Below are 143,216 nucleotides of genomic sequence, written 5' to 3'. Positions count from 1 at the left end.
GGTGCTGACAGCACCCCAGCCTTTGCCAGGAGAGTGATGTGCAGTTGTGGTGAGTCTGAAGATAGAATCTGATCCCCATTTGGATGTGGTGAGGTCACGTTGAAATGAGAACAGGAATCTGTTGACAACAGAGCCACTGTTTCACAACCCCCATCTCATCTGAAGGACGGGTGATCACACCAGGACATGTGATACTGGAGCCTGAAAGAAGCCTCGCTTGCTCCTGAGTGGCTCCCAGTCTTGCTGCAGATGCAATCTGATAGAAATGGCTTGCATGGCAGTGGGTAAATATCTCTTGGTTCCATTCCCACCTAGAGGAGGGACCAAGCCGGTGTGTTTAATGCTTCATCTGTCTGTGCAGCCTGTTCCCTGATGCCTGTAGGTGATAATATCAGATAGGTAGGCTCCAGAAACCCTACAGCATGTCCCAGCTAGCTGCTCTCACTGGCATCTAGCTTGCAAACTGCAAGCTCTGAACCAATGCTCAGGGACCAGTTGAGTGTGGCTCCAGGACAGCGAGCAAGCCACAGTCTAGCCTTGGTTAACACTTTTCTGTTTCGTGTCTGTGTTTACAGCAGCCCCTAATTGTGTGGCTGTTTGTTATCTTTGATCTGCAGTTGTGACACTCCCAGTGCGACCATGCACATCTCCAGAGGTCAGTTCATTTCTTGTTCATTTCTTGCCTCAGAAGGCTGCAGGAAACTCCACTGACTTTTTTTGTCTGAGGTTGGATGGTGCTGTTACCTTGTCTACTGCTCTTGAACTCAGTGTCTTCCCCATCGTGTAGGGACTTGGTGACATGGAGGTCACACAAAGAGGTGGTTGTGTGTAGCTCTCGCTTTGAAAGATATCTTGCTTGGGGCTCTACTTTAATTTTCTTGCATGTTAAAAGCCTTGAGGTGAGGCTGTGGGCTCTTGGTGCAAAAATGTGGTCATAGTAGAAGTGAGAAAGTGGGAGATTCCTTTTGGTGAGCGTAGTAAAGCAAGGGAATGTGCTCTGATCTGTTTGCATGAAGTTCTCAGTTGAGAAAATGCCACTGCTTAAAATGCTTCCTCGTTGAACAGTGCTTACCTTTCCCTAAAATTTATTATCCTAAGCAGAAAGTTCCACGTTCCTATTGATGGTGACGAGACCCAGGAAAGTGACTGAGTTTCTCCGCTGTCACTGTTGCTTGCTTGAGACTTGCGTCTTGTAGTGCAACATGTAGATGGAAAATTTGCAATTCAGAGTGCAGAATTAGATTTAACAAAAAAAAACCACAACCTCGACGTGTTCTCTGTAAGTGAACTGGGTTTTCTCCCCCTTGCTATCTTGGAGGATTGTGCTTTGTCTCTCTCTGATAGCAATCTCTTGGCAGGGAAGGCAGGCTGGTCTTTGATTTTGGCTATGTTTAGAAACTTGAATTCTGTGAAGAATGCTTGTGATCTGCAGCTGTCAGAAAGGCCACTGGCTCCAAGTCTGAGCCCTCAGAGCAGAGGAGCTGCTATGGGAAGGTGCATGCAAGCTGCTTTGTTTGCAGCTCTCTAAAGAGAAAGGGCAGGAGAGCTGTGCTGAAGGCTGTGGGAGGCTTTGCACAAGCAGACCTCTGCACCAGCAACAGATTCAGAGACTTTGATGAAGAAAACTCGCGCAGTTCTCTCATTCATTATCACCACCCACCCCCAGGACAATGTTGATGCCAAGGGAGCAAGTTTGTGAGGTCTTCGGCCATCTTGCAACTGAAAGTCAAAAACCCTTAGGCAATGTTCTTTGTGGCCTTGTTCTGCATAGAAGTACCTGCCTTGAGGTCAGTCCAGGTAAACTTTCAAGCCTGTTTTGTTTTGTTTTTTTTAAATTATCCCTCTGGAAGATAAGCTGTTTGGTCTCCTTCTGTGGCATGACTCACCAGCAGCAAGAATGGCAAAAGAGAAGTTTCCTACAGCTTAATTGTTGTTGATTTGTGAAGGATTGAGAAGTCTGGAGTGGAATTGTCCTTGACCTATGTGGCTGCTGTACTGAGTGGGAAGGGACTTAACTTTTTTCAATTTCTTGAGCAAAAGATAAGAAGACTTCCATTACTGTTAATTCTAGAATGGGGCTGGAAGCCTCCAGTCCAACCTCTCACTCTAAGCAGAGTGATCTTTAGAGCTAGTGCAGGTTTTTAACAGCTCTGTCCTGATGAGCTTTGAGTACACCGGAAGATGGGAGACTATTCCACCTTTGAGATCCTGATCCAGCGCTCAACCACTGTCACTGGGGAAAATAAATGATGTTGAGCCGAAACGTCCATTTCTAGAGTCAGTGTTTGTTTTCCTATGTCTTGCTGTGTGCTTTGTATATTGCCTTCTGTTAGGCAGCTGCAAGATGCCTCCTTGGTCATTTTTTCAAGGTTTCACTCCAGTTGGCTGCTTGTGTGTGCTGGTGAGCTCAGGACTAGACAGTTTCTTGACACAGTCTTACCAGCGCTGAAAAAGTGCTGAAATTAGAATGAAAGTTACTACGAATCCACAAAGGACAGGTAATAATACTGGTTTGCCTTCTCCTAGAGGTCAATGCCTTGGGCTCTTTGTTGCTTGAGGGCAGTGTACTTCCACCACAGCCATTTTTCGTTCATGCCAATGGAGGTGTACAGTGAGAGAGCTCATCCATGATGAGCAAACCTACAGCTTTAGGTGTTTTTCTGGGTTTTCCAGGATCAAGAAAGCAGCTAATGGCATCCTCTATGATTTCAAGAATAACAATAAGATCCCTGCATCTTTGGCATCAATATATTCTTTGCTTTCTATAGCTTTGAATATTGGCATTTCCTCAAATAATTTGCTTCCTCTTGTGCTCCTTTAGGAGGGATGACGCTCTTGTGAGAGAGGTGAACTGATGATCAGGCAGCTTGCTCTTGTCTTGCATAAAGATGATAAACAAAAGGTTTAAGTTAACAGCAAGCAAGCTGTACCTTGGTACCAGCTCTGATTAGTCATAATTGAAAAGCATAAATTTTTATGTACCAGCTGTTGCCTTACCTCTAAAACACTTGAGTTCTGCAGGCAATTAATTAGCCTGTTGACTTCTGAGTTGAAGGCTTTTACCCGGATGAGCACTGAGGGCAGAGGGTTCTCTTGGTGATTTCCTGGATTCCAATGCATGGGGCCAAGCTCATTTATGTGGCAGCTTTGCCTTGGCTCAACTTTGTTTCCTGATCTGGTGGTAACTTTGGCATTATGTAGGCTTCTTTCAAGTACAAGTGTCTGAGATCTCATTAGGATTGCAGTGGTGTTATGTAGGAGATGCTAGGACAATAACAGGATGTCTGAATCCATGAACCTTAAGGTTTTCTGTGCTTATTTTTGTCAGGAAGTCAGGCTTCTTTCTCCAGGTGTAGCTCATCTTCAACAGGAGAAGTTCAGGCATTGACATACATGCCTATATTCAGTTCTCTAGTGGCTCAAGATGGGTCTGTCCAGGCTCCTGGCTTAATGCATGTTGAGGAATGTGCTTTGTAGACCAAAACAGTTGGAGAAGGTTATATGCCAGCTGAAGCTTGCAAAAACTAGGTCTGTGTTGCCTTGTAAAATCACCCTGGGCAGCCAAAAGTGAAGAGAGCATGGAGGTTTTCTTATCTTCTAGCCTGTGTAGTTGGAAGAGTCTTGTCCTTGCAGATCACAGACTGTCATGCACAAAGCTGTTCCTGATTTCTCCTGGTAGTTTTTCTGTAACATTCTACAGTCCATTTGCTGTCCACTGTTGATGGGTTTCTGTTACTGCTCTTCTGTTCCAAGAAAGGGGTCAGAGGGAGTACCTAGAGAGCAGAAGTGGTGGAACGTACCAATCCCAACTACCAAAACATCTTGGTGTGTTGGTGTCTGCTGGTGTTGATGATAGTATTGACCTGCAGTAAGGTTTTGACAACCTCCAAGCATCTTCTCAAATGTACACCAATATCTTTAAGTGCTTACCAGTGCTAAATGATCCTTGGATTAATGTGAGGGGCTGCTGGTTTGTGAATCTTTGGCCACCATCACGAGGAAGACATAGAACTGCTGGAGTGGGTTCAGAGGAGGGCCAGCAGGGTCATAGGGTAGGTTATGCTCTTAGATTAGCTAGGTTTTATGCAATGGTGCCACATGTTCTTCTCCCAGTTGGCTACAGCCAAATTTGACAGGTTTTCAAAGATGTTAAGCCTCTTTCAGGGCCTAAAATGAGGTGCAGGGAGGGAGATGCTCAAGTAGCATCCATGCTGAAGAAGGTTTCTGGCCCTGTACTGAATACTAAGGAACCCATACATAGGGTTTTTGTTTGTTTTGATCCCAGGGTTAATTCAGTCACAGATTTTATTGTTTCTCAGAGCTGCTTTTCTCCGTGTCATTAGACTCAAATATTGCAGTACTTCCTGACTTAGATTCCACTGACAATTTTAACTAGCTCACCTCAACACACTGTAGTGTGATCTTAGATGCTTGCTGGAGAAAACCTTGGCTAGATAGCAATTAATCAGAGTAAAGTTCTTAATACTGTTCAGTTGAACCTTTTTCCCTTTGCTACAATGCTTCCTGTTTAAGGGTGATATATGACTGCACAGCAAAGCTTGCAGTATAACACAGTTGAGATGGGCAGGAAGTTAAACTGGGGATCCTCCAGTTTCTGATACTGAAGCATGTGTACCAAGCAGACAGCACCCTGCAGCCTACTGGAAAGAAGGGTATTTTGGTGGGCTCTGCGTCCTTGTTTCATGAAAGTGGAGTACATCCAAATCTTTTTGAGACCTGAGTGTAGGCTGATAAGCCTGAGAGACTCACCAAGTTTGAGAAGGCTGGCTGGAGCTGGAGCTGAACCATCTTTAAGGTCCCTTCCATGTTATTCACTGATTCTATGGCAAAGCCTTTCTCTGTGCACACAAGTACATGTAAAACCATAAGAGACACAAGGCTGGGCTGGGAGCTGAACCTTCCACTGAAGCTGATGTCAAACAGTTCTCAGTTTTGATAGGGTAGTATCAGTTTGTAAGGAAAAACTGGAAATGGGTGTGGGTGAGGTTGTTCTCAAGACTGAGAGCTTCCTATAATTAGGGCAGATGACAGTGCACTTCTAAGAAACAGGGAAGCAAAGGAAGAGCTTTGCATCTGTCTGCCCAGCAAGACAATGCATGCTTAGGAACTTACTGCATGAGCACAGAGGAAGTGATGGTGTGGTTTAGCAAGTCTATTCATAAACCACTGCAGCTAAATCTCTATTAATAAGATAAATCTGTTAATAAGATGGTGTTGAACGAAACACATCTGGGGAGAAAGGAGCTTCTAGCTCATTCCCTTTACAGTAAGGAGAAGCTGGTAGTGAGATGCATCTCACTACCATCAGCCTTCTAATTGATACTTCCCTCAAGGATAGGATTGGGATTGCTTTAGAAACAGAAGCTGATATAAAATTTTTGGTATTTCCTAAGTGAAAAATGCCCGTGGAGTGAAAGTAGTACCTCCCTTCTACTTTCAGTGATTGGAAAGATGGAGATTATCATTCTAGCTGGATGCAGTGTGCCTGTATCAGCATCATCAGAGTCAGAGGGTGTCCTCTTTGCCTTTCTGCTGGGCTTACAGACTTCATATTTACAAGGCAGGTTTTAAAAGGGACTTGTTGTGCCCAAGGTGATCTTGAAGAGCCCATCAAGGTTTTCTCACCACTGGGTATTAGCTGAGACCTGCCTCTAAATGGCAGAAATTTGTAGAATGCTTATTCTAACCTCTGCTGTACTTAAAGCACAGGGCTATAGAATTGCTAACAAGGGCTCTGCTTTGCAATTCTCTTGCCTTCTCTGTTTGGGAATCCAAAATCCTCATTTAGGCAAGCAATCTCATTGTAAACCAGCTCTTAAAGTCTCAGTAAAATGATACCAAATTCTGTGAACTTGCAAATAGTGAAACTGATCTGGACGGGGCAAAACAGGGGTAGACTCCCATTCTACTGAGGCTTCATTATTTTTCTGCAGGCTGTTAATTCAACAATGCAGTGCAAAAGATCCATTTCTGCCTTGCTTTCAGATGCTGTCATATGCTTTTATTGTCCCCTGGATAAGGTATGAGAAGCCATAGAAGTGTGTGGATGGAAAGCTGGCAAGGGCTAGAAAACAAGATAAAAGCATATAAAATTGTCCTTAAGAGCGTGGGCTGATGGAGGGGGAAGAAAGATCCACGGGATCAGAACTGAGGTTACATTTGCATCGTGTGCACTTAAAGTTGTTTACACTTCAAATTTTAAAGCATCTGTTAAAATTCTTCATCTCCAGCTCAGAAGAGAGGCTGAATGCACTGAGGAAACCCAGACCCTACAGGAAGAGGTGGTGTGCCACTCCTGATCAGGGGAAGGTTTTCTGCTTTAGACGCTGATATGGCATGGATTAGAAGTAGGCACGCATGTCGTTCACCAACAAACGGTGGAGCTCTTGGGTGCAGTAACTATGTCTCTGCAGTTGCACTGGCCCCTGTCAGTGCATCTCATTTTAAGCGTGGAGTCTCACAGTTGGAGGTGTCCTTCCTCCAAATGCTGGAGACCCCTGTTGGACAGGCATTTGCCTGTAGCTGTATTAATAACCTTTGCACCCTATGTGGTTTGTGTACAGCAGAGTTCAGGCTTTGGTACTACGCAGATCCCTCATTACAGCATGAGATCTCTGTAATGACAACACCACCTGTGGTTCACTGGATGAGGAGGATCTGCCCATAGCTCCTGCTTTCCACTTCTGTTGCAAAGCATAGGGAATAGTAGCTGAATAAAATCAGCTACAAGGTTATACAAATGTTAAATAAGGTTCAGCAGATGCTGCTGTTTCAGATCAGCTTCCCTTGAGCATAATGACCAAGACACAACCCCTCATGCCAAACTGTTTACAACAACAGCAAAAAAACACAGGCACAGAATGCTGCACTCTAAAACACAAAATAATGGATCTAATGCTGTCTGGTTTATTGTTGAATAATTAAAGACTGGTTTATATTCTTTCACTTAAAATAAGAAAACTTGCAGAAGCCAATTCCTGCTTGCTGCTGTGAAAGTGCTTCTCCATGCCCTCCATCAGCAGGTTTGCATTTCCAGACATACTGAGCAGACTTGGTACCTTAATGTGAAGACCTCCAATTGCACGTGGCTTCTACAGTTGGGCTGCTCTAAAGATCTGCTGGTGAAAGCATAGTTTGGCATTGCCTTTCAGTATCTAAAGGGAGAGGGTGCTTTAAGGAAGGAGAAGGCAGGCTCTTTAGTAGGCTCTGTTGTGATAGAACAAGAGGAAATAGACAAGAAGAGGGGAGGCTTAAGTTGAATGTAAGGAAGAGGTTCCGCAATAAGGGCAGTGAGGCACCTGCACATGTTGCCCAGGGAGGTGGGGGATGCTCCATCCCTGGTGACACTCAAGGTCAGGCTGGATGGGATATGAGCACCTGATGGAGCTGTGAGTGTTGCTGTTCACTGCATGGGTGTTGGGCAAGGTAATCTTCAAGGGATGCAACTCAAATGGTTTTATGTTAAAAAAAAGTAGTGAAATGAGGTTCCCTCAAAGCAGAGGCATATCCAGTGGTAGAGCCTGTAGATGATCTCTTGCTATGTCAGGACCAACATCTTGTTACAAGCCTTTGGTCTTCCCAATCTCCAAAGCCTACTGGCCTCAAACCTGGGTTTTGAACCTTCTATGGTCACTCATCCTCTTAGTAGATCTCCCACTGCTTACAGCTCTTAATCATCTCCAGCTCCTCATTACCTCCCATCTGCCCCATACCTGCTTCCAATTTTGCTCATCAGAGCCCAAATCCTTGAGTCTTAAATCCTAAAGTCTAAGGGTTGTTGAGCATATGCAATTTAGCTGCTTTTTCTGCTCCCCTCAAAAGGCTTATAATTTGCCTAGACTTTCAGTGATGACAAAAATTAAATTTGACACAAAAAGCTAGCCCCTGCTCATTAAAGTCCCAGTTCTAAATCATGGGTCCAAGGCTTTTCAAAAAAAAGTCACCAGAAATTGAACAAAACAATGTGTTTATTCCCATGCTGCTTTCTGAGAAGCAGTTGAATGCACATGTTCCAAAACAACTCTGCCTGAGGCAGAGCCGGCTAGCATGCAAAGCCCTATCTTGAACAGCCGGGACTTGGTGAATTTATAAGCAACTGAAAACAGTACTGGGAAGGGTTAGGCTGCCTTAATAATATTGTCAAAAGATGCAGTCTTGGAAGGAATATTATCTCTTTTAAAAAGTCTCCCTTTAAAAAAAAAAAAAAAAAAATCGAGTCTGAATTCCCTTGAGAACATGATGGATTGAATTCAGACTTGCCACACTCTTGCACAGACCTCCACAGACCCCACATAATTCCTGTTTAAATAGCCCAGTATTCTTGAATCTACCACAATAGCACAAAAGACAAATGGAAGTGATTGTGTGCTTGCGAGTCTATTTTCTTTAATGGATGCATTTCAGGGGTCATGGGCCATGTGGCCCTCCCTTAGATATACAATCAGACCCTGAAAGAACATTGTCTGCTGGAGAACTTCCTGTGACACACCACCCTGCTGAAACAGCATGACAACAGCCATGTTTCATTTTTCAAAGAGCTGCATTCAGCCAACTTTGTAATTAGGACAATGAGGAATACGTATCTCTAGAGCTGCGCGTCTTTTAACAGTTGATTTATTTTTAAGAATGGGTGTGATTCAGCAGCTTCTTAAAAACTTCATCTCCTACTGTCTGTATCTTAAGGAATAAGCCTGGTGTTGATCTAGTGAGTCTTTAAATGGAAGGCCAGACTTGGCTGGCTTCACTGTTTTGAATGTGCTTTTATCAGTGTTACACCAGAATCTGGTTCTTGAGACTTGCTCCTTGGCCTCTCTGTTACTGTCAGCTTTGCAGTGTGTTCGTCTGACCCGTTAAAGTGAGCGCCTTGCGATGGAGATGTTTCCTGTGAGAGGTTAGTGACCGTTGTCAATCTGGCGTCCGTGCACGAGCTCTGCAATAGCTGAAATGCATGCACTCGTGTTGGCTGGAAGTGCTGCATGCCCTCATTTTGGGGGGGCTGAGGGGAAGGAGAGGTGCATAAGGCTCTGGGGCTTTTGTTGCCTGCCCACCATGGGTAGGGTTGTATGGTACATTCCTTCTCAGTGTGCTTTCCAAGTATTTTTCCTGTTTGGCAATTGTATGAGGGTTGTGGCATGTTAATAACTTCAGTAGTTCAAAGGATCCTTGCTATATGCCCTTGTCTGGAAGGAAAGAGGGAAGAATGTAGAACCGACCTGCTGTTATGATGCCCATCTGATGTTTGGATTCTAGGGAGCCCTTTCTGCTCTTGCTGCTTTTCAGTGCTCTATGGGAGCACGAGGGATCCCTGCTCAGATTCTCTTCTATGATAAGGCTTTCATAAAAACATAGAAACCTTAGAATTAGAAGGCACATTTAAAGGACATACTGGCTGTCTTGTCCAGCTGCTGTGCAATGAACAGGGGCACGTACAGCTCCATCCAGCCTGACCTCGAGTATCTCCAGGGATGGGGCATCCACCACATCTCTGGGCAACCTGCACCACTGCCTCACCATCCTTCTTGTAAAAACAAACAAACAAAAAAACCTTTTTCTTTATATTCAGCCTGAAGTTTTCCTCCTTTAGATTGAAACAATTTCCCCTTGCCCTATTACAACAGACCTGCTCATGAGTCTGCTCCTTTCCGTCTTATAGCCACCCTGCAGATACTGAAAGACCACTTTTTGCTGCCCTGTTTCCTTACTCAGAGGTGCTGAGATGTAATCCTTTCTGAGCAGTGACTACTGACTGCTTTTCCCAGGAGAACACAATGGTTTATGCTGGAAAGCAGGGCATGGAGCTGCAAACAGGGCTAGGCTTGGGATTTTGTCAGTGAGTGATCTTGTATGGTCTTGGGTTCTCTCACTTCAGCTGCTTTCCTCCCCATCAGAAGTATCCCTCATCACTTCCTGAAATTTTGTTTTTTTGCATATAGAATCATGGAATATCCTGAATTAAAAGGGATCCATAAGGATCATAGAGTCCAGCTCCTGGCTCCATACAGGACCACCCAAAAATGTGACCGTGTGTTTGAGGATGTTGTCCAAATGCTTCTCGAGCTCCAGCAAGTTCAGTGCCATGACTGCTTCTTGGGGAGCCTGCATGGTGATGGTGTTCATGAGTGTGGGTGTACTGACTGTGTTAAGTGGAGCCCTACCTCTTGTAAGTGCGTCATCTCATACACATCTCAAACAGTCCAACTCATAGATGGACTGGGCCTTTAGGGCTGTTGGTCTTTATTATGCAGCTTAGGATGTACATGGAAGCCAAGCACAGAGATGAGCGAAGTTTGCCTTCCCCTCCTTGTGCCTTTCTACCTGATGTCTTCAAAAATCAAGCTACATTTGCTGACAAACCGAAGTTGCTCTTAGCATCTTGGGTGGGCAGTGTCTCCCTGATAAGCCCTTGAAGGGTCTTGCTTGTGATAATGTTCCTCGGTGCATGGCGTGGGCGATCAGCACTGAACTCACGACAGAGCTCCATGGTAACAAGCAATGGGATTAACAAGTAAAATAGCCAGTTCTCCTGATTGCTAGCTCTCAAAAAAAAAAAAAAAAAAAAGCCCTGGAGCTGGATGAGCACATGCCTGGATCTAGTGTTGTTGGTGTTCAAACTCAAGCTGTTATGCCACCAGCTCTTCGTGGACCTACAGCTGAGTCTTATTTTTCAGATATCCTCACGATAGGCTGGGCTGAGGATGTTGTCTGCTCTGCAGGGCTGCTGTAGGGCTGGAGTAATCTCACCAAGTTGGGAAAGGGACCAAGAGCAAGCAGGCTTTAAGCATAGTGATGAGCATCTGTCTTAGGTCTGCTCTAGGTGTTGCTGACGCCTTTGGCACACTTGCTGATCTGTATTTCAGATGGACAGTCTAAAAGTGTTTATTAGTGTAGGTGTGGCCAAAGAGGTGTTTGTGGTGCAAAAGCCTGCCTTTAGGTCAGACTTTTTGCTAGCAGTGCATTTGAAATGTTGAGTTGATTCAGCCTTTCTGTCCTCTAAAGGGAAGGGGTATGCCATCATTTAGGTATTGTGCACTGGGGGTAATGAATGCTTTGGGAAAACAAGTAGGGACACAAAGTACAGCAAGCTTAGGTGCTGAAGTTGAAGCTCCCTCCTGGGTTTAAGGTTAGCAGGGTAGGATTAGCTTAAGAGGACTAGAAAGAGCTGACCTCTGTGATGTTAGCTCTGACAGTGCATTAAACACTCATTTCTGACAAGTTTTTTTCCTATAATGAGGATCTTTTTAGGTTGACTAAGGAAGTATGATGAGCAGTGATATTGCTCCCTACTGAGTTCTGTCTAAATGTATATATGACTTCCATCATAAAGTCATAGAATTGTGAAGGTTGGAAAACGCTTTTCAGGTCACCAAGTCCAATTGTCAACCCGTGACTTTCTTCTTAGGTATCTTAGATACCTTTTCTGGCAAGGCACTTGGAAGAGAAAACTTTTCTGTTTGAGAAACTTCAGTGGTTTTCCCTGCTGAATTACCTGAGATTTTCTAAAAATGACTCTTTTTCTTCATCCTTGAGGGTGGCATTTAAATAACATTTTGGCTCATAAGTACTGAATGGACGTTACATTCTATTGTGACTCCTAGGAAATGAAGTTTTGGTGGTCAGCAGGAAGTGAAGGTGATGCTTTTGAGTCATTGCACCTAAAATAGTAAAGAGGGGGGTCTGGTAGGTAGTTAGGCAACCCAAGCACGACACAGTTATCTAGTAAGACCAGTACAGGCACAGGAAACTAGAAATGATGAGCACTAATTCCCTGAGGCAGGTTTTCTATTGATGTAGATGTATTTCTTGAGTAATTTTCAGCTGTAGCTCTTGTCTGTGACTCTTCTATGTGGGTATATTAAATAGTACATGGTGTACTGGAGCTGGTTAAATGCACTGCAGGAGAGGGCTGTAACTACACTGATCTGTGTGCTCCCCCCTAGCAGATGAGGGCTTGTAACCAGAACTGCCCAAATGCAGATTTAAAAACTCGCTGTCTGAGGATGCTACTCGTTATGCCCAAGTTGCTTTTAAACAAGCACAAACCCCTTTCCTTTGGCAGATCTCCTTTTGGCAGAAGGAAGGGTGGATTTCTTTAAATACCAAGGTTCTAGTCTAATTGGCATCCTCCTCGTTTCATCAGTGTTGTGTCTGTGGGTGACAGCTCCTTTCTCCCTGAGTGGGAGCAGTTACAGATCTTGTTTGTTTTTCCTCATTCCCATGGTTGTAACCTCTTTTTGACAGCTGGTACTAGCATCTAGTTAGCTTGCCTTTGTTCCCTTTTTGAAAATGCAATGCTTTTTCATTCCTTTAGCAAGCTAAAATATATATATATATACATACATACATACATAGATTCAGCACTAATTCCTGTATGTTGGTGTTGGTGCTTACTGATTTCCCCATCTCAAGTGGGATTGACTTGCAGTGCTGATCTCCTTGAGAGCACTGTGATGCTGTAAGTCCCTCTCCTCTTTCTCAATCTGTTGTTAGTAGAAAACATGAATTCTGCTGACGCGTGTAAGTTGTAACTTTCCTGCAAAACTAAATTCTGATGTCTGAGGCAAACTATCAACCCAAGCTCAGAGGAGTTTAACTGTCCTTGCCAGATGCCCCTATTCCACCAGGAAACCTCCAGTTCAGATTCTGCAGGATCCCCTGTGTGCTGTGGGTTTCCTGTATATTGTTCACAATCTTTTGAAATGTAGCTTTTCTGTATCAGTGTTCTCCTCCTTGAAAACAGATGGGTTACTTATATAGATAGAATTTGTTTTTTCACCATTTACAGGCTTCTTAAGGTGTTTCTCCCTTGCTGTCCATACAGCTCCCCTAGAAGCTAGGAGACATGTTAATTATGATGACCCTGAAGTAGACCAGTTCCTTTAAGAACTGGTATAGTGCTCTTTGGGAGTGAGAACCAATGGACACATGACTCTTGAAACAAAGCTGATGGGAGCTGAAGTCTATCTTAAAGTCCAAGTGCTTAGAAGTAGGGGTAGCTTTGTTTTCACCTTTGAATGTCAGTAGTCTGCAGCAATGCTGTCACCTGAGTGTGCTTAGAACATCACGACCCAAGACCTCAACACTGCAGTGTCTTGACTGGTTCTAAACTGTGCTCTCTATTTTGTCTGTGCCACTGATGAGGCTGTGCACTTCAAGTTCAGCAGAAGCTTTCTGGAGATCTGGGGGTCTGTGCAAGGTGAGCATCCTCCTTTGGGGCAGAAGTGAGGTGTTTTAATGGAACAAGGTTTGCAAAAGTACGCAAGGTCCTGTGGCTTGCAGTGGGAGATGTGTGACTCAGACAAATTCCAGCTGCATTCTGCCCATTAGCAGGCTGCTGAGGCTCACTTAGAAATTGTCCTCCTACACCCCATGAATGGCTAGGTGGATCTTTGTGTTGATTCTGGACTGTTGTCTTCCATCAGAAATAATGGGAAGCATGATGTGGGCAGCATTGCACAGATGGTGGAACAGAGGCCTGGGTAACTCTGACCCAGGCTTAAAATTCACATGCAGATTAAGATTTACTGGAGAGCATTAAAATGTCATGAGTGTGCCATGGTCACTTGGTCTCTCCTGCTTTGCAGATGAGAGAATGTGAGAATGACATGTTTTTGGAGGAGTCTTAAAGAGTAGGCTGCTCTGGTATTTAAGTATGTATCCATGGAGGCGGGTAGTTGTGTGTGTTGGAGAAGAATGTGTGTTTATTTGCTTGCTTGGATGACTGTTCAACCCACCACTTGTAGCGTGAAATATGAATTTGGAGAGCAGCTAATAGAATGGCTCCAGTGGCTGGGAGCAGATGTGGGGTGGGGCATGCAGTCTCCAATGTGTATTTAACGAGCTCTGTTTTAAAGACTGGATATAGAAACACGGCTATGCAAGTAACCCTTACAATGCTTTGACTGTTGGATTCTTGCTTAATTGCAGTTCTGGTTAAGCTTTTCAATTCTGATCACTTTTGATGGCTTTTGAAGCCTTAGCTGCTGCTTGAATGTCTAGAAGCAAAGAGCACTGCTTTGCTTCCATGGGGTGAGATGAAGCAACATCTTCCCCAGGTGACAGCCATCCAGCAGCTCAGTGACTTCTGATATGGGGCAGCAAGGTCTGCTTGATCTGACTTTGGGCTAACAGATAAGCAGCCCAGCCTCAGATAAAAACATGCTGCATTACAAAGGTTTGTCTCTGGAGTCCAGCTAGGAGCCAATCTGGCAATAACAGCTTAAAAATGAATTTGTCATAGGATTTTTTTTTTTTTTGCTGTCTTTTTGTGGGGAAAAAAAATACAATCTGTCTACTCTATGCAAATAGTAGCAAAAGCAGAAAGGGAGATGAAGGGAAAAAGCCAACACCCACCCTGTTTTGTCTGTAAGAACTTCATAAAACAAATGGTACTGGGTGATAGACTGAAATATCTGCAAGTGTGCTTTCAATGTGGAAAAGAGTGGATGGGAGGCATAAACAGCTTCAACAGCCCTAATATCATCTTGATTTCTGCATACACTGTGAACAGTGTGTTTGTACTCAGGGTATCTGAAATTCCCTGTGAGTAGCTGACATCTGGTTCATCCCACAGGTAAAGGCAGCAAAAACCTGCCAACCAGAACCATCCCAATCCATCTTAATAATTGTCCCTCGGTATTCTCAGCCGTCTGGACTTTGGGGACTTTTGCCTTGAGTAGGCATTTCCTTCTGATCCCTGGTCTTTTGAGAGAGAAGGCATCAGCGCTGTGGCTTGAGAACTGCTGTAAACCAAAGGTGTTCCTTATTCTCTTGCCTATTTGCACCTCTCCTTTAGCAGTGCTGAGGTGGCTTTGAGATGCTTTGCTCTGCCTTCCTCCTTCATGGTGTAGAAGTGGGAGGAGTTGTACATCTTGCAGGATGTTCTCAGGAAACCAATACACCCAGATGTGGTAGCAGTCCTTCCATCCTCTTGGCAATGGCATTTCTCTCAAGCCAAGTGAACTTTCAGATGAAAGGTATGTCTCTGGGAGAAAAGCATTAAAGCATTGCAAAAGTCCTGGTGGTTTGCAACGTGCAGAAAATTGAGGTCTACCATGTGAGTAAGTTCTTCTAATAAAAAAAAAAAAAATCTGAAATTAACCCCTGGGATAAACATCCCCCTGTGAGAATCAGGATGTCCCTTTTTCAGAGGCGCAGTGTTTAATCTCTTAAGACTCTCTCTTGGGTCACACAGCTTGGCAATCTGAAGTAGATCTGAGAGACTTTTCAACTTGGCCTCTGGCAACTCTTTCTGGCTGAATGTTCGGATTCGCATCTGAGGGACTTTCAACTTGGAGTGTGTGAAAAATTCAGAATTTACTCATCTGTAATCTGAAATGTTGAGAGTTCAGGCCCAGTTCAGACAGCTTTTTGTCAAGCCATCTTGGTTATGGGTTTGATGGCCAACTCCTGCTGCGAGCCTGTAGGCTAAGGTAGTGGTGTGGAGGTGGCATGAGAAGTGGCCGGGGTAATGATGTGTGAGGTTGGCAAGGTTGAGAGGTTGAAATCATGTGTAATGTCACAGGAGACTTCGCTATGAAGCAACAAATGTCAGAGCAAAGCCAAGAGGAGTGCTAGCCAGAACTGAGCAGAGTAGACCATGCATACCTATTCTGGACCTCATTTGGTTGCCTTATAAAAGCTTGGTTGTTGCATGGTGGTCGGTGTTCTCAGCAAACTGTTCATGGCTTTTCTGGCTGTAGAAATATGACGTCCCCAGAAAGGCCTCCTGACACTCAAAGGCACTCATGCTGGGACGTGTCAGCTCTCTGAAGGGGGGCAGGGGGGGGAAGCAGAGCTCTGCAATTGAATTCAGTCAAATTCAAGATGTGTAGAACAGGAATCCTACGGTGTGGGACAAAGCAGGACATGCTGTGCTGTGTATTCTGCTGGGGTTTCCTTTCTTGTTAAATGACTTAACAGAAGGAAGTTATAACCCACTCACTGTTCCCTCTTTTGTCTGGAAGAGTTAACTTTGTAGCAAAACAAAAACAGTCTGGCACAGAAGAGTTGACCACATTGGGAGAAAAGTGGAAATCCATTTGCTAAATGGTGACTTTCTTGGGGTACTGCAGGGTGCCTCTTTATAAGGAGAAACTCTTATGTTTCTCCTTATATTTAACTATTATGGTTTTTTTTTTTTCAGTTGTATTCAAGTCCATTTTGACAAATTCAAGATGTTTATCATGTGTGGCCTTGCCACAGTGTGCATTAAAGTCCAGATGCCTATTGAAATTGCTGTGGATGCCTTTGCTTTGGCCACCTTCTACCTTGGGAGTAAGGATGCATGTCAGGATGGTGTGGCCAGAGGGAGCTGGGTGTAACACACAATCACAGATTAATTAAGGTTGGGAAGACCACTGAGATCACTAAGTCCGTAGGTGGCCCTGGTTGTGCAAGAGAAAAGGAGAAGCCCAAGAGGCATCATGCATTGCTGTTGGGTTAAAGGCTCCAAAACCTGAGCTATATACATAAGTGGTTTTGAATGAAGAGGAATTGATGGCAGAGCTGCAGAGCTCTTGCTTCTGTCTACACCTGCTTAGGCCTCTTTTATCTCAAGTATCTCTCAGGGATCTTGCCCAAACTATTTTTTGGGCAACTAAAGAAAGCCTATTACAGATCTCCACACTTAAAGAGCAGCAGATATAAGAGCTTTGTGTGCCTCTGCCTTTGTCTGGATGGCTGAAAACCTAGAGAGTAACCCTCAAAAACCCTCCCATGCCGCCTGCCTCAATATTTCTAAGAACTGAATGATGTGAGCAGGCTGTGTTTGCACTGGGAATATTGTGGCACTCAGAAGTGACATCCTTAATTGGGATCTGCCTTATGGACCAACTCATTCAGTAATAAAACACAGCACTTCTTGCACACAATTCCTGATTTATTTTTTTAATCTTTTCCCCCTAAAGGCCAGGAGGCTCCAAGTGAAATGTGCTGTTCTCAGCTGTGGCTTTCTTCCCTGCTGCTGCTGGCAGAGATGGGCCTCGTCCCAGCAGCGATCGCTCTGTGAGTGGTAAAGGGCAGAGATGAGGGAAGTTGAGCTTTATCTGTGTGAGGATTTGGGGAAGGATCACCCAGATGCATGTGTGGCATAGAGTGGTGTGAAGCTTTCCTCTCGCTTTTCTATTCACATCTTGAACTCAGGCAAGCTACTGTATCTCTATGGCTCTGTTTCCAACCATTTTTTCTTTGAGGCTAGGAGAGAAGGAGTGAAAAGCAGCTGGGACTCCTCCCCAGGAGATGCTGAAAGTCCTAGTCACTCTTTTGAGTGTTCTTACCACTCTCATGGCTTTGCTTTGCTGCATGACAGCTATTCCTGCCATGGGTAATTAATGCAAGCTGAACCAAAATGCTGTAGCATTCCCCTGGCCAGGGCTGACAGCACAAACAACTTCCCCTGCATGGCCAGGAAGCTGTTGAGCAAGGAACTTCCCCTTGAGCTGCTTCTAGAGGTGGGGGAAGGTGTCCTTCCTGCACCTCTTTCTTAGCTGCCTTTGGAAGAGCGATGCAGCCTGGCCCTGTGTAACTCTTGTAATGGCCTTAAGTTGTGCCAGGGAAGGATCAAGTTGGATATAAAGAAAAGTTTCTTCCCAGAAAGAGTGATCAGACATTGGAGTAGGTTGCCCAGGCGAACAATGGATTTACCCTCCCTGGAGGTGTTCAAGAACTGAGGGAGATGGTGGGAATGGGTTGGTGGTTGGATTTGATGGTTTTAGAACAAAGATTGGAAAGGGTGTCTGTGTTTTGACTGGTGTGGAAGGGGAACAACTCCTTCATCCCTCTAAGCTGAGATGAAGAGATGAGTCTGCTGGAGGTGAAGTGGCTGCAAGGTGGTGGGTTGTGGTTGTGGGCTGCCTCCTCCGCAGTGGCAGGATGGGGATGGTGGGACTGGTAAATGGTATTGACCTCAAGTGGATAGGCTGGAGGCAAAGCCAGCCTGAGATAGTCTGCTTGGTTGGTGTCTTTCTGCCTTCCCCTTGGAAGGAGAAGTCTTGAGTGTGCTGTGAAGCAAATGGTGAAAGCTTCTACTAGTGCAAGGTGACTGCTGTTACTTCATAACTCATTATTAGCGCTCAATACTGCTGAATATAGGAAATAGGAATACTGAATATAGGAAATTGAGTGTATCTGTGTGGTGAATGCCCTATAGGTTAGATAAAGTGTCACGTGCTGGGATGTGGTCAGGGATGCTTTGCTCTCTATGCATGTGAAGCAAGAGGGAGGAGGGCTCTGAGGATACCCTGGAGAGCTCCTGAGCTTGTCCTGTAGCAACCCTATGGGAGTCAGAGCTTCATTCATTCTCCAGAGCACAGCAAAGAGGGAAGCAGCCAGTGTTGCCAGTGTCTGGTGTTCACAACCCTCAACATCTCTCAGGAGCATTGGTGGTGAGGAGTACTCAGAGCCCGCTCATACCCTGCTGGTCTCAGATGTGTTGTGAACTTCCAGTTTTCAGAACTGGTTCTGAAGGATGTGTACAGAAAAGGGTTGCTTTTAGCCTTTTTGAGGTTGCACCAACAAACTGTGTTCTTGAGATATCAAGCACAACTCCTGATTGCTCCTTGTGAGTCCCTTCCAACTTGGGATATTCTATGATTCTATTATTCTAGTCTTAAGAAGACCCCTGGCAGCCTTCGGGTCTCTTGGGTACACATCTCCAGCCACTGGTAGGACACAGTACTCATCTTCCATTAGCATAACAGTCTAGCAGTAGACAGACCACTTGTTCCAGCACACATGCAAGCTCATGCTGTAAAGTTAGGGGAATGTATAGTGTGGGAAAACTTGTTGATTCTTGTGTTGGGAACCTACTCGTATGCACAGCCTGTTACTAGGGAAGGTTGCGTGGTTGTATGCATCTCAACGTGACTGGGAAATGTTTATCTGAAGAAAGCCACTCCAAAGCTCCTCAGTTGCTTCCCCCAGAGTTCTCAGTTCTGTTCATGTGGGCTGCCATGTTTTGTACCTTTCCAAAAAATGTTAACAAACTGCTGTGGTTGCTGTGCAAATCACCTCACGTTGGGGCACAGGTGCTACTGCCTCAACAATAACCCAATTTCTGGAAGTCTCGTGTTAGTAGTAACTATTCTGTTAGGATAATCAGTGGACAACTTATCATCTCAACCTTCTGGTTCTATATTTCTGCCATTCACAACTGCTAACCAGGTCAGGCTTCATCAAACCTGTGACCAGAATTAATACTGAAGGACAGATCACAAAGGGAAGTAGAATGGGGATGTGTTACTGAGCCCAGCTTGCTTTAGCATACCTCTGCTTATCAAAGTTGTATGCCTTCACGCTATGGCTAATTCTGTTTCAAAGCTACTGGAGATCTGAATGGCTTCCTATGGTATGATCTTTCTGTGATTTTGGGCTTCTTGGAAATGGAGTGAAAAATTTGTGGCTTATCAGATGATAGGGGAAGAAAAGCACTTATCTCTTGGAGCCCAGGGGAAGTGTCTTCATCTTTTTGCTCCCTTTGTTCTGTGAACCTGGCTTGTCTACCTTAACATACAGTGCTTCAAAATGCAGTGGTGCCTGTGCTTGCCCCTCCAGCAGCCGTAGGCGTTGGTGGTGGGAGCAGAAAGGCAAAAAAGAGCCTTAAAAAATGGGTTGTGTGCAAGGAATAGTGAGTAATTAACTTTCTTCTAAGTTGGAGACAGTCACTAAAGAAACTGAACAAAGGTGGGAATTGAAGGAGTGTGAATATTGGTTCACAAAGCATATTGTCACAAGAAGAGTTTCCATGTTGCAGGATTTTGGAGGTGCTGAAGCGCAGGTAGCATCAAAGAGTGATGATCCCTTCTTTGGAAGGTGCTGTAGGCTGCGAAGTGTGGAGACCCATCTCTAACACTGGAAGGCCTTGGTTGTCAGACCTGTAGGAGGCTTAGGATGTCCTGTGAGCTCTTCCCAGACTGCTCTGCTGGTGCTAAAGCTCTCTCCTAGGTATCTGCTGGTGGTGGTTGTTGTTGTGGTTTTTTTTTGTTTGGCAACTAGGGTGCTTTACTGGATGCAGATTTTGTTGGTCCATGAAAAGAGCTGAAAAGACAGTTTTGCTTTGCCCTGTAAACATCCCCAACAATTCCCCTTATGTTCAAAGATATCAGCAGTAAGAGTGGCCCAGGGTTTGCCTACTTTTCTCTGCAGGACCAAAACATGAACACAGTGTCTTTGGAGGAAGTACTGCCAGAAGCACTGTGTATGGGTGGTGTAAGATGGGCTTTTCTGTCTGCATCCTGATCTCTTCTCCAATTATTACTAATCTTCCTTCAGTTTTTCACAGGACTTGCTGAACTACTTCCCCACAGTTTCTATTGCTTGTTGATGACCTCAGCATTTCTGGTGGAAATGAAGAGGATGACTTACCTCATCTTTCAGAAAGACAGATAATTGCCTTGAATCTGGCTAGGATGGTATTCTCAGCACTTGAATATGCTGTTTAGAATTGGGACAGTGCTATTTAGTGACTTCGGTGTCTTTCATGAGTGCAGTTGAAAACAGTCTGACTCAATCCACACTAGATCTAGGCAGTGATAAGCCTGATGTGCACTAACATCGGCTGCCAGTTGTTAAACAATTGTGAGCTGGAACTCAGCTTGGGCAATAAAGGACAAGACAACAGGCTTTGAATTTCTCAAGGACTGTCATGTAATTTACCTGCTTTCTTTTGATAGAGTTTGAAACCTACAGCAATTTTTTTTGGTACTGTGACAGAGCCAGTGTGACTCTGGTGTGGAAAGGCACAAATCTGGACTTAAATAGCTTCTCCATCTGCTGCTGGATTGCAGAAACCAGAGAGACAATGTGTACGTGGGCTGTTTGGAGGTGGATAGCAAGCTTGGGTCAACCCTTCAGTGAGGATCTCTGTATAGTGCTAACAAGAGCACTTAATTTATAACTGTGGACCAAGATGGGCATCTTAGTCCCAAACTATTGTGCTCTGACTCCTCTATACTCCGGAAGAGGCAAGAGGCCTGGGGAGATATTGCTCAACAAATTATGATCCCAACTGGGCTCCCAGTGCTTAGTGATGTTCATAGTATTTCCTCAGAGTATAGTAAAGTATGTTGACCATGATAATTCAGGTAGCAATCATTAAAATAGCCTGAGCAAGCTAAGGGAGCCCTGGGGCACTTACTGGCAGAAGATGGATGGAGTTAACTGCTGTTTCCTTTTCTAGTATATAGTCAAAATTCTTGTAATGGCAGGGAAGTCCTCTATTCAGATGCACTGTAGGTATCTGCTTTTATGTCTCTAAGCTGAAAAGAGAACTGTGCAAGAGTAGCAATGTACCCAAGTCATCCTCACTCAGTGCTGCCTTGATTTGCTTCCTTCTGTTTTCACCAGCTGACAGCAGTACAGAACTTTTTTGTAGCTTGGGCTGAAAATGAGAGATTTGAGGGAATAAAGCTTGTGTTGATTGTTGTAATAATTGTATGGCCAAGGAGATAATGTGTATACTGCTTCTGAAATAAATGTGCTTGTAGTGCTTTGGAGAAGAGCCCTGCTAGTTTCTTAATGGATGTGCTTGGCACGTTAATATGAAGGCAAATACATCTGTAATATTACTGCTTGGGAGAGGTTATTTGTTTGAGGTCTCTTGTGCATTGACATATTGAGTACCTAGAAGGGGATGGGAGGTCACTTGCTGCTTTGGAGAGGAATCACTGTTCTTCTTCCTCTGAAGACTAGAATACAAATAAATTACAGTAAATTTGTTCACGTAAGGACATCTTCTGTACAGCAGGTATTGTGCATTAGTTGATTAAATTATGTCAACTCGATGACCCTAATCCTCATTTGGTTCCAAGCTGACCTCTAGTTCAAGATCTCAATATTCAGAGACAAAACAATGGCACTTGCTTGGAGAAAAGCCAAGAAGTGACAAGCAGGTTTTCAGGAGAAAAGAAATACTGTGAATAGAGGAGCTGTTTCTAGCTCTCAACTCAAAAGTTTCTGAAATCAATCCAGTTTCTGGTTTCCCAGGCTGTAAAAACATTCTGTTGAATCTAGCTGTGTGCCTTTATATCTGTCTGTAGAATTGTTCTCAGTTTCTATAAGCCTTCAGAAGGTTGAACGCACATGATTTCTCTCCAGTATTTGACTGAGTAAACCCTTCAGTCTACCAACAATATTGGGGAATTCAGTCAGAGGGCAAATGTAGCTTTGTATCTAATGTGAAGGCAGTGGATGGGAAAACTTTTTGTCTGTAAGCAGAGCTCTAGATCTGGCTGTCCTGGTGCTGATAGATCAGAAACGACATAAACCCTATGGGCTGATCTTTGTGGCTACTTCAAACTGGTTGAAATCTTGTGGACTTTTCTTGGTTTTGGGTGGCCATATGGTGTCTTGCTGCAAAGGAGTTGTTTTCCAGATGTTTTATTCAAGCTCAGTGTAATCGCTTGCTACATCCTTGGACTTCAGGACCTTCTTGCTTGCTGGTAAAAGGGCAGGGCATGTGGGAGCTCCCCAGAGGAGGAAATTACTCTCAGGCTACTCTCAGCCTTAATTTCAGTCTTTTCTATCTACTTCCTGAGGATCCCCAGCCAGGAGCCAGTCTGTCTGCAGGAGGAAGCCATCTGAATGGATGGTGGTGTGCCAGCACTTCTGTAGGTGGCTTTCAGAGTCTATTAATTATCTTTCAGCTAGGATACCCAAAAAATCTGGAAGCAAAGGATGGAGGATAAGTGTCGTAATTGCAGCTGTCTGCACAACAGGCTCTGCAACTTGATGTATGCGTGTCTATCATGGTGAATGTTTCTGAATGCAGCTCTCAATCAAAATAAGGGCCCAGTTGGGTGCATAAAGTTTGATTCTGCAATCTCACGTGAAGAATGAGGTAAGAGCAGGGAAAATTGTAGAGCATGGCTGAATTATCTTAAAACAAATCAAAAGTAAGTGGTAGGGTCCCAGAAACAGGTTGTGGCTTTCAACCTTGGCCAGACATTTTGTGGGTTGAGTGTTGTGCACTGGGGCTGAATGTGCCCATTCACATTGGTGAAGTGTTGAAACAATGTGGATGGGTTACAGACTCTTGATTAGGTAAGAAAAGCTGCTATTGGCAAAATTTAAACTTGTCTTGAAGTGTTTGTGCATCTGAACACGGCTATATAGTGTGCAGGCACCAGGTTCAGAGAGGAATCCTACAGTGAGTATCTTGCATCCCATTGGTTGCCAAGATCTTTCCTGTCACGAGGAGGTAACTTTATATTCTGGCACAGAACTTGAGGTAAGACACTGAATTCAGAGATAAGAACTAAGTGTTTTCCTTCCAACTGTGCTGTTCCAAAAAAAAAAAAAAAAAAAAAAAAAAAAGAGCTTCTTTGCTATGTGGCAGTCTTCAGGTTTTTCCAGCTTGTGCAGGAATAATAATCTCCTGGGAGAAGATAGGTAGAGTGCAGGCTAACTGGCTTCCTCATTGAAAACTTTCCTGCTAATCAGCCAAAATTACCTTGCTTGGATTTATTCTCTTCTTTTCCAGTTTCCCTGTCTTGAAGCCTATCCACAATTGCTTTCGTCACAGGTCAGTTTTCTGAGAAACCTTAATCATTTTATTGTTTGGTCTGAGGATCCTGTTTGGTTCTGCCAACAGTGGTGGAGTGAGTGCTTCCAATTGCAGGCTTTGAGTTTACCTGCCCAACATTTAATGCCAAGCAACGGAGCTCTGTTACTTAAGATTCTGGCTGTTAATATTAAGCTGCTTGATTATGAACAGGACAAATGTAACCCACAAAAGAGATGATGTAAAACATGCAAGTCTATCAGTCTGCCTGGAAGTTTTCATGGAAGAGCTTCTCCTTGAGGCCCTTGTAGACTGCCTGGTGACTTCAAGTGTAGTGTTTGGTTACTAGATGCTTAAATCTTTTCCTTCTGCCTTGCAAAGACTGAAAAGAAAGGTAGAAGGCTTCAGATAACACCACATTTCAGAGCTCTTATGAAGGGTTGTGTAAAGCAGCCTTAATCATGTGAAGGATGGTATGTGTATGTGTTCTTGAGAATGAGGACATTTTCCTATGGAAAATGGAAATATGTGGCAGCTCTTGGAAGGGGGAGATGAAAACCTACCAAAACAGAGCTTTGAGCTGACTGCAGCTAGCACCAAGATGCAGTGTGACCATTTGCATTAACAACCAGAAGTTCTCTTCTGCAACTGTGCAGAACTGTACAGCTATGTAAGAACACGGAAGAGTTCTACAGTCATTGCAAGTAACTATTTTCTTTTCTGCTTGGCTTTATCACTATTCATAGAAAGACAAGGCCTTGATGGCATTAATGTATAGCATTCAATGCAGAAACTTACAGTTGCTGAGCTGCTGCCTAATGGCATTAAGGGCTTTATTTATCCAGTTCTCCAAGCAGTGGGAATGCTACTGGTCTAAACTAGTTTTAAAGAACAAATGCTATCTAATAGCTCGCATATTTGGGTCAGCTGGGCTTTTTAACATCAGAAGAGCTTGGTTTTGTTTAATCTGGCAGTAGGGAGGGTAACTTTGTATGGGAGTTAGATTACAAAATCTTTAATCTGCTGTTGAGAGGCGCAACTAGTGCTTATGCTGGAGTGGTGGCAAGGACTGTACAGGCATCCTAAATCACCACAGTAGGTGATGGTCCCTCTGCATCCACTTTTCCTACCTGTGTGTGGAAATAAGGCAAAGCTGTGGCTGTATTTTCAGGCAGTGGCTTCTGTCGTTTGTTATGGCCCAGGTCATCAGCAAAGGATTTAAGCTTTTGAGTAACAAGAGCACAATTTTAACCATCTGTACTTTGGTATGTGTACATCCCACTACTGCTTTCATGTTCTAATTAGCTCTGAAAGTCTCACTTGTAAATGGGAGAATTATATTCTACATTTATAGGGCTGGAATAGAGTTAGGTTTTAGTTAAAACACAACCAACGTTTAAAGGATGTCAATTCTACCTGACTGCTCAGGGCTAAAGCTGGCTCCTCCTTATGCCTGTCCTGTAGGTGACCAAAGAGCGCCTTCATTCCCTAGCAGAAAGAAGGGACTGCAAGCCATACAGCTCTAGGTTTGATTATTTGTATTCCAGACAAATTTTAATAGGACAAAACTCTTTTAACAGCTAACAGTGCAATTGAGGTGCCTTAGTAGCTCCTGTGGTGGGGGCTTTTTCTTAACAGTGGGGAAAAAAATGGATCCCCTTGTTTTTTACTTGCAGCCTGGAAGCTGTGTTTGTGCTGGTGGTGGGGATGTAAAGCTGCCTATTGATCTGTCCGGGGTGAGAATTAACTTGCTAATTAGCTTGGCTTAATCTGATCATCTCTGTGAAAACACATTGTTAAAACACAAAGCTATAGCTGATGGGGTCTTCAGATCACCATGAAATCCTGTATTTGGTTGGCCAAGAGGCTCCCCAGTTTTCCAGTAGGGACCAGGTGTAACTACTTATCCGTGTTCCCTTTCTAATAAGAGTTTATCTTCCATAGCGTCATTCCCCTGCTGGCTTGTGGTGCTGTTAGCTTCCAGCTCCCTTTTATTGTATTTAAAGGACAGGAGTCTTGTCGAGAGTTGATGTTCTGTTGAACTGATAGCTCACGAATGTGAGCAGGTGCAAAAATCCATGAGTACGCAGTCATAGAATATTGCAAGTCCAAACCCTGGATCCACACAGCGAAACCCAAACCTTCTGTCTGTGAGAGGCAGAGGTCAAGGCCAAGGAACAGTAATAGGATGACAGGCGATGGCCTCAAGTTGTGCTGGGGAGGGTCAGTTTGGATATATGGAAAAAATTCCTTCTCCCAGAGAGTGGTAATGCACTGGCACAGGCTGCCCAGGGAGTGAGTGGTGGAGTCGCCATCCCTGGAGGTACTCATGAATCATGGAGATGTGGCTGAGAGGGTTTATTAGACAATATTGGTGGTAGGTAGGCAGTTGGACTTGATGACCTTAGAGATCTTTCCCAGCTTTTATGATTCTATGGCTTTCATGTTCTCAGCTCAAACCCTCTGCTGGCTACTTGCATTTGGCAAACTTAACAGCTCTTCTATTGCATTGTCTGCCCAAGTACCCAATCCTGACTCCAATTTGTGCAGTGCCAAAACTGGGGGTGCTGAATCATAATCACAGAAGGCAGAAAATGAGTGCATGCTACTTGTATGCTGCTGGGAGGGCGGCACCTCAAGGAGAAGCAAGAGGCTTTTCATGCAACTCAAATTAAATTAAACAAGCATAGCAAACTGTGAATCTGTTTTAGCAGCAAGTAAAACACTACTGGGCTTTGAAGCCTGTTGTGGAACTTGAGGTTTTTTCTGTTCTTGTGTGTTTGCTGCCAGCAATTGTATCTGCTCAGGGAGATGAAAGTTGTCATCCCAAAGTGTGAAGAATCCTCAGAACCGCATCGCAGCATATGATCCTTTCTTCTGTCAGAAGTGGGGTTTTTAGACTGTTTAAAGCTGGCTTTAGTTCCTCCATGCGAGTCCTCATGAACCTGCTGCTGAGTCTGCAAGAAATGGCTTTGGCCAGGAAATGCTGGTCTTTGTTTGTCTTGTGTTCTTCTCCTCTGCTTCTTGCGTGCTCTTGCTTGGTATGAAACCGATCCTTGGTGCCCTTCCCTTCTTGGTCATGAAGATTTCAGGTATATATTTACATCTGTGAATATAGTGTGAGCTAAGTAGATATTAGGCAAGGGCTTTGCTGGTGTGCATAGCTGAGATCGAAGGTTATTCCTCGATTAAACCTTTAGATGCTGCTGAGTGTCCTTGTTTATCTGGTGCCTTCAGTTGTATCATTCTTTGTTTCTCTATTATATGACATCATCTGGATCTGCTGCTCTTGTCTGTCCTTTGAGCTTCACGACATGTTTGGCTGAGTCTTGGGTAAGGACCATCACTTATTTCTAAATCCATTAGCCATGAAAATAACTAACCTATCCTTATTGCCAGCCTGTTGCCTCCAGCAGCTGTGAGAAGATTCACACTGAGTTGCTGCTGAGTGCAAAAGGGAGGGTGGGTTCTCTGTGTCTGGACTGGTTACTGAGAGGTTTTTTCTTTGCACTGCACAAAAAAAAAAAGGCTGGCAAGTGTCTTCTCTACTGGAATCAACGATCTTTTAATGCTCTGAGGCTGAACTCAGCTATTCAGATGCAGCTCTGTGCATTTGTGTGTTTATCTCTGTCTGGGACCTATTTAGGCTAACAGAGCTCATTGCATAGCTGTAGCATCTCGTAAGGCTATCCTTTTTCCCCATGATCATCTCTGCATAGAAAGCAAAGAGCTGAAAAACATCTTTTTCCATATTGTAATCTGCAGCTGCGGTGGCTGGAGCTCAGCTGTCCTGCTGTCCCAGTGCATGCTGTGCCCTATAGTGATGAGATGTGCTAGTGTTCAGGCATATGCAGGAAGGTGAGGTGCTACCTGGTGAAGTTCCCTGCTGGTAATTGCTCCCAGTCCCTGGTCTGCTATGAAGCCTGAAGAGCAATGTTAGAGGTAGAGATGTGGTGTGTTGTTGTTAATAAGCTACGGTGTGCTTTGACAAGCTCTTGGAGAGGTCCCTCTAATTGCTACAGAGAGCTAACACTGACACTCTGTTGAAGTGGACGATTGGAGCTTCACTTGCTGGTAGGAGCTGAACTTCGGTGCCACACTCCCTTAAAAGCACTGTTCTCTGGATTAGCCATGAGCAACATTACTTCAAACTCTGGCTTCAGTCCTTCTCTCAAGCAGGTTGTGTTCAGGTGCTGGAGAACAAACCACAACTGTAGGGGCATGAAATTGTGCAAGTTCACATGCTATTGTGCCTTTTTTGAGCTGCTCTGCTTATGCTTTCCTTTGCCATATTGAGTCTTCCTGCCTATTGCTCTTCTGCCTTCCTATAAGAGATAGAATGACTTAAAATCATTGCATCACCAAGGTTGGAAAAGATCTCCAAGATCATCTTGTCCAATTGTGCACCTGCCACTAAACCACATCTTGAGATGGTGTTTGGTGTGAGGCAGGACTCCAAGGTGTGGATTAAGGATTAGGTTAAGCTTTAGATCATAAGTTAGGTTCTTTCTTGATGTCTTCCTAGGGCAGCCTGGAAAGAGATTCCCATCTCTAATGTCCCTGTGGTGGGAAAGACCTGAGCGTCCCCCATTCATGAGAACAAGGGGTGCTTTTCTCACTCTGAGTTCAGCCAGTTTTCAAGTATGGCCAAGTAGATCCTAGTCAGTGTTTTGGTCCTTATGCCTCCAGGCAAGGAGAGGAGGATTTGTTCTGCTTACCAGCATAGTCAGAAGCCTGGTGATGTTAGTGTCCACTGCATGAACCACATTTTAGCGTTGCAGTGCCCAGCATCATTGGCCCTAGCTCTGCTGGCAGATGGACCTTCATGTTTACAGGATCATCCAGGCTTCTTAAGGGAATCTTTATCCCTTCTCATCCTGTAGTGATGAGGCTTAGCTGGAGCACTCCTCCAAAGAGAACAAGAAATCTTCAGCGTGCTCCAAAGGTGAGAGCACTTTCCTCAATCTGAAGGATGCATATCTTGGGACCTGGGGAGGGAGTTGTATTTAGGATAAGCACTACAGTAAATACATTTGTGATCTTTGATGGCTTGGTCCTGCTTGCATCTCCCTGCAATCGGTGGCAATGCAAGTTGAATGCATGCTGCTGGCCCTAATAAAAGGGGCATGCTGGCTTGACTTCTGCCAAGGAGTTTCTGCCTCTGGCAGAGCATGCTGGAGAGGCTGGCTGCTTTCTCCAGCTCCTACCAGAGCCAGGAGGAAATGGGCATCTGGGTGCAATCTGCACTCCAGGAGCCTGCCCTTCCCAGCAACTCTCCGGCTGGGTGCCAGCTCTGCTCCTTGCTGCCCTGTGGAGCTCCAGAACCTGTAGAGCTGAGGGGCTTGGGAAGCTGTAGAAAAACAGATCTGCAGGAGGGAGATGAAGGAATAAGTAATGTGCTGCTTTCATGCCTTTTCTTGAGTTACCTTTCTGTGGCCACTTCTGAAGTCTTATATCCAGTTTGGATGAGTAACCCTTGGGTGGTGGTGGGGAGAACAACCCTAAGAGCAAAAGATTTGGCTCTTACAGGGTGACTTTAGTTGTGCACCTTTGCATCTGGAGGGACCAGTTCAGTCCTGCCTAAAATTTGCTTGCTTGCTTTTGTTGCCAGTTGGTCCAGGCACGGAATGACGATCACAGCCAGACAACTTGCTCTGGTGTCTCAACCTGCAAGACCACTTGTCACCTTGGCCTCTGATATTGAATCCCCTTGATTTCCCAAAGCAAATCTGGGGCCCCAACACAACATAGATCTCTGCACACCATTGTGCAAGAGTGACTTCCAACACGTGTCCTTCAATGGGATCCTGAGTGCTGTGATTGCAATTTGTGGTGTTCAGCTCCAAGGGTGAGACCTAAGGGTTCTGGAGGACTCACTGGGATAGATGCTGAAATCCTCATCATCAAGGTGTTAAAAAAGGGAGATGTTATCTTGCTGCTGCTCCCCTAGAGGGTCTTCCAGCAGGACCCTGTGCTCCCTCTGCTGTGCTGCAGCATTTATTGCATGGTCCTGCAAGCAGAGCTGCTCTCCTGCAGCTGGAGTCAGACCAGACTGTGCCATTGGAGCTTGGTGCAAAGCAGCTTGGTTTCACTTCAGTTTGCAGGAGGGATTGAAGGGGTTCAGGGCGTGATTAAAACAGGATAAACCAACACGAACTGCAGTTTATGATTGTACTTAGTTTACTACTTATTTTGATCCCATGAGCAATTTTTTTTTTTTTTTTTTTTTTTTTAATGAAAAGTCTTGGCTGTGTTGCAGGCATGGAAATCCCAGCACCACTTCATGCATGGGTACTTGGTAGGAATCACTCTGCAATGCTTGGATCCCACTTAGCCTTTTTTTCTAGGCTCCAAATTCTCGCAGTTTCTGGTGCTAGCCCACCACAAAAGCCATGGTGTTGGTGGAAGTGTCTCACTAAAAAGCACAGATGCCCAATATCTGTCGGGACTGAATGCAGTCCCAAACCAGCCTTGGAACAAAGAGCTCCTCAAAACCAATTGGATGTTTGAGAGGAAAAATAACCTTGCTACGAGGAAAACAAACATTCACTTTGAAGGGAAGTTGTCTTTGCATGAAGTTATTTTCTCATTTAGGCTCAGGATTGGATTTAATTTCTGCTCCTTGGATCATGCTCCCTGTGGGTGACTCTGCTTAGCTGGGCTGGTGGAGTCTACTGGCATAGAATAGGGCTGGAGCCATTGGGATGGACCAGATAGCGCCAGACAGGAGGTATCTGATATCTTCTGTGGTGCCACACATCAAATCAGATAAGCTGATATCTGTGTTCATTGTCCAGAAAGCTGTGCTGGTGGTGGGGTAATATTTCTAGGATGGGATATATGCTGTTAGATGATTCTTCATCCTGGTGAGGTATGGTTAGGTCTGAGGTATAAAAGACAAAGAACACTGGGCTCAGTTGCTCACAGTTGGCTTTGTGTCTGTAGGATGTCTTGAAGGAATTCTCCAAACTTCTGCAGCTTTGAACCTGTTCCTTTCCCCCACCAGTCTGGCTGACTCAAGTCTTGATGTCTTCATGGTGGTCTCTGCACATAGCAGGGGGTTGAAACTAGATGATCATTACGGTCCTTTTCAACCCAGGCCATCCTATGATTCGCTGCTATGGGGCTGGAGGGAAGAGCTGTAAGTCTATGGAATACAGTAGACTTTAATTTCTAGAAAAGCAGCCCACTTCATAGCTTTTCCCAGTTGTCTCCTGACTGCGATCAAAAGGTGGGAACTTTGACTGTCCTAAAGGAAGGAGAGGTGGGGAAGCAATAAAACCATCCAGCTCGTGTGATTGTGTTGCTATTTATCCTCACATGATATAGCACAGCTTCTGGAGGCAGTGCAAATGTCCTCTATTTGCTACCTTGCTTTTATTCCAGCACAAGCCTTAGGTTTCAATCTCTGCTTTTTCCCTGCAGGTGTTCACACCTCAGGGCTCCTGGCTGAGTCCCTGTTCTGATTTCTTTCCTTGCTCCTGGTGGTGGCACTCAGATGCTGCTGGGAGAGGGATTTGGGGCAGAAGGCATTGAGGTTTGCTCTGGTTGTGAGGAAACAACGTAGCAGCAAATGAGGGGGAAAAGAAATAATTAATGTTTGCCTGCTTTTGTTCTTAAAGGCTGTAGGCTGGGAGCAGTGCTCTACGTCTTGTGGAAGTGTGTGTTTGTTGTGTGGTTTTGTAGAGAGGCTTGATGTGCTCCAAGGGTTTGCTTTGAAACCTGGCTGTCTGCTTTGGGCTCAGATGTACCTTCATTGGGATGTGTCTGGGGTAGTTCTGAAGGGGCAGAGAAGTGACTTGGTGGAAAGGACTTTGTGATGGGAAGCTGTTGGGAGGAGGTCATAAGAATGCACTTGAGGGCTGGGGGTGTTCAGCCTGGAGATGGCTCTGGGGAGACATCTGTGTGTCCTCCCAGTATTTAAAGGGAGCTTATAAACAGGAGGGAAGAGTGACTTTGCATGTGCCTGAGAGTGATAGGAGAAAGGGGGGGGGGTGGCTTTAAACTAAAGGAAGGGAGATTTGTATTAGGCGTTGAGGGAAAATTTTCAATGAGAGAATGGTGAGACCCCAGCAGCGCTGCTCAGAGCTGTGGGTGCCCAAGGCCATGGATGGGCCCTGGGCAGCCTGAGGTGGTGTCTGGTCTAGCAATTGGTAACCCTGCCTGCAGCAGTGGGTTGGAACTATATGATTTCTGAGGTCCTTTCCAATCCATGCCATTCTACCATCAGCCCTTGCTATTAGGGGAGTGAGATAATTTTTTCCCCCACTTGGTGCATCCACCCAGCTGTGAGCTTACAGGCAGCACCTCACCTGCCAACACCTGTAGCATCAAACCTCAGCACACAGAGTTCAGCAGAAGGGGGGGGAAGGAAAAAGAGGAATTGAAGCCTGAAACATTGCTCGTTTGAATACACGTGGAGCTGCCCTGCTTGTCGGGCTGGGAGGGCGCTAGGACCCGGCTGTGCCCCCGCCCCGGCCCTTCCCTTCAGCCGCACTCCCGCTCGGGGGACTTTCAGTTTTGGCTGCGCTGCGTCTTTTTATTTAATTTTTTTTTTTTTTTTCTCCGTGGAGGGGGGTGAAAAAAGGTTAAAAATAAATAGTAAAAATAAAAACACCGCCGCCGACCCCGAAACCGCGACAAAAGTCCTAAAGTGTCAAGATGGTGAAGACGGGATGAGAGGAAAAAGAGAGGCAGCCATGGCAGCCAGGCGGGTGTTCCACCTTCAGCCATGCGGTGAGCAGCAACACCAGTGCGATGAGTGTTACGGCAGATGGGAGGGAAAAGGGGCTGAGGGTGGGGGGTGTCCCCGGTTTGTCCCCTCGTTAGGGATGGGGAGGTGGGGGGGATGCCGGCAGTGTGATGCGTGGTGATGGGATGCAATGGGATGCGTGCTGGTGCCCTGCTCTTGGAAGGGGTTTTTTGGGGGAGGAAAGTGGGAGAAACTTGGCTTTGCATCATTGTTTTGGGGATTTATTTTTTTTTTTTTTTATGGGAGCCGGCTGTTGTTTTGAGGAGGTGATGACACTTTGCATCTGGGTTCGTTGGACAGCACCGAGCCGCTTACACCAAGCGGGCACGGGTTTGGGGTGGATAAACTCAGGGGGCACAAATACAGCGTGGAAGAGGATGAAGGAGCGATTTAAATTCGGGACCTTTTGTTGTTCTGGGTGTCTTTTTCCCCTCTTTGTGTGCTTTGTTTATACCTCAAATGGGAGGAGGGCATGGCTTGCTGTTAGCTCCACTCCAGCTCTCTGTTTGCGGATGCGGTCGTTTGGCTTCACTTTGGCAACGGTGTAATTAATAGTAATAATTAAAAACAATGAAGTTAAGCAGCTTGAGCTGAACGATCAGAGGTACTCGGACAGCGGTGCTTGTTGGCAGGACCCCAGCAATGTGTTTCTGAGCTCCAGTTTGCAGTGCTTGCAACCGAGTGGATTTAAATGCACGTTGAGTTGCGCTCTTTGGCTTTTGCTCAACTTTTAAGTTACCTTCTGCTGTGTTTTTCCCCCCCCAGTGCCTTCCCACAGGGAGTGCTTCCTTACTCAGCGTGGCTGCATTCGTGCTGATTTGTCACTAAATGAAATGACGGGGAGTTGAGTTTGCATGGAGAAGTTTGTTCTGGTGGAAAAGCAACTGTAGGTGGCACAACAGCTTTGCCTGCAAAGCTGTGATCAGGGAGAATGGGCTATAGATTTCACTCTGGGATCTCAGCCTGGGGAGGGAGGGAGGGAGGGCTGTACCTCTGTTTAAGGAAGGAAAGAAAGGTTGCTTCAGTTCTGATGCATTTCCTCAAAACTTCCTGTACTGTTGTTTTTTGTGTCCAGGGCTGTCATTATGAGGACTTGATGGTGAGGGCTGACCAGCAGCAAGATGCACACAAGCAGTGCCTACTTGGGAGCGTATAGACTCTTTCCAAGCTGCTGTGATGTCTTCCTATGCAAGATTTCTCTATAAACCTTTGGGTTTTCTTGAGTTGTAATTGTAGCCTTGTCTCTCCTGAGTAAAGTTCCCATCCCACAGAGCGTGGCTGAAAGAAGTAATAAACTGCTTGACCCATGGGCTGTGCAAGGCCGGCAGCATTTCAGCCACCTCACCTGGGCTGCTGTTGGAGTTGGTTCTGGGGCTGTTCAGTTCTTGGGTAGGTTTAGGTTAGAAGGAAATGGTGATGCAATGCTTTCACTCTTGTCAACCTCAGTCACTGCTGCCATCCCTGCATGCTGTTGTTTCCCTGCTGTAACTGGGATGCGTTGGCCAATCCATCGTGGCCACAGCTTCTGGTTCTGAAACATCTGTGGCTTTTGTGTGGTTGCCTCTCCACAAGAGTTCTGTACCACAGTGGAAGTTCCTCTCTGGCTCTCCTGTTGTTCCTTGGCAGTTGGAGCACTTGAGCTCATTTAAACGAGCAGAGCCTGAAGTGTGAGTGGGGCTTTTCACTGTGGTGCTCACTTGACTCCCCAAGTGGCAAAGAAGAGCTGTGTTTAAACCCAGAGTGCCTGGACTTACAGTAAAGCTATAATAAATCACTTGAGGCTATAAATGGTCCTTAAAGCAAGCTTCATCTTTGAGTTGATATCCTTGGGGATCCTTCCAAGCCATTCAATGATTCAAAGCAAAAATGAGGGTGACTTGTTTTGGATTCTTTCAAAGCTAGAAGCACTCTGTGCAACCTCCAAAAATAGGTTTTGCTGGTAAGTTTGGTGTTTCTTGCTGAAGGGAGCTGTGAGGTTTGATTGGTGCCTGTTAGACCCTATGGAATGTTGAAACTTTAAATGTTGCCCTTGCTTGAGCCATAGTGATGCTCTGCGTGTGGGCTATATGCCTAAAGACAACTCCAAAACTGTATCTAAGGAGAAATCTCACTTATTTCTTTTTCCCTACTGAGTTATTCTTGTACTGTGCTTCTCTAGGAAGCCCCAGTGACAGCTATGCTATCCAAAAGCTTTCAGTGACTTGAGCTTAGGTGTCCCTGGAGCTACCGAGCATGCTCCAAGTGCAAAACCACTTCTGGAGAAGTCCCATTTCCTTCTGTGGGATTTCTCTGGGAGTAAGCAAGTCTGGGATGCTTTAATGACTTGTCATTGTGAAACTGTCATCCACCCTGTAAACACGCAGATGGCTGCCAAGTGCAGCAGATATCCAGCATGTGTTCCATCCCAGCTACCTTTGTGGTGGCTGAGCACGGCATGGTGCCGTTGCTGCTTTGGGAGCAGGGGGTCCTCTGCAATGATGCACTGCAAAAAGGTTGGGAACAGAGTGTTGAGGCTGTTCCTTCAAGTTCATCTGAGTGCGAGCAGGGTTTTGTGACTTTGCAGAGCATCTCCTTCAGGAATCTGTGCTGGGACTGGGTGAAATGGGAGAACTTTTCTCAATGCAAAGTCACTTCCTAGATATGGTTCTAGCATAAGCTCTCCATGAAGCCCTTGCGCTGAGCATGGTGATGTGCTGGCCCAGGAGCAGAGCCCTGCATCTGTCAGTGCTGGCTTTGATATCAAAGCGCTCAGCTGACACTTCTAACTGGGTTTTTCTATTCCTCCTTTCTGAACTCACCCCTGGCTCTAACCTGTGATTAAATCAGTGAGCAGTTGGATTTCCCTCCATTATTGAGGAAGGGTCTGTGTTCCTGGTGAGAGCTGTGGTTTGGGTAGGGCACAGGGAATAGAAGGCATTTTGGGCGTCTCTGATTCAGAGAAACTGCAAGAAGAGGAAGGGAGAAAAGCCACTGGAGTGGGTAGCACTGATGTCACACTTGAGCTTTCCTCCTATGGGTGCTTTTGAGCTTCCCAACTTTGAAGCTGATGCAAACTGCAGCTGTCTGGCTTGCAAGGCTGGAACTGCGTGCATCCTTATGGCTGCCCTATGGTGGGGTGGACGGGGACAGTTGGTAATGAGGGAAATTCATTGATCTGAACCTCATCTGGGCAGCTTTTTTGAGACACTGTGCATAGGTAGAATCATAGCATCATTATGGTTGAGATAGACCTCTAAGATAGACCACCAGCCCCAACCCAACCATGCCCGTTGACCATGATAAAGATGAACAACCTTCAGTGCCACGTCTCCACAGCTCATAACACCTGCAGGGATGGTGATTCCCCCCAGCTTCCTGTGCCAATGCTTGACCGCTCTTTAAGAAAGTCTTCCTAATATCCAACCTTGACCAGTAAAGGTGGTGGAGTGAGTTACCAGTAGGTGCAGACGAGTGGGAGAGAGAATTAGGAGGAAGGGCTGAAAATGAGGAGCTCTTCTTCTCTTCTAGTACCAGTACAGTTGCTGGCACCCCACAGAAGCGGGGGCTGCTGCTCAGGATCACCCCCTTAGGGGAAAAACCCCACCTGATGGGGCACTGCCTCAGGATTAAGGTTTACTCTCCTTTTCCTACTGCTCGTCTCCATCTCCTGGAGCTGAATGCCTCTTCCTTGCTCTGAGCCTAATTGCATCCCCAGGGTTTAGCACGCGTGTGTTTGTTTTATTCAACGCGTTGGCTGTTCCCACCGGAACAGGCTTTTTTTTTTTTTTTTTTTTTTTTTAAGGGATTGGGCTTTTTTGCTTATTGTGCACAACAAGCTACTGCCCGAGATCCTCGTTGGGGAGGGGTGGAGGGAGGAACTGTAGTAATGCCAATACTTCTTGAATATTATAAACCTGGCTTATCAGCCCGACGCAGGGCTGGAATTTGTCTCTTCCTGTGCTGCATCTCTGCTTTCTGAGAGGCGCGTTTAAATACAGGCTGGAGACGCAGCCTTCCAGTGCTCTCCGTGAGGCCGTGTCAGCAGGAACGGGGCTTCTCAAGAGGCTTTTATTATTCCTTTTGCATTAATTCCTTTTGAGAAAGGGATTTGTTGGGAAGAAGGCTCTGAGACTGCATGTCCCAACAGTACCAGCTGAAGGAGGTGAAGGCAGACGCGGTTTGTTTCGTACCTGGCTCTCCTCTCTTCTCTGTCCTCATGGAGCCGGCTTCTTTTTGCTACCCCCAGCTTACCTTCCTGCGCTCACCCTATGGGCAGTTTGGGGCGAGTGCTGGCTCTTCACAGGACCTGGCCCCGTGGCCTCAACGCTTAGTGCCGCAGAGATGGAGCGGGCCGGTGGATGGTATGTGAGTGGGCTGGGGAACGAGGAGGGTGGAATTGGGAAGCCGAGATGAGCGCTGAGATGGTTGGAGTTGGATGGTGGATGGAAGAGGGAGGTGATGCGCGGAGGGTTGATGGATGTGCTGGTGTGGGGTTGTTGGTGTGCTCCCTCCTCTAGATCTCTCCTAGTGATGCTTGCTTGGCTGCTGCCACCTCCATCACGGAGCAGCTGGAATACCTCAACCAGGGGAGCTGATAAACAACCTCAGCATGGAAAAAATAAAAATAGAAACCATTCTTTGGCAGTCCTTTGTCTTACAAGCTTGCTCATTCACTGATATGAATTCATCAGTGTCTGAAACCTGAAATACCTGCTGGAGGCTCAGCAGGCTTGTTTCACCTTCAGGGCTGCATTGCTTTCAGCTTTATCTCTTAAACTGTTATTAAAGTTATCAAGTGTGGGGATAGGTGATTAAGATCCTTTATTGCAGATTTCAGCACTACAGGGAAGTTCCTTATACGCGCGTTAGTTTGGTTCAGAGCTGTCAACACTGTTATTGCAAGGCATCTATATGGGGAAATGGTAAATCCTGTTGTAGGAGTTGAGACTGCTTGAAGTGCCCATCCTGAAGGTTTGTATTTTGTAAAAACTTTTTCAAGAGAGATACTGCAGTTGGTGAAATGAGGTCCTGAGCAGCTTTGATATGGCTCTAAGGCTGCATTGCCTGGAGCGCATTGCTGGGCTGGAGACCTCCAAAGATCTCCCACCCTTAAAGCAAATTTGCTTTGCATCTTAATAACAAGCCAGCAGCCATGCACCTCACCTGGCAAAGCTGGTCAGGTGGCATGCAAAGAAATGGAGGAAAGCAGCTGAGCAGTCTCAGCAGGGAGAATGCGTGGGAGGTGTTTAAAAACATGAGCTGTGGTTTCATGCAGCGGAAACAAGCCTGTAGCAGGAGGAGTGAGGATGGGCAGTGTGGCTCTGAAATCCCTCTGCTAAAAGCAATGCCTTTCTCCCACCTCCCTGTGTGTGGAAAGTGTTGGCTGCCTCCTGGTAAATAATGACTGCTGAGGGACTGTTACTTACAGCAACTCGGATTGCTGTGATCGAAGGGACTCGGAGATGGCAGTACCTGGTGTTTGGAGAACTTGCTGCTTGTTTCTCCCATAGCTTTCTGCCTTTTGGGAGGCTGACCTGATGCTGTTTTGGGGAGCTGATTTATTCTTCCTCGTTCTTCTTGGCCGGAATAGGTCGCTACTCTGGGCTGTAAGCATCCAGCTGGGGGAGACTTGCCTTGCTGTAATGAGAATCTTGCATTGTAAGGGAAGTAAAGCGGTAGGAATAGAACGGGCTGGAGTGTGGGGGAGAGGATGTGGCATCTTCACCCTCCTCCCTCCCCCCCAAAGCTTTGTGGGTGCTGCTTAGCAAAGTGCTGGGCTATCGGACTGGGTGATAAACCTCCTTGGATGAGGTGAGCTCTCTTCAGCTCTGTTTTCTGCAACTTGTTGTAACAGCCCGGACTTAGTGCTCTGTTTCCCATTCCCTTACAAAGGCTCCTGGTTTGCTGCTGAATGCCTGCGTTAACCCTTGTGCTGCTGTTGCCTGTGCTGGGAAAAAGACACTGGAGGCAGCTGTGCAGTCAGAGTAGAGCAGCGATGTCTTTAAGAGATTCACTATATCCACTTCTCGGCAGCAGCTTTTCTCCCCTCTCTTCCTTTTGCATCTTTGCATCCTCTTGTTTTCCCTGCACTTCTCTCCTAAGGTACAGCATCTCACTTCTGGTTGAGCCTGGCTGCCACAAAGCCTTTTTCTTTAAGGAGGCACATGAGCTTTCTCTGCATAGCATCCAGCAAAAAGCTCCGGCTCCCAAGTGCAGGGCTGCTTTAATCTGTTTTTCTGCTTTGCTCCCAGAGGGGAAAAGCTCTGGATCTTGGGTGGGGGCTGGAGGAGAAAACAGGAATCCCATCTTGGTGTGAAGTTAGCAGCTTGCTGGCATCCTTTGTCCGGCACTGGGTTTGGGTGCTGGGCTGGAGGTGCCCAGCTGGGAGCTAATGGGTCACGCTCTCACTCCACCCATCTGCCGCTCACCAATTGGAAGTGAGAGAGAAAGATGCTCTGGCTGGATTAATATTGGAGGCACTGAAAAAACACAAGCCATTGCTGCCTCGGCCACCTGAGCAAGTGGCGCTGGGGATTGGGTGAATTGACTCAGAGCAGCCAGGAGAGGAGCAGAGGCTCTTTGGATGGGAACAGCATCTCTACTGAAGAAGTAGTGCAGGTAAGTTGTGGTCTGAAGCAACAATACTGGAATGCTGCTGATGCTGGGTGATGCGTTCAAACAGGAAATCCAGAAAGGCAGCTCTGCCAGCTCTTGAATTATTTAATTCACTAAAGTAAGGCAGTGCTTGATGGATTTTCAGTGGGCTCTGCTGCTCAGAGATGCTGTCTATTGCTGTGCTGGATGTCTGTGCTGTGTTTAAGGATGGAGCGTACCTCCTGAATTCAGTTTACTTTAGCCAGAGTGCTGCCTTTCAGGGGTTGGGTTTAGTTTCAAGGGACCTTGTGCTCATCTCCTTATGCATGTCTTGCCTGTTTTTATTTTTTTCCTCTCAAATTAATGCTGAAATATCCTCCCAGCTTGCAGGAGAAGGCTTTACATACTGATGTGTTTCACGTGGGGAAAGTGCAGTGCTGAGTGAAAACAAAATGCATGCGTGTGATGTAAAATGCTAGCAAGCATCGTTCCTGATGCTGTAGCCATGGAAGCCATGCAGACAAACCATAAACAGTGTCCTACTGATAAACACTCTGACATGTGTTGTCAGTTGGTAATTATTTCATCGCTGGACCAAAGCGTTTTTATTTTGGGTTGATGATGGATGGCAAGAACTGATGTGGAGCTGCGGGCTCTCCCCTTGCCCACGTTGTTGTTCTTGTCACTGTTGTTTGCTGTTTAGTGGCTCCTGGATATCGAAATGCTATGGTGTTGCTCGTGCCATCCTGTCGAGCCTGTTGGGATATGAAATCACTTCTGTGGGGAGGGCTGAGGCTGAAGGAATCAGCTGCCTTCCTTTGCTTTTTCCTTTAGGCTGTTTTTAATACTGGGGGATGCTTTCCTTTCAGGTATCTTTCCTGACTGAAAATATTTCCTGGTATCTTTCCACAGCTGAAAATCTGATGTTCTTGGTGATCAGTTGGCTGACCACTGCTCTACTTTCGTCCCTTCTTGCTTTCAGTATAGATCTTGCTTTCAATCTTCTGGTTTTGTGTGAATGAGAGCAGGTCTTCTGATCCATTCAGATGGTTTTTTGGGCAGTGGATTTGGGAAGAGGTGCAGGATAAGCTTTGACACAAAGCTTGGTCATCCACAACTGTCTCTTTAACAACATTTTTCCTGCTTAGTGGCAATAAAAACTTTGTAGTAATGTACTTTACATTCCCAAACGTGGTCCTGGGGAATGGTAGAGTGTGTACTGCTGCTGTTGGAGCACTTCTTTCACCAGAATCCCAAACCTGATGTGTGTAGTTCCTTATTTCCACTTTGCAGCTCAATTTTTACAGCATTTAATCCAGCTGAACCATTGCAGGGAGCAGCTCTACTCCTTTAAGCCCCAAGCAGGTGGAATTTCTACTGACTTAAACCATGTTGGCATGTTTTACACAGCAGCACTGATGGCCTCTGAAAGACCTTCAAGTGTGGGGAAGGATTTCAACCAAAAACACAACAGTCGCCTTTTAAAACCACCCTTTTTCAACCCATATCCAGTCCTGACCAAGATTTGGGGCTGTAGCCGTATCTCTTTCAATGGGAGCTATGAGATTTTTTTGATAGGGCCTTGCAAGTGAAAAGAGCCATCTGAAAAGCTGTCAGTAAGAGTTAAAGCTTTCTAAATTATTTAAGTGTTCAGGAAAGGTCTACTGGAAAGCTTCTGCTGGTTGGTCCTTGGGTCTTTGCCAGCTTGTGGGATCTCTGGAGGTATTTGCTTTCACTCCTCTCCAGGTAGCACTCATGCAAGAAATCCTTACAAGTCTTAAATCACATTTTTAGAGGGCCCAACAAAACCTGGGAGTTGCAATAAATAAAACTAATGGCCCAAATTGTTCATTTGTCAGCCAAATCCCAAAGTGCTGTTGTCCCCCAGCTCCGTGGCTTGCTTTGGTCACCTGTGAGATGATGGCCAAGAAACCTGTCCAAGGAGGAAGAGCAAAGCAGCTGCACTGCTCTTATTTCCCAGTGTTTGCCTCCTCACCTCTGGGAGGCACCCTTGGATGTTAATTGCTTGGGGTGAGCTCAATTGTGATGAGTCAACCTGGGCAGCCTGCTGCCAGCTTTCTGCATGCGTATTTTTTTGGGAGAGGAGGTCTTGCCAGCTGCGACAGTGACAACTACTATTTTTCATTAGGTAGTTTTATTGCAATGGGTGTTCTGGAGGAAGCTGGGGAAAGGGATGAAGGGGAGGGGGAATTACTCAATGCAGTAAGGAAAATGCTTTGAAAGCAAGCTCGTCTGATCCCTGAGCCTGTGTGTGGGTGGGTGTTTGCCTGGGAGTGATGAGCAGGCAGGAGGATGCTTCCTGCTCTATTCTTTCAGTGTGATGCTTCTCTATTTTTACAGCCAGCGACTGTGAAAATGAGTCCTAGGGTTTTTTGTTTGCTGGAGTGACCATGGCATGATTTAAGGTCTCTTTGCACTGCTTTCCACGCATCAGAAGAATATCCAGCTCCTCATGTATGGGCCCAGATTAAATGCTTTAATGCTTCCTGAACTGTGGAGCCATAATATTGCTGTACTGGCATCCTAGAGTGGTCATACTGTGGTGAATACTTTAGCTGGACCCAAGTGACTCCAGTGCACCATGGGTTGCCGTAGGAGATGTCAGACTGTTGTTGCTGTGTCTTCCAAAACCCAACAAAATTGAGCTTTCTCGAGGAGTTTTAGAGTTTAGGTTCAGGTAATCCAGACCGTGGTGTAAAATAAATAATAGTATGGGGCTTTGTAACCTATCTGGGAAGCAAAGAAGCAGGGCAAATCCTTTGGGGATGCTTCTTTTTAGAGATAAGAGTTGGAAGAGGATGCGGCATCTACACAGGTTTGTTGCAAGAGGAGTATTTAAAATATTTATTTGTATATAAATATTTAAGAGTGCTGTTGGATGGCCATGCCTACGTGTAAGGAGAGCAAAGATGATGCCTCAGTGGTTCTGAGTCTCTTAACTGGAGTAGGAATTGGCAATAAGTTTGGACTATTTCCTTCATGCCTGCTCTGGACACTTATCTAAAAGCTTACTAAGGTAAAGGGGGTTGGAGTAGATGAAAATCTCCTTGGGTCATGACTGCCTTCTGGATTATCTTCAGGAGTTCCCACATTGATTTGGTGTAGGTATTTGCACAGTTGTTGTACTAAACCTATTTGGTTAAGGTCTTGAAAGAAGATAGCTTCTCTTCAAACAGTGCTGTAGAAAGCAGTGTTAGGAAGACTTTTAGTCAAAGTGGCTGTTGCACTCAGATGAGTAGAAGACAAGCAGGAGCCTTTTGCTTCTTTGCTTGTCTTGTAAAGGATCTTTACTAGGAGAGCAGTAGGTGCTGGAACAGGCTGCCCAGACAGGCTGTGGATGCGCCTTGGAGCTGTTGAAGGCCTGGTTGGATGGGCAGCCTGGTGTAGTATTAGATGTGGAGGTTGGTGGCCTTGCCTGCACTGTGGGGGTTGGAGCTTGATGATCCTTGAGGTCCTTTCCAATCCAGACCATTCTATGATTGTGAAAGGATTTATGCCTCTCATGTTTCCCTTGGGAAGAGATGCTGATAGGCTTCTGTGCTGTGTGGTGCTTGCACAGGGAGCAAGGCTGTAAAACTACAGTCAAAAAAAAGAAGTCATTGTTTGATCTTGACTTTTATCCCTTTAAGGAAGAAAATCCTTAGGAGGAGGTAAATGTTCATACTGCCCATGTAATGAATTGCAAAAGGCCATTTTGCTGATATTTACTGATAATGACTTTATCATGTTTTCCTCTGCCTTTATTAATGCAAAGGAATGCTTTCAAGAGGAGAAACCTAGGTTTGGGATTGCCACAGGCAGTGGTGCTCATGTGCTGTGCTTACCAGCTATGTTCTTGGCCAAGTATTAACACATGTTATTTTGCTTACATTACCCTCCCTTAATCAGGGTGATCAGTTCTTGTGTGTTTTTCTGGCTTTTTTTGGGCACACCTCTTAGGTGGTGAGAAAATGAGTAAAATCTTTAAGCTTTCGTCCTGTGTGTTGATCATTATTGCCCAGAACAGCAGCATATGAGCACACTTCATCTCCGACTGCCAGTAAGAGATGGGTTCCCACCAGCGTTCTCCAGTTGAAGTGGGAATAGATCAACTCCTTAATTGTGTAGATGGCAATGAGAAGTGGTAACTTGAGGCAGAACAGCTTCTCACATGCTGCTGTCCATTCGTTCTTGCTGACTTGAATGGCTTTAAATAGCTTGCAGCAGGTGTTTACACCAGGAGACCTTCCTGCTTGGTTCTTCCATGAAAATCACCGAATCTTATTTTGTAGGCATGAGCAATGCTACGCAGGAAGATCCTGCAATATTGATACCCTTTGAACTTGATCAGTGGGTCGGTGTGATCAGACTTGCAGCCTGTTGAGCTTGTTTTCTATTCCTCTGTGGTGATGCAGTTGTTATGAAAGAGGTTTGAAGCTTCCTTCCCTTGGCTGCTGTTGAGCTCTTGCTGCATACAGAGATTTTTCAGACTTCCAACTGCAGGCTCCTTTCACTCAACGCTCCAAATAATCCTTTTTTTAAAAACCTGTAGGTTTCTCTTGGGATTTTTTCTTTTTTTTCTTACACCTCTCTTTGATTTTTCTACAGACTTCAGGTGGAGGAGGGAAGTAATATGATTTAGTGGGCATGAGAAACAAATTATTTCTCTTCTTCCCCAATCACATAGATGATGGTGCAGCTCTCTTTTCACCTGTGCAGCTGCAGTCCCTTGTTCTGTCATTTTTAGTATATGGAGGGGTGGAGAGAATCAAAGAATGATGATTGAGCTTGCAGTTAATATTAAAATAAGTGGTTTAGTGGAACCCTGGGTAGGGAAATCTTTTTCTTGTCTGCTTTAAGCTTTGAATGGCACCATGGTCCTGACTAAAGCAGGCCTTGCTCTAGATGTCAGCATGAAGTAGGGCAACCAACTCCAAGTTACCTCACTGCGTAGGAACGATGTGTCTCATGATGAAGTTGGGAGAGGGGATTCAGATTGGGTATTGGGAAACATTTCTTCTCAGAGTGGTCAGGTACATTGATGTCCCTGGAGGAAATGGGGGCAATCACTGTCCTAAGGGGAAATGGTTTGAAATTGAGGGAGGGAAGATTTAGGTTGAATGTCAGGGGGAAGTTCTTTTCTATGAGACTGGTAAGGTGCTGGAACAGCTGCCCAGAGAGGCTGTGGATGCCCCATCCATCCCTGGAGGTGTTCAAGGCCAGGTTGTTTGGGGCCCTGGGCAGCCTGGGCTGCTATGAAATGGGAAGGTTGGTGGCCCTGCATGTGGCAGGGGGTTGGAGCTTGATGATCCTTGAGGTCCCTTCCAACCTTGGCCATCCTGTGAGTTCAAGAGCTGTGGAGATGTGGTACTGAGGGACGTGGTCAGTGCGGGTATGTTGGGGTTAGGCTTGATGAGCTTAGAGGTCTTTTCCAACCTTAATGATTCTATGATGGTAGGGATGGATGCTTTTAGCACTGACAAACGTTCATGGAACTCAAATGGAAGTGGCCTAAAACCTTGCTTCAAAGCTGAAACACTGTGTGTCCTATGGACAGAGCACCTGTTTCCAGATAACCAGTGCTATCTGGTGTATTCAGTGTTGTTTAATATGAGAGCTGGGAATTTCTTTAGGGAGAAAGTTGGGAAAATCTAAAGGCTTTTTCAGCTGAGTGTTTGAGCAAGAAGTTACAAGTCTGTTCAAATGATCTGCACTTCTTTAATTCTCTGTAAGACAGGTGGATGTTTTGATCAGTTGCAAGTGGTAGGAAGTCAGATATAGGAGGTCACAAAGGCTGTAGTACCATTTGTAGGAATACCCATGCTATAAACTTGTTAGAGCTGCCTTTTGCTTCAATACAAGGCTTGAGCTGCAGAGAGCTGTTTACTTGGAAGATGCCAGCAGCAGAACATTTTAATTGAGTTATCAAAGTATCCAGAGAATGTGTTTTTATTTGTAATCCACTAATATTGCAAGGCTTAAGAGAGCTTATTACTAACCTTAAAACAGGAGACTTAAAATGGGTTATTAAGAGATCTGAGAAGCATCTCCTGCAGGAATTTAATAATGGGAGATGGCACGGTAGGGCTTTGTCTGTATTTGTTGTTAAATGCAAATGTAAAAATGGTAAGAATGCAGGAAGTCAGGAAGGATGCCCGCTTCTTGCCCGATGCTTCCCACTGTGGATCATCTTAATTTGAAGAACAAGCACCTCATGCTACATCAAACTCAATGTCCTACCTGTTAGAAGTGCTGTGAACTTCATCTCCCCCTCGGTGCCTCTGAGTCACTGCAATGGCTTCAAGTCAAAGGGCAGTGGCTTGCTTTTGAAATCCAAGCTTGTATCCCTGAGTTTAGAGAAATAAGCCTTGTTTTCCACTTTGCAGCACTTCAATTATTTTGCCTTTGAATTCAGTGCTCTTAAAGAGATGAGGTACTAGTCAGAAGCTTATCTTTGAAGAAGTGACTGTGGTGTCTTGATGCCTGTGCAATTGGGTCATATTTAATAGACATCCTTGGCAGGAATTAGGTGGGCTGGCAGTAGAAATGTTGCTATTGGAGTAAACTCTTAAAAACAGCTAAGTTAACAGAAGAGTTCCACGTTTTTTGGCAGATAATTGGTGGTGGCATCTTGTACCTTTGAATAGGAAAAGAAATTCAAGAGTGTGATTGTCCTTGTAGGTATTGGATGAGAGGGATCTTGCTGTATTGAGTACCTTATCCCCTCAGGGTAATGTATTCCAACTTTGTCCTTAGAAGACTGGACTTATGTCTTGCTGAAATGGTTTTGCTTGGATTTTAGTTGTTGAAATCTAAAGGAAAACTTGGGAGTACAGTAATACAGATTTGGATCTGATAGAAGTGGTGCAGGGAGAGAACTCCCACCCTGCAATAACCTAGTGCTGCCCGGATGGTCTGTTCCTCCAGCCTGAAAAGGAGCAGGGTCTGATTTATACTGCACGGAAACAATTCTGCAACTCCAGGCGAACCCTGGGGCACTGTGATGTTGATCTTTAATGTATTTGGAGACTTGTCCCTGGCCAGACTATCCTCAGCAAAGCAAATACATTGATTACAGTGGTGTTTCATAACGGCCTCTTGGTTGAGCTTATTTAATTTCAAGGAGTGGAGTTGAGATGGGGAGAGGAAATGCAGTTCTGTGTGTCAGGACGTGGGTATGTGCCTCACTGAAAAGATAACAGCCTTGCTGTCAGTTCTGGACAGCTCAAACCCATTGCTCCAGTCTTGAGCAAAACATGACTAAGGAGCTGAGACCTCAGAAATTAAATTCCTGTAAGCCTTGTGAAAGGAGAGGCATATGGAGTTTGCTGATAGAGTTTGCCTTTCTGATGGCTACTGAGCAATTACTTAAATACAGTGGAGCTGGCCTTGGTCTTAGCATAGCTTTTTATGGCATACTACTTTGCTTGTGCCAACAGCTTGAAGGGTCAAAATGTGGAGCTTGGTATATGTAAAGATATTCCTCCTTCCCAAATGCCTCCTTCATTCCATGTGGTTAAAATGTTGAGTGTATCTTGCTCTCTCTAGATGCTCTGAGATGCAGGTGATGTAGTCCTCAATTCACCCTTCCTACTTTCACCATTCCTCCATTTCTGTGAGTATGTTGACTTTTAGTTTAGTCCTATAGCTTCATGCAAGTGTCTGGACTTGTGTAAACACCCCTATCACCTCTTGCCTCTTGGCATGTTCCGCACTGTTCTTGATGTCAATATGTGTAACCCCTTCCTTCTGTGGAACTTGTCGAAAGGGCTCTGGCACAACTGTTAGGAAGACCAAATACCATCAGTGCTGTAGGGCAGTGTGACATAGGAAGATGGCAAATTAATGGGGCAGGACACTGTAGGGTGAACGCCCAATTTTTTTTCCTAAATGTGCCATTGCATCTTTAATTACAAGGTTAAGACCTCTGTTTTATGACTCACCTGAACAAACAGCACCTCAAAATAATTGCCTGAGAGTGTTGCCTGGAGGACTATCACTCATTTGTGACTCGGAGGAATGAGTTCCTTCTAATGAAATGGCATTGCCCTTGGTAATCCCACACCTTGCTCTTCACTCTTCTGAATCCAAGAAGCCACTTGATCACAGACTCCTGTAAAGGGGCCGTGTCAACCCAGGCAATGCTGCAGTTGAAGTCATTTCTAAAGAAGGTGTCCAACTCTGAAATCATTGGGTGTTATCTGACCTATAGAAATGGGTGTGTTCAGCTAAAGGAAGAGCAAGCAGTGTTTCATTCTGCCTAGTGATGGATGAACACATTGCTTCAGGCTCCTTTAGAAGCCCTAATAGACGTGAGAAATTGATATACTATCCCAGGGGGAAGTCTGACCTCCGTTCCTTGGGTAATCCATCTGCCTAGGCATACTTTGTTTGTTTCTTTGAAATACGTAAATGCAATCATTACACAATAAGAGCCTTTTAAAAAAAGAAAAACAAAAAAACTTTCCTTTGATCATTAACATGTTAATCAGCCTGGATGGATCTTCTCCTTCCCTTCCAGGTGGAGGGAAACAATTGACTCATGTAATGGGTGCCCCTTGGCCACGGTGCATTTGTTCCTCTAGCCCATTGTTCTGGGATGAACTTGGAACATCGTGTTTCTCTCTTGAACCAGGCATTTGAATTGCCCTTGGATTTGTATGTGATGTTAAATGACCATCAGGGTGTTTCTCCTGGAACTGTGCAGCTCATGCTGTCTGTTCTGAGCCATGCTGAGCTGTAACAAGCAGTGGGGTTGGAAGATGCTGTCGTCAGTGGTGTGACTTGGGTCTTTCTGGTGCACAAAGGCTCCCAGTGGACCAGGATGAATTATATTGCTTGAAAATGTGACAATAAAGGGAAAGGGGAAAAAAAAATCATGCACGTAACCTTTAAGTCAAAAGTTATGGGATAGAAAGAGGGTCTCTGGGAAATATAGTCTCATACCTAAAACGAAAAGCAGGAAACCTAATCTGTAGAACAATAAAGCAGGCAAAACCTCTTTCCTTGTTGGCCCAAATTCATCTCAGGCTTGCGTAGGTAATGTTTGATTAGCCTGATGAAGTGGGGAAAGATGGAGCAGATCTATTCCTCTTTCTGATTGCATTTTGGCTGGGAAGCTACATACAATGAGGTGGCATCTAGGAGTTGCTTAGCAAGGGACTGCTCAGTTGACTCATAAGGCTTGAAACAAAGGGCTTTGTTAACTTGTTATAAAACAGCATGCACCTGTAGGGGAAAGTTGGTATTTCTAGCTGACAGTCTGAATAGTTGAACATTGCTAACAACCAGACAGGGTTGAGATACCAGAGACTTGATATCAGGTGCTCCTATGCTGTTGAAATTTCTGTGCGTTCTAGGCACCCAATTTACCAGCAGTAATTGCAGGTAACTAACTTGCTAATAAGCAGAACGTGTTCTAAAATGAATTTCCAGGATTTGGTTGTCTTGCTGCTATGTGTGGATTTGCTCCTGGCTGCTGTCATCTCCCATTCGTGATGTGCTTGTAAGACCACTTCAGTACGAGTGTTGGTGGCTGCAAAGGTTGCAGAATTCTGGTGCCTGTCTTGAGTACCAAGGACTATTCTGGGGATGTCCTAATGATTAGGAGCAGTGGAATAAGATGTGGAAATCATGTTCTCATCTGAATTTCTTGCTACATCGAACTGGTTCTCTTTATCCATGAGTAAGATACGGACTGGACTTGATTATGCCTTGTGCTTTTTAAAAAGGAGCCTCGTGGATAATTAGCATCTATTATTTGTGCACGCATTTGTTCAGATTCAATAGGTCATTCTGATACAGTCAGGCTTGTCCTGATCTTCAATCTTGCTATTTTGTGCTTCCAGACCAGGTTGTCTGAGACTGCCTAACTGTTTTCATGCAGTAATTGCAATTGCATTAGTTATTCAGGTAAATGCTGAAGTCAATAAACAAAAGGCCACGTTGAGGGAAATCTCTGCCCTTGGTATTTTGGGGCTGTAATTCGGGCTTACAATGAACGTAGCAATGGAGTGAAGACGTCCAGCATCACGATGATTCATATGCTTCCTTTTTTTTCCCCCCCCTTTTTAGAATCTCCACCAGCAGCGATGTCAAGGAATGGATACTTCTTTGAAGAGAGTGGCAAGTATTATTTGACTTACTTATGTGCTGTATCACTGTATTGAAAGGAGAGCAAAGAACTTGAAACAGGTGATACGAAATGTGTAGCTTAAGGAGGATGTGAATGCAGGCTTGCATGGTGATTGTGTAATCTAGAACTGGAAGCAGACTCTGCATTTTTATATCCTGCAGATGTTTTAGATATTCAAATTAGTAAATAATCACCTTCATGCTGTCAGCACTGACTATTCAGGGTGGCTTTGTTTTCCCAGTCCTTTTAGGATGGCTTCCTGTATTGCAGTCTGGTGAGTGTATTTATTTCAATCTTCTTGGAGTGGAGAAGAAGCAGAAGTGTCAGATCCCTTTGGAGACATTCTACCAAGAGCATCAAACAAACATGAGAGTCTCAGCAAATGCGTGTTTCAGTGCAGAATGCTCTCAAGGATTTTTCTTTGAACTGGCATTAAGTTGAGGCATTTGTAAGCTTGTATCATTTGCCTTAGCAAAGGTGGCTGAGCTCTAAAAGGCATTATAATGATGAAGGGCAGAAACTGCATACAGCTGAAGTTGAAGTGCAGTGAAGTTCCAACTTGAGGTTTTGGGGAAATGCTGTTAAGGAGAGATTGCTTTGAGGTACCAACCCAAGGCCAGTCCCAGTGGCATGTGCTCTCTGAAGGCATGGGATTTCTTGCCCTTAGAAATAGTACTCAAAGCATTCAGGATTTCCTAATGATGAAAGCCAAAGGACTGAAATACTCTTGTTATTGAGGCCTGCAGATGCATATAGATGTCAGAAGGCTCATCTGTCTTGGTGCAGGGACAAATTTTTAGGTTAACATCTGGGAAGGGGAAGCAGAGTGCCAGATGCAGCTATGCAGCTGCAGTAGATCCAGCATTACTGTTGCCAGCGCTTTCTCTGGGCTCACCTTCTCTGACAGGGCTATATGGAGCCAATGTCTAGGAGCAAAAGGATGAAACTGGGAGCAAGTACTGTCGGCTCTACCAAGAGGTCCTTTCTGCTAGCTGGATGAAGTAACAGAAGGGCAGAAAACAGTGCCTTACCTTCAGAAAGAATTCAGTGCTTGGTGATCAGTCACCCTCCACTCCCCTAGTTTAACTGGAGGCTTGTGTTTCTGCACAGGATATACAGAGAACGCAGGTTGCAGAAAGGTGGCTGTGTCCATGCAATTACTAAGGCTGGTAGAGACCTCTAAGATCTCCAACACCAACCCATCCCACTGTGCTCGTAACCACATCCCTCAGTGCCAGGTCTGCATGATTCTGAAACACCTCCATGGATGGTGACCCCACCACTCCCTGGGCAGCTGTGCCAGTGCCTGACCATTCTTTTGGAGAGGAAACATTTCCTAATATCCAACCTGAACCTGGTGCAAAGCAGCTTGTTTGGAAACTGTCATCATTAAGCTGCTTCTTGGCACCACTTGTTTAGCTCAGCCTCTTTTGACATTCAGACCAACATATGCTCTTTGCCCCACCCTGAAAGTTTCAAAGAACAGAAAAATTAAGCTTTTTTTTTTTTTTTTCTTTTAAAACCAAAAACCCCAAGCTGCAAAAAACATACAACTAAAAAGCAAAAACAAAATCAACTCTTCCTTTGGTTTGCTTAGCACTTCTTTTTTCCCCCTCAATGATTGAAAAAAATCTCTTAATACTTTCTCTTTGTGCCGCTGATATTTCTCTTTATCTCCTCATGAGATCTTGTGTATACATGTGGGTTTTTTTGTATATTTTATAATAAGGATGTTTTTGTTCCAGGGCAAATCTTAGGCACTATTCAAAGATTATCTTTCCAGCGAATGTTTCTTACTCATCTTCCAAACAACAACTGCAGCAATGTTAAGGCATAAGCTGATATTGAAATTTCAGCTTCTAAGGTGTTGTAGCAAGGGTAATGGCTGCTGTGGCACCAACACAGTGTTTGGTAACACACCCCTGGATAGGAACTTAGCGTGGTATTTAGTAATTTGTAGCTCTCTTTATTAGATAGTGAGGAGTTGAGGAAAGCCCAGGAAGGAATTTCCATAGAATGCATGCTGATATATGGCTATTCTGAAAGCTCAGGGGGGTTTTTATGGTCTCCTGGTATGTGTTAAGCATATGAGCTGCTTTGTTGTTTTAAAAAAAAAAAATAGTCTGGAATGATGATCAAAGGGAGCCCATGCATTTGGGGACAAATTGCAGGTTTATGGCGTCCTCCAGTTTTCAGCTACTGCTAGAGGAACCAAATGAAAAGCTGCTCTGCAATGGCAATGTTAAGAGAAAAAATGAGGAAATAATTTCATATCTACCCAGTTAGAAGCTTCTGATGATGGAGAGCACGGTGTGACAGCAGGTATGGTGGTATTGTTGGCCATGTTCTGCTTTTGAGTCATGTTTCATCACATTCAGTAGCTGTCTTCTGACAACAGCGTCTTGCTGAAAATCTGTTTTCTACTCATGCTCTTGTCTGAATTGAGCCTTTCTCACACAAAAAGAACAAAAAATCTGGCACGCTGTGGTAATGTGTTGATGCAGGTTGTGCATTTAAGTCACTTGACTTTTCAGGTTGTTTTCTCAAATGAGTTTTCTTGGCAAATTGAAGTAACTAATGAGATGACTGTAGACCAAATCCAAACTTAAAGATAATTGGAATCTTGATGAGAGATGCTGAGCTGCATTTCAGTTTTGAGAATAACTTGTCAAACCCTGCACTGTCTTGTTTCTTGGCCATCGACCTCCTGTGCCCAGATAATGAGGGAATGGGGAGGGTGAGCATCCAGTGTTCACTATGAGTGGATTAGCTCTGAAGGCATCAGTATTAGCTGCAAGCAATTAAGTTCTGCCAGTGTGCAATGAGCTTTTTAATTGACATGAGCGTTCTCTAAAATATGAAACCAAAGTTTTTCTAGTGCAAAATCCCAGGGAAGGAGTCCCAGCGTAGTGCTGGGGATATCTGAATTGCTGCATTGTTTTAAAGCTGGCTCAACAGTCACTGCAGCATAAATTTTTTGTCTTCTCGAGCAAATCCCTCACTGCTTGGTCTCCTCTGACTTATTAATTGGTTTTGCTGGCAGAATAAATTGCAGTTGTGCTGAAGGGCCCCAGTCTGGCTTGGGATGTTTGGATATATTTTATCTACTTGTCTTTGTTTTTCAGCTTGCAGTTAGTTCAGTATGTGTAGTGCATTTGTGTATTTTTAAGATTTGTCTTTGTTTTGGAATTGTTTGCAAGACTAAGATATTAATCTAAATGCCTTCATGAAACGAATCCTTTTGCAAAGGGTTCCCCTGATGAGAAGTTGTGTTTAAGAGCAGGAGATGTGCTACTGCTACCTATGGATGGAGAGATTGAGAGGATCTCTTGCAGATGTTTTTTTTTTTTTTTTTAAGAACTGTCTATCAGGAGGCATAGAATTAAACAAACATTCCTGATTTCTGTGGGTTCGGATACAGAACTGAAATTCCACGTGCTGCTGTGTTTTTTAAAAAAAAAAAAAAAAAAAAAAAAAAAAAAAAAAAAAATTAAAGCCCCACTGAATTACTTGGATTATTCACAACATTTCCTAGAAATCTGGCTGCAAAATACAATACTGGAATTAATTCAAAAGTGCCTGGGTGTTTTCTGTAGCAGATCTGTTCTTTCAGTTCTGTTATGAATTATTACTGAGGAGGCAGGGGAAAGTTTATACTTCCATCTGGCTCTTCATGACAAAAGACAGGCTTGAAATAAGGTTGGAAGTGGGGAAGTGAGAAATTATGGCTGGCCAGTAGTGGAAGTATTTATTATGTGGAGGATGTGGGATTTTTTTGTCTAGTGACTCACCTGCTAGCCACTACCTTGTTTTAATCTTACCTGAGAAATTTTGGTTCAATGTGTCATCTTGAAGCAGGCTGGAAGCTTAAGCGATGGGTTGACATCTACATAGCATGGGGTCATTGCTACAAAAGACCACAAACCTGTTCGTGTTGGGATCCTAATAGTTGCTCTGGAGCCAAGAAACATCATCAACGCTTCCCCAGATCTTCTGTCTCTCAGTCTCTACCTGTAGAGGGAATGGAGTTGGAAGACACTCTCTAAATCCCATGTAGATGATCTAGAGAAGTCAGCATGGACCATCCAGTATTTCTGAACAGCTATATGCGCACTGACAAAGATGACCTGGTGCGTTCATTCAAATGCTTTGAGGTGCTTTGAATGTATTCCCCAGTGGGGCATCTCTACTATTGTAGTGCACTGAGTTAATTTCACATTTATCCAGTTTGCTCGGGATCAAGAATCATGTCCTCTCAAAAACAAAAACACAGAAAAATCTCCTTGAGCACAGCTACTCTACAGCTCTTCTCCAAGCAGTGTGTATAGATAATGTCTTTCTCCTCTCAAATCCATGCTGGAGGCAGTGGGAAGGTGGGGCATCCTGAACGTAGCACGTCAAGAAACATGGAGATGTGGTACTGAGGGGCATGGTGGGGACGGGTTGGGGCTGGACTTGAGCATCTGAAAGGTCTTTTCCAACCTTAATGATTCCATGTGCCTGTGCTAGCAAAAAGCATTCGGTGTAATAAAGGAGATCTCCTTACACAAGCACAGGAGTCAGATCTGGACCCTTCTTGCCAATTTGTTGTCAGCAAGCCTTAAGCAGTCCAAAATCGTGGCCTATGGACAGCTCCTGAGAAAGTTGGCAGAACCTTTCCACGTGGCTGCTTGCCACAGGGTGGGTAAACCTCCCTCGGCTGAAAATAGTGAGCTTTGCCAGGGGATCTCTCAACTGTGAACCAAAGGAAAAGCTTAATGTTCTAGCAGGCATCCAGCTGTATGCAGAACTGCTCTGTTTAATCAGTGTGGCTTAAAATTTTAATTCTGGAGAGAGCCTTGCATAATGTGAGTTGATAGCAGCCTTTGGAGAGTGGTGTTCTATGGCTACAGAACTGATTTTTTTCTTGTTTGACATAATTTGTTAGGAAGAAGGAGCTGCTTTTTTTTTTTTTTTTTTTTTATGACTGCTTTTCAGACTTGTGAGTTACCAAAACACACACACAACCAACCACCAAACCAAAAATGGCTTTGGAGATTGACCTCAGCAGGAAGATATAAAATCCAGGCGAACGTTTACTTGAAAACCTGCTCTTATATCCATATAGTTGCTCTTCTGTCTCAAATGACTTTGCTTTTAGTAATCACACTGATTTAGCTGTGCGTATCCCTGTTCGTTGCAGGGGAATTGTAATAGGTGACCTTTAAAGGTCCCTTCCAACTCGTAAGGATTCTCTGATTCTAAATCAGCATGATGCGTGACCAGAAGCTCACCCTGGTTAGCATTTTATCAGTGTGTAGGCATGCAATTTCAATTCTTGTTTCTGGAGAACTGGTAATGCTTCTAACCATCTCCTGCATCCCTTGATTACTTTATCCCTGCCAATGTTAACCAAGTGTAAGGTTATTTGCCCTTTGGAGGCAGCATGAGCCTCATTTTTGTGCAGCATGTAAAGGTCAATATGGAGGTGGAGGCTCTGTTATTGTGTTTACTTTGCACTTAACAGAGGGGAATTGGGGTGTTTTCTGAGATGGGATGAATCTACTGTTCAGGAAACAGAGCAAACCCTCTGATAACTTGCAGCTCTGGGGGGGGGGGGAGGGGTTGCTTTAGGCTAATTAAAGCCTCGTGCTCTTCTTGAAAATTAATGCTTTTTGTTAGTTAAAGCAAGCTGAAAATCCCCAGGACTGGAAAAATCAGATGAAGTGGCTTATTCTAAACGCTTGCATCAGAGCTAGTTTGTAGGTAGATATGGGTAATGCCACATCCCAGTGGAGGTCTGTTTGAGCAGCCTGGTCTAGAGGGAGGTATCCCTGCCTATAGCAGTGGGGTTGGAACTAGATGATCTTAAAGGTCCCTTCCAACCCCAACCTTTCTATGATTCTGTGTCCCCTTACTTTTAAAAGCTGTAGGACATATGTTATTATTGTTGATCTTGCCATAATTAATCTCACAATTAATCTGAGTTCCCTTTTGAGAAAGTGGATATGCTTCTAGGCTCTTTCAAAACAAGAACGTGTAAAATCCTATGCTTGATTTGAAGGACGAGGTTTAGTGGATGTGGTGGTGATGGGTTGATGGTTGGACTTGGTGATCTTAGTGGTCTTTTCCAACCTTAGTGATTCTCTGAATTTTAACTGTGGCAGAGATGTGCGTTTGGCTTGTATGAAGAGCATGGCTTGAGTTGCAAAGAGGGAGGCAAAACATTTGATGTCAGTTTGGAATGGATTAGGATTAGTGACCAAAAAAAAAACCAAACCAATATCCAAAGCAGTGAAGGTAAAATGTCTGGCTGAATCTGACAGCAGAGCAGTGCACATTGTTATTGATATTCTGGTGAGGTGACCAATGCTGCACTGGAAAAATGACTGTCCTGCAACTAGCTACCATCTGTGCCTAGAAATTTCATTAAAAATCATCTGTTTTCTTAAATCTGATGAGCTGATCTTGTTGAATTGCCAACTCTGTGCTCAAAAAGATCTCTTCGAATGCCACTTAGCTTCCTGGCATTAAGAGATTTCAGAAGAGGGGATCATTACCATTTTGGAAAAAGAGCAGGGAGCTGGGGCATGGATTTGGCTGAAGGAATTGGCATTGCTGTGCAAAGCAGGTGCTGTAAGTGGGAGCACTACTTTTGGTTTTTTCTAGACTTGTAGCTTAGACTACCTTTGGGAGGATAGTTAAGGATAGATCTTACCTTGAAGGTGAGATGGCTGTTTCAAAGAGATTGCTTTAAGCATTTGTAGTGTTAACATTGTGGCACTTCAAAAGCCAAGGCTGCAATTTTTGCAGGGATTTTGCCAGAAGCAAATGATGAGCTCTGATTCTCATCTTCCTATTTTGCTCTGCTGTTCCAGCTATGTGGATGAATAGCACAGGAAAGCAATATATCTAAACTGAAGCATAGTGGGTAGATGAATTTGCAAACCTAACCTCATGCTGGCAGATGTTGGTTAATACCATGATTGGCTGTGTGCTTTCTTCTGAGATACACCTAAGGGCTATGATATGGCTATGTCTGGCTTGGCTTATGGGATGATGTCATAGAATGAATCAAAGAATGGCCTGGGTTGAAAAGGACCTCAAAGATCATCTAGTTTCAACCCCCCTGCTGTGGGCAGGGTTGCCAGCCACCAGACCAGGCTGCTCAGAGCCTCTTCCAACCTTGGGATGTTGTTAGGAAAATAGCTGCGTTTTTTTCCTAGAAGGTTTTTTAAGACCTTGTTTCCTTGGAGTCTGTTGCCCTTTCTAGGGAATGGGGATGAAGTTGTACTTTCTGAAAGCTATTCCTGATTTTATTGCTGCAGCTGCTAGGTGCTGCTAACGCATCAGCAGGAGAGATACTGCCACCTCCAATGGTTGCAGGCCAATTCATTGCTCTCCCAGTCAGAGCCCAGGGTTCTCACAGACCCTGTTTTATTTTCAAAAGAAAATAATAATAATAATAATTAAAAAAGCTGTAAGTGTAATCATGTCGTCTATGTTTGGATAGCTGATAGCAGTAGGACTGGAGAAGCTCTGACAAAACTGATGGCAATAAAGAGAGAGACTGGCATGGGTACTGAGGTGGAAGAAGTCAGTTCTGAGCCAGGCATGGTTTACCGAGAGTAGGATGATGATTTAGAGGAGAATGGTGAGGAAAAACTGTATTTTTTCTTCCCAGAACCTGCATAAAATGGGGGTAGTGGCTTATTTTCACATTGCAGGTAATGGGCTGAAGCACAGAGGGACTTAAAGTCAAGACTGGTTCTGGCTAGCTGCAGTTAAGAGGGGATTTTGTTCCTGCAGGATTGTACCTGTTCTTGGCTACTTTTTTTGTTCTTTTCTGTTTCTGTCCCTTATCAGATGAGTCCTGAAGGGCTGAGGGGAATTTTCTTGACTGTAGGTGTTTTTTCAAGGTCTGGAGGGGCTCTGCTGATTGATCTTTACAGCCAACATGACCTTGATTCCTAACTCTGGGTTCAGACTGCAAAATCTTTGGTGTGGTGTTTCTCCCTTCTGTTTGAGACTGAAGTGGCACTGTCTGTGCTCAGTCTGACATATTGACTGTCATGTATAGTGACACAGCGATCCTTGGGGTGATGGGAGAAAGCAGCTGCTAGGGATGGAGACAGCTTTTGTGCTGTCCTTGGAGTGAAGGTGCATCTGCCATGCGTACGCCTTGAGGTGCTCCTGCTCTCAACAGGCATAAGCTGCTCACATTTTAATACCTGGCAGATTTAATGAGCTGCTGGATTCAAAACAGGAGCGGGTTTAGTGATAAAGCAGACACCTGTCTGGGAGTGCAGTTCCTGTACAGCCCAGGTTTGGGATTATTTGCAAGCAGTGTTTTTTGTCTGTCCCTTGCCCAGGGGACGTGTGGCTCGGCTGCCTTTTGTTTTGCTCTTTCCTCCCCTAAGGAGGGAGGAACTGAGGATGCTTCCCTTGCCAGAGTCCTTGCTGACCTCTGCCCAACCCTGGGATCTTACTCCACCCTTGCCCTTCTTTCAGCTCCTGCACCATTTCTCTCCCATTTCCAGCCTTCTCTGCTTTCAGGGCTTGGAAAGCAAATGTATAAGCTTTCCTGCTTTGTTCTTACCTGAACCTTAATTGCACAGGGATAGGTTGAGGGGGAGAAAAAGGTCAACCATGTGCTGTGTGCTTAAATCCCACTTCGTGTACCTTCTGTCTGACCCACTCAGCATAAAGGATGGAGATGTGAGACCTGTTTTGACATCTTCCCTGGGGCTACCATCTCAGATATGGTTGAGATGGAGAAGCTAGGATCATGGATATTTGGCTTACCCTAGGCTGATTTGATCTTCTGATTTTTCCCTTTGTAGGGCTGCCTGAGCTCTTGTGACATTGGGGTGGTGTTAACACCAGTAATGAGAGCTTTGCATTGGTGAGGAGAGGTTATGGTTACTATGTATTTCAGAAGAGCCAAGCCCCAGGTCTAGCATATTGCTTGGGACTGAAATGTTTGCACAGGGGTTGATAGCACTGGCACCATGTCTGTCCTTCCAGGACACAGACTGCCCCTTGGTCCTGGCACATCTGCCAGCCCTATTTCATGCCTGATGGTGGCTGTGATGCCAAAGTCTCTTCTATGCTCTTATCATCCCCCTTTCTTCTGGCTGTTTTATACAATAGGGATACAAACAGCTGCCTAAGCACCAGCAACAGCAGAGAACTGCACTTGGTGCAAAGTGCTGGCTGTCTGAGCTGAAGGAAGACAGCAGGAGCTTGGATATTTCTTAAAGCCTTCAGAGCAGTTTAGATGGGTCAGTTTTTCTCCAGTCATTGAGGCAAAGGTGGTGAAGGAGGGTTGAGTTCATCTGGCATCCCACACCTCAGATAAGCAAATAAGAGGCTGTGTAAGAGCTCGTTGAGTCCCTTGTGCCTTCCAAGTCCTTCCTGGGAGATGCTGAGCACTCATGAGGAGTGCACTGGTGTGCAGCTTGCAGCAGGAAGGGCTGCAGCCCTTGTCCTGCCTTGCAGAGTTCCTGTTTGTGGCTTCCCTTGCTCGCAGTGTTGGTTGTTTTTGTTTTTGTTTTTTTTTTTTTTTGCAGTGCTGAGCAATTGACTTGAGATCTCTGCAAGACTGTATGCACTGCTTTTAGCTGCTTCTCTTGGTGCTGCTGCATTCATGTTCGCTTTTTAAAAGCGATCAATATTTGAGAGTTTCCACTGAATCTTCTGCCTTGAAGCTCACTGTCTTTATTGTGTAACAGTGGCCAAAGCGAGCTAATGAAATATATTCCTTTTTGCTTCAAATTAGGCATCAGAGACTTGTCAGGAGATGGGTAGGAGCTGCTGAATAATCCTAGCAATGCGTTAAAAATAATAATAATAAAATGACGTTCTATAATGTCACTAATTTTTCTAATAGAACAAAGTTGGAGCACACCACAAGAATCCTCCAGCTGCCCTGCAAGAAAGCATCACAGCAAACCAGCTTTGCTGCTGAATGCAACTAGGTTAAACTCTAATTAAAATGTTGCAAAAGGGTGAGGAGTTGTCTGCTGTAATTAAGAAATGTGTCTTTCCTCCTCTGTGCTGTCCCCTCCTGTGACCTGCTGCTCAGCTCTGTGGGGAGCTCCAAGTCTGTCTGTCCATCTGCATCTCCTTGGAAACCACTGCTTTTCCCTGGGGTTAAAACTGCTGGATTGTGGCAGCACAGTGATTGCCCTGCTGCGTGCGGAGTGGGTGAACACCTTGGGTTAAGGCAGTGGCGCAGCTGAAAAACGCAAATGTTTGGGGTCTGCAGGCCAAGATTTCATCCAGATTTGGGGTCTGAAAGAGCTGTTGCTTGGTGTTGTTCTGCTGAAGGCCTGGCTTGCTGCAGGCAGAGCCTTAACTTTTCTGCATCCTTGTGAGGAGGCACAGCTGCTCAGTGGTGCACCTGGAGATTTGTTGTGTGTCAGTTCCACCAATGGGGTCTTTAAAACCTGACCACCCCCCTCCCCCCCCCTCCTCCAGGCTCTGGTGCCGAGCTGCAGGGAGGTTCAGTTGGTGCCGTTAGGCCGTTAGTGGCGCTGCAGCTTGGTGCCAGAGCTCCCACCCTCCTGCACCCAAATGCAGGCCACAAGCATGTGGCCGGACTGCAGGGCAGCTGTGTTGGATGCTGGCCCTGCTGCTTGCTCTGGGGACCCATGTGGGAGCCTGTTGTCTCTTCCCTGTGGCAGCTGCCCCGTGAGGACGCGGAGAAGGCCCTTGCAAGGCTGTGGGGCCGCGAAGGCTTTGCACCTTCAGCCCTTATCGGCAGCCATGGGTTCGTATGTGTGCCCGCATGGGCCCAGCGCAGCTCTCGGCAAGGTTGTAACTGCGTGCCCCTCTTGTTGGCAGGGTACCTCAAGTGTGACACGGACGATGGCTGCGAGGCCAAGGAGGAGACGGGGGGAGAGGAGCTCTTTGATGCCGTGAACTCCTCCATCGTTTCAGGGGACAGCATCCGATTTTTCGTCAACGTCAACCTGGAGGTGCCGCCCAACACTGCTGGTGAGTGATGGAGCTCGGCGGGACGAAAGCAGTTCCTCCTCCTCCTTCTCTCTGAGCACTTCGGTTTTCAGCTGCCGAGTTCTTTTGTGTCATTATAGGAAAACCCAGTAAAAACTGGCTGCTGAGCTGCTCTCAAGCCATCTGCATCATCTTTCCCTTCCCTTTGTCCCAAAATATGAAGCGCTTTCCCAGTGCATCCACTTGGGCTGTACAGCGCAGCATTGGGCTTGGTGACTTTGCAAACACCCCTGCAAAATTAAGATCTTGCTGCTTAAAATGTGGCCCGAAGCCTGGGGCAGGCCTGGAGAGAGATGGTTTTGAGTTTGGAGCCTGGGGTTTTGCAGCAGCAAAAGCAGTAGCAGGCTGGTGGCTGGTGGAGATATGCTTTCCACTGAGCAATTTATTTTTGGTGCACATACTGTCTCTAACTTCAGTGTCATTCTAACACTTCTAAAACCTGGTTGTATGTGTGAAATTTGTTTTGTTTTTCATTATTTTAAAATGTTAGAGGTGAGTTCAGGTCAGTTTTTGCTCTCCAGCAGCTGCTGGTTTAAAAAAAAGCAAGAGTGCAGAGGGGCTTTTGGTGTAGCCCGTGCCTCCTGGGTTTAACTGTGCTGGCTGCAGTCAATCCCCACACCTGCTGCATTGAGGCATGTAGTGGAAATAAGGGGGAAAATGACCTGTTAAATAATTCTGATAGAGGTCAGGTGCCTGCAGTATAAAGCAGGAGATCCCCTCTTGCAAACATAGCTTTGTATCAGCAAATTTAATGGATATTTCTAGTTGCCTTGCCTTGTAGAGCATGTGAATCCAGGACTGCAGCCATGAGTTGTGTTTTGTTGTGATAAGTGTATTGAGTGAGGCTGGTCCCTGCCCTTGGCTCCTAGAGAAGGTGCAAGCCGCAGGACAACATGGCATTGGTGAAGGTTGGTTGCTTTTGGGTGTTGTTAGGAGACAATTTGTTGAGAAATTGGCTAGTTGAACAGTGGCAACAAAAAGCATCAATTGTGTGTGGGCGTCCAATGTTGCATTTAAATGATCCTCAATATGTCCCCTGTGTGTAGAAATACTTTTATGTGCCAGGCTCTATTTGTAAACATAGTTACCTGCTCCTAGGAATTTTGTCTCCAAGTGCCAAATTCCTCTAAATCTTCAACATTTATGCCAGCTGCAGGACAGCTTTGTGCAGGAGAGGAGGAAGGTCTGTGGAATCGTGTTTGTCGGCACTGGTGCTAAAAGCACAGTGTAGCACTACTCTAGCACTTCCACCCTCTGTGCTTTTGCCCCCATTGCATGATTTTAAGCCCACAGTGCATGTGCAGGTGATAAAGAAGACGATGTTGCAAACTTGGCTTTCATAGCAGGTGCAAATCCTGATAGATCTACAGTGTGCACTTGCTAGAAATGTTGATTCAGTAAACATGTGGTGTGGTACAGACCTGTGCCTGACTACATCAGCCTGCTTTCTGAACCTGAGTGGTGACTTTTTATGGATTTTATCTAGCAATTTTCAAGCCTGCAATTTTACAAATGCCATCTTAATTGAAAGACTGAAGGGGACCCACTGCTTTGTGATGAGTCTGGACTTAATGCCTTGGGGTGTGTTTTCTGGGGATAAGGAATGTACGTGCTGTGGATTCTTCTGCATGTGAAGAAGTTTGACTTTCCTTATGTGTCCTCCTGGGCTTTTTGTAAATGTTTTCCCTTTCATTCAAAAAAAAAAAAAAAAAAGAAATTTGTGTATTTGCCTCTAGCAGTGATATTTGTGGTGGAATTAGTTGTATCCTTTTTCTTCAGCTGTTTGGGATGCTTAAAGTAAAAAAAAATGGGCTTCTGACTTTCGGAAAGGAGACTCCAGCACACAAGGGTGGAAATCTTAAAAACCATGCTTTCAGAGGGAAAGGTGTAAAGTGAGCCTTGTTTGTTTGTTTGATAGTGACCAAGTGGGCCAGGTATCAAAAAATCCAGGTTCTTTAGTGATTATCAAGCATAGGGCTCCTCAGAATCCATGTGTTTAATTTATCTAGGCTGTCAGCTCTTCATCAAAGGTGCTTTTGATGAAGCATCTTCTAGAGTTGATTTCTGTACATATCAAATCAGTCCCTGGACACGGAGGCATGGCTGATTTCTTGGGTGGTTGAAAGAAGAGTTGCTGGGGCTCAACTTGGCTTGTGAAAGCAGCCTGAACTGCTAGGGGTGGAGGGATTGCAGTGGGGAAACAATCCTTGTTTTCAATCTAAGTTATTCCCAGAAATTAAGTCTAACTATGCCATGGCCAAGGTATTTCTGCATGTAATGCTACTTGCTTAACTCTGTAAGGGAGTGGGGAAGTTCAGAAATTCCCTTGCATTGCTGTTGCTCTCTGGTTACTTTCTTCTATATCTGTGCTTTGAATCCCTAACCCATGAATGCTGTGCATTTATAGCACTTGTTTCCAGCTTTGGGGAGTGAGGAAAGCATTAAGTTTTTTTCCAGGCAGTGCAAGACCCTCCCTTGCACAGCTCATTTCCAACTCCAAAATGAGCTCATGCACCAAAGATTCTGATGTTCTTTAAACACAGTGAAAAGTGAATGTGGGAATGATATCTTTTCATCTTCCTCTTGTTTTCTTGCTTTCTTAAAGCTGGTTGAAAGAAGCCCTTGAGTCTAAAGGTCTCTTTCATGTAGAATCATTAAGGTTAGAAAAGACCTCCCAAGGTCATCACATCCACCCCACCATATCCTTCAGTGTCACATCTCCAGGGGTGGTGACTACACCACCTCCCTGGGCAGCCTGTGCCAATGCCTGGTCACTCTGTGAAGCTTTTGTTTCCTATTTGTGCTAAGGAGCTTGGTGTTACCCTTTTGTGCCATGCAGACTGTTGAAGACCATTTGTAGAGAGATCTTCAATGCTGTCTGTGTTGGTTTGGCCCCTAGTGTTTGATGCACACCCTGCTTAAAGCATAGTTCCTTAATCTATGGCAGGAAAACTTTTAAGGAGACTGTCTGTGAGCCTCTACATGCCTTATCTGGTCATTGCAGTTTGCTTTCTTAGCTGAAGGTGGTATCCAGATTCTCTTTTAGAGATCTTATGGCAAGCTACAAGGTTTCCTCCTACCTTAGTGTAGCATTGGTCCACAATCCAAAAATCTCCCCCTGCAAAGGGGCTGGGTGCTGGCAGGTAATGTTAAATCAAATCACAGGCATGGTAACAGCTCTGCTATTGTCCTGTCGAGATGTTAATCTTGGTATGATGGATGTACAGCTTGCTGCAAGCATAATTGGATGCACTTTACTGTAATTCTGTTTTTAAAAAGACCTCTGTGCGGGATTAAGTACTGAGCCAGCAAAACGTAGCACGGCCCATAAAACCCTGACAATTAACCATTGTCATGAAATGCTGGGCTGCTTGCACATGTGTTTAATACAGGATAACCTGAAGAAATCTAGGGCTTAAGGTATTGCCTGTCTGATTTTTAGTTAATACTGGCTGTTGTTGCATTGAATGTTGAGCCCAAATCAGTGCAGATGCACAGGCACTAAAATGCTTCTCAGTCTTGACGCTTGGGTCCTTTATCCTGGGTGTTTTATTGCTTCCTTGTGGAAGCCAATAAAAACTTATTTTATTCTCTCTTGCCTCTGAGTTTTCCAGCTTGTGTTTTGATGATAAGACATCTGTTTTCAGCAAATGTAGAATTGTGGAATATCCAGAGTTGGAAGGGACTCGGAAGGGATGGAGTCCAACTCCAGTATTGGTAGCTCTGCCATGAAGGTGGGTTGTTCTCTGAAGCTGGATGCTTTAGAGTCTCAAATCTGCATTTCTGAGCAAAGATCAGGATGGTTTATAAAGAGACTGAGACGTGAGCTGAGATAGCAGTGAAGGCATACAGTAACATCGTACAGTCATTAAGGCTGGAAAAGACATTTGAGATCATCAAGCCCAACCCATCCCACCATGCCCATGAACTGTGTCCCTCGGTACCACATCTCTACAGTTCTTCAACAGCTGGTATGAGTGCTGCGCCACTCACAACATCTCTTAACTCATAGAATCATAGAATGGCCTGGGTTGAAAAGGACCACAATGATCATCCAGTTTTAACTCTCCTGCTATGTGCAGGGTCACCAGACCAGGCTGCACCACTTCCATGGGCAACCTGTACCTGTGCATCACTGCTCTTTTGTGAGAGAAATTTTCTCTAATGATCTGTACCCCATCATGTGTATTTTGGCAGGAATTGGTGCTGAGGTCCTACACTGGGTGAAGTACTTCTTCCCTACCATCCCTGTCCTGGGTAAGGAATCCCCACAGCACTGTTAGAGAAAATCAAGCCTGGTGCTCCAGCTGGGAACTGGTACCAGAAAGGATGGGGAGCATCAATGAGTCTGTGTGCAGTGGGGAAGTTTTCCTCTCCAGATCAGTGTTACAAACCATGGATATTTCATACAATACCCTGAATTGGAAAGGATCTGTAAGGAGCATCAAGTCCAACTTGTGAAGTACCTGGCAGGCTAGCTGTGTATTGTCTTGCAGGCATCCTTGCATGGCTTTGTGGCTCCTTCCCTATCGTCTCACCTAGAAGCGTGCTAAGCCTTCTGCCTTAGTGCTGTCTAGAATTGCATTGGAGTCTGTGTTTTATGTGTAAATCTGTATCTAAATTCCCTTGGAGCTGAGTCTGCAGGTATTGTTTCAACCTGCTGCTGAAATATCGAACTCAGTGGCTCAACTGCTGTCTTCCAGCTTCATCTGCAACACCCTGGGAAGTAAATCCCCACAAATTAGTACAGCAATTCAGTTTAGATGGGCTCTGAAGGTTGGCACGTGTGGGTAGCTCAAGTCTGGCATTGCAGTGGGTCTGCACATTGTGTGGGGTGATGGCACTGCAGGCAGTTGTGGCACTCTCACTTGCTTGGCAGGGCTCTTAAATCATCTAGGCAAATAGCCTTGTGATTGAGATCTTGTTTTTACACCTGGGTGTTTGGAAACAGCTTTGTTTCCCCCCTGCCTTCCCTTTGCTGGACTGCTGTAGAGGGGTTTATAGTGTTTCCCTGAACCCAAGCACAGTTGGTCAGGGATCGGTGAAGCTGTAGTTGCTCAGCTTATGTATCATGCATTTCTGCTTGCAGCTGGTGGTTTTATCAGTGGCTTTGGCTGCAGAGAGGTGCCTGGAGCATTTTTTTGGGCTTTGGGGGGTGAGGGGGAGGAGGGGGGGGTGGGCAAAATCCCGCTGGCAAACCAAAGCCAATGGGGAGGCAGGATGTGGCTTCATTAGAGCAGGGATGGGGGGCAAATAGCGGAACATGCTTTACGCTTCACGAGAAATGAAAGCCTGTTCCACCCTCTGGACAATTGATCATTCCTAGATACGGGGAATGAACGGTTTCCTGTAACACGCTCCAGAGGCACGCACGTGCACCGCTGCTCCCTGCAAAACATGGGGCTCCAGCTCACACTCAGCCCCTGCAGAGATGGCTTTTTTTTCTTCTTTCCTAAAAGGGATGAGGAGAAACACTGGATGCTGGCGCCAAGGATATTCCAGAGAGAGTAGCGTCCAGAGACAAGTGGTCTGGGCCTGAATGGGTATCATTCTGCACACAATAGTCACATTTCCTCACATTAATACCAAGGTCCTTTTTATGTCTCGAGGCACAATGCTGACCCACGCGTTCCATCTGATAACTCCTGTTTTAGCAGTTTGATGTCAGGGTGGGATGTTGGACTCCTGAAGCTTCCTATACTCTAATGGAAAGTGGATGCACCGATTGTGCTGGGGGGGATGGATGGCCTCCTTCCCAATTTCCTGGCTGGGGTGTTTTCAAAGCAGCACTCACAAAGCTGAGGGAGGTGGGGGTGGAAGTGCAGGCTGCTCTGCACAAAAGCAGCAATCACCTTTTTGGGTCCTGTGCTTTGGGACAGCTTCTCCAAAATTTGGAGTGCTTTATCCTGCCAGTTGGCATAGGAATGAGCTTCCCCTCCCCCCCACTTCTAATTTAATCATGAAAACTATTGTTTCTTTTTTTTTTTTTTTTTTTTGGTTGTTGAAAATTTACTTTTGTGATGTGTGAATGTTGGAGTGCACGATGCCTGAGGGGGTTGTGGATGCCCCATCCCTGGAGGCATTCAAGGCCAGGCTGGATGTGGCTCTGGGCAGCCTGGTCTGCTGGTTGGTGACCCTGCACATAGCAGGGGGTTGAAATCAGATGATCACTGTGGTCCTTTTCAACCCATTCCGTGATTCTATGAGTTAGGAGGTGTGATGAGTGGCACAGTACTCAACTCTATTGTCCTGTCCGTACCTCTGTGCTGCCTTTTTCCAATCCTTCTGCAGTGGCAGGAGAGAAGTTCAAAGGTCAGTTGTTTCAATGCCTGTGCTGAGCAGTATTCAGGTGAGGGTTTCCTCCCCACCCTCTCTGAACCAGACTGGCAGCTTGTTTCTTATTGCCACCTGCCTTTAACCTGGTTGTCAGCCGGAGGGATGAACTCAGCTTATATTTGGCTTTCTTTTGCTCCTTAGCCCACTGCCCTCTCTTAGGAATGTGGGATGGTTGAGACACAACTATCAAAGCTTTCTATCCAACCCAAATCCATCAAGTCTGATGGGAATGAGGCCAGACTCAGCACAGTAATTGTAGAACAGTGAAGAATCCCCTTGAGATTCTGCTTGTGCAATACCTTGCTGCCAGCAAGGAGCAAGTGGTACCTCTGCTACTGCTAACGAGCTCTTCTCCTGACATGTGTTGATGGGATTTAATTTTGTTTTAAAGGCAAGAAATTGTAAAAGCAAGAGTGTTTTTGCTGCTTGCAAATCCGCCTTACGCAAGTAGTGGAAGCTTAGATTTGCTTTGGGCCTGGGAGAAATCACCGATACCTAAATGAGATTTTTCATTTATAAAACAGAACAATCCATGCTCAAGTGCTTCCACTTACATCAGATCCTTGCATTTTTTTTTTTTTTAGGACTGTGAAAATGCTAACGTAGTGTTCTGTCATTTATTAGCCTGCTCACCCAGATATGCTGGGGAGCTCACGTAGATCCAAAATAACCTCTGCTGACACCTCTACAGCCAAAACATTCCTCATCTGATTTGCTTTCCTACCTTCCAAAGAAAAGATACTGCAAATATCTCCTGCAGAGCTGCTTTGACCCAATGGCTTTAGGTCTCTTCAGGTGTTAAGGGCGGCACTGGGGACCATTGCAAGAAAGAAATGGAAAGGAGATCGTAGAGTCTCAGAATTGTTTGAGTTGGAAGGGACCCCTAAAGGTCATCTAGTCCAACTCCCCCGCAATGAACAGGGATACCTACAGCTCCATCAAGTGCTCAGAGCCCTGCCCTGCCTGACCTTGGGCATCTTCAAGGAGGGGCATCTACCATGTCTAAGATGGAATGTGAATAGCCTTAAACTTTGGCGTAAGGCTTCTGTGGGTTTGTTTTCAGGGCTGCCTTTTCATAGATCTCATTATGTAGAAGGGGCTAAAAAACTGCAATTAGACTTCATTTGTCTGTGTCGCTATCAGTAATTTTATATTAAGGCAGCCAGTGGAACTGCTTCAAGTTACAGGGAATAGATTTCCTGCTGCGTTACTTGCTTCCATGTATGAAGTTTTGTTCACATCCAGGACCCATCCAGATTCTGCAAGTGGAAGGATAGGACAAAATGGAGGCATGCCATGTTTGTCCCTCCAGGGGTCTAAGTGTGCTCACACAAGGTCACAAGAGCAAGTCTAATGTTGGCAATTCATCACCACTGCTAATGTTGATGTTCACTCCCAGAGAGCTGCTTGCAGTGCGTTTGCTGCGCACACGGATGCGTGCTTCCTAGAAATCTGGGCTGTGTGTGTTGCCTTGGTGTGATCCCAGGGGATGCCAGAGATGTGTTGCTGACTTTTTGGTTTTCCTGAGCAGAACCTGGAGCACAGCCTAACAGCTAAGGTCAGCAGGCCTGGCAGCTCTGCTCTAACTGTGTGAGAGGACAAAGATGATAAAATGCCCATAACTTGCTTGCCTAATATAAACTGGTGCAGCCTGCTTTGTCCAGCATGCAGAACCATGAAAATAGAAATGGGAATGCTATGTGACCCTGATCTCTCTGCTTAAGTATACTTAATCTTGACACTCAGGTGTGAAATTATTCCTGGTAGCAAGGTGTAGTTGATGGTTGATAGGTAGGTGGAACCTGCCTCCCTGTAGATAGGGAGTGAATCCATGCCCTTTCTGCCCCGAGTGAAGTGTGTGAGTGCAAAGGTTGAGGGTGTTGCATCTTTATGGCTCCTCTAAAACTGGAGGGGGAAGCAGTAATATAGTGTCAGGAGGCTGAGGAAAATAGATATCAGGCAGATGCATGCTGGTCTTAGGCTTGAGCATAATTATCACTTAATAGACATGTCATGGGCAATCTCCTGCATGATTTTATCCTGGTTTGCCTATCAGGTTCTTCTGTCTGTGGTAGGTGACATGAAGCCAGATGTTTGTTAAGCCAGACACAAACACTCTTGGGAAATGTGTGTATTTTTCCCCATTCTTCACAGAATCATTAAGGTTCAAAAACACCTCGAAGATCACCAAGCCCAACCCATCCCCATCATGCCCTCTAAACCATATCCCTAAGTGCTACTTGTTGTTGTGGAATAGCTCCAGGGATGGTGACCACCTTCCTGGGCAGCCCATTCCAGTGCCTCACTGCTGTTGGAAGGAATTTTTCCCATATCCAACCTGAACCTCCCCTGGTGTGACTTAGGGCCGTTACCTCTTGTCCTATCACGATTCTATATTGCTGTTAGTTTGCAGTTGTCCTTCAGCAATGCTAGAGCATGCCAGTGGGTCTTCCAAATGATAGCCCAGAACTGGGACGGTGATATCCATCAGTCTCCTCTTCCTGGACTGAGTTTGAACACTGCATTACTTTGGTGAAATGATGAATGAGGCTCCCAAAACATCACCTCTATGCCCAGAACAGCTTTTTTTTGTTTTGTTTTGTTTTTTTGAGAAGTTTGAATTATTCTGGTCCAACAGAAGTAATTAGATGTTTTTGCTTGTGTTGATAAAGCAGCACTCGGAGCTCGTTCCAATGAGTACTTGAGAGAGCTGTCAGCAGAAAGGGTTGATATGCACTTGAAGCTGATAAGAGGAGCCAAGAGATACTGCATGATAAAAGGACGACATGAATTTCTGTTGCATTTGCATGCAAGTGAAGGCGTGGTGTGAAGGACAGACCACAGATACCAGCTTTTAGCACGTGCTTGCTATTGTTCAAGACTGCGTTTTTTTTCTCTAGATTCATTTTATGCAAAAGCTGAAAAACCGAAACATGTTTTCTCTTCAATGAATATTTATGGCTTCCAAATCTTCCAGCATACTTCTGCATGTGTAATTAGGCTGTAAATTGAGTAAGTGAGCGCTGGAGAACTACAAATGGAAAAGCCTGGGGAAAATGCTTGATGTTTCTGGTTTAGTTGCGTGCTTACTTCTTAATAATAAATAGCATTTTCAAGATAAAACAGCTTGTGCTTTCCAAAGAATGTGTCAAAAGCAGTAATAATTGGAACAGCTGTGCCAGCAGACTTAAGTGATGCTCTTAATCACGTGTAGAGTGTCCAAGTGAACTTTAGAAGAAGTTGAGTGATGTAACCAAAGCCTCTGAACCATTTTATTTAAAGATGAATGCAGTCCTCTCCCCATTTTCCTCTACTGTGGAGTCAACTCTGTCTCCAGTTTGATTCCCAGTGTTTTAACTATTTAAGTGTGTATGTCACCTTTTGGTGCAAAGTAAATACATCACGTCTGTCCCTGTAACTGTTACTTGGAAGCAGAGACCAACTCCCATCCCACTGTAGTCTCATTTCAGGCAGTTGTGGGACATCATAAGGTCTCCCCTGAATCTCCTCTTCTCCAGGTTGACCCATCCCAGTTCCCTCAGCTGCTCCCATAAGAGCTGTGCTCCAGATCCTTCCTAGTGTAGGACCCAAAACAGAACACAGCACTCAAGGTGCTGAGTACAGAGGGCAGCAGGGCTGAGCTTGTAGTGGGATCATCCTGTGGAGTGGGGTTGAAGCAGTTCTGAGAGGCTGAGACCTGGAAAATCAGGTATGTAGAAGAAACAAATGTCCCATGAATGTCTGCAACTCTCTATTACATCCCTGTACTTTTCCACAGCTTGGAAAGGCTTTTGGTCTTGAGTAGTTTTTTTTCCATGTCACTGTGCTTATTTGGACAAGAACTGTTCATAATTTCAGTAGCTGCACGATCTTGTGGTTTCTTTGGAAGAGTTGGAAGGTGAAGATTTTGAGGGAGAAGGGTGAACAGTACCTGCAGTGTTTGTAATGCTGCAGGCAGCGGAGGGGGGGGGGGGGCATGGCAAAAACAATGGGATTTCATTTGTTTTTTAGTTTATATCACAAAATCTGCTTCGTGGACACCCTAAGACAATGTTAACACTGTCTTTCAAACCAGGAACTCTTGGACACCTCTGTCCCTGCAGCTCAACTTCATAATGAGTGACAGCTAATAGTCTCTGAACAGCAGTTTTCTTTCTCAAGAGCTCTGTTGCTTTACACTTTGATTTATGGAGGCAGAGTGGTGAGTTGATGGGACACTAATGTGCTCATCCTCAAGTCACTGCGTGTGATCTCTTACAGCCTGCTCCCTTGGAAGTGCCTGGGTGTTATTGTTGACTTTTTAACGAGGACAAGAATGGTTTCCTAACGAGAGTGACTCATGCAATCTTAGCCTCAATCTATCAAGCAGCGATGCATGGGATTAAATGATTACCTAAAGTATTAAGAATTAGATTTGAGGGGGAAGCAGCGGGGAAAGGGGGTGGGTAGTAAAGGGTAAAAATACATAGGGAATATGAAAAACGAAACAAAGCTACAGGACTCAAATTGTGGCTGATCAGACTGGTAAAAGGCTGCTTCTGTACATGCTTTGTATTTCCTATATGGGAAATGTTGTGAAAATTGAATCTCTGCTTTTTCTCTAGATATAGTCCTCTGCCAGGAGTGATACTTCACCTTGTCCTGAGCCTTGCGCTGCCTGTCAGATGCCTGTGAGAGTAACACTGTTTAACTTTTTTCTTTTCCAGCTGAAAATGAAAGTGCTGGCTGCGTGTTACTACACACATCGAGGAAGGTAAGTACGGATTCCAGGTGATAGACTTCATCGAGAAGCAGAGAAAAGGATTTTGAAGCACGCTGTGGGAGTAGGGAGATGGTTTTTATTGGCCAGAGCAGGATATATTAATACCTTCTTCCCTAAATTCCTCAGTCTTCATTTAAGAATACAAAGCCAACATGCTGCTTGTTCTCCAAACGATTTCTCTGTAATTGTTTCACTGTGTTTTGTCCCAGACAATTCCTTGACATGTTAATTCATCACTTTCTCTTCTGCAGCTGCCTGCGAAGGGATCCAAGCATACACCACAGAGACCCGGGCTGCTTAGTTCCTTTCCAGCTGAAAGCACAAACACCCCGTAGACACTGCTGTGACTTGATTTCCTGTTTATTCCCGCTAATCAGATCTGCATCCACGAGGTTCAGCAGGAGTGAAATGCATGGAAACACTCGGTTTAGGAGGACAATTGGGAAACAGTGTTTAGTTTACTCTTGAGACAGTAACTTGATAGTGATAAGGCAGAAACATGAGAAACCTCCCATAGGCTGTGTTACTGCAGACCTCCAACTATGAAAGTACAAAGTATGCAGAGAGGAAATGAACTGATATTTAATTTCACTTGCAGTCTTGATCTTTGGGGCTGAAGCATGACCTGTGGTGCTTTGGGCTGTCATCTCTTGTCCCACCTGGGCTGGAGGGGCTGGCTGTGTAAACTTGTAACATCGTTGATGTTGGCCAATTTAATATTACAGACTTGTTTAATTTGTCTCATCTAGTACAACTGCCTAAGCTGCTTTGAGCTGGTTGCACTTGACTGAAAGTAACCTAAGAACTTGATCACTTAAGGTGGGAATTCTAAGTCCAAATGCAGGATCTGCTTCTGATAAGAAATAGTTGGAAGCTCAAAATATCTTGTCTTCCAGCATTTTTCTTCAGAGCTGTAGGGTTCTTGCAATTCTGGCCTGTAGTTCATGCATGAGTGTTTTAGTGTGCTATAGAGCAACAAATACCAGAGGGGATAGCATGCTTTAGCAAGGCTAGAGGGGAAAAATGCCATGGTGGACAAGTAAAATTGTTGTGCTTCAAATGTAGAGGAATTTGGGTCCTGGGTCACAGGAGAAAGCATCACTAGAAGAAAAAGAGTTCAGTCAGATGTTTTATGTGCAGAGAGACACTTCAGGACTGTCCCTGTCCTCTGATGATAGTCCATGGCTCTTGCCTCCCTTGAGGAGTGCTGGAAAGGCAATGCATGTCTTGGACAAGTTTGGTATGTCCCTTGATGGGCGCGTAGGGAATCTGCTCACAGTCTGAACTACTTAATCACCATCTCAGTATGCTTCTGAGGAAACATCTGTGAGTATCTGGCAGCAGCAGGGGTGGAACTGTGCTCAGGACAATGTGGTTTTGGGGAACACCTTCTCCTGAGGTTTTTGCAGCCTCTGTAAGTGGACTTTGTCTATGGAGCAGCAGGCCAGCAGATGACGTTGATTTGGGGTTGTCTTGATGAGTGTTGAAAGCTTTGTTTTGCATGGATTGTGTGCTGCTTGGTCTAATGGATGTTGGCCAAGGGTCCTGCTTGTGTAATGTTAGGGGAGGCTGTTTCCAGTGTGTTCTTATTCCTGAAATGACAGCCTCTCTTCTTGCTATGATGCACTGTACAGCTTTGCAATTAGGGATACGCATACTATTAAAATGACTATTGAGTAGCTGTTTTGAGTTTCTTGCTAGGAAGTTTCCAGCATGCAGTATCCTGGTGTGACTTGACTATCTGGCTAAAAATATTTGTGAAGGAGTAGTCATTAATTTCTCTTCAAAACAGTGGGTGTCCTGCCTGAAACAGGTTCTGTTTGAGCTATCTCTGAGGTGTTGCTGTACCAGCAATTCAACTAATTTGTTCTTGCTTTGTCTCAGCTGGTGAGCAATGTATTTATATCCTCTCATGGTGGCATGCTGCCTTGCAGTGTTCTGTGTATATCTTACTCAGTGTTATAGGAGTGGTAATAGAGGTAGTTATTGTGCTTATTTCATGTAATAGAACAGGAGCAGGGGAATAAAGCAGGGGTGTGGTATGGAAAATTATTTACAGAAGGCATTGCTAGAAGATTGTTGCAGAGCTGGAGTTATAGAATCAAAGAATCCTTAAAGTTGGAAGAGATCTCTGAAGTTCATCTTGTCCATCTCTCCTGCAGTGAACAGGGATGGTACAGCTAGATCAGGCTGCCCAGGGCCTGATCCAGCCTTACCTTGAAAGTCTCCAGGGACATGGCATCAACTACACCTCTGGGCAGCCTGTTCCAATGCCTCACCACCCTCATTGTAAAAACTTTCCTTATATCCAACTTACATCTACCTTCTGTAAGCTTGAATCACTTCCCCTTGTTCTATCACCACAGACCCTGCTAAAAGCCTGGGCTTTCAGGGCTGACTCATGGCCCCCTCTCCTATCCACCAGTACACCCAATTCTTTTTTGGCAGGGCGGTGCTCAATCTTTTCACCCCCAAGCTTGTAGTGATGATTGCCTCGACCCAGGTGCAAGGTCTTGCATTTGAGTCAAATCTTCATGACTTGCATCAAAGCTGCTGACATTGGTGTCCTAACACAACAAGCAAATGCTGCTGTCCTGTGCAGATCAGTGGAGGATCGGCATTGATTGACGTGATGTGGGCAGATAATAGCCATCTGCTGAATGCCTCTGATTCATTTCTGTTATCTATCAGCCAACTTCTTGCTTTCATGGTTCTGTTGCTGATGACTTCTATCAAGCATGTGAGAAATTGATGACATGAAAACTCTTGCTTTCTTGACACCATCTTGATGCTGCAGCATTCCAATTGTCCTTAACTTTCTTATACTTCCTTTGTTCCATATTCTTCTGTTTTTGTTAAATCATAAAATCCAGAAGGCTTGGAAGAGACCTCTGAGACCATCAAGTCCAACCCCAACCCATCCCCACTGTGATCACTGATTGTGGCTGCAAGTGCCCTCATCCCCATGGTTCTTGGACACCTCCAGGGACAGTGACTCCACCACCTCCCTGTGCCAGTGCCTGATTGCTCTTTAGGAAAAGTTGTTTCACAAAATCCACCTAGAACCTCCTCTAAATCCTCTGCAGACTGTTTAATCTTTCCACTGTTTGAACATCCATCCTAGGTTGGACTCTGTGCCAAACAAGCTGGAACAGGACACCTTTGAGAGAAGTTCTTGTCACCTGGTGAACTCATGAGCACAAATATTACAGGTGGTGATAGGTATTTAACCTGCTTTCATGCAGTGATAGCCTAAGATGGATTGGCCACTTGCAGTTCTACCACCTCCCACCTTAGGTGGGATGGTGACATAGCTGTGTCACTGTCTCCTCTCCTAAGAGCAGATGGCAGTAAAGCCTCGGGGGTGGCAGTGAAATCCTTCAGAGAATCCTCAGTCTCAGTCCTCCAAGGCTGTGTAAGAAATGATTGATGCAAAGTAAAACAGTGTTAATTGCAATGGATGTGTACTGACAACTTGATAGTTGCTGCGATAATTACAGTAATTAGTGAGATATTAGCATTTTTCTTAGTGTCTAGCCTATAAATGGAAAAGGTGGAGTGGGTATGTGTGAAAGGAAGGGACTCGAGCAGTATAGTGGTCCCTATAACAGGGGGGGCAATGAGCCAAGATCTTTGTTGTGCAGGCAGCATGGTTTCAGTTTTCTTAAAGCAATTTGGAGTGTATATCGTACTGAGGTTAAGGGGAGTTGTAGAATCAAATGCATCTTTAAAATCTGGTCTGCTGTCTCATAACGTCTTGTCTAGCTTCCTGTGGGATGGAAGATCCATATAATGAAATGCAAGTCCTATTTCCTTGTTTTATCTCAAGCTGTTGAAGGGTAGGACAGGACTGTCAGTCCTTGATTCACTACTGAGAGTGTTAACTGCGTGCGTGGATTTCTAAGAACTGTGAAATGGGAACAACAAAATCTGCAGTTTGATAATTCAATTAACAAATGTCATACCTGACAAATGAAGAAAGGAATTGAGCTTCTGTAATACAGCGTGGTTGTTTCTTCCATTTCAAGGTCTACGAGTCTGACTGGGACAACAGACAGAACCAGCAGAGTTGAGGCAGTACTGGCCTTTTCTTGCCATCTGGTTTTCCTCCTCTCACACACTGATTCAAAGCTAAATGTTATGTGGAGAGGAAGGAAATTTCCTTGTGACAACACTAAGAACGTAGGAAGAATAAAAAGACACTGGGCTGCATGATTTCCATATCTCCCTCTCCAAGCTCCTGAATTAGGAAGATTTGGAGAGATGGCTCTTTGGGAAGAGCTGACATAGGATGCCTAGAGATGCACGCTAGTAGTTCTTCACTCTGCTGAGCTGGGAGTTGATTTCTTCCTGACAGCTTTGCCCGTGTCATTGCAAACATGTTGAATTGTTTAAACCAGAAGAAGGCTTAAGATGGTACCATAAGCAGGCTATCTTTTATCTTAAGAAATAAAATTGGTTTATTTATTCATCACTGCATTCAACATCAGGGTGGAAGCTGTGACCAGGCAATCACCCATGGAGACTCAATTAGCATAAGCCTCAAAATTGCCTTTTAATGCATTAACAATATAAAAAAAACTACTTTTGCAATGTGATCTGAAAAAAGTGATTCTAAAATCATTGGTTTGTTGACAGTAGTACCAGAAAAAGCTGTTGTCTTGCAAACTACAAAACCTTACTCCTTTGTCTGGTATTGGTACACCTATCTAATGCTGTGATGTCTTCTTAATACAGTACCTGAAATTAAAGAATTTTGAGGAAGAAGTCAGAGCCCACAGAGACCTGGATGGGTTCTTGGCCAGAGCCAGCATCATCCTTGATGAAACAGCCACCTCTTTGGATGACGTCCTTCGAGAGATGCTGAAACATTTTGCTGAAGACCCCGAGAACACGGAGCCAAGCTGTAACTTTGAAAAAATCATGAGCACTTTATTCACAGATTCAGGGACCCCGCGAGAAGGGAATGGTAATCCATACTTGATTAGTTTCCAGATAACAGTTATTAGTCATCCTTTTCATTGGTGGCGTGTTGACCACTCACTAATGCATGCTTCCCAAATGTGCATGCTGCATGCAGTGCTGGGGGTTATTTTGGTCAGCTAGGCTGAAGGGCCTCGTCTCCAAAGTTTTGTTTAAGTGGAATTTTGTCACTGTTCCATTTAGATACACTAATGCTCTGCTGAGGGAGAGGTCTCCAGCACTGGAATTTCCTGTCAGTTGGACAATCACATTAGGAGTGACTGTCCTTAGAAAAGTGTCAGATGTTCTTCTGTAGGGAGGTGCTTTCTAGTGTCAGAAGTGGCTCCTTTTGCCTTGTGATTCTCCAATTGAATTCACACAGGCTGAGGAATTCTGAGTTGAATGAGCAGTTTTTTGGGGGGAAGGCTGAGCCTTCACATTGACCCTAGCTCACTAGAAGGGGCAAGAGGTTCACTGATTTACTCTAGAAACTCAAAAGTGGGGTAGACTTAGAAACACTGGCTTGTGTCACCTTATCTACCAGTGAATGTCATAGCACAGCCTAAAACACTGCCTTTTAGCCCAGGATGTAAAGAAGCTTAACCAAGCGTTGTTTCTCTGTAGGCATCCATGACGTTTCAGAGCCAACAGGAATGAATATACAAACATGTACATCGCACCTCAAATGTAACTGTCACAGCCTGAGTGAATTTATTTAACAGATATGTCAAGTTCTGAGCATGTAGTAAGCATGTTCATGCTTTGGTTACTTCTTGCTGCCTGTCTTAGTGCTTTGCATTTATATCTTGATTTTAGGCTTTCTGCCAATAAAAAAAAAACTAAGCGGTGCCATCAAACAATCTGAGAGAACAATACTTGCAAAGAGAGGAGAGAGGGCATGGGAGTTGGAAGATGAAGTCTGTTTTAGTCCTGTGTGTGTTGAATAATGCTATTCTAATAACTTAATATTGTGGTAGAATGATGTTAGAGGGAGAAAACAGCTGCCTCTTCAAGCTGCAAATAGTTTAAGGCAGAATTCGAAGGCATCAATTCAAATGTTTCCACTTCTTCCTATTGTCGTCCCCAGTCCTTGCATCCATCCAGTATGCAGCTAAATATGCTTGGTATTAGCATTTAGCTTCAGTTTGAAAGGAAATGTAATTTGTAGTTGCATGCTAATATGAACAAGCTTGTAATGCTTCTTTCCTTCTCCCCTAGTTCACCTCTTATCAGATACAATTCAAGGGGTCACAGCGACAGTCACGGGGGTGCAGTATCAGCAGTCCTGGCTCTGTATCATGTAAGTACTTGGGTTGTTGATCATCAGAACATGCAGGTTGCTCAAAACTTGCAGCTACTCCTACTGCAGAGAGGAATAGCAGTTGAGAATACGCTCTTTAAGTTGAGGTGATGAGGCCTTCTCTGACCATCTGTCCTGACTTGGTGGGCTCTCTGAGCATTGGGCTCATTTGCAAACGAATTGCAAGCAGCAGTTTGGGCAGTGATGACCACAGTCTCCACAAGGCATTAAATTGCTGGATGCTGTCTAAATCTAGGGTTAACAAACAATGCTGAAAAAATTCAGAGCCCGGTTATTCTAATTACTACGGATGTTAATTAGGAGCTCTTGAAAAAAGGACAAATGAACTTGATCATGGACTACTTTGACTGCCAAAGCCTGTGACCTTGTACTGAAAGACTTCTTAAGCCCTTTGCAAACATCAAAACCTTGCAGCTAGAAATTGAATTCAGAAATTCAGACACTATTCAGACACTGATTGTTTGCTGGCAATTAATTCAGACACTGTCAACACTGCTAAACATTGGAGCAGCCCCATAAGGCAGTAAGGGCTTTGTCACTTAGTATTTAGAAGCCAGGATGACTTCACCCCAGTTTCCACTTGACTGAAGCTGGGTTGCTTGGTTTTCAAATCATTGTCCCATAGTCAAGCGTGTAGGGTGAGCCAAACTGTCCCTTCATGGAGAAATGCCCAAGTCTGAGTCACTGAGCTAACTGAAACAATCTAACTTCAATCTGTTTCTGTATTCATATGTAATCTCTAGTCAAGTTGTCATGAGATATCCAAGTCATTTATCTGGGAATGGGGTTAACCTATGTTGTATATATGCCTACAGGCTCTCAAGGAGTATGAGCACGTAGCGAAATTCATAACTGGTTTGTAGGACAGCTGTCATGATAGCTTTTCTTCTCCTAGCAGTGTTTCTGCTTACAGCTGGAAGAAATGTAGACTATTCTGCCTTGGAGACAGTTGTGTTGTTTTTAATTTTTTAATCGCTTGCAAAAGAGGACTCCTGCATGTCAGAGGTGTCTGTCCTGTGGAGCAAGTCATTTGGATAACGTCTGTGCCATGTGTACTACTGTCAGCCTCTGCTCTTATCCCTGGGATGCTCAGAATAGTCTGCTCAACTGAGGAGTTGAGTTCACATAGCAAAAATGGTCATTCTATGATTCAACATGGAGGGATTCTGAGCAGTTTGTTTGTGTTGCGTATCACAGATATGATAGGGAATGTGCATGCAACTTTAGGGAGTACAGAGGTGGGAGTTCCTACTATGGCACGTGATATGGCTCTGCGCAAAGCTGTAGAGAGCACTGACTTAATAACAAAGCACTTGTAGAGGTCATGATACAAATGCTGTGATGATATACATGAAGCTGAAAAGGGTAGGATCAGTATATCTGTAGAAGGTGAGTCAAAAGTTTGAATATATCCATCTGAGTAATGCTAGCTTCCATGACAAGACATGATCTGAAAAACAAGCTTACAGCCTGAAGATGTCTTGTGCAAAACTTCCTTGTTTCTTCTTTTTGTTACTCTAAAGAGGGAGAAGAAAGTGGTGGGAAAGCAGTGATGAGTTATTAACTGTAATTATATAATTATTGCACTGTATTGCTGCTGTAGCTATTGTGCAATGGATTGAGAATAGTATTTTTAGACCTTACGTTCTTCTTGAAGTCAGATTGCAAAACAACACTGCAAACTCTGAAGTAAAAGGAATTTGATGGGTTTTTTTTCCTGTGTGAGTGGGAAGAATCTAAGATAGCTTTTTACTGTTTTATATTGCACTTAAATTTAACAAAGAGTACAGATTTAAATTAGCTCTGCTGTTTTCTGTGCACCTTAACTTTTTCCTCCGAGCAAATGAAAGGAGTTTAGGTATCATAATAAGATTATATTAATGAGGAGGAGCAGCTCAGAGATAGAGCTTTGGTAGTACTTTTTCTCCTCAGATGCAATGCAGAAGTACAAGGTTGAAATATTCCTGAAGACAAAATGCTTTAGGGGATTTTCAGTGAGTTCTGCAGAGCAGTATACTTCACGGACACAAAAACTTGCTTCCATTTCTCCTCTTGTTGGAATGAGGGTGTGCTCTTTCCTTTCATTCAAACCTCAGGGAGAAGAGAGGTAGGGAAAACCTAGGGTAAAGTAGCTATTCTGCTTCTGCTGCAATTGATGCTCTCCTGGCAGCTTCAGGTCTGTTAAACCACTAGCAAGGTCAGAAGTACTATCTGAGCCTGGCCACATTCATGGGACAGAATAAGCTGTTGGAACTGAAGATCTCAAGGTTTGAATGCTCCAGTGAGGTCCAGGAAAAGAACTGACTTCTGATTCACAGTAGACTTCAGAGATTTTATTTATTTGCAGAATTACTTGTTCTCACCACAGCCTTACCCAGGGTACGTGAGCACATGGAAACCTTGGGATTCCTTCATTAAAATGCTGCGTAACTGAGAGCAATGCAGGGCTGCGTGCCCCACTAGCAAGTGGTGCTCACCTGCAGAGAAGTGAAGGTTGCTATGTATTTGTATATCGTAAAATTGTAGAATGAATTGAAGTTGAATTGAAGTTGAAAGAATGAATTGAAGAATGAATTGGGAGGCACCTCAAAGATTGCCTGGTTTCAAGTCTCCCATGCCCAGGGTTGCCAACTACTAAATCCAGCACTAAGTCAGGCTGCCCAGTGCCCCATCCATCATGTTTAATTGATCAGCTGACATGAGGAAGCTCTGCTTTTAGTAGGAGCTTGTGGAGACACTGATATTCTTTCAGCAAGCAATGACTGCAGCAGGTATGTGTACTGCTGGGAAGAACGTCTGCTTTCTCTAGGAACCAGTTGAATTCACTGTGATCCAGAGTCTGGAAGAGATAGAGTAGATGCTTTGCATGTCTAGATGGGGAAGAAGCCAATATAAGAGCTGTGGGTTTAGTCTTGCCAAATTTCAAAGTCAAAGGATAGCCCCCCTTTTCCAGCAGGCACTGTATGGAAAAGTGGCTTTGATTGCAAACATGTCTTATCAAGCCCAATTACTACCCTTATCATGTGACAAGTGCAGATGTGAATGCCCAACATTTTTGTTTCCTGGGATGTGATGTAGAACCTGTAATTCTAAGGGTATTGCAGTCATTGCCAGTGAACTGCTGGTGTCCTCTGTGAGAAATGCCAGATGATGCATTATTGAACAAATGCTGCCTGAGCAGAGTGGAACTCCTCAGGCAGTACCACCTCCAGGCAATGCTCTTCTTGCCAGGAGATGAATATAGTTTGTGCTTTCCAGAATTGAATCCTTTAAAAAAAAAAAAAACCCACATGAAACTGGGGGGCTGCTTTGTAGTCTGTATTGAGTAAATGAACTATTTCCTTTGGTTGGTTTGGAATTTGGTTTGATTTGGTGTGCTGGTCGGTGAAGGGCTTAATTTCAGTGCATTCAACTGATTTGCTAGAGCTGTTTGAACAGGTAAAGCTGAGGAAGAAGCCTCTCTGCAACTGAAGATGCAATTGCTTGTGTCCCACATTGCTATAAAGTTGTTTATTCTCATATAACCTTACTGCAAAAATCCACATGAGGAGGACAATTCACAATACCAGGTAGCCTTTCAAAACTTAGTAGCTTGAGGTTACTTTGGATATCAAACAAGGCAGCTGTTGAACAGCTTAACTGGACTTTGAGTTCTGGAAACAAGGACCTTTCCCCCAAACTTCAAAGCTGTCATCATTAAGTGCTGCTTGGTTCAAAGTAGTGATGTTTAATGTACTATAGCTGCCCATGTTGGTGTTAGAGTCAAAACTCCTGTACATGCTGTGTTATTCAAGGGATATGTGAAATCCAAACCCTTCACTGTGAGTTTGAGTCTTGAAGGAGAGCTGTTGACAAGAACAGTGACAAAAACAGTGCCTACAAGTGTGTTCAGGGAGGAAGGGGTGGATTCCACTGTGCTGTCCTGTAGGAAATGCTTTTTCCCTAACTCCCCTGGAGATGAACCACTAGAGAGGATGTTCTTTCTAGAGCACAGTGCATTTGTCGCTCAGAAATAATCCTCATCCTGGACTGATTTTTGCTCTGTACTTCCGAACCGTCCTAGTGCCAAACTGCTGGTGAGCTGGCCTGCTGGTTGCAGCTCCATTCCTCGCTTGTAAATTCTGCTTTTTGAAAGCCCTGTGCCTGGAGCTGCTTTGCCAATGATTTATTTGCAGTGGATGAGAACAGGCAGTGTCACTATTGTTCTGCACTGGGACAGGAAAAGGTTGGCTAGCTCATTACCTCTACTGGGCATTTTTTTCTTACTGCAGGGGATAATTTCTTTCTCAAATGACTTCCTTTCTTGCCCAGCTTAAAGATGCTTTTTGTTTCTCTTGGGTCTCCATAGCTTGACCCATTTTATGGCTTCTCTGAGAGATATTATTAATCTGATAATATCTTGGGCATAGGGCAGAACTGCGGCATGTGTGACTTTGTATATTGGTGATTTTGGTGGAATGCTGCCAGTTCTCACCATTTAAGTGCCACGTTGGTTGCTGCAAGATATGCAGCCCGGAAGGAGGAGGGCAGTGAAGCAGGAATTTGTGCATGATTCAAATGGCCATTTTTTTAATAAGCTCAGTTATTGGCGAATAATGATGAAACTGCTGAGAATGCAACCTGACATGTCATTAAATCATAACCAAATGTTTCCTTATGTGAGTAATAATGGGTTGAAAATAGATTTTTCTGCTTGTTGGCCAAACCAGAAGAGAATCGCATTTAGCTCCACTCAAACCAAAAAGCAACTTGGAGGCTTTGGCCGAACCATACTTGATTTAGTCAGCTGAAAATGTCTTGCCAGTCCTCAGGCTTCTGGAGGAGCTTTGGCTGTTTACTGTCCAAATGTCTCTCTTTAAGTGGAAATTTACTCAAGTGCTACTCCAGTGACATTTTTAGCCTGAACTGCACAGTTTTACTTACGAATTTGCACAGCTTAAGGTAACTCCATGTGAGCCAAATAGACTTTCTTTATTTTCTTTACAAGTATTTGCACAGCTCTAGAAAAGGTTCCAGATTGGGTTCATTTTATCTGACTTACAGAATTAAAGCAAAGAAGTGGGGACAGTAAGTGCTAGACAAAGAAACAGCTGGATTTCAGTTGGGTAGTTTTGATTCTGGTTTTGTTAAATCATTAAGGTTGGAAAAGGCATCTGAGATCATCAAGTCCAACCCCAACCCATCCCCACCTTGCCCACTGACCACGTCCCCAAGTGCCACATCTCCATGGCTCTTGAACACCTGCAGGGATGATGACACCACCACTTCCTTGGGCAGCCTGTTCCAAGGCCTGACTGCTTTTTCCAGGATGAATTTTTCTTTAATATCTAACTTGAAACCTCCTTTACTGCAACTTAAGGCACCTTTCGTCGAGCTCAAGCATCTTACTGCCAGTTGAGGGAGAACAGTAGCTGTGGCATTTAATCTGAAGAACAAATAGCTGGCTTCATTATAGCCCTCTATAATATTTATTTTTTCAAATAACTTTATTGCAACGTGATTTCACATATCATATCCAGGGAGGCAGGCATCCCACATGCTTACTTTTTCTCCTCAGGTAGGAGCAGAAATTCACTGTTTTTTAGCAAGATTTCAGCTCTTGGATTCACTCAAATGTGGAGGAGCATGCAAACAGGTACTGCTGAGCAGCATTACTGGGAGGTAATGATAAGTTGCACTTACGTTATCATTTGCAAATGTGTTCACATGCATGCCTTGGTAACCTGCCCTACTTCTGGCAGTTGGCCATGTGCTGGTGTGATCAACCCTTGGCCTGTAGGAAGCTGTCTTTGGCTGTGCTTTGGGCTTCAGTAGTTTCTCGAGATGCTGGGAGCTGCTTGATAGATGTGGTCAAGGAAAGATTTGTTTGTAAAGTGTTGGTACAGCACTGTGAGCAGTAGGTGTCTAATATCTGTCTGGCCATTTCTAGAATGGACATAGAGTCATAGAATCATTATGATTAGGAAAAGCTGTACAAGATCAACAGGTCCAGCTGGCAATTATGTACAAAATGTCCAGAAATCCATTCTTTCCAAAGCATTTTTCAACTGAGGTCTGAAAATGCTGAGAAGAGGACAAAAAAGGCTCATTTTTTTCTAGTGCATTAACTATTCATTTTTGTGCACTTCTTCCAATGGATGAAGGTGAGGTAAGAGGAATTAAGGTGTTAGGTCACTTGATTTAGGCTTTCCTATTAGGTGCAGAATTCATGTGTTGGTTCTATTGGTTTCCTGAACCATGATAATCTTGTATGCTGCCCAGCTGCAGCAGGATTGCTACTGAAGGCTTCTGTTTGTTTGTGAAAACTGGTGTTTATTTCTTCCTTTGACATGAAAGGTAAAAATGGCTGCAATTCTGAAGTGTATTGGAGACCAACTGCAGGCCTAGTGGAAAAAGGATAACTTGCATTCTATCTCCATGACTTAGAGACTTATTCTTAATGTTAACACCTTTTTGGATTTTTAAAAATTATTTCTATTCCCACTTCCTCCTCTCTCAAGGCTACTTCAGATGATTTGACTAGGAAGAGGTTAAGAGGCCTTGGTGAAAGGGAAATAGAAAATATGAAATAATGTCCTCATAGCCATAACCTATGTGGTTACAATGAAGCGATTGGGTTGCTTTAGGACAAGCACTTTTCTGAGACTAATATGCATAGGTGACTTGACTTCCTGATGACAGTTTGGAAGCGAACTCAGCATGGAGATATTTGCTGGGCTGATTTGGTATGCAGGTTATGAACTTCGTGAAGAATGTAATGTGCTTCTAACTAGTACATATCCAGCCAAGGATCTTCAGCTGCTATGACTGGGAACGACTATCAGGATGTAAAAGCATTAGAATATCTCTTAAAAGGAAAGATGGCCTGGTTTAATGGCAGAGAAATTAGAGGGAAGATGGTCTAAGGACTATGATATTGATCTTGCTGGACAAATCAAATGGAACAAGCAATGTGAGTGACTTCAAACCAGAAAAAAATGCCACTCTCTGTTATGGGAAGTCGTACATCAGTATTGATAGGCAGATACATCTCTTTGTGCCTTCCAGAGGAGCTGGGAAGTATTGTGAGACTCTAAGTCTCTTTTATTTATTAAGGAGAGCTGCAGTCTGGGCTGGTGATAACTTAAAAGCTGGCTTGGTACAGTTTGTAGAAAAATAACAGCTGATAGCAAAGAGGGAAAGCCATTCAAACAGATCTGCCCAAGGCAAAAGAGGTGGAAGTGTTTGGCATCTTGCCTTTGCATCTCCAAAAGCATTTTAGAAGATTGCATCAAATCAGGTGTGAACTGTGTTTGTTTAATGTAGGTGTTGGATTTTGAGGGCTACTTTGCAAGAGTTTCTGTAGTACTACAAATAAAGGTACATTGCTACTCTTTTTTTTTTTTTTTTTTTTATTATTAGAAAGCAAATGGAAGAGGGAGAATTGTGTTCAGTGTGTTTTGTAGTGCTGTGTGTAACCATGCCATCTTTCCCCACAGTTGCACTATAAAGTCCCTTCAGCGACGTCATGTTTGCATCAGTCGCCTTGAGAGGCCTCAGAACTGGGGTGAGAACTCCTGTGAAGTCAGATTTGTGATATTAGTCCTGGCGCCTCCTAAAATGGTGAGTATTCATAGAATCATAGAATGGTTTGGGTTGGAAGGGACCTTTTAAGATCACCTAGCTCCAATACCCTGCTATAGGCAGGGACACATCCCACTGGACCAGGTTGCTCACAGCCCCATCCAGCCTGGCCTTGAATGCCTTCCAGTCCCTCACCATCCTCACAGTAAAGAACTTCTTCCTAATATCTAGTGTAAATCTTCCCTCTTCCAGTTTAAAACCATTTCCCCTCATCCTGTTGCTACGTTCCCTTATAAAATGTCCCTCCCCAGCTTTCCTGTAGGCCCCCTGCAGGTACTGGAAGTCTGCAGTAAGTTCCCCCTGGATCCTTCTCTTTTCTAGGCTGAAGAGCCCCAGTTCTTTCATCCTGTCCTTGCAGGGGAGGTGCTCCAGCCCTTCAATCATCTGCATGATACCTGACTATTTCTCTTCTTCATTTTCTTACTTAAGCGGATTCTCCCAATGTCATTTTTTTTGTCTCTTTCTGTAGAGTCAATGGCAAAGCATTATTTTTAAGGCAAATGGGACACCAAAAAGCCTGAGGTTTTCCATACTGTTGCCCAGACTGTTTATTCCAGTGCATGTGGAATAGAAGTGCTGTGGAAGGTCAGATTATGCTGAGGTGTTCTGAGAATCGTTTCCTTAGCTTTCCGTACTTGAAATAGTAAGGTTAAAGTTTGTTTGGGTGTGCTTAGTAGTTCCATGTTGCAGACATGTTGAACTAATAACCTGTTAATGTGCTCATTTATTACAATATTGGGGGAAGACATCAAGGTCAATTGGGAATCAGCATCTTCCCTTCCTAGAAAGCACTGGCTTAATCAAATCAGTGTGTCCTGTGAACTAATGATTGAAAGGTTCAAAGCTAAAGACCTTTTCATGCTTAAGCTGGCTGTTCACACCTTGGGGTTACTAGGTCTGTGCTCCTGAGAGGTAATGGGGAGGTTTGGGACCTTGTCTGGAACAGGTTCAGATCCAGTTTCCTGCCCTTCAATGCTATCTGAGTGACCCTGGGACCTTCTGGTCTGATTTGTCTCCTGTGCATCCACCATCACCCTTGTTTAAATGGAAGTAGTGGTGTTTCCTCATTTCTGGCAGATTCTTTCCCACCTGAGCAGTTCAGTGCTTTTGGCATAGATCTCAAACCCAGCAGGCTTAAAACATATTGACGTTCCCTATGAGAAACAGCAGGCAAAATCTGAACCTGCTCACGATTGCATTGATCTTTTAATGTGTGGCAGTGAGCTTATCTCCAGCCAACTACGTGCAAAGCGCCAAACAAGCAGCTCTGCATCCGCTCGTATCCTGAAAGTTTGCAGTTCCAATGGACAGCATCAAATTAAGGAAAGGGAGGGGACGCCAAGCAGAACCACGGTTGCCAATGTGCTTTATTTTAAATCGTTGTATCTAGCCAGCTCTAAGTACGCATTTCTGGTACAGCAGTTAAAATAATTAACCTGCTGACATTAACAGATGAAATGAGTCTTGCCTGGGGAGGGAGAGAAAAAGCCCAGAGAGTGAGCATCTGTTGTACTGAGGAACCTGGATCCTTGTCCTTCTCTAATATGTAGGATGGAAAGACTTGAGCGCTCACAGAGCAAAGTGAGGATGAGAGGTAATAGGTTTAAGTTGTACTGGGGATGATGTCCAGGTTGGGTATTAGGAAAACTCTTCTCAGAGTGGTCAGGCACTGGCACAGCTGCCTAGGGAAGTGATAGGGTCACTGTTCCTGGAGACGTGGCACAAAGAGTTGTGGTCAGTGGACATGGAGGGGTGGGTTGGGGTTGGGCTTGGGGATCTGAGGGGTCTTTTCCAGCTATAATGATTCCATGAGTGACAAAGCAAGTATAGTGTTAGTAATGATAGGACTAGCGTAGTGCTGCCTGCATTTCCACACCTCTGCACTGAGCAGCACTGAATTGCTACTGAAGAAATTGTTCATCTACTTCATGAATAATAATTGATTTAGATTAATCACATGCTTGTCACTACTTCCGACAGTAAGGCAAGGAGTTAGGAATATGTCTAAAAGAAGGTGGTTGTTTGGGTATCTCGAGCAAAGGCTGCATTATGGCTGTTGAATATAGTTGAGAGAAGTGGGAGTTAAAAACATTTCATCAAAAAGAAGCTCTTGAGGAGCTCTGATTCTGTGTAACTTAGTAGGCAACTTGCCTTGCCTTGACTGAAGTATGCAAACAGTTGAGCAGATCAGTTTGCAGAGCCTGAATTTAGTGGGTTTGTGTGGGGATGAGGAGCTCAGTCTCCTTTACTGTTTCCTTCATGTCTAATTTCCAAAGTGCTAGGAGCAACAGGAGAGCAGGCTTTGGATACCATTAAAGTTCATCTCTCAAAGACCAGATCTGTGACTCACAGAAATGTTGGACTGATTAGACACGCTCCTTTTTCATTATTTCAGGCCTTCTGTCCCTTGCAGGTATTTGGTGAAGATGAACCCTGCTGCTTGTGGGTGTTCAACTGCTTTTCTCCTCTGTTTTTCTCCATTCCAGTACTTGCATGAGCTGAGAGCCCTGAATCTGTACTTACGTTGCTGGGATTGTTGCAAAGAAGCAAACAAATTGAGTTTTAGTGCCCAGAAAATAAGAAGCTGATCATGCCTATGTGCACAGCAATCTGTCTCCAAGAAAAAACATCCAGACATCTCAACCTGCAGGAGCCTTCGGTGTCCTTCCACCCTGGTGGCAGTAAGGCTGAGATACCTTAAGGCTAGCAAAGACTCCTATTTAGTCTCCTCAGCCTTGAAGGGAAGGGCGAGGGGATAAGATAAATGCTCAGTTAGATTCAGATTTGGTTCAGGTCAATCAAGACAGATTGATCTGTATTTCTGGTCAGGGCCTAGATGTTGGTTGGTGTGTCTGAGGGATGTGCCGTTTTCCACTGGGTGTCTCTGGGATATGTTGCCCAGTGGGGCAAATCAGTAATTTTACCTTCTAGAACTGAAAGAAAATAGCTTTTAAGTATTTCCTTCTCTTTTTAATTCAGAAAAGTACCAAAACAGCCACAGAAGTGGGCCGAACCTTTGCCACGATGTTTTCGGATATAACCTTTCGGCAGAAACTGCTAGAAACCAAAACTGAAGAGGAGTTCAAGGAAGCCTTAGTCCACCAACGCCACTTGTTGACGGTGGTGAATCAGAGACCCTCAGCAATGAGCGACGGGCACATGCCACACGGTCCTAAGCCACTCAAGGTAAGGCTGGCCAACATTTCCAACTGTCCTCCTACTGCTTTGGTGTCAAAATGAATAAATGCAAGGGTTTTCAGGAAAGGAGTTGAAGCGCCTGTGGTGCTTGCATCCATCAGACTTTCCTAGAGCTCTCAGGACTGAGGTTGCTATAAATGTTTCCAGTATGCTTGTCTACCTTCCTCAGCTCCTGCTGTAAATCACAAGAAAGCACTTCAAAGATGCAGGTGCCGAGGGGATGCAGAACAGTAGGGGGTTGAAATGGTTACAGGATTTTGAATCCAGATGCTTAGTTGTGGATGGGATTAATGGATCACTGTGTGCTGTCAGTCCAAGGTACTTAATCCTTACAATCAGAAGTCTCTGAAGAAGCTGCTGCTTGTCTTTCCTGCAGCCAGAAGACTTCTTGGCTGTCCCAGCACAGTAATTTCACTTAAAAGTTGCCTGTCAGTTCTTGGCTTGGCTTCCTACTGTTTGATCTGTAGCTCTGTAAAACGTTACTTGCTTTGTACTCTAAAGTTCGAGGGAAATGCTGTAACTCCACTTTCTTTTCTGGAATTTCCTGTGTATTGGTCACTGCTTTGCTTTTCCGTTCAGAAGTTCATTCTTCAACCAAGCAGCATACCTGAAAAACAAACTGTATCATCCCTAGCCTGCTGTTCCTGTCCTTGGATTGCAAATAACCTTGAAGCTTTGGGTTGTCTCTAGTGCAGAGACTGGCTAACATATAACTCTTTTAACTGAAGTAGACTTAAGGGGCTTTGACCTGCACATCTGGAAATGAGCAACTCTTTTTCCAGCATAATCCCCTTGCTTATAGGTAGCACTTAACTTTGGTAGACACCGTACCAGCCCTTAAGTTTGCAGGACAAGTCCTGCAATGCTCTCAAGCAGAGGTCATTCAGAGTGGTGGTTTTGTAGGAGTAATTGCAGAAAAGTAAGCTTGACTCTTTGCATGTGGCCTTACAAAGATGGTGCTGGTAGAGAATTTGAGGTGTCTTCATACACAGGAGAAATTAAGAGCAGCCTATTTAAAATGTGGAGGCATTTCTGCTCTGGTTTGGTGAGCAGAAGGGCTGGATATTTGTGGGCCCTGAAACGGTGTTTTCTGCCTGCATTGCTGGGCCTGCAACCAAGGCCAGGCAGAGCTTCCACAGCTCTGAGCTGGCACAGGGAACAGTGACTCTTGCTTCTTTAACACTTACTCTTAGCATTGAATTGCTCTTAGTCTGACTTTGGTAATTCATCGCTTTTAGAGGTGTTCTAGCTCCACAGGGATGCAGACTGTGCAATAGTAATTCTGCTTTCTCATGTCTCTTGAAAGAAGCCACCCTTGCCTGAAAGGGGACTCTCCAGCATCGATTTTGGGAGATAGGCTTTGGACCCCTTCCCATGTCCCTGGCAAAGCTTTGCCTGGACAAGTGAAGTTGAGTTGAGGTTGTAGCCTGTGTTTATCAGTTCTAATGAAAGCCTTATGCAGAAGCCTTCCTCTCCTGTCTGCCCTGTGTGATAGTCCTTTAAAAAGGAACCACTTAATATGAGAACAAGCTCATATGAGACCAAGAGTGTAATTTCAACCTGTGAACCTCCCCTGACTGAAATAAATACCCTAATTTGGAGCTGCTTCTAATAGCAAGCAGCCCATGGGAGGGTGAAGTCCTGAAGGCATGAAAATCTGCTTCCTAACTCCCTTTTTCTCTTGATCCTGTAGTGATGGGGGAGAAATGGGGCTTTAGGGTGTTGATGGAGAGCGGGAGCACAATTAATGTTTTCTTCTATCCCTTACAGTACTGACGTAGAGAAATAGGCTAACTCAAATGATGGTAGTTTGTGAAAGAGGCGTGGAAGGAGATGTAGAATGGAAGGTAGAAAGCTGTGAGCTTGCTGTGCGGATGCAGCAAAAATGGAAGAAAAATGGATTGGATAAGGCCACCTGGGATTGGTGTGTCATGCCAAAAACATGATAGGGCTGTGAGAGAGCTGCTGCCATGAATGGGAGTGGAAAAGAGGTCCAAGCAAACTCTTCCCACTGATAGGGAAAGAAGCAAGGAATGGCAGCCCAAGAGATCACCAGCTCTTGAGGGTGTGAGGAAGCAACTCGAAGGAGGAGGATGAAGTAAATGAAGTGCCAGCATTGTCCTTAAGATATGTATTTTTAACTCTTGGGAGGCTCAAACTTAGAAGAGTTGAGTGTTAAGTTAGAGCAAGAGGGAAGTAAGAGGATAACTTATACAGCATAAACAATGTTCCCCATATTTAGCCACAGTTTTTATGTCAGTGGTCTCTATAGAAACAGCACTGAGGTTTAGCTTGACATCTTCACTCCAAGCCAAACTTGCCCACAGGCAAGAAATAAATGCGTAAAGAAAGGTTCAAAGGTCTCAAACATAACCTGCTGCCTCACCTTTTCTCAAATTTGCCTCTGTGTGCCTTGTGGGACATTAAGATCAATACATTTTTGTGTTCCCTGCTTCCTATAGCAGGCAGCTTGCATAAGCAACCCCATCCTGCTCAGCCTCAGGCAAGCAGTGAGTGTGTGGCTTCTTCCCCTCAAAGGTGAGCTGCTCTGAGCATCCTTTTCCCATAGTCACTGCAATGAGACAAGTAAACATATTAGTCATTAAAGCCATTGTGATTTGCTGGCTGACTCGTGCCTTTAGGAATGTCTTTCTGGGGGGAGAAATCAAATTGCTTTTTAAGTGCATATGGCTTTGATGTCCAAATACGCCTGTTGATTTGAGTTCATAGTTGTTGTTTTTTCCGGAAATACTTAAAATGCAGTTATGTTATACCATTTGTTTTCCTTTCCTCCTGGTTGTTCATTGCAGAGAGCTGAAACTCTCTACAAGTACTGGAGGTATATTGGCAAAATGCAACAGAATTTGACTTACTTGGGACCTAAGATGTGGTAAGGACTGATAAAAGAGTTAGAGCTTTGAGAGAGCTTTTGCACCTGAAAAACCTTAAGTGTTTGATGTGCTATGGTGTATTCCCTTTGTAAGAGACATTTTCTTATTCTGTTTGATGTTGTGACATGACTGAATTTCCAGGTACTGCAAGGCAGGTAAGAAAAAGCAAAGCTGTGTGTCTGTTAAGAGAGCGGGGCAAGGTCAGTCCTTTCCATAGCAATAGCTTCCATCCATTTCTACATAAAACAACCAAACATGTAGAAAGATGACCTCTGTGCTGGCTTAAGATGGTCTGTTAATATAGAATTCATCCGTGACTTTCGCTTTATGCTTCCTTAGCGGTGTCCCTTGTTCTGCAGGAAACATACAATGTTTTTCATGAGGCAGTTGGGATAACTAGCACCGTATTAGGCTGCATTTTCTGTTTGGAATAGCGTGTGTACTCTGAATTGAGGATAACAGGGAACACTGGTGCTTTTCTTAATGATGTAGTTGAGAACTGGGAGGCTGTAAGTCAATAACAGCTGTCTTTTATTTCTATAAAGCTCCTTGTTGCTTGTGTTATGCATCAGTTCATATACACAAGCATATTGCACCTTGCAGGCCCTCAGAGCACAAGTAAAAGGGAACATGTCAGGTTTCTGTAACCATTTCACAGTGTTCTTACTGGCTTTTAATAGACAGAAACTACTGTTTGATTGTGTGAAGTTAATTCAGCCTGTTCCCTTTGAGCTGAGTTGGGGATGTAGATGGTCTTAGTTCCCAGACTATACCAGTTTGAGATGTTCTCTTTTGTGGCCGTGCTAAAGGAAAGAGCACAATGTGCAGACCCTCTTACACGTGTTTCATGTGGTTTTTGGGAAGAATTTCCTGGTGGGATATATCAGCAAGTTGTCTGGAGCAGTGGGGGAGGGCTCTTTATCCTTGTGTTTATCCTATGGGTACCCAGATGTTATCCCTGTGCCTGAGGTCTAATCCAACTGTTGGCCAAGGGGTGTCTTTGGCAGGTCTCTTCAATGCTGTGCATCAGCTCCCTCATCTACAAAGCAGGGATGTGGACATGAATAGGATGAGAAAGAGGGAAGGAATGGAGGAAAATAGGGTGGTCTGGGGATTTTTCTCTTACAGTGCTTTTCAAGATATAGTTTGAAGAGTGAAGGGTCTATTTTTATTATCATTACGAAATCCAATTTGAATGCCCTATTCAAAATGACCAGTGTTGCTCCTATCAGTATTGAATAAGGAGGTTAATCTCTTTGACAATACACGAGCCTTTAAACTGACACAGCACTTCCTTCCTTTCTTCAGCTGCATGAGTTTCTCAATGTTGGCAAGGGGATTTTTGATGACATTGCACGAAGATTTCCAGTGTACGCGTTGGACTTCACTGATGGTATGTTGGCCAGTATTTATGGAAACATTGGCCCGATTTTTGAATTTGTGATATGATGTCCTGTTTACAGTGTGCATTGAATATGTTCTTTGATATGTGTAATAGCTCTGTTAGTTCTTATTTAAACAAGTATGTTGACTAAAGCCTATGAATAGGCAGCAGCACACATTGTAGATGAGAAGCTTGCAGTATTCCCTAAATAAAGATGATAGCTGTGTGTAGATGAGGATTTTAATTCTTATTAAGCTATGAGGCGATTAAGTAGATTGATTATTGTTGTGTGCAAACACAGTTCAACTCACTGCAACCTAATTAGTCAGCAGCGGCCTAATAGACCCTTTTTGCTGTCCTTGCAAGCCAGCTTCAACAGTAATTATGGTGATGCAGTGGGAGTAGAGAGTGCTTAAACAAAACCTGAGCTGCAGTAACTTCAGCTCAGTGCCTCTTAAAAACAGGATATAGCTTGTCTTCTGTAGTCAGATCATAGAAGCAGTAACACGATGTTTATACTGAGCCTCAGGTGTGGGGCACTGTAGTTCCCACAACAGCAGTGTTGCTTTTCAGAGTTTTCTCCTCTTTCTACTCGCGGGCTTTTACTTCCAGAGGTTCTTCATAGCCATGAAAAGTCTTCAGAGCAAACCATAACTTCAGAGCCTCTGCCTGACATCAAAGCTTGTTCAGTTCCTTACAGCTTTTGGGGGAGTCTATTAATAATTCAGTCATCTGGAATCAACCCCAAAAAATTTTGCACAAACAAAAGATGTAGAGTGTAGGCAAGGAGAATCTGGGAGATCATCAAATGCCTTTCTGCTATTCAACTCTTTAGCCCAAGGCAGAGTTATCCCAGTACACTCCCTGCATTGCCCTTTTGCAAGTGGTGTAAGAAGACAAGGTGCATACCACAAGCGTTTTTGCAGTTGGTGGCACCCATTTTGTTGTAAAGAATGAAATGGAATTTGCTGTCACTTTGTATCGTGGTTGTGCTGGATACTCTTTACAAGAGCTTTGTAACTGCTGGAATGGAACTGTTTCTGTGAGGCCTAAGATTAACAGGGGGCGGCTCTATGTGAAGTCAAGCTTAGGCTATGTTTTTATGGGGATTGAGGGCATATTGAGAAGGAAGAGCGTTAAGAAATTGTTTTCACAGTTGCAGCAAGGAGCCTGATGAAAAACACAAACGTGATTTCTTGGCTAGCAGCAAAGAAATCTGTTAGAGGACATGAGCTCCTAATTTGTACACCCCTGAAATGGTTTCAGGATGCTTTGTCTCCATGGCTATTTCTTTGTGGGGCCTCCAGATTCCAACTGATCATTGTAAGGGGAAGGGAAGTGAATAAGGATCTTGCAGCGCAGAGAAACATCCTTTTAGGAAAGCTGAGACTTATCTGTAGATACTTGCTATACTTACAGCTGTCCATATCCTGAGTGTGCAGTAGGTTAACAGGCAAAAGTGCATTGTATGATGGTCGTGTAGCCAACAGGCTGACAGCAGGTCTGGGAATCCATTTTTGGGTTCACGTTGATGCTCTGCATGCATCCAAAGTAACTATTCCTCTGCTTCTCAGTCTTGACCCTGCCAACTATAGCCAAGTTGGCAAGCTTTTTGCACACCAATGCATGCAGTAGATCCTGATTGCCCTAGACAAGATGCTGGGGTTGACTGGCTTGGGAGCACTGTTCATTTGGCTGCCTCTGAAATACTGTCATGGTGAGAATGCAGCATTGCAAATATTGCAGAGAATTGTTCTGGTATAAAATGTAAATATAGCATGTAGTCGTTTATCATGTTATACAGCTCTTGGAGAGAAAAGATGCTGAAGTGAGCTAAGCTGAACTTGAGAACTATTTCAGCCCAAAAGTGAAGTTCACCTTAGAAGGAGTCATGCTCTCTTTCATGTATGATACAGGGAAGGGAGGAGAATTTCTAAAAGCCTGGAAGTATTTCTATGTGCTACTTCCCAGAAACTGGAAATTAAGATAAATTCTTTTAAAAAGATCTCTGTGGAATGAAAACCATATGGAGTAGAAAATATCTGCCATAAACCACCAAGACTGAAGGTGATCAACAATGTGAAATTCCTGGACCATCTCAAAGCAGCAGTGCACCAAAACATTAGGGAATTGAGCTATCCAAATATCTGTACTCCAGACAATCACACGTGCATCATCAAAGAACTTTGAATAGCAAAGATGCCTCTTTGCTGAATGGTTGGAATCTAAATCCTTAATCTGAGAAGCATCCTGGGATTTTGGTTGAGATAGATAAACCGATTAACAGCTGGGTGATAAATAAGGCCTTTGTAGGGCCAGCAAGTGTTTTGTCAGTTGGACTTTTTTGTGTGATTGATCTTATTCACATGATGCAGAAAGCTGGTCTTTAAATTATCCTTAGCTATTGTGATGTGGGAAAGAGCAGAAAGGAGTCTTTTTTTAGTTTCCCCCAGATTAGGAATTAGTCAAGCTTAAATTTGCTTTGGATTGTAGAAGTCTTCAATGTCTGAATGTGCAAATAACAAAGAGCTTTCTGGTTTTCTCCAGAACTGATGGTACAAGTGGCTTGTAGTAAACAGATTTTGGCGGGAGCATCTGAAGATGAAAAATGTGATTATGCTGAGCCTAAGGAAAACGTGTGATTTTCCTTTAAAGCTAGGGTGCAGTCAATTTGATGTGTAGCCTTTTCTTAATGACTGCATTATTTGAGGCTCTTTCTTTTTTGAAGCAAAACTTGTGCAGAACTTCCTCCTGATCTTGTCCTGTCAACAGTTTCAAAACACTTGTCCTACCAATTATTTATTACTCTAAAATTCAATCGAAGCTTACTAGCTTCTTGAAACTTTTGAATTTTGAGGCTGGTTTGAGTGAAAGAAGGGACTCTCAGAAGATGCCTGGACTCAGCTACAAGTTACTTGCCACCCCTTGAAGACCCTACTCTTATTCCTTGGCTTACGTTTCCTGGTACAACATGGAGGAATTAAAACTGTGGAGTGCTTGAGGAAACTTGAGGTGTCTGAAGCTCTTAAGATTCTCTTAAGAGAATTCTCTCTGAACTCTTAAGATGAGCTTCAGTGTTGGATTCTGCTGTATCAGGGAAGGAAGGTGAATAGAAGAGGTAAGGGTGAGGTTTATTATGAGGTTATGTTTGCCCCTATCTGTGGTGGGTTGAGAGCTGGCTGGATCTGTTGAATTCTCCCTGTCCTTGGTCCTGCACCGTTCCCAATCAGTTCCTGTGAGAGCTCCTCTGCCAGTGACATCCTCAGGAGTTGGTGGCATTTGTACATGCTACTTGTTTATTCACTGTTCCCTAGTCTGAGCGTATTCTTGGTTTGTCTGCCCCAAGAGATCAGCTGGATCTACTTTTCTAGTTCTTAGTCTTGCTTGTTGTAGTGTGATTTACTCTTTGTTGGACTTAGGGAAGATTCATCTTCTGTGTGTCATTAGGAAGTTGGGTGGAGTCCAGCAGCTGCTAACAGAAGTAAAAACCCAGCTTGAGAGCTTTAGCAGAGGTTTATAATGTTTTGCCTTTTTATGGCTTAATACGTGGAAGGCTATAGATAGTGTTATTATTAGCTTCTAACCATTGAAAGGTATTTCTTTTGTCAAGGTTTTAATAGACATATCCTTGCTGCTGTGATGCGAATTGGTTTAATTAAGCCTACTTTGCATTAGATATTTCGGAGAATTGGGAAGGAACTTCAGTTGTCAGATGAATCATGGACTGTCCATCTCAAGTTGGATTCAGTAAATGTACAATTAGTAGACGTAAGGAGCTTCAGTGCCAGCCCCTGGACCTGTAAAATTACTGTTGCAGAATGCCAGGCAAAGTGAGGCCAACAACGTGGTATTCTCTGAACCTCTAACCTTGTCATTTTAAAAGAAAAAGTCACTTCTGAAATTCAGGCAAGTAAAATAGAACTGTCATGTTGATGAACATAATCACTTCCCCTTTCAATGTGTAGATGTACCTTAATTTCAAGGGATTGCTCCAGTAATAGTTAATTACTCAAATTTCACAGCTGAACTAAGTTGACTTTTGGCTACAAATTGATGTGCTGCAGTTGGAGTGACACATTTTTCAATGGCTTTATGAGCCTGCTGCAGGTGAAATGCTGTCGTAACGCAGCCCACCTTTTTAGAGATGAAGTAATGACAGTCTCCAGATTGCTAATAAACCCTGAAAATATGTAGCCAGATGTTGATTTCAAAAAGGTAAAAGGTAAATTGTGACTAATGCTGGAATTTAGTGCTTGTCTCAGTGGAGTCTGTACAACGAGGAGGTACTTGCTCATGATTTTAACTGCGAATAGGGAGTGATCTATAGTATTTATGAAAGGGTACATTAAATTTGATGTAGTTATCTCCATTATGAAGTGAATTTTTCTGCCACCGGAAGGGTTTCTTTGCTCTCTGGATCTCCTGTGACTGAAAATGGACTAAAAGTTTGCTTCTGCTGGGAATCTTGGACTCAGCCATAATGCTGCATAAGGATCTCCGCGATCAGCAAAGACTCCTGCTCTAACAGTTGCTTGCAAAGCAAGGCTGAAGCCAAAAGCCATGCATAAGTTTTAGAGAGTCCCTTCAAGGCTTCTTCTTTCCACCTGCTTATACCATGGTTTAATTAACTGAGGTTTTACAACCTCATCACTTACAAACCTTTCTGTGTTTTGAAAATGACCCTTTTCTTCCATCTGTTGTTTCTCTGTCCTTTTATGAATGCAAAGCTTTCAAGAACTGCTGCTTCTGATCTTTCACACTGGAAAGACTCCTTTGTCCAAAGAAGCCTGTGTTCTGGAGCCACGTTGTTCTCAGAGCAAGGAGTGACAATCTCTACTTGTGAAACTAATGCTTAGTCTCCTTTTTGCCCTACAGAACCTTTCATCCTTTCTAAAGGTCTCAGGCACTTGGGAGTGTGAGGTGGGAGCCTGTAGCTGTTTAACTTGATCACATGAGAACACTTTATCTGGAAAAAGAACGTTTCAGGCACTGCGGTTGCCAAGAGTGGTCAGGAATGTGGTCTGTGGTTTCTGAATCTTCACAATACACTGAAAAGAATCTGCCCTGAAACAGCTGGTCCCATGACTCTTGGAAGGTCAGGCTTATATTTGCATGCTTGAGATGTCTCCTGTCAAGTTTCAGCTCTCCCTGTTTTCTTATTACTTTTTTAAGGATGCTGAGCATCGTTCCTATTTGTGTCTACTTCTCAGGTCTGCAAAAGGGAGCCTTCACAAGGTGTCCTTTACTCGTATGGCTGCTCGATCATTACACATCTTTTTTTTGGCTTTTGCATCCTCCTTCTGTCTTTATCTCTGCACTGCAAGCGGTGCACGAAACAGATGTTAGATAAGGATCTGGAAGTCATCGAGTGATTGACAATCAGTGGAGTGAAAAGCAATCAGTTGTGGCAGTGCCCTGATTTTCTGTGTGACACCAAAAGCCTCGGATGCAAAATACCTTTCTCAGATCCAACTCTTGTGCTGGTAGCTTCCTTTGGCAAGAACCTGATGGTAGCAGAGGCTTTGATAGGCATTTGGGAGCTTGGGGGCAAATGGGTGGGAGCTCCCTACTCAAGTGACTTCCACAAAAGGGAAAAATGGATGACTCCAAATCTGCCCAAGTATTTCAGCAGAGGCATCATTGAGAATGGTGGCACAGGCAGACTGAAGGCTAATTGTTGGCTTTTTTTTTTTTTTATTTTGGAGGAGATTCTTTCTGCCATAACCATTCTGAGGCTGCTCAGTGGGGGAAAAAAAAAAAAAAAGAAAACTCACAAAAACTTCTTGAGCTTCTTCTTGAGTAATGTCAGCTGTTGTCATCTTGTATCCTTTCCCTCAGGGGTGATATGAGCTCACTGGGGATGGACATCAGCCTGAAAACAGGAAAGGGAAGGGAAGCTACTTCAGAGGCCCTTAAATTCATGTTATGACACTTTAATTCTCTTTCTGGCTGCTTTTGTTACAGCCCGATGTGTTTTTTCCGATGGAGATGAGAAGGGGTGAGTGGCTGGAAAAGAAGCCATTCTTTCAGAAAGGCTTTTTTTAAAGCAAAACTCTTTTAATGTACGCATTCCTGACCTCTTGTGCTATTTGTTTTGATAAGTCTGCTAGCACTAATTGGCTCAGAAAAGCACTTTATTGATTCAAGCCTTATAATCTCAGATTTCTACTTAGGGAAAAATGAAGTGCTTCATGTTTTCCTGCCTTGAGCATTGTGAGTTGCAATGGCAAGTGATCATCATGAAGCTTGTTAGGGCCATAGCACAGAATACCTGTGAAGTTGGTATTAAAAAGGCAGGAGGTGGGGGTTTATGAACATTAACATTCTGACTTCTGCTTTGATCCTTTTCCTAGCTTCTTAAACTGAACAAGCAGCTCCTAGGATTTCCTGTTTTGGTGATGGCCAGGAGTGCCAGCTGAAGCAGCCTGTAATGTGGTGCTGTTGGTATTGCTTGTTCTGGTACTAGGTGCACAGGAATGCAGTTGTGCAGAAGCAAGTGCCAAAGACTGCCTAGATATTTAGACTAAAGTGGACTACATTTCTCCTGATGTGTCTTAGTATTAAAAGATCTAATGGCACATATACCTTTTCTGAACAAGGTTTCAATGATTTCCAAGTGTGCAGCACTAACAACTTTTTGGGTTTACACTAGGTATTATTGGAAACAATAAGGCTATAGGAAAATACATCACAACTATGATTTTTCTGTATTTCGCCTGCCTCCTTCCATCTATTGCTTTTGGGTCCCTCAATGATGAAAACACCCGAGGAGCTATTGGTAAGTTTATCCTCTTTCTATCTCTTTAGGATCCCGTGTGTTCAAGTTGGGTAGCCCTAATCACTCAGTTTTTGTAGTCCTTCTTTGCTGAATAAAGCATCACTGAGTGATCTTAAGTTCATGATTTTTCTGAGAAGTCAGGTTGACTATTTGGGGGTAATATCATCAGATCTGAACAGCTAGAATTATACCCTGCCTTTATTAAATAACACTTGCTTTCTAACTATGCAGTGTACTGTGTGTACATTTTCCCCAGGCAAGCTGCTGGATTTTAATCCAAATTTGATTAGCAGTGTCCAAAATGCTGATAGAGTGTTGGATGTGTTGTTCTGCCCCAGTTGTGTCCCTGAAGCAGCTCATAAGATTGAGTTAAAATTCTGTCCCAAAGGTCTTCCGGATTAAACTTGTTGACATCCTAAATTATTACACTGTTAGACTTGATGATCTTTGTAGGTCCCACGCTTGGCTATTCAGTTACACTAGGCATAGGGTCACTTCGTGCTTTCTCACCTCTATGCACTCGAAGTATTCCTCTTATTCATCAGCGAGTCTGCTCTGTGAATAAAGAATTCTTTCAATTAGAAGAAAAAATGTTTCTTTCCTTCCTTTCCAATTACTCATAGATGTGCAGAAGACAATCGTTGGCCAGTGTATTGGAGGGCTGCTTTATGCACTCTTCTCAGGGCAGCCTCTTGTCGTGCTCCTGACTACAGCTCCTTTAGCACTCTACATTAATGGTAAGCCTATTAAATGTGTATGCTGGGGGCTGATTTGATTAAGATTAGTGAAAAGTGACTCCGTGTGAGAATCTTGCAACCCTACTAGAGTTCTAGTTGCATTTCTTTTTCTTAAGTCAATTGTAAAGGGCTACATTTGGTGCTGAGAGAAGAAGCTCGGTGCATGTTTAGTTAAAGAGACTTGGTTTTAATGGAATGATCTGGGGAAAAGAAAAAGTCATGAGAATAAGCATTTGTGCTTCAAGAAAGAAATCTTTTTATCTGGCTACTTTCTCATGGAGCTGCATTTCACCACCTTGATAAGAGCCAGCAACAAGGGATCTTTATCACTCTGATATGGTGTGATAAGTAGCTTTCCAGTTACAGCTGGGAGATTATACTACTGAGCCAGAGATGAAAAGGAGCAAACTCAATCAGTATCTCTAGGAACAATTCAATGGACTCCAATTAAGTTGGGAAGTTTTAGTCTGCAGTGCACTGACAGAGTAAACGTGGTCCAAAAACATGCATGAGATCCTTTTCTCAACTGCACCTGAGTTGTCATAAAGAGCAAATTCTAAGCAGGATTTTGTGGCCTTAATACATAGGAAGGATGCTTTGAGCAGTGTGGGAGAATGTTTTCCAAATATTTTTTGCTCTATTTCTAGTGGCTGGGGGAGAGGAGGAAAAAAAGACTGATCCAATGCTTGTACATGGAGTATAAGAACAGATTTAATGGTGTCTGCTATAGGTGTGGTTGGGCAAAGTCTTAAAATTAGTCCTCTTCTTGTCATCAAGCAAATGAGAATCTCAGCTTAATCTGATGTGTGAATGCTTCAATTCTGCAGTCATTCGAGGAATCTGTGATGACTACAACTTGGATTTCAGTGCTTTCTATGCTTGGATTGGACTGTGGAACAGCTTTTTCCTTGTGATGTACTCCCTCTTTAATTTCAGTCTTCTGATGAAGCTCTTTAAAAGGTAGCTATTTTCAAAAAGTCGTATTTTGATCGGATTATTCAGCAAATGGAAAAATTACACATTCCACGAGCTCCTTAATTACAAACTTGCTGCAAAATGTATTTTGAGAGATGAAGCTCGTATCATTTTGGCTTATTGTTCCAGCTTGAAGAGAAGCTTTAAAGGATTCACTGGGTTTTCTTTCCTGAGTTAGAGTCTAACTATAATTTGTATATTTTGATGTGAATGCCTGAATATGCTGATTTTCTTTGAATGGAGTTGAATGCATGCTCTGATAATAGCTGTATTAATTCATGGAATTTTTTCACAGGTCAACAGAAGAAATAATTGCACTTTTTATATCAATCACTTTTGTGCTTGATGCCTTCAAAGGTATTATTAAAGGTAAGTCTTGCAACAGTATTCTTCAGTCCAGATCTGTTTTGCTTTGTTGCCACAGGGAAATATGAGGCTGCAAATATGCATGACATTTCCTTGATCCACATTCATTCAGAGTCTTGAGGAAAAAAAATCAAAGTGCTTGAGACACAAGCAGCTCTGTGTCAGCAGTTTACTTGGAAATGCAAAGTTTCTATTAACTCTCATTTCAGTTGGCTGAGATGGGATTAGGTAGAGAAACCACACCAAGGTTTCAGTGAGAGTCTTCCCATGCTAAAAAGTCTAATTTAAATGCAGAGTTTTCTCCACACCACTTTGTTGAATGTGTTGAATGGGAGGCAAAAGATATGTTGAGATTGTCCATCCTTATGAGCCGAGATCTCCTTCTCCCTTAATGGTGGCCTAGTGACTGCAGTGCCTTCTAGCATGCTCCCAAACTATTCATCCCTTTCCAGCCACCACCTGCCCATTTATGGGTTAATCTGTGTACTCACATGAGCAGCCTTCACGTTTCTATGGCACTCTCAGGTAAAAGTTTAAAAGCTCGGTGAAGGAGGGAGCAGCTCTGGGATATTTTGCTGCCTTCTTGCTTAAGATGCAGCTCTGTGTGGTACTTGAAGTGTGTCCTGTCAGTGCCCTGCACTGCAGGCATGGAGCATTCTCCCTGTAGCACTAGGCTGTTAATCAGCAGTATTCAATTGCTCTGTGAAAATCAGTACATGTTTGCAGTCGTTCTGTAGTGTGGAGTTAATTCTGCATAGCAAAGGCATGGGATATGGGTTAAAGGTGAGGAAAGCATCCATTTACCTCTGCTACCAAACTTTCAGGAATATGTGAGTAGTAGCTCCATCAGTGCATTGCACTGGGGACAGTAGAGGAGGCTGGATGTTAATTTAATTAGTGAATTAGCCTAATTAGTCTAATATTTCCCTTGAACTTGGAAAGGGCTGTTTATAGGAACAATGGTAGTAAAATCAAGCCAGCACTCAGCTTGTTCAGCAGCTCCTGTTGGCTTGAGCTGCATCTGGGAGCACTGAATTCATCAGCAGATGAGACCCCATGTCCAGCCAGGTTCCCAGGTGCAGAAGGGCAGTGATGTTGGCAGGCACAGCCTTGATCCTAAACCCTCTTGGTGCTCATATTTAAACAGATGACACCAGTATAGCCACGTGCTCATCTTTCCTCTTCCGCTCCAGTCTTATAGCAGGAGGAGATACTTGCTCACTTAACTCTCAAAATAAGGATTGAACAGTTAGGTAAAAGGAGAAAGCTGACACTGGTAAAAGCTATCAGCAACATTAAGTCTTCCTTAAGGCTAAAGGATATGTTCCTTTTGCTCAGATGTATTTTCCTTAGTCTGCTGATAGCCTTGGTTTTTGCAAGGTATTATATGCACGCAGGAAAGAGATGGGGGAGGGCTGCAGCCCTGTACAGAGGAATTGGGCCAGGTGCACCAGCCATCCCCACTGACACTGTTTTCAGCGTGTGGCCCAGCCACCAAAGCTGTATTTGTTTGATCTTGACATCTGCACTCTGCAGGAAACGACGACTGACTGGCTGAAGCAAACAACACAAGTTAATGTTGTTGGAAGGAACTTGAGCGTGCGCTGGGCTTGAGGATGGCTCCGTTTCAATTGGAGCACCACCTGCTTTGCTCTGAATGGGGCAGCAAGATCCACGTAGCTCTCAGTTAGAAAAACAACCAAAAATGACAAAACCTATAGCAATTTTTTTAGTATTTTATAGCAAGTCGTTCAGAGAAACGCCCTAGATACACTGCTGCCTTGACACATCCTCAGTGCACTAAAATAGAAGGGTAAATAAGCCAGAACGCTTCTTCCTCTTATATTTAGGGTTAACTGGAGCAGCCCTACCCAGTTTTGAGGTGGGTGCAAATTGAACTGCAGCCTGAGAGGTGGTGCACATAGCTGTGATCAACCCTAAATCTATTAAAATGTGTGAGAAATGCAGTATCCCTTGGGAAACTGAGAAAATCCCCAAGACTCAAAACATTATTGTGTAAATAACTTGAATTTTTATTTGTATGATTTCGAATCTAAATAGAGGCATGTCAATGTATTCTGCATAGCACTTGCAATTCTGTAACCACTGGTTTATTATAGGCTCAGTAATTGTGTACATTTCTAGGGCTTAGTGACTGTGAGGGTCTGCTTAGACAGTGAGCAGGCTTTCAGCCCTGATCAGCTACTGATCTCCAGGAAAATACCCCCAGTAATCATTTCTGTGATGACAAAAGCATCCTTTATATTATTCAGAGCCAGAAACAGCAAATGCTCCAACGACCTGTCTCATGCTAGTTGCAGCAGTGCTCTGTGCCTCAGTTTACCTATTTGCAAAGCAGACCTGGGTGTCCTGACTGGGCTGGATGCAGCTGTGAGGATAGGGAGGAAATAACAGCAGAGCCTCTTCCGCAGCACGCGATACAGAAGTGCGCGGTGTGGAGGGAGGTCGTAACGGGGTTGCTCCTTACTGGGGGAGGTTCTCATAATTAAAATTGCAGTATTCTCCTTCTTTCTGGCTCATGCTGAGAACAGCATCAGAAAAAAAAAACCCAACGAGGTGCTTGGGGTTTTTCATGGGATGGAAAGAGTGCATGGTACAGAATGCTATGAAAGTCCAAAACAAGCAGTTTTGGACTAAGATTGCTATATTTTTGTCTAAAGGAGAAGCTCTTGCCCTAAACTTCTAAGTTTCCCTCGTGAAGCCTGAATGAGTATTTTGCCTAAAGCAAAGAAAGGCAGAGGGGCTGCCAAGCTCTGACATGGTGGTTTCCATCCTCCCATGTTTCCCCTGTCAGGGGAGAACCAGCTGTCTGCTGGCTACCAGTCACAACACAGATTCATTAAGGCTGGGAAAGACTTCTAAGAACACCAAGTCCAATCCATCCCACCATGCCCACTGACCACATCCCTCAGTGCCACATCTCCATGGTTCTTGAGTACCTCCAGAGACGTGTCTGTGCCAGTGCCTGACCACTCTATTGGAGAATAAATGTCTCCTAGTATCCAATCTGAACCTTCCCTGAAACAACTTGAGGCCATTACCTCTCATTACCTACTTCTTGTAGGAAGACTACAAGGGCCAACCCCCATCTGTTCTCACTTCTTCTTTGTGATACCTCCAGGCTTTTACTCCAGAAAGAGGCAAAATTATCCCAATATTGCGTTTGTATGCTTGGAGCCTGACAATGCTATACAAAAGGGAACTTGACTAAATACTGAAGAGCAAGAGTACACTTAGAACTGTTAATTACTTGTATAAATGACTCTTAACTGAGCTAAATCTAATACATTTATGGGCAGTTCCAGAGGCACTACTATTTGTTCAGGTTTACTTCAGATGCTTTATAACTCTATCTCAATTTGCAGTGTGATTTTTAAATGTTCTGCCAGGTTTTGCATATCATTAACACTTATCTTCAAATCTGGAGCGGTCCTGGAGGAAAAGTAATTACTGTGCATTGTGCAGTCCTCTTAAGGGTCTAAGTAGCCTGTCTGCTCTTAATTTTTTGATGTAATTTTTTAGTGCCTGCTGAAATTTGATGTCTGTTTATGTTTAAGAGCGGTGATTCCAATGAGAGGAACAAAATAACGTAAATAATTAGCGCTATAAGTTCTTACAGTTCATGTCTGTTGCTTCAGATGAGTGTAATTTTCACTTGGTGAAAAGGAATGAAAAGAAGAGTCTGTCAAGTGCTGTCTTTGTAAGAGAGGCAGCTCTCCTGATTTCTTTTCTCTGGCTTGAGGGATAGAGCTATAAACCTGGTGAAGCATAACGTTAATAATACTGCATGATCAAGCAAGAAAAAAAACACATTATTTTACTTGCTCTGATTGTCACAAACCTATCCTAATGCTTGCCTGTTGGTTGTTTGTACAGTTTTTAAGAAATATTACTACCATGGGCGCACAGGAGACAGTTACTTGGAAAAAGCACGAACTGATGCTATTCCAAGCCTCGGCATCAATACCACCTTCTTGATGAATTCATCAGTGAGCAGATCCATGTCCCTAGAGAATCAAACAGGCACGCATGATGTGCATTATGGACGTGAAACTGCCGTCCTTAGTCTCATGTTGATGCTGGGTACCCTTTGGCTTGGTCATACGCTCTATCAGTTTAAGAAAAGGTGAGTTACTTTAGCCTTAGAGCTCAGACTACTGATTATTTCATATTACCTGTGAGGAATCAATAATGGTTTAGGTCCAAATTCTTGTAACCCGGTGAAATCAGGTGGAACTCTCCCATTAATGGTGGTGGTGGAAGCCAAAACCAGATGTGACCTTGGCTGGCCACCTGGAAAATGTTAGAGCAGGACAAAATGTTCTGTCACTGACTGATGCCCTTCCGTATTTGGTTTGGCATCACAGGTGAATTTTTGGAAAGCTTTTCATGAATCATATTGAACATTTGGAACTTGTAACTCTCCCCAAATAAGCATTAAGCCATTGTTGGGGGCGAAACTCCTGATGGTGTAGGAAAGCCTACTGGGAAGGTACCTCTGTTGTGCTCTTGGAAGCCAGGTGCCCAGTTCTAATGTGGTTTTAATACTATTGCCTTTAAAACTCTTTGAAATGGCCAAGCAAGTAATTAAAATTGCTATGAAAATTAGATGCCAGTTGATGCTGGAGGACCAGCTTGTGTCTTATTTTCTTGTTCTTTCTGGGATTTTGCTTATGTATTCATCAACCTTCAAGGATTCCACAGGGTTTAGGCTGAATTAAAGACTTTCTTCACCTCAAATGTCTCTTTAGAATGGTAAGATGGGACTGACTTTTCATTTGTTAATGTTAACACTCTGGATTGGGCAACTGTCCCTTCAGTGTAATGTTGATGGAAGTTTTCTGTCTTTAAATTACAGCCCATATTTGCATGCGAGAGTCCGTGAAATTCTGTCCGACTGTGCCTTACCCATTTCAGTGTTGACTTTTTCTGTTGTGGGTTCCTATATCTTCAAGGAAATTGAAAGTAAGTTGTGTTTTTATTCTTTGCAGTGCTAAGGGATGCTATTCTGTCTACAATTCAAGAAAAAGTTGAATCTGGGGAAGTTTGGCTACAAGTAAATAAATAATAATCTACGTTCCCCCATATAATATTACAGACACTGTTTGTACTGCCTCCCACTCCAGGAGTTCTAATTTCATCAGTCTCAGATATAAGTCATTTGAAACCATAATCAAGCAGGACTGGTTAAAGTTTTCTCTAGATGAGTTATTTCAGCCTGACTTTTCATTTAGTTGTGATTTAGGTGTGTATCTCTTACAATAAAGAGAATCAACAATTTCTGGCAAAGAACAAAGGGCAGAGTAATTAGCAGGCAGGAAGGGTTTGTTGCCAGTTGTGCAGACGTAGAGTTGATGATCCCAGTCTGTCCTCTTTGTCTCCACTTGACGTTTTCCTAATGTAGGTGAAACAGTGCAGAGCATCTGGGCAGTTGTAAGTTACATGAGGAAATCTAAAAATGATACACCATTCATTGGCCACGCTGATCAGCTTTTCCACGTCAGGAAGTGATAATGGGGACAGGAATTGCATTGTCCCGTGGTGACGTGAGTGGGTGATATTAGGAAATGTATGGAAACGCATAAGAAATGGCTTTTTTCTGTGATGACCATTCCATTCAGTTGGATTGCAGAATGTTTGGCCGTATGAAATTTACCCATACTGATAGATATTTTTTTTTTCCCCTGGCAGAAAGCAGGGGCACAGCTTGTTGCACATGGGGAAGTTTTATGTAGAATACCTGTCAGCTGATGAACTGAACAGGAGTCGACTGCTAGTTAGAAGTATTTCTAATGTTAAAAAAAAATGCTTCGTGTCTGTGGAAAATGAGTTCCCCTTTTTTCGTTTGTTCAGAAAAGGGAATGCCTCACTAGAATGAGCCATAACCCAACAAGTCAGGATGGTAGCCAAGCTCTTAGGGGATGAGGAAAACTGAACTATAGCAGCCACATAGAGCTGTCTTCTATGGCCTTCTGGCTCCCACGTGTCAGAGTATCACGGCTTACTTTGTGTTGGTTCCCTGTAGATGATAACGTGTAGAACTATGTGAGTCTTTGTAGATGGTTTGGCAAGAAGGCACACCCTAATTTCATTCCTCTGCTCTTTGCAGTGTCCAAATTTAACTACAACCCATCTGAGAGCTTGTTTGTGCTGGCTCCTGTCCAGTCCCTCTCCATTGGTTCGGTGATGAGTGCTATGGGGCTGGGGTTCCTCCTCTCAATGCTCTTCTTCATAGAGCAGAACATTGTGGCATCGCTCACAAATGCTCCAGAGAACAGGTAATGCTTTCAACTTTCTGCTGTCCCTGTGATGGGAAACTTCTTCCTAACCTATTGACCTGTACCAGTGGGATCTCAACTAGTGCTACAACAACAAAAGGAAGTTCTCAAGCTATGTTCTACACCTTGCTCCTTGAGCAAATCTGTCTTCTGATAGCTTTATCCAAAATCCAGCTTGATTATTGGAATATTCAGGACACCTTCTTTCAGAACTTCTCATCACCATCCCCCAAAACCTGATATTGTAGCAGTGAATCAAACAATAATGCAGAGCACTGATGAGCTCAATGCCTCTGCCTGTTTCTTCTTTGCCCCTGTGTGAAAGTTTTGTTGGTATTTGCTATGGTTTTTTATGGATGTACATCCAGATACAGCTTATGGAGCATCTGATCCGTGTGGATATGTGCACAGCTCTCTCAGAAAGGATGCTTTTTTATAAATGACCAGTCAGTGATTTGCACAACTATCATTAGGGAATTAGGAGAGTGTTTGAAGCTATTTATCTCTAATGAGAATGGGGAAGAGCAGTAAAATATTATATCTGATGTAGCTTCACTTTTATCTAGTAGATCTGATTTGTGTTTAAAGTTACAAGATTATGAAAATATTCATTTCTTTTTCTTCCAACTGCAATCAGATAATATTGAAAGTTGAATGTGTGTGACTTTCTTTCCAGAAAATACCGTGTTTCAGGGTTTTTCACTGGTGTGATGTGTGGGAGGGTTCTCCTTGAACACTGATTTGTGTTATACTCTATGTTGTAGATAGAGTGACACAATTAGAGGAGAAAAGATAAGCTCAAATTCAGTTGAACCAATTTGACTTTCTTTGACTACATGGTTATTCCTGTTATCTTGATTATATCATCCCCCTTTCAGGTAAAGCATTACATAAGTTTGTAATGTAAGTGGGTCATCTTTATCCCAGTATGGGTTGTTGTTTCCAATAGGGGGCCCTTAAGGAACGTAAAATATTTTGTATTTCTTTGTAGTGTTTTTCATAATGCTGTGTACAGAGCTGAGCTTATGCTGGTCGTGTTTCAGGCAGGGGTGTGGAGAGGAGGAAAATAGAGCCTGACAGCTTGCTCTGTGGTGTCATCACAGAATAAAAATTCCATCACCTGTTGCAACCAAAGAGAATGCGGTTTTTGGAGTCCTACTAAATATAGCAATGTCTTCCTGTAGAATGAGCAGGGAAAATATGTTATGTACCTGAGAGCACACTGCTTTGCTAAAGAATAATAGAAGAAAGCTATGGGACAGTCCAAGAGGTAATAGACTGGTTGGATAGTGTGAGAATAACCCAGGATAAGACACCTAGAGCTATTGTGTGTGTTGAGCTAGGCAGAGGCTCAGAAGCATGTGTGTAGAGTGTAGTCAATGCTGTGAGATTGAGACAAGTATTAAAACAATGCTGGCACTGAACATATGGTCTCTGTGCACAGAAAAGCAGCAGATAGGACAAGCAGTGATGACCCTGTGGGAGATGGGTGATCCCTGTGCTCTGAGAAATCAGCACGTGGGCAAAGGCCGTGCTTTCAAAGTATAAAGCAACACAGGAAGAGTGTACAACCCTCCTGAACCCCACCCTTCCTGCCAGCACCTTCCACCTTCAGAGGCAAAGCAGTGTAGACATCCATCTAACCGAGTCACCCTGTTGCCTCCTCCCTCAATGGAGGTGAGCACTTTCAGTATGACGTGTCTTTGTTCCAAAGCTGAACTCCACCTGAGAGTGTTGTTTTCATACCCATAAGACAATCTTTCTGTGCTGGATTGCTTGCTAGATTGAGGTACCTACTATCCCAGAGCATCTGAGATGGCTCCAGGTCTCTGCTTAGGTACTGTTGTGTGTTAAGACACCTAAGTTATATCTGAGCACGCCTTGTAGTTGATGGTGCCTGGAGAGCATTTCAGCTGATCCTTTACTTGTGTCAGAGAGGGCCCAAGTGCTATCTTGCTCTAATACCCAGAGACAGAACGATGACTGATGGACCCTTAACTTAGGTAACACAGTCTGAGGGCTGAATTTCCCCACCCAGCTTTTATGTAAACTTGATTCAACTTGTTTGAGCACACAGTGGTATGTTTGGGAAGGGGACCTTACAAAAAATCACAGTGTTAGAAGAGCTGTGAGTTCAGTGTTAGCAGTTGTTCTCTATGGAGCCCGAAGTGAATGTGATGTGGCTAACACCTTGGTTAACATTCCAGTTTAAGGGCTGTTTTCCCTCAAACTAAAGTGGGGGGAGGGTTTGCAGCGTTAACTGAAGTTAGGAGCGTATCTCCTGGGCTGACTAATGAGGAGGAGCTGAAGTTTAATGAATTCATGTCCTGTTTTCTTATCATGCAGAAGCAATAATTGTGGGAGATGACTGCAGCGTATTAAGCATGCACTCAGCTCCTGGGTCTGCTTGTGGGAAAGGAGAGAGATCAGGGATAGAAGCAGGGCAGATGAGGAAACTTCAGTGTTGCTAGTTTGACAACCCATGCCCATGTCAGCTCTGTTAGCAGGCGTACCTGTATATTTTGAGTTGACTTAGCAATAAACAATAGTGGCAAAATGTTGATGTGAGTCTTATGGGCTGTTATTTTAGCAGATTGCCTTTTAGCTCAGCGTTGTTCTTTCCAGAAGTTGATTGCTTTGGGAGAAAGCTATCAAGTTCCATTACCGTTTGTGTTCACGTAACATTAGCTGTAAGACAGGAGGTGTGTAAAATTGCTCAGTGCATGGAAGTGCACTTGGTTTAACATTCAAGCTGAGGTTCAGGAAGAGCAGCCTTGCTGCTGTTAGCACCAAATCTGACAGCTCTCAACCGTACCCCGTTTCAGGTTGGTGAAGGGAACAGCCTACCACTGGGACCTCCTCCTTGTGGCGCTGATAAATACGGGGCTGTCCATCTTTGGCCTTCCATGGATCCATGCTGCCTTCCCTCACTCTCCAATGCACGTCCGTGCTCTGGCCTATGTAGAGGAGAGGGTTGAAAACGGGCACATCTACGAGACGTAAGTAGGAACCACAAAGCTACCATGGCTCTCTTTGGTTTGATTTGAGCTTTCCTTATGCTTTGGGTACAATGGGATATAGGGTATGGTTGGAGATCTAGCTGTAGTCTTGAACGCTCTGAGAGATGAAAGTGGAAGGGAAAGTGGACCAAACAAAGCCACCTCAGCTGCCACAGTTTGTTGCTCTGCTTCATCCCCCTTCCCCGAATCACTTGTTCTAGAAGAGCCACAAACACATGCTTTTCTCAATGGCAGGAAGTAGCCTGAAGGAATTCAGCAAATTTAGGTGCAGAGAGTCAGCCAAGACCTTCTTTGCTTTTATCTCTGTGTGAAGCTGAGATGTTTTGGCCAGACTTCTCTAGATATCTTCACCAGAAAAAATCCAGTCTGATTCATCCCGTGGGACCTGTCTAGTGGTTATTACAAAGGATAGGAAAAATGCAGCAGCATTTCAGAGCTCCTATGTTCTTCCACCATGCTTTGGAAAGGCAAGAGGCTTATTAAATTCTCTTTTCCTTAAGTAAAAACCATGCCTGGGTCACACCATTCTATTTAAGGCAAGATTTTTTTTGCTGCTCTGAGTTGTCAAATGCTTTCTTATCAGGGTCTTATTTAAGAAAATAATAATTAAAAAATCCAATTTCTTATGAAACTTCCTCCAGAATAGAGATTATCTGGTCCGTTTGATCTCAGTACATTACACTCAAACGCTTTTGCCTCAGAAGTGGTAATTTCCACTCACATGCCATTAGTTTTAATTATGCTATCTTTTTGTTTCCATTTTCAGAATCCTCACTTCTCATAAGTGAGACTAAGTGGTCATTTACTTTGGGGAAATGGAGTGGATCTGTCTTTTAATTTCAATCTTGCCTCTATGCTGTTATGTTCTGGGCCCAGCCCAGTTGGGCTTGTCTGCTTTCTGGGTTGCTGGTAGATATTTCACATGACATCCATATGTTGCTGTTCCCTGCAGTGCTTTTGTAGTCCTCTGTTGGGATATCAGCTCCTGGGCTCATATTCCCATTAGTATGTGTTGGTATTAGTTGTTCCTACAACTGTATCTTTGCTTTGAATCCATGGAAAGCATTATGTTATGAGAAGGGGGGAAAAAAAGAATAAAACTTGAGTTGCTTTAATGGGGTGTGTAGGCTTGTATTCATAGACTAAAATCATTAAATTGGAAAAGACATCCAAGATTAACAAGTCCAACCCACCCCCACCATACCCACTGACCACGTCCCTCAGTGCCACATCTCCATGGCTCTTGAACATCTCCTAGGGTGGTGACTCCACCACTCCACTCCTCTTTGCCAGTGCATCACCATTCTTTTGGAGAAGAAACGTTTTTGGGATCCGTCTGTTTCTCCTGATGCATTACAGAAGAGATTATAGACAACTATAGTCCAGGAGATGCATCATTTTCCCTTTGAAACCCATGAGCCAAGCCTCCCTATTTTCTGCTGTCAGATACCTAGTGGCTCCTTTCGTCTTTTGCCACCCACTGTCTTTATGCTGTGCTGTTTTCTCCTGGCAAAGCTCAGTTCCTTGTGCAAATTAAGGGCCTTCTGTCCTTGTCCTTTGCTCTGTCATCCAGCTGCCCCCAAAATAACAGGGGAGAGCCCTCCTTTGCTTTGTTAACATAGATGTAGGTCCAGTGATTACCCTAAAAAGAACTGAGAGATGACCTAATCTCTAAGTACTTTCCCTTGTGGCACTACTCTGCCTCTGTGTAAATTTGTGCTTTGAACCAAATACAGGGAGCAAAGACAGGAATAAGGGCTGCCTGCTTGTCTGAATTCCCTTTGAGACTGAAGCTGCTTGTTCTCTGCAAAGCACTGAGCCATAAACAGGAGGCTCTGAGCAATGCTGTCACCTTTTTCTCTTAGCTCTGCTGAAAAAGAAAACGTACCATAGCTCAATTAGAAAATCAGGAGTTGTTCTGGTGCTGACTCCCTTGGCAGGTTCGTCTCCTGCATTCGAATCAAAGCCCCATGAGGATGATGGCACTAACAGGAATAAAGGCCTGTCACAATGAAAGCGAAATTTTCTTCTTCTTCCCTGTGGGTGAACCACTTGAATTTGATGGGAATCTGGCAATCTGCAAATAGGCATACAGAGGAGGTGGGGAATGGCTAATCCCATGCTAACCATTTTAAAGGATCCTAGGGAAACGAGCCTGGATTCTGCTCTATAATCTCTGTTAATTACATCATTTCCATTGCAGTACAGACTTTCTGGAACTGCTTCCTCAAGAGACAAACCAGATTCTGAACTGTTGTGTGTTTTTTTTTCCTGGAAATTAGAAAGGTGCCAGAGTTGGCAAAGGAGCATCTGGAGGGTGGGAAGTTCAGCTTCAAAAACATGGAATTTGATAAATAATGAGCAGTTCTAACTATTTTGGCAAGGGATTCCAGGCTACTTTATATGGCTTTAACAGCAAGTGAGCATAGTTATTGCAGAACTTATGTACATTCAGACACTCCTCAATGCTGTGACTGCTGCATCCCTAAGAGAAGACGACAAAATGTGATGAGCTTCAAAAATCTGTTACCAGAAGGCTGCTGCTCTGGGCTGTTCCCATCCGTGCAGGCTTATATCTTACTGAAATGTGCTGGTTTCATATCTAGCTTTGATCCTGAGCTCTTCAGTTTCCATCATTGCACTCACAAGGAACCTAGCAACCTTGTGTATGCTCTGTTTGCAGATTGTGAACATCTTCTTTTTCCCAAAACAAGAAATGCTTCCTTGGTAGCTTGCCCAAAGGCAAAACTAGGGGAGCTCTTACTGCACACGGATGGACTGAATCACTTAGTGCATCTCTTCCCTCCTGCTTTACTGCAACACTCGAGAGGCTCATAGTGATTCTGATGGCACTAAAGTGGTCTGACTGCTCCTTATTGGACTATCAGATTAATCTGAAATAGCCCCTGCAGTTGCACTTAAAGCTTGCTTGTCTCTGTCTCTGAGACTTCTGTTCTGCAGTGATGCAGGCCTGGAGGCTGTGCAAATGATGCCAAATGATATCCCCCAGATGTTCCTGTTCTTCCAGAGCTGATGGAGCAGTTTGCAGATAACAGGGGGAAGCAGCTCTCCTCCTCTGGCTTCTCCAGGCAATGGGAGGGACATCCCATTAAGAAACTTGCAAAAGTGTGTTTGGAAGGAGGAAGGCTGTGGTTTTGACTGTTTAAATTCAGATGTGAAGGAAGAAGGGGAGTTCCACAGAGGTTAATACCTCCTGTCTCTTCTGCGTATCCTTTTTTGGTAATCTTGGATGACACATAGAATCTGCCTCAACACTCACTGGGGAATTTAAGTGTTGTTCTCAGGACTTGGTGTTCTGTTTGTAATAGTTGTTATTCCTTAGGTTTCATGTAAATTCTGTGTTATCCAAGTGCTAAGAGCAAGCCTTGGCGTGTTGTGCTTTCCCTCAGACCCTAAATACAGGTGTGGAAGATTCCTTCATCCAGCTCCCCCACAGCATCATTACGTTCTTGAATGCAAAAAAAAAACAAAATTTCAGATGTTCAACCTGACCATATTTAAAAGGAAGGCTCTCAATATTGAAAGAATTCACTGAGAAGGAACCTTCTTTAGTACAGAAGGGATTACGAAGTGTCAGCAGTACTTGGAAAAAAGGGAAATGTTCTCATAGATCTTGTGCTAATCCTCACGGTGCTTTGTGTAGAGGGTTAATTCAGAATGTCTTGCAGCCACCAGATGATGCCTAGAGAGCCTGTGGCAAGAGTTTCACCAGTAATAGGGGATTTATTCACCCGCTTATACTGTGGATTTATCTTCTAAATATGTGTATAAATATGAATTACATTAAGAATCTCTTTTTTTCTCTATAAGTACTCTTGAGAGATGAGGGTTTTGTTTCCTCCCATTGTTTTGGGCTTACATTGAATGAAAACAAAACAGAACAACTCTCCCACTCCTGAATAGGCTCTGGAAGTTGATGCACACTTTTCTGTCCATCTTTTGTTGCTATTTATTAAAAATTGTTCATAAATTCTATGAAATTTGCACTAATGAATTATAAGGTCTACATGGTGGTAGGCAATTCACAGCACTGCTGCTGTAATCCACAGCAGAATTAAATTTCTAGCTCCATGCATAGTGCTTCCAGCATTCCCTCCATGTAAACAAGGCAATCCTCGCATACATCTGTTGACTCGCAGTTGAGAATGCAGATCCATTTTTTTCCTTCCAGGACGTTCATTAGTTCCTGTAGAAGCCAACGAGTTTTATTCTGGATAAAAGCCAGTTGCATATGCGTTGGGTAAATCGAGGGAAGGATTAATGCCCAGAAAAAGGATTCTTGCCTATTTTCTTGCAATGTGCTGGATAGAATTAGTTTAGAGGGCAATTTAGTTCAGGATGGGATCTGTGCAGCTTCGGAGAAGGGGAATTTGGCACCTCTCCAGGTGCTCTGTTTGAGTTGTGGATTAAGTGCCTGGCCTGGATCCAGCAGAGCTCTGTCTTCTCGGTGTCAGCGTGGGGCCAGAAGTGCTGATCTCAGTGCTGTGGAGATGAGTTTCCCTTTCCTGAGTGGCACGTGTCCTGAGCTCCCTCTGAGCTGTGTGCCCCGGTAAGAAGTTTATGTGGGTACTGGGGTTCTTATCCTTCTCCACTAATTCCTGTTTTTCTGCTTCCAGGATTGTGAGTGTGAAGGAGACCCGGCTGACGAGTCTGGTGGCAAACTTCTTGGTTGGCCTCTCGCTCCTGCTCCTCCCTTTCCCTCTTCAGTGGATTCCAAAACCAGTCCTCTACGGTCTCTTCCTCTACATTGCATTGACCTCCATTGATGGGAACCAGCTCTTTGAGAGGGTGGCTCTGCTGCTCAAAGAACAGGTAATGTTCACACATTGACTTGGTGTGGAGTAAATAAATCATGCTTACAACCTGGGAGCCAGCCAGTGCCAAGAGCTAACGTGGTGTGGCAAGCTGGTGGTGCTGGGAATGGGCTTACCCCCAAAATTCATGATCTCGTGAGGCTGATTTCCATCTTCCATCTTGATTTCCATTGATTTCCATTTTCCACCTGCACCTTGCGTATCCATTTCACCTTTCTCTGCAGAGAGGGGAGGGAGTGAAAGATGATGTCTCTGGCTGAGTCTGACTGTCACTGAGACATGAGCAAGAGAATTCTTTTGTGTGAAAGCAGATGAACAAGTGAGAGAGTAATGCTGTGTCAAACAACAAAAGTGGCAAGGTTATTGTTGGGTTAGAAAAAGTGGTAGCTAAATTGTTCAGAGAATTACACCTCATCTCATTCCTTTCAAATTCTGCATAAATTGCTTTCTGCGTTTCCCTGCTGTGAAAGCATTTGAGTTCTCTTGCTTGGAGTAGTGTCCCAGATAATCCCACTCTTCTCAGTTTGCTTCAGGATTGCTCTAGAACACCTTTCTCCAGGAGGGTAAGAATGAGTGCATGGGTGGAACCAGGAGAGCTGTGACCAGGGAAGACCTGCTCTGAACTCTGTAGGGCATGAACACATTCACACAACACATGCATTCAAACACTGCCTGTGATAGTTGCAGAACCATTGCACACGGGGTGTTTGTCAGTCTTAAAACCCCCCTGGTGTCTGTCAGCTGCAGAGTATGTGTGTCTTAAGAATAGTTAGGAAAAAAGAAACAAATCTACCATGATGACTTTCAGTTTTGCTGACAAAGCTTCAGAAAAGGTCACTTTTGCCTCGTTTTATGCTTTTGTCTCAACATGTGCAAAGTGTCATGAGATAGTACACTCAAAATGAAATGACTTGTGCTATTGAGATGCTTCTGATGTGGGATGAAAACAAATCTGGAAATCTGCTTTCAAGCCATCTGTAGGACAAGTGCATTAAGGCCCTCGTTGGCACTGTGGGCAGTACCTGGGAGCAATAATGAGTCTCCAGCTCACCTCTTATGTAATGGGTCAAGGGCTTAGCAAGCCTGGTGCTTCTGCTAATCTGTCTTAACCTCTGAGATGTAACATCAGAGATCAAGACTGTGAAATCGGGGTAAAGATTACCATTGTCATGTTGATTTTTTGAATGGAGATTGAATAGTTATGTGGTTGAATAGTGATGCTGTGGAATATTACTTCTGATTTTAATACAAATTCTGTGGAATTTTCCGAGCTTCAGCTTGGAAAATTAAAAAGTAATGTTAAATATGGAACTCTCACTTTTCTGGAAACCTTTTAATGAGTCATGGCACAATCTGAATCCGTTGAGTCTGTATCAGTGCCAGCAGACAGTCGCTCATACGCTTCATTGATGTATAGACAGTGAGTCAAAGCCTGTACTCAGACATGAGCAAGTCACTGTCAGTGGAAACCACGAGTGATATTTAGCCTATTAATGTCACTTTTTGCTCTTTCTCAAAAGCGAGTAGTTCATGTGAGTGGAGAATCATGGCTGTTGGAGGCTGGCCTCTTCCAGCACCTCCACAGTCGCATCTCTTGCTGTTCCCGTAGCAAGGTTCAGATGGAAAATGGGACCACCAGGGCAAGCATAGTCTGATCAGCAGGAGAAAGGCTATGTAGTAATGAAGAGCTGGGTTTCAGGTGTGGAAACAAGTGATGGGGTTGCTGGATGAATATTTCTGCTTCCCATCACTCTGTGTGCACCCCCTCAGGCACTTCATGTGTTGCTGCAAAGCCCTGATAATCCTACTCAGGGGAATCTCATTACTGTACTTATCAAGATATTTTCTTGCACTCCAGATGCTCCCTGAGGCAGTCTTCATTGTGTGTTATTTCTCCCCCGGGTTTCTCGTGCCCAGTCATCATCTGTGTGTTGTTGCCAATGCAGTCAGGTTGATGCATGCTTTAACCCTACAAATCCTACGTTCAGCTGTTGAGCACATTAAGGACTGTTAATGCACAGCGTGGTGTAAACTGGGTTTGTTAAAACCCTTGTTCTGAAGCCTGCATTGTGTCCTGCAGTCATGAGTCCAGGTTGCTGCATTTCTCAGACATCATTCTTCTCTTCCCAGACTGCTTATCCTCCGACTCATTACATCCGCAGAGTGCCCCAGAGAAAGATCCACTATTTCACAGGCTTGCAGGTCCTGCAGCTCCTCATCCTCTGTGGTTTTGGCATGTCACCGTTGCCCTACATGAAGATGATCTTCCCACTCATCATGATAGGAATGATCCCAATCAGGTAAGAAACTCTTCCCAACAAAGCTTGGCTGTATTTTTTCCTATCTTCAATGCTTCTTGTCTTCCAGCTGTTGGAAGCCTGAGTGGTTGAAGAGGAGACAGTGGTCTCCTGAGTACATGATGGCTTGAGGAGGAATAGTACAGAGAGCCTTTGACTTTAATAACACGAAGTGTTATGCAAAGGGATGTGGTCTGGTTTGTCACTTCTTAGCTGGCAAAGAGGCACCTGGGTCTCCCTTTGCCGTGCCTGTGAGCACATGTCTTCCTGAGTAGCTGCAGTCATCTGAGCCTTTCCTCTTGGTATTGAGAATGCTCCATCTTGCTTTGCTTTCTGATTCTCCAAGACCTGCAGTCAGGGCAGAGCTGGAAACTTTCTTTTGTACCATATGAATGTAAAGAGGAAGGAATCCTTATCTTTTATATAGTGCTGGGATGCAGTGACCTTACAGACCACCTGTGTTGCTGAATGCCATTGTAAGTAATCAGCTCAGACAGACCACCTGAAATCTTCAAAATGCATCTGACATAAAACTACAGGAACCCCACAATATCTTGCAATCGTCATTCAGTGACAGAATATCCTGAGTTAGAAGAGACCCTTAATGATCATCGTGTCCAACCCCTGAAAGAGAATCTTTGAAGTTTAATGTTCTCCTAATGTTCTTTAAACAGTGTCTGTCCATCATTCTTCAGTTAAATCATGCTTTCTTCTCCATTCTTAGGCTGTAATGAGAAGCCTTAATAAGATCTTAGAACAGATCTCTTTCCAGTCCATTTGATTATTTTTAGGCCTGTATGGCATCCAGTGATATCTAGTTCTCTTTGAGCTTGCAGTGCTGGAGGTTTTCCATCTGATATGGAAGCTCAGTGCTCCCGATGTGATAATCTGCAAAAGCAGCTATTGTGGTGGCAATCCTCTTGGCTGGTAAAGCTGGGTTCAGTTCTTTCCAAAACAAAAGCAAATGTCAGCTTCCATGGCTTTCAGCAGGATCCCAGTTAGAGCTATTTGGGCTGGGTGTTTGAAGATGAACAAGCCAGTAGAGAGCACTGAAATGATTGCTCTTATGGTAGGAGATGCTCTCCCACCATTCAGGTAAGTGGCTCTAGGGATGCCTGGTTAAATGGCTGGCAAATAATTTGTGGATGACGGATTCTTGTGGGAATTCCAAGCCTCTGCAGAGTATCTCAGTACAGGAAAGAAAATTCAGGGCATTCTTACTTAAGTCACAGTATCATAGAATGATACTCGGTTGGAAGAGGGACCTCAAGGATCATGAATCTCTAACCCCTGCTACAGGCAGGGCTTCCACCAACCTCCACGTTTAATACCAGACCAGGCTGCCTAGGGCCCCATCCAACCTGGCCTTGAACACCTCTAAGCATGGGGTATTCACAATCTCTGGGCAGGTATAAATATTCAGTTAATATAAATTGTTATAAGGTAAATTACTGTGGAGAATGCTGTGTCAGAGAACCTGAATTTCTCAAAAAGCTGGGTAATTTAATGGTGCAAATACATGTTTTCTTTGACTAAATAAGGCACTGTCGTCTTATGCTATATCTACTAAGTTGTTTCTCTTGCCAGAGCAGCTTTTCAAATAGCCTTTGTAATTGGCCCTGCTGCTAAGGGGAAAATGGTAGTACCTGGAATGGAAAGCTGCCCTCTGCTTCCTTCCTTCTGAATTCCACATTGCTTTCATGCAATGTCTGTGGGCTCCAGCTGAGAAGGCTGCACCATGATGCATAGCTCTGTAGCAAATAATGACTTTCTCATGGAGATCTGGCGCTCTAAATAGATGAGGCAGAAAAGAAGAAATGCTTTTTTAAAGAAGCAGAGGGAGGAAGAGGAGAATAGCCGGGGGTCAGAGTTGAGAATCAAACCCAGCTGAATGAGTCACAGCTCGGTGTCCCATCCAGAAAACTTGCCATATGGTTTGCTTGTCTCAAGGCTGCATTCCCTTCCTTCCAACTGCATTAAACACGTGCTTTGCATTGTCATTTACTGGGTCCAATGTTTTTCCAGTGTCAGTGTTGAAAACTAACTGATTTCAGTGACTTACTATTGCAGTGGAATGGTCTGTTGGGAGAAAATGATATCTTTTTTTTGGTGTGCCCAATTCCAAGTGTTGAGCCAAAACTGGGGGGTGTCTGGTGTTTTTTTTGTTACACTCCTATCCCTGTCCTGGGATGTACTTAAAGTTGCTCAGAGAGGAAGAATCTTTCTACATTCTGTTTCTGTGCTTTCACAGCTTTCAAGCATTTTGCTTCATGGCAGGTCAGTCTAAGCAGGTGGGGCATTTCTCAGCAGCAAGTGCTGTTTGGGATATCTTTTCTAGCTCTTTGAAAAGACCCTTCAGGTTGTAAACAGGCTTTCTAGCACTGTGCACTGTACACTGTTAGAACAGCTGAATTGCTTCCTTCTTAAACAAGAAAAGTGTCACACTACAAAAATGCAGTGGGATCTGATGAGAGCAGCTTTCTACCATGTTCTTAGTGGCTTTCTTTTCTCACCCAAATGCATTAATTGATGAAGGCGTTTGTGGGGAGGAAGAAAATAACAAAAAACACAAAACCAAAAATGTAACACCAAAACAAAAAACAAACAACCCCCCAGAATAGAGGAAAGCAAGAGAATAGAGGCATCACTACCTCCATGATCAAATGGATGCTAAGGGCTGGGTAGGCATGGAGCCTTACCAGCAGCTGGAATGTCACTGCCCTGCTCAACTTCTTGATCTCTAGTCTTGATGTATTCTGTGCTGATTAAAAGACTCTCTGAAGCTGCTGGGTTCCCATTAAAACTTCCCTGTGGGGAGAGCTGGAAAGAGTGACCTGATGTACTTGGAGGACTGAGGAAATGCAAGATAAATACCCTTGTATCCTAAAGCTTGTGCCAACCCTGAAATTTTGGGAAGGGTTTCTCCTGTGAACCCTCAATGCTTGCTGTTCAAAGTGTTGTACTGGATGTAAGGCTGCATCAGGTATGGTTTGTGTGTTGGAAAACTGTAGGGAGAGTGCTTAAGAAAATAGGAACAGGATATAAATTGTGACTTGTGGACAAGTAATCCATCCACTAGCAAGCTGGGGACAGCAGGAAGCTATTGCTTGCCTCCCCAGCACAAAACATGAGTGTGTCTGCGGGCAAATGAAAATCAGACTTGGCAAACAAAACACTTGAACAGTTTCTAATGCACTCTCTCTGGTTCATTCTTAGGTATAACCTGCTCCCTAGAATCATTGAAGCCAAGTACTTGGATGCTATGGATGCAGAGCACTAAACAAGATCTGCTGCATGCGGAGCTGTGAGGATGGCTCTCTTGGAGTTGGAAGGATGGGGCGTCTTTGCCAAGGCATAGGACAGTCTATCTGCAGTTCTTTCTTTCACCACTTTCTTTCTGCTCTAATATGGCGTTGGTAATGCACGTATCAAAGACCAATTGAGCACTGAAGTGTCAGACCAAAACAGCCATGGACTTGGGAGGCCAGTGATCTTTGGAGCTGTGAGGCAAGCAAGCTCGATGGAAATGCCACTTTTCTCATCCCAAAGCTGGAAACCCTGGAAAAACAGCATGCCATACAGTTGGAGCATGCATTCAGAGTTGTTGTGTGTTCCCTTGTTTGAGGGGTGGGGGAAAATCCCTTTTGTATGCATCACGTCCCTTTTTTCCAAAGCACTGTAAGGACAACAGCTGACCCTTTTACAGAATGACAGTCCTATTTAGTTTGGCCTTTGAATTCCATTTCCTATTAATCCAGCATTCCCAAATTGGTATCCCAGGTGGGATGGCCTCATAGCAAACTGTTGTCAGGGGAAATGTCTGACTGTCTCTTCAGACTCATTAGCAGAAGGGTTGGAAGCAAGTTAGTTTGTACTGATACAACCCACAGCTTTGGATAAGTATTTAATTCCCACAGATGACCTGGAAGCATTCAGAAATTGGGCTCACGTGGTGATGTTGGTGGAACTGCATCTGGGTCTGAATTATTTTGGCTCTTTCTGATTTTACCACTTGGTAATCAAACACAGAAGTGTAGTTTTGCACAACTGCAACGTCCTTGCTTGCACCCAGAGTCAGATGCTGAAACTTGTCGAAGGGCAGTTGTGTTAATGATTGCATATACATATGTACAGTAGTGCCTCTGTGTACATATATACATATGGATTTGTGTATATATTTTGCATAGATATTCAAATAGGCCTGGTTCTTTCAAAATATCAGAAGTGTTTTGTGCAATCAGTGTTACCTGTGGTGTCTTGACCATATACTTGTTCTCTGCTTTAGTGCTGCTTTTTCTCATTTGTTGTATGGTCCCTTGTTTTTTTTTTTCTTCTGAAGCTGCTTGTTTACTATTATTTTTCCATGATTCTTTATTCAAGATGTTTCTTTACTTTCCTCTTCCCATGGCTTGCGACCTTCATCATTCTGTCTTGGTGGTCTGATATGTGAATTTTGCATTTAATTTTAATGTACAGCATGCAATGAAAGTTCTCCTCCTTTGCCTAATCAATATTTGTTGCTCATTTCATTGTTTCTGTTCTGTGACTAATCTCCAGTTTTTCCCCTGCTCCCAGACATTATATTATATTTCTGGATGAATCTAACTTCTGCAGTCTTTTATATTTCAGTTTATTTAATTTTGCTTGTACAGTGGTCAGTTTTCTTATTTGAAGTACTGTGAAACCAGCTGCCCTTTATGTCAATGCCTGCCCGTTGCTGCACGCTACAGATTGCAGGCAAAACTTCAAGGAAAGTGGAGTCCTAATGATGACAAACTTCCAAAACAGCAAAAAATGAGAAAAGGGGAAATTGTTTTGTAAATTAACAGAGAGAAATGTTGCTTGCTTGCTCGGTTCCCTACGGGTTGGGTGTTTCTCTGCACAATGAGGAAGGCCAACTTTGTAGTGAGAGGGAGGAGAGCTGCAGAGAAAATTTCTCAGCATACGAACAGACTCGAGCCGCTGATGATTTGTTGTCTCTGTGCTAAATATCAGGTGGTATTTCATCTCAATGCAGTCGCCTATGGTTTTCACATGTGTGTGAAAAGGTTTATTTTCTTGTGGAATCTCTTCATCTTAATGAAAGAGAGTGTTAAATGTGCTCCCTTGTGGGCATGGTCACTGCATCCCAGAGCTATCGCAGGGAAAGCTGTCAGCTTTCATAGCAAGCCAAGCAGCAGCAAGGCCTTCATGTCACAGCCCATTCTCGTGTGAATGCTGAGAAGGCTGCAGGTCAAGGTAACACTCCAGCAGATGAAAGCAGGTAAACGTCACACATTGGGCTTTCAGTTGGTCCTGAAGGCAGCAGGGGTAACTCATGTGATGTCTGACCAGTGGTGTGATACGAAATGCAAATCTGTGCATGGCTTCTGACTGCCTTCATCAATGTTTTCTGGGCTTTGAGTCATTTTTGTGGTGAAATTGCTGATGGCTATTACCAAGGTCTACGTGTCGAAAGAGAAGGTGAGCAATCAGCAAACAGGGTTTTGGGGACTGGGTGGAGGCGGTAAAAGCATCTCTGATCTCCAGTCAACAGAAAAAGATGACAGCAAACAATTAAGTACTTATTGTGAAAGAGCAATTGCACAGGCCTGACAGTGCTAGTGTGCTGGGGATGTTAAATTTAACCAGAACTAGAATGAGAAGTGTTAACGTATGGTCAAGTAAACTATTACCTGTCTTGGGAGTACATTGCTGGTGTCTCAGCTCTTGGCTGAGAGAAGTCATCCTGCAGGGTAGTTTGAACTGTATTGTGGGTGCTGTGGCTGGAAGGAGGAGACAGTGTGCTTGCTGGGATGAACCTCTGGTCCTCTCTGAGGCCCTGGATGAAATCTCCTCCAGTGCAGAGTAGCTGAGATGGGCTGGCATGCAAGTGTTGCAAGAAGAATTAATTTTGAGATGCGCCCTTCAAGTCTCTGCTCACAAGGACCAAAAAAGTGTCAATTTGAAAACGTCAGTTTGAGTCAAACTTAATTGAAGATCACTTAAAATCCAGATAACTGGGGGGAGTTAAATAGCCATCACAATTATTGGGTTGGGGATTCATTGCTGTTGCTTTACCAGTATGACTTCAGTGTTTGTTTTTTCTCAGCATCCCTAGGATTCTGTTTTGCAAAGTTTTCTTTCTACAGAATGCGTGGGGCCAAAGAATCAAGTGATGGGAGGCTGGTTTAGCCTGTGTGAATATTTCGGACCCGTGTCTAAAGATGTGGGTAGCGGAGAGATGTAAGGCTACCAAGGCCTCGTGGCTGTTGAGGAGTTGCAATGATCCTGCAGAGGATTTTCCTCCTACGAGTACCTTTTCTCTTGTTTGCTTCTGGTTTTGCTGATGTAAGTGTAGGCAGGCATCTCCAGGAAGTAGGCTTACTAAGGAAGGAGGGACTGTTCAGAGTTGATCGAGCACTTTAATACTTCTGTGAAGGTTAAGACAATTAGAATGTAAAAGAAGTTTTATTATAAGCTCTTTATATACGCACAATGCTATGTATAACTGTTGCCAAAGAGTTGGATTTGAAGGATGTTGGTAGCTTTTGAGAGTCCGTGATGCTCACCTGGAAACACAAAGGTCGCAGAATGCTTCTGGAATAAATGCATTTTGGGAGTTGTCTTCTGACAGTTGCCAAAGCAATTGGAAACTGAGAATAGAATAAATTTCTACTCTTGAATTTGTAGTTTTTGATCCTTGCACTGAATGTAGGAGCTAGAAATTAGCTTGATAATTAAAATTGGATTTGTACCTGAATAGCTTTGTTGGTCTGAGACTCGTTTTATTGCCTTCAAAGATGATGTTGACGCTCTAATGTATGGAAATAGTTGTTTCTCCATGTAAATGAAGGGCAGTTGTTGAAACATGGACTGCTGAACAGGCAATATAGCACTTTCTGGATTGCTTAGAAAGCAAGTCTGGCAACATCACTAACAACAACCCCCCGGTTCTCTGGCATCAACATCTGAAGCTATTAATAAAGGTCAAACTGGAGTTGGGTGATGCGTCAAGGCATCACTGAGGAAGGATAGGAGTGCAGAAAACAAATTCAACTGGTTTGTACCACCTGGTGAAGTGTTTCAAGATGAATCCAACAGCTGTGAGGTGTGATGCATGCTTCTGGATGACCTGTGTGAACTGGGATGCTCCAAAAAACAAATATGGTAGACGACCGCACCCACATGCTGTGGTTCAAATAATTGTCCTTCAAAGGTCCCCATCCCCAAGACTGAAACAGTTCGTAAACTTTTGCATGTTGTATTTGTCTGCTTCAGAAACTGCTGCTGAACTGTGTTTTTTCTGGACCTTCTTTGGGGACAGAAGCAAAATGACAACAGAAAAATACATGAAGTTGGTCAAAGTTGGGTAACGCTTGCAGAAGATGCTGGAGGAGAACCTGAGACATGCTGTGTCACCTGGAGCTCTTCCACGTGGACACTTAATGGGTCACAGACTAGGATCTGCCCCATCGGTTGGGGCGTGCTCATGTTTATCCTTAATCTTATCCACTGTTTTCTGTATTTGTCCTTTGGTATGTTATCACCAAAATGGCCTAACAGGGAAAAAAATGAGAGTTGGCTCAAACTTTTGTGCGTTCCTCCAAAACTTCAGTGTTTTCACTGCTTCTGATGCCATCTCCTGACATAGATCTCATCTTCTCCAGCCCTCTCCTGGAAGCTCTCTGGCATCCCCAACTGCAGGAATGCTGACAAAATGCTGAGTGGGTATTTTTCTCTGGAGAACACGAGCCTGTGTTTGAGCAGCAGCGTGGCAGCGGCTGTTCCCTTGGGGCTCGCTCTGCCATAATGGGCAATTAGGAAGGATTTGTAATTGTCCTGCTGTTGCTCTGTCTTCTGCATCTCTTTAGTTGATTACTTTATGGCACAGTGTTCCAGTCGGGCTGTCATCTTTTTCATCTGTCATGCTTCCAAAACAATTTAAATAGGCAGTATGGGAGGGGTTTGCCCAGTTTTCTATCTGTACTGCAGCCTGTGGATGTTAGAAGAGAATAACCTTCTCTAATTGTTTTCATATCTAATTAAGGCATTTAAATGCCAACCCTGACCATTATACTACTGGCTCTGGCTCTAGTTGCAAAGAGCAAGCCATCAATATGGTGTAAGGAGCAGACATACAAGGGAGCTGCCTGAGCACATGCTTAAGAACTACAAATTAGCACTTTCCTTTTCAGCTTTTGTGTGTTTTCCTTCCAAGCAAAGACAATCCTTGGCTGTGACTCTCTCCCTTGTAGAAAACTCTGCATGAGCTCGGATCACTTGGCACAGTTCTGATGCAGTGTTAAATATTAAGAGCTTGTCCCAAGGGACGTGCTGCCTTCTGCTCCCCATCTGCATCTGTGCTGCAAAGATCTGCTTGCAGGAGGAGGGGATGCGTGTGGCATCTCTGTCCTCCATGTGACGCTTCTTGCTGCTACACAAAGGCCATCAGCATCCCTTGCTTTGCCCCAGGTGGGAGTCTCAAAGTGAACAAAATGGCAAAGAGTTGGAAAAAATAGTTGGCAATTAAATTCTCTCCTTCTGAACCTCTGAGCTCCGCTGAATTTTTGCTTCTCGCACGTCAAAACAGAAGGGCTGTGGCAGTAGTGGAGCTACGTGATCTGGGCTTTGAAAAGCAGTGTATCAAATTCAGCAGCTGGAGTATTGGTTTCAGCGCTCGGCAGCTCGCTGGTGGCTGTGATCAGCTGTCACCGTGCCTATCAGCAACAATCGCTGTTTCAGCATCAAATTTACATCGGTTTCTCCAGGTTGGATGACTTGGGCAGTTTCTGCCACTGTCCACGTAGGCAGTGGTGGAATAACATGGTCATGCTGGTCCTGCCCAATGGAGCAAAGGGTGCAGCCCTTGGTGTGGACATCTGAGCAACTCAGCGTGCCCTTCCTCCGTGAACTGCTTACCTTTAGGAGCAGTTTGGCCACCTTTCCATTTCATTTTTCTTTTATTAATGTGTCGTCATGTCTTTCTGAGCTTCTCAAATGTGGGACCACGGCATTCCCATCCTAGGGTGGGAGAAAGCATGATGCAGCTGCTGGAGAGTGAGAAACCCATCGTGCTGTTGACCCCTGCAGGATCTCAGCCTCGTGCATTTGGTGGAGCTGCTCTGATTCAGTGAGTCAGATGCCTTTGTGCTCTGTTACTTTCAGAATTGTTTAGTCTCTGTTTTCCTCCATCCTCTTCGACGATGTGGGGCCGTGCCTTTTCCCCGCACAGGAATTACCCTTAAAAGCAGGGCTTGTCTTAAAGTAAGACACCCAGCAACCTTCCCTCCCAAAATGTGTGGTCCTACATGAGTGCAAACCAAACCCTTGGCTCCACCTGAGAAGGGGGCTGCATCTCAAATGCTTCCTCATTTTCCCCCGTTCTGCTCTCAAAATCATTAAGGTTGGAAAAGACCTCAAAGATTCCCAAACCCCACTGACCGCCTCCCTCGGTGCCACTTCTGCTGCATGGCACATAGCTGGTTAAACATCTCTGGGTTTGGTGTCTGGGGAACTATTGTGAGGGAAAGCACACGTTCCTATTTATGGAGATAGGACCTATAGATGTTGCACTTGCTAAATATGCTCTCAAAGCGCATGCCTCTATCTAGTGTTGATTTTACAGTGGGTGATTTCTTTTGATAAGAGTTGCTTTGGGATGTGGGGAGGGGGAGGGAAAAGGGATTCCTTTATTGTGTAAGGAAATTGTATTTAAAAGCAAAATAAAAAAGAAATATACTGTTTATATATTTCTACTTCATGCCTAATTGGTGTCCTTTATTTAACCTTCAGCTCCCAGCACAGCTTGGGTCTTTGTCCCAGCACAGATGTATGCATTTCTTTGGTTATTTGTGGGTATCCCTGTAGCTGAGATTAATTCTGTAATCCCCAATGCTTGCAGTATTTGAGCATCTCAACTGTGACAGTAAATAGATGCGTTATCTTGTAGGCAGGAGTCTGGGCAGCCACAGTGGGATTGCTTTGTGTCTTATGGTCTGATTTTTGGGTGGTCCTGCGTGGAGCCAGGTGTTGGATGTGGTGATCCTTCATGGGTCTTTTCCAACATGAGATATGCTATGGTTAATGGAGAAGAACAAGAAATAATTGCACCTTTCAGCTGATGCAGTGCACTGAGAGAGTCAAGGCTGGTTACCATTGCCTTTATGGCTCTGTGTTGGCATTGCCCAACATGGAGACGAGCCCCAAATTAGTGAGGTGGTGCACTGTGGGAGGCTGAGGATGAGCTGTGTTTCCTGGAAATGATGTCACTAGTTATCTACATGGAACCCAAGCTTGAACAGTTTCTCTCCAGTTCCCTGTAGTTTACCAGGGTCCTCAAGAGTCTTGCACTGCAGACGTGGACATGAGATTGAGGCAAAGATAGGACAGCGCGAGCATGGTGGCATCCTCTGCAAGGAGGAAGGTTCTGCATCTTCACAGGTCTCTGGCCAGAGGATCAATTCTTCCTTCTGTCAGCATGAGCTGCCCTACAACTGACTCTTTCAAATAACTTACATATGCATGTGGACAGGCTGTGGGGTTGGGGAGGAAGGAGTGAGAGGTGATTTCCAACCACCTGTACTCAGCAAGTGAATCACCCTTCAGAAAGCAAGATCTCTGTGCTAAGAGCTGAGCATTGCACACAGCTCTGATACCTGGAAGGCAGCTGAGAGCTCTTCCCAAAGACTCCTCAGCATTGTGTGACCCTCACAGCTGAGAACTTAGCAATGATAGAATCGCTTCTGAGGAATCTTGAGGCATGTTCTACCCTACTGTATGGGTCCCAGAGACAGTTCTGGTGATTTTTTCATTGCTCAGTGTGAGAACAGCACCAAATTTTGAGGCCCTGATGGGTTTTGTGCTCAGTACGAAGCTGCCTGCTGTCTACTTCTAGCAAGATAACTGGAAAGCCAGAACATGTTCTTACTGCTCTGTCCTGGACATGCAGAATTGACTCATAGAATGGTTGGAGTTAGGGATGCTCGAAAGCCACCTGGTCCTTCTCTGCAATGAACAGGGACATCCACAGCTCCATCAGGTGCTCAGAGCTCCATCCAGCCTGACAGGGCTGATGGTATGGTGCTGATGTATTGACAGCTGGACTTGATTTTTTTTCTTTTCCAAGCTTAATGATTCTATGAAAGCAGGCATTCCTACAATGGTAAACAATGGTAGTAAGTAAGTCTGGAAGTCCTGGTCTGAGGTGAGTGAGGGTGCAGAGCTGGATGTTGGGATGTCAAAGACACATGCTTTGGATGATTCCAGTGGTCCAGCATGATGTTCTTCCATGTGTGAGGCTGCAGTGATGGCTGGGAAGGGATAAATGAGCTAACCAAGAGCAGATGGGCTCCCTAGGGAAGGAGAAGCCAGCTGCTACGCAGACCTTCATGCGTCAGTTTGTGAATCCAACAGCTCCAGAGGGAAACCTGTGCCTCCCCTGTGGTCTCCGTCCTCAACCCACAGGACAGGGCCTCAACCAGGACATCCCTCAGGTCCATTCTGGGTGCAGGGGTGAACTGGGAAGGCTGCAAAACTGCCGAAGCAGTGCAATGATGTTCTTGATGTTACAGCAGGACTTTAAATACATGAGGAGCTGATAAGGGCTGTGCAGGACATCTCGCCTTCTGGCTGTCATCACATGAGGCTGTGGCTGTTGGGCATCAGCCTGGCAGGGCCATAACCCTCTGAGGTGCCAAGTGCCCTGTTCAAAGCAGATCTAAGAATAGTCAGCCTGAATGTCAGCACCATTCAGTGCTCGGGATGGAAGGGGTCAGATGGGGACGTGTTCCCTGCACCTGATCCTCCCTTTCTCACCAGGACACACTGATGGCTGCTGTGCAGGAGTGGGGGTTCTCATCCTTCAGCCAAAATGATAAGGATGAAGTGTTCATGGAGGTGCTGAGATCTGATGATGGCCTTTCTTGCCCCCAGATGTACCCTCACTGCTGCAGAAAGCAGCTGGGGTGAGGCCAGTAACCTTCTCCCAGTGGTGTTTTGAGGAGGGAACTGAACACCCAGAGAGGAAAAAGCAGCAGAAATGATGAAACAGCTATAAATTCTAGGTTTTGTTTAATATATATATATTGATCAAAATATATACATTTGATGTTTGGGGTTTTCTTTCTTTGCTTTTCTCGGTTTGTTGTTGTTTAGGTTTCTAGGGTTGTTTTGTTTTTGACCTGTCTCTTCCTACTGCTTTCCATCAGGGATTTAATCTGCTGAGAGCAGGTGCCATCTAGGGGACAGACCAAAGAAGACAAGGAGGGTTTTATTTCCAAACCAATGCTGTTTGCTCCCCGACCCAAAAGTATTTGCCACCTCCAAAGGTCCTCAGCCCCCCACCACGTTGGTCCCCATTGCTTTGGTCCCATCTGGTGGGGGCATCCTAGAGGAACCTCCCTGCTGTTCTCCAGAGGTCTGTATCCAGCTGAGATCTAGAAGAGGGTCGACCAGGACAGTCATAGAATATTAAGGTTGGAAAAGACCCCCGAGATCGCCAAGTCCAACCGTGTTCTGTATCACCTGCTTTGTTCCATCTCTCGTTTGGATGGGATGGAGGTGGGTGGTATGTTCTTTATATGGCTCCCCCAAAATAAAGTAGTCCATGTGTTACTGCAGATATCTAAAGGCAGGCTTTACCCCAGAGGTGGTGGATGGGAGAGCAGTAGGTGAAAATGCTGCACATTCAACATGTGGCCACCACTTGGAGTAAAGATTGGGCAGTAATGATAGCAGCTTGCTAATAAAAGCTGGCAATTGAGTGATTATGCCTGTGTACTGTGTGGCTGGAGGTTTGCATCAGAAACTTCAACTAAATCTCTCATTTTTTCACCCTTTCCTCTCTAAGTTTTGCAGTTCTTTTCTCTCCTGGATCCGCAGACCACCAGGCGCTGCTGGGGGCTCCTCTCCTTCCTATCCTGCATCCTTTTGCTTCACCCTCATCACTTGCATCTCTCCGGGCCATCAGGAAGACCCTGTGATGCCACCAGCACGTGGGTTGGCTGCACTGGGGTGCACAGGTAACTCCCAATGGTAATTTCTCCTGGTTATTCAAAACATGCACATCTCTGGTGACGTGAATGCTGAAAGCTGAGTGCTGTCTGTGCAGACTCCAGCAGAGGGAGTGTGGCCATGCCTGATGCTATAACACCCATCTCATAGAATCACAGTGTCTGAGTTGGAAGGGACCCTTAAAGGCCATCTGGTCCCACTCCCTGCAAGGAACAGGGATATCCACAGCTCCATCAGGTGCTCACAGCCCCATCCAACCTGACCTTGGGTGTCTGCAGGGATGGAGCATCTTCCATCTCTCTGGGCTGAGATGAGCTGTTTGCACATCTCTTTGGGACAGTGTTTTTCTACAAGGCTCCCTGTTGCTCCCCGTCTCTTCTGGCAGCACAATTCGTGGCATCACTTTGTAACAAAAAGTTCTTATTTTTTTCTAACTATTTTTGGGAAATGTCCAGTAAGAGAGGGAAAAAAAACTGCAACAGCCTAGCTCTGAGAACTTCAAATCACAGATTTGTTGTGAACTTCCTAAATCTCCTTTGGCTTTTCCTTACATGGAAAGAGAATTTTATGCAGGAAGCTCTTTGCTAGCTGGATTCTCTTGTTGAAATCCTTTGGCTACCATTGTTAACACTATAGGACCAGACCCTGAGTCCCCACGGGGCACTTTGAGCAGTGTCCCATCACTGTGCCTTCATCTCCTCCCTTGAGGATGAGTTTCTGAGGGTTTGTGAGCGTGGTGGTGATGGATTGAAGGTTGGCTCTGATGATCTCAGTGGTCTTTTCCAACCTTAATTCTGTAGAAAGGTAATGCCTTGTATTGCTGCTGGGGGGAAGCCAAAGAAATGGGAGAGTAGAGAATGTTAGGCTGGGCTGAGGACTTCATGCTGAGGAAGAGGGTCGAGAAATCTTGTCTTGGTCCAACCAAAATGGATCCCTTTCTACATCCACATTTAGGGACTCTTTGAATACTCTTTTCCCTTTTTAGCATTGTAAGTTGGTTTTTGAAGGATGTATTCCACTGCCATCTTGGACAACTCAAGTGTCTGGTTAATTTTGCTTTGCCATGTCTTGGAGGCCTAAACCACCTCTTGGGTACCCACAACACCCAGATGGTGTTTGCTGGAACCTCTGGGAATTAAGCTTATACACCCATCAGGAGACAGGGATGTCTTTTGGAGGAACCCCTGGGGAGGAGGTGACATTGGAAGCTTTACAGATCCTTAAAACACTCCGGGCAACCTCATTCCTGACCTCAGCCACCAGTGAAGAACCATGGGGTCGGATTATTGTCTGCTCCCCTGTTTCCAAATCAAAGAAGGTTTTGATACTCCCTAGGAGCAAAAGCAGTCCCTACTGATGCTCCTTGAAAACTGATAGGGCCAAGTGAATAATTTTATTGCTCTGGGTTGGTTCTGCCTCCTCAGAGGGAGAAATATCAACACCTGCAATGCGGGAAAGCCTAATTTGGGATGCTAATCCCACAAACTTTGGGAGCTCGAAAACCTTGGAGTTAATGAGATTTCTCAGAATTTGCATATTAATAACTTTTACCTCATCATTAGAGATAATAAAGATTAATGTCGACAATTAATAGTTATTAAAATAGCCGCTTCAGTGGCCACTGGTGAAGATGGAAGAACACAGATGGGCAGAGATTGGGGCACTCGGTTCATCTCTTGTTTGCTGGAAGGGGAAAGCCAGCGTGCTTTGTGGTGCTGTACAGAAACGTTCCCCTGCTGCAGGTTTCCCTCCCAGAACGTCAAAAAGTGGATTTTGTTGCAATTCATTCACCTTGAAGGGCTTGGTTGCAGCCATTGCCAAGGGGTGTGAGGGTGATATTCTACTACAGACCCCTCCAAGCACAGAGAAGCCAAATCATAGACTGGCTTGGGTTGGAAGGGACCTCAAAGATCATCTAGTTCCAAGCCCCCTACCACGGCCTGGACTTGCTTCTTTAAAAACCTTGGATTTTTCTTTGGGAAGGGCTCTTTCAGAGAAGAAATTTTGGGATCAACCCCATCCCATCCTAACGCCTGGCTGCAGCAACCTCTACTGCAATAAGCAAAAGAGCCGTCGCTTCAGCACAGCCTGCCCTGGCAAGGCAGCTATTTTAGCCATCCTCCCACACACACAGCGAAGGAGAAACACAAGTGATAAGCTCAGCCTGAGCCCCAGTTCAGCTCAATGCAGCTTCATTCTCAGATGCACTTTGAATGGAACGTCTGGCAATGACCTGAGGTATCACAATGTGCAGCACCTTGGGTTAAAGCTGCTTTTCCCCGTGATCAGGGCACAGGTGCTGCACACTGGGAGAGCCTGCATAGGGCTGGGCTGGGCAAAGAGAAGATGCTAGAGGTGCCCATTGTATTCCCCAAGTGTGTTCTCCACAAAGTGCCCAGTGCTCCCAGGCTCAACCCATGGAGGTGGCTGCATGCTTCTGCTAGGTTGGGTTTTCCTCTGTTTTCATTTCCTCAGCAGAAGGCTTAGCCTGAGCTGTTCTCATCTCTTTAGCATAAAGCTGTATGAATATGGGACCTCCTACTGGCAGGGAGTGGGGAGGGGGAGAAAGAAGAAAAAAAGAACGGCATGGAAGAGGGAGAGAAACCCCTCCCTGCAAAATTCCTTTTAGCAAAAAGAAGTGGGGAAGGATGCTGATGGTCCTGCACAGCCTCAGAGCTGTGTTGCACCCAAAACACCGCGCTCAGGGATGGCTGCTCGACTTCCAGCTGTGCCCCCCAGCTTTTCCACTGGTAGGGCTTGATTCAGTGTCAGCCGTTGCTTTTGTCCCCCTTATAACTCTGTGCTCTCCTTGCTCTTCCTGGGGCTCAGGCAGAGCTGTTGGGAGAGGCGGGAGGGAGGCGGTGGGAGGGACCGGGGAGGGGAGAGAGGATGATGCTCCGGGGGCTCTCGGCTCCTCTCCTGCCCGGAGATCGCGGGGTTCGACTGGAGAATGTCTCACCCCTTCGGCACAGGTAAGACGGGATCCTCGTCACCCCCTGGGGGTAGAATGCAAAAAGGGGAAGAGAGGGGTCTGCGGGATTCCTTGGGTTTAAATAGAACTCCTTTCAAGGGGAAAGCAGAAAGAGGGAGGATGCAGGGCGTGCGCGATGCTCAGAGCTCTGCTTAGGGTGAGCCTCGCCCCAAAGTTTCCCCATCGGTGGTGGGGAAATATTTGCAGGGATGAATGTTATGGGTGGGAGCACTGCTGCTTGCTTGTGTGCACATCGAGGACCCCACAGCTCAGGGATGCCCCAGCCCTCCCTTTGCCTGTACTGGTGGCAGCAATGCTGCATGTGTTCCCGATGCAGCTCAGTGTGTGCAGTCACCGTGTTGACACTGCATGGATTTGTAGGGTGAAGTTTGTGCACTGACACACGCAGGAGATGCTGCTGGTGGTGCATGGGCATCCTTCTAGGGCTGAGGGTTGTGTTGTCACCCACTCTCTTGCATTCACTTATGGTATGTGCAGGGCACACGGATGTGCATGGGAAGTGCGAGCCCAGCATCACGGCTTGGCAGCAGTGCTTAATGCCATGAGCAATTGCAATCAGCTGCTGCTATCTGTGCTGCTGGAAAAGCATGTAGGCAATTAGGTAGCTGCTGCGGGAAGACTGGGCAGCTTGTGCTCCTTCAGAAGTGGAGCAAGCTTCCTCCAAGCATCCTCCAGATCCAGCAAACTGTGCGTCTTTAGGCAGACTTGGGAAACAGCTCCTCATTGAGCACATGAGCTCCATCTGCAGCTCCGAGAGGCAAGAGGTAGGGCTGGAAGGTGATATTTTATTTTCTTAGCCTGCATGTGATAAAATGTTCTGCTTTGCCACTGGAGGTGTCACTGCTGGGAGAAAGCCTGTGCCATTGCCCGCTGCGGAGAGCTCAGAGCATGTTGCTGAGGGGCAGCCCCCGGCGGTTTCTGGAGCACCATCTTCTCTTTGTGGAGAACGCAGAGCAGCAGTACCCAGCTCGGGAGTCGCTCCCGAATCCATTCATGACTGAGGAACCCTCCGTCCCTGCCGAGCCAGACCTGCCTTCCTCCAACCACACCAACGCGACGGACTGCGGCGAGGAGATCCTGCTCTATGGGGACACTGAGAAGATCGTCATTGGAGCTGTGCTCTCCATCATCATCCTCATGACCATCGCAGGCAACGGTCTGGTCATCATCTCTGTCTGCATTGTCAAGAAGCTCCGGCAGCCATCCAACTACCTGGTGGTGTCCCTCGCTGCCGCTGACCTTTCGGTGGCCTTCGCTGTCATGCCCTTTGTGACCATCACGGATCTGGTGGGGGGAGAGTGGCTCTTTGGGAAGGTGTTTTGCAACGTGTTCATCGCCATGGATGTCATGTGCTGCACTGCCTCCATCATGACCCTGTGCATCATCAGCGTGGACAGGTAAGGGAAATGGGGCAGCGGCGTGCTTGGGTACGGGGATTTTCTGTTGGTTGAGGGCCACCAGAATCAAGATCGTAGAATCATGGAATGGCTTAGGTTGGAGGGGACCTTAAAGATTGTTGAGCTCCAACCCCCCTGCAGTGGATAGGATTGCCAACCACTACGTCTCAGGATCCCATCCAAATTGGCCTTGAATGCCTCCAGAGGTGGGTTTTCTACAACTTCTCTCTGCAGTGCTGCTGCATGTGTTTTCCAAGTGCTCAGGATGAGTGAAAGTTTTCTGTATGAATTAGGTGCCCTTTGCAGCTCAGGTAACTTCTCAAAGTACTTGCTTCATCCTCACCCTTTGGACAGCATGCTGGTCTTTCTTGGTTTGCAGAACAGAGCCCCGACGCTAGACCTTTGTCTATCTGTATCACCATGGAAGGGGGTTGGTTCATAACGTTAGAATCATAGAATATCCTGAGTTGGAGGGCACAGGTGAGGACCCACAAAGATCATGGAGTCCAGCTCAATGAAATTATTCAACCAAAGAAGTGTACAGATTCAGAGCCATTCAGGTTATGGAGATCCTGAAGCCCAACCCTATGGGATGCTCTGCTGCTCTCAGGACCTGTGCTTTGGCCAAGATTGCTGGCATCTCCCCACCCCAAGTTCCATAAAACCCTGATGTAGCCTAGTGCATGTTTCAGTGTGGTCTTGCTGGTTTGAGCTCCCACACCTGGAGTGCAAAGGGAAAGGCTGAGCATGTCTGGCAAAGCAACGCAACTCAGGCAAGCCAGCACCCCCTGGGTCTAATTATAGCAGCCTGCGTCATTAGGGACATTGTGCTGACGAGCCGGTGGGACGGATCCAGATCTGAAACGCATGCTGGCTTTCTGGAAAGGGTGATTTGGTTTTGTGCTGGCACCGCTGAGCCAGGCTGGTTGTGATAAGCAGCTTGAGAAGGGACAGGGTTGGCAAGACGCGCTCCCTGGCCACAGTGACTGTCACAGCTCCCTGGTGGCTCACCCAGGTGTGGCAGTGGGTGACAAAGCAGGAGGGTCAGTCATAAGCTGGCTGCTGCAGCATCATGCACCCGAGCCCTTTGCCAGCCGCTGCTCTGCACAGGGTGCTGCTGCTCAGAAAGCAAAATCCCCACCAACCTCACAGCTCTGCGGCTGAACTGGTGGCTTTCACAAACAGGCTGTTCCTGAAAAGCAGGTGTATGAAGAGTCAGGAGGAAAGTGTGTCTGTGTCAGTGAGATCAAATGCAGTAATAGGTGAAATTCTCTTCTCGATGCATGAGGAGTGAAGCAGCAGCTGAACATTAACTAGATTGGCTTCAGTTTCCAAATTTCCCTTTTCCCTTTCTCTTTTCTCCTTCCCCTTCCTTTTTTCCCCTTCCTTTTTTATCCCTTTCCCTCCTACACACAAACGCTCTCCCAAACGCACAAGTAAACAGAACAGACCCTATATGAAAATCACTGCATCTCATCCCCCACATGTTTACCACTTCTCTCCAGCCTGATACCACTGTCAATGCAGGCAGGCACAGTGCAAGCAAACGTCCTGGATGACACTGATCTGCCCTTCACCATGAAGATGGGACTGGGCATGTGGATTTGGGCTAGAGGAGACTAGGAATGGGGCCAGTCCACCTGAACCCATCTCATTCAGCTTCCAAGCTCCTCACTCCGTGGAACGTCTGTGCCAGTGCCTGACCACTGACACAGAGGGATGGGTGGGTGAACCTCTTGACCAAGCTCACCTTGGGTTCAGTCCATCCCATGCCCAAGGAAGGGGAATATTTTGGATGTTCTCTGCTTCCCTGAGGAGAGAATGAGGCACTATCCCACTGCTTTCTCCCTCAAGTATCCCTAGGAAAGGGCTATGGGCTGCATGAACCACCCTTTAAGTCACCATTGCTCCTCATCAAGCCTTCATCTGCTCTATTCCCATCAGGCTCCTGATGGAGGTGAATGGAGGGAGAGCGTGGATCCAGGATCTTGGGATGGGTGGGATTTGGGGCTTAACCCCTGATAGAAACATCTCCAAAAGCACACGTTTCATCTTCTGTGCTAATGTAAAGCTGAAGCAAAAGGATTGCTGAGCTTGCAGAGAGCCTGCAATACTTGCTCTAAAAGAGATGAAAGCGCTGTTCAGTGAGGGGTTTGCTGGAATTTTCCCCAAAGCTGCTCCTCCTGCCCTGCAAGAAGAAAGGACAGCACCTGTGCATCCTTCCCTTGGCACATCCTAGGGTACATGAATTCTTCCTCTGGTGCCCTCCTGAATGCTGAATTGGTCGGCACCACTGGGCAGCTGCCTGGTTCTGCCTTTTTATTGATGGCTGAAGTGTCCTCACTCTTTGCTTAGCTTAGATATAAAAGATGCTCAGTTTGTCCAAGATGATGGCTACTTTTAAAATGTAGGCTGCTATTATTGATTATTAATGCAGAGAGCTTTCTAAAAGCCTCCTGATTGAAGCTGGCAGAATAAATCTTGTCTGAAGTGGCGTTTGATTGATTTTCCTTTAAATCAAGAATGAAAAATGCTGGAAACATCCATCTTTCCCCTACGTTTTTCTTATATAAATGCCTGCCAAAGCTATAGATTCGTTATTACGAAAAACAAAAAACAAACCAAAACCTTTTGGATATTCAGGTTAAATGAAGCTCTCTGTAAAGAATCCAAGCTGTGGATAAATGAAGGCCCTCAAAATGCTTTATATTTTCCTGGTGGAGGAACGGAGGATGAAATCTGCATCCATTTCCTAGGCAATCCTTGTGGCTCTCCCTTCTTCCTGGTGTTTTCTACCCCAAATCGGATGATGAGCTCCAAGTTGGTATTGTCCCCAATGGAAGGGATGCCTCCTGAAAGTTTAGTGAGCATAGATGATGGTTCATGGTTGGACTTAATGATCTCGAAGGTCTTTCCCAACCTTCATGATTCTATGAAAGTGTTGGTGAGATGAAACCTGCACAGCATTTTGCTGGATTGCTTTTCCTGTTGCTTCATCCGAACGTATCCCTGGCCAGGGAGACCCTTGTGGTGTATTTACAGCAGGATGAGCAGCTCCCAGGGATGCTTTGGGGATGGATATATGAAGCCACAACCTCCAGCTGCCCGCTGTTCTCCACCTGGAGGTCCCTTTTCCCTTAGCAGGATGGGGCAGGCAAAGCATCATGGTGGAATTTGGCCACAAGGAATGCACAGGTAAAACAGCGGGCTGCAAGAAACCTCAACTCTGGGCTCGTTTGGGCTCAGTTAAAATCACAGAATCATTAAGGTGGGAAAAGAACTCTAAAATCAAGTCCAACCCCAGCCCACCCCCACCATGCCCACTGATTATGTCCCTCAGTGCCACATCTCCTCCTGAACACCTCCAGGGATGATGACCCCACCGCTCCCTGGGCAGCTGTGCCAGTGCCCAGCCACTCCTCCAGAGAATAAATGTTTCCTAATGTCCCACCTCAGCCTCCCCTTGCACAACGTGAAACGATTCCATCTTGTCCTGTTGGGTGACCCAAGTGAGTGCAATTTTTCCTCTTCTTGTTCAGCTGCTGCAGCATGGAGACAGGGGGCACCTTGGGGAGGTTTTCCTTCCCTTTATTATTTAATCCCTGATGTAAGGAGCCAGTAGCTGCTATTGGGCATGGAATGAATGTGCTGAAGTGGCCGGTCCAGGAAGCTGGAGCAACTGATGGAACAGCAAAGTCACACAAAGCACGAGGAAATCCCTGTTGTGGGAACTGCCCTTTATTCCTCGTTACCACTAAGCACGATTAACAGCAACACAGACGCACACACGAAAATGAATCAAAGCGAGGGAATTTGATCTGAATTTCAGTGCCTGTCTCTGCTCTGTGGCAGATGCTGCCCTATTTTGAGTTCTCCCCGCTCTCATCACAGCCATCAGCAAAGACTTCAGAACGGCCCCATTTCCTCCAGCAGAGATGGCACGAGGCACCCACAGTAGAGATGTGTTGGCTTTGCCTGCCTTTCTAATCTTGTCACTGTGAATTTGCTTGGCTAGCCTGTAAATTCCTTGAAGTTTCAGCAAATCCCGAGTGGATCAGCTTCTGAAGAAGACTGGGTAATAGCGTAACAAAGGATATCACACAGTGCAGCACATATTAGCGTGCAAAGTTCTTGGCCTGGATATGTGAATGAGTGATTATTTTTTCCGTGCTGCGTTTGGGGATGCAGCAGCGGGGCACGGTGTTCCCCTAGCTCCAAAGATATCCAGTCTGCAGCTGGTTCCTACAGCAGGAGGGATGTTTGTTAGCATCGTAGAATCATTAAGGCTGGAAAAGTCCTCTGGGATCACCAAGTCCAACCCCACCAGGCTCACAGCACTGCCCTCAGTGCTACATCCCCATGGTTCTTGAGCGCCCCCAGGGATGGTGATCCCACCACCTCTCTGAGCAGCCTGTGCCAGTGCATCACCACTCCTTTGGAGGAATGCTTCCTAATAACCAACACTGAATCTCCTTTGATGCAGCTTGAGGCCATTCCCTCTCAGCCTGTTGTCCTAACTCTGCACCATTGGAGCCTCATCTCCCATCTAAGCTCATCACTTCTCACCAAGCTCAGATCAGGCAGGAAGATGGAGAAGATAATTTGTTTGGAAGCTCGGCACCAAAACCCACTGTCCATCTTTGTCTCATCGGATCTCATTCATCTCAATGCATAGAATCATAGAATTGTTTGAGTTGGAAGGGACCCTCAAAGGTCATGGAGTCCAACTCCCCTGCGGTGATCAGACACGTTCTCATGGGGTGATGGAGTTAGAAGTGCTTTCCTTTGAGGCTGCACTGAGTTTGTGCCTACGAACACCATCCTTCAGCCTGTGCGTGTGTGAGGCACTCAGCAGTGTAGGTGGTTGTGTAAGGTTTGCCTTGCTTTTTGCAACTAAGGCCAGCTGAGGAAAATACAGAGGAAAATAGGTAAAGAGTAATTCAGTGAGGTAGAACTCATTTCATTTGGAATTCAGGGGAGAATACTCCAGCTTAGAATTTATTTGGCGCTGGTGAAGGAAGGGAGAATTGGATTATTTTTTATTTCTGTCTTTTTCCACTCTTGGTGGAGGATTTGGAGAAGGGAAAAGAATCAGGGAAGAAAAACCTGCTAACACCTACAGTGAGGTGGCTGGAGTGTTGGAAAGAAATAACTGAAACATCAAGGGTATCATTCTCCACAGAAATTCTCCTTTTGGCAAAAAAAAAAAAAAAAAGAAAAAAAAGAAAAAAAAAAAAGCCTTTTTTTCACTGGGAAAGCTTTCAGCAAAAAGCTGCCCATACAGCTGCCATTCTCACTTTCTTTCCAGCCTGACCCAGTTTATCCAAGACAATTAGGAGGTGACTCCATCCTGCCTAAAAATGCCTGCAAATTCCTGACAGCAGGCAGGGCTCGTACGAAACTGGCTGTAACGTGGAAGAAATCCATACGACAGCTGGAGGGTTTTGCTGCACTCACTGGGGCTGAATAGGAAGCAGAAGTTTTCCAGTGGGAACCCTTGCTGACAGTGGCTGATTCCCCACTCATTTGTACAATTGCAATTTCCCAACTAACAGTTGACAAAATTTCTGAGTCATACAAACCCCCTCGACACTGGGGGTGTTTCAAAGTCGTGCGTTGTTGTTGATAGGGGAGCTGATGGTTGATGTACACTAATAAGGTAACTCAGAACTCCAGCCACTAAAACACGTGTGCCCACAGGTCACCGCATGCTTGTGGTGCCTCCTATAAGATCCTCCATTCGTTGGACAGCCCATCTCCTTGGAGATACCCAAGGTCATGTTGTATGAGGGTTTGAGCACCTGATGGAGCCTTGGGTGTCCCTGTTGATTGCAGGAAAGTGGGACCAGACAGCCTTTAAAGGTCCATTCCCACTCAAACCATTCTGTGAGCGTACATCTTATTGCCGGAATTCGTTGCGTGTTCTCTGTGCAAATTATCTCTGGTGGAAAACTAAGCTTTATTTTTATTCCTAAGGAAACCATGCGGGTCCCAGATTGTGCTCATAAATTCAATGACTTCTTGTATCATGCATGGAGAGGCTGCAAGAATGCAGCAGGGAATAGTCGAAACAGGGCTTTTAGGCAAGAGAGCTGAAGGAGTATGAAATAAGTTTCACAGAAGATGCTGCAGATCCCTGGGAATGTTTTCACTTGAGAAATTCATTTCTTACTCCCTTTCCGGGCTGAAGTTCGTAGAATCACAGAATGGCCTGGGTTGAAAAGGACCACAATGATCACCTGGTTTCAACCCCCTGCTATGTGCAGGGTCACCAACCAGCAGACCAGGCTGCCCAGAGCCACATCCAGCCTGGCCTTGAATGCCTGCAGGGATGGGGCATCCACAGCCTCCTTGGGCAACCTGTTCCAGTGCCTCACCACTAGTTAGGAGTGAAAATCACCCAACACTAAGCAAAATGTGTAGATGTGATACACAGGGACACGGCTTAGTGAGTAATACTGGTGGCAGAGGAGCAGTTGGACTAGATGATCTTAGAGGTCTCTTCCATCCCTAAGGACTCTATGATTCTGTAAGAAGTATTTATGCTTCAAAACCCTCCTGAGCTTTGCAACTCTTCCTCTTCCAGGTACCTGGGGATCACTCGGCCACTGACGTATCCCGTGAGACAAAACGGGAAGCTGATGGCCAAGATGGTCTTCATCGTTTGGCTCCTGTCTGCCTCCATCACGCTTCCTCCTCTTTTTGGCTGGGCTAAGAACGTCACCGTGGAAAGAGTCTGCCTGATCAGCCAGGACTTTGGGTACACGGTCTATTCCACGGGGGTGGCCTTCTACATCCCCATGGCGGTCATGCTCGTCATGTACAGCCGGATCTACAAAGCTGCCAAGGTGAGCGCTGAGAAGCACCGCTTCATGAACTTCTCCAAGCACTACGAAGAGGAGGGTGTCTACTGCCTGGAGGCCTCCAGCCGCGGCCATCCCAGCTCCAAGCGCACCAAGGCGGTGGAGGAATGTGCCACTCTCTCCAAACTGCTCCGGCAAGACCGGAAGAATATTTCCATCTTCAAACGGGAACAAAAAGCAGCCAGGACCCTTGGTATAATCGTGGGGGCTTTTACATTTTGTTGGCTGCCGTTCTTCCTTATGTCAACGGCTCGGCCTTTTATCTGTGGTATACACTGCAGCTGCCTGCCCCTGAGGCTGGAGAGGACTCTGCTCTGGTTGGGATACACCAACTCCCTCATCAATCCCTTAATTTATGCTTTCTTTAACCGAGACTTGAGGACTACCTTCTGGAACCTTCTGAGGTGCAGGTACAGGAATATCAACAGGAGACTTTCTGCCGCCAGCATGCACGAGGCCCTGAAAGCCACAGAGAGACACGAATGCATCCTGTAGAGCTGTGTCCTCCAATTCAGTGCCTGACCAGCAAACTCCTGCCCCTCCATTTCAGGTTCCTTGCTTCTCCTGCCTCTTGGGGCTGGCAGAAACCGTGGGTGCTGTTGCCCACTGCCAGACATTGCCACTGAGAGTGACACTTTTCCCCTCTCTCCTGGAGGAGATGCAGTTCTCCCCCAAGAGAACCAAGCGAACAGCCATTCCACCATGTCCCAGGTGGGAGTTGAGCAGCTGAGAGAGAGACTGGGGGTTTCAAGGTCTATCACCAACTGTGGGCAAATCACACCACCTTTCTGTGCCTCAGTTTCCCCACCTGTTAAAAAAAAAAAAATTAAAAAAAAATTAAAAAGAGAGGAAAGAAAAAGCAACCCCCCAACCGAACAAAAAAATCTCAATAGGACTGTGGCTCTCCACCTTCAAAAAGGGCTCTAAGGTCGGTGGAAAGCACATAATATGCCGTGTAAAGATGATGCTGACTGCAGTTCTCTATCAGATACAACAGCAGTTATAGGCTCCATTGTAGATCCAAGCACTCATGTCATCCCAGCTTATATGAACTTTTTCCACCGGTGTAAATGCAGTCTTCACACTGAGCTCATGTCCAGGTTTGCACGCCAGAGCAGTAGCACCAATGACCCTCCTTCCCCTCACACTGTAGCACTGCAGCATTTGAAAGAGGCACACTTGCAGGATGAAACACGAACATGCAGTTTCCTTTA

General features: G+C 44.7%; 2 protein-coding genes across 2 annotated transcripts; both read left to right on the top strand.

Annotated features, from left to right (window-relative positions):
* Positions 1 to 48,916: 48,916 nt before the first annotated feature.
* Positions 48,917 to 121,037, top strand: SLC4A11 (solute carrier family 4 member 11; the record flags this gene model as incomplete). Its single annotated transcript, XM_079534550.1, has 19 exons — positions 48,917 to 48,962; positions 59,803 to 59,955; positions 71,016 to 71,062; positions 75,809 to 76,040; positions 77,252 to 77,333; positions 84,833 to 84,956; positions 87,957 to 88,163; positions 92,375 to 92,459; positions 99,103 to 99,228; positions 99,852 to 99,965; positions 100,793 to 100,925; positions 101,236 to 101,309; positions 105,204 to 105,453; positions 106,186 to 106,292; positions 107,437 to 107,605; positions 110,431 to 110,604; positions 115,263 to 115,458; positions 117,591 to 117,760; positions 120,974 to 121,037. The coding sequence occupies exons 1-19, from the start codon at positions 48,932 to 48,934 to the stop codon at positions 121,035 to 121,037; spliced, it is 2,538 nt and encodes an 845-aa protein (XP_079390676.1). The 5' UTR covers positions 48,917 to 48,931.
* Positions 121,038 to 134,630: 13,593 nt separating this feature from the next.
* Positions 134,631 to 142,497, top strand: LOC306945884 (5-hydroxytryptamine receptor 7-like; the record flags this gene model as incomplete). Its single annotated transcript, XM_079534739.1, has 2 exons — positions 134,631 to 135,139; positions 141,726 to 142,497. The coding sequence occupies 2 exons, from the start codon at positions 134,631 to 134,633 to the stop codon at positions 142,495 to 142,497; spliced, it is 1,281 nt and encodes a 426-aa protein (XP_079390865.1).
* Between the last annotated feature and the right edge of the window lie 719 nt (positions 142,498 to 143,216).

This window comes from Tetrao urogallus (genome assembly GCF_951394365.1).
Source record: "Tetrao urogallus genome assembly, chromosome: 4".
In the NCBI taxonomy this organism is placed as follows: domain Eukaryota; kingdom Metazoa; phylum Chordata; class Aves; order Galliformes; family Phasianidae; genus Tetrao; species Tetrao urogallus.
The sequence above is the reverse complement of the archived record's forward strand: the minus strand, read 5'-3'. Positions and strand labels throughout refer to the sequence as shown.